Source organism: Gekko japonicus, unplaced genomic scaffold (assembly GCF_001447785.1).
Source record: "Gekko japonicus isolate JY-2015 unplaced genomic scaffold, Gekko_japonicus_V1.1 scaffold3346, whole genome shotgun sequence".
NCBI lineage: Eukaryota > Metazoa > Chordata > Lepidosauria > Squamata > Gekkonidae > Gekko > Gekko japonicus.
The window spans coordinates 8,956-152,911 of NW_015165924.1; the positions used below are offsets into that span (position 1 = coordinate 8,956).

Genomic DNA, 143,956 nt, shown 5'->3' on the forward strand with positions numbered 1-143,956 from the left:
GGGGAACCGGTGACGGAGGCTCCAGGCGCCGGCCTGGACTGGGGGCGGGGGGGGGGGGGAACCGGCGACGGAGGCTCCCCTCCAGGAGGGGAGGGAGGCGGCGGACGGGCCGGGCAGGGCCCGTTCGCCAGGCAGGATGGGTGCTGGAGGTAGGGAAGCCGGCGGACGGAGCCTATCGGCTCCGTTCGCCGCTGGGCTGAAAGCGTCCCTTACCGTATGTGGGGAAGATGGCCGCTCTGAAGAGCTGGCTCCGATGACTGGCTCCCTCCCCTCCCAGCCACCCAGCCAATGGCAGGGCAGGTTGGCTGAGGGAGCCAGTCATTGGAGGCAGCTCTCCTGAGTGGCATATTTTCCACCCATACACTAACGGGGCGCGTTTTAGAATTTTGGCAGCGACTACTCTTTTATTGTAATGGTGTATTAGAATTATAATGTTTTAGATGGTTGAACGTTTTTATAAATGATGTTACCTGCTCTGTGCCTGGCTACCGGGGAGAGTGGGTTATAAATCCAATAAATGAAACACAATATGTGCATCATTATTTTTATTTTTTTTTTGCTTTGCTAAAACTAATATACAAATTAGCACTTAACTGCTCTTTTTATAGTTCCCTTTTGTAATTAAGGTATTCAAAATGGTACACAAATAGCTCTGTGATTTAGAAGCTTCCGGATTCCAGAAAACGTTTATGTATAAAAGCACCGAAAATCCGGAGCCAGTGTTGCTGGCAGGAGTGGGGGAGATGCTGTTTGCAAGAGGAAGGAACTTCACTATTGTACAAAGCAATTCTGTATTTATTATTCATTTGAACTCTTAAGAACATAAGAGAGCCCTGTGGTCCATCTAGTCCAGCATCTTGTCGCACACAGTGGCCAATGAGTTCCTCTGGAGTGCCAACAACAGGGCAGAGAGGCCGAGGCCTTCCTAGGAAAATTAGAAGAGTCCTTCTGGATCAGACCAGTGGTCCATCTAGTCCAGCATCCTGTCTCACACAGTGGCCAACCAGTTCCTCTGGAGGGCCAACAGCAGGGTAGAGAGGCCAAGGCCTTCCTAAGAAGATATGAAAAGCCCTGCTGGATCAGATCAGTGGTCCATCTAGTCCAGCATCCTGTCTCACACAGTGGCCAACCAGTTCCTCTGGAGGGCCAACAGCAGGGTAGAGAGGCCAAGGCCTTCCTAAGAAGATATGAAAAGCCCTGCTGGATCAGATCAGTGGTCCATCTAGTCCAGCATCCTGTCTCACACAGTGGCCAACCAGTTCCTCTGGAGGGCCAACAGCAGGGTAGAGAGGCCAAGGCCTTCCTAAGAAGATATGAAAAGCCCTGCTGGATCAGATCAGTGGTCCATCTAGTCCAGCATCCTGTCTCATGGAGTGGCCAATCAGAAGCTTTACATAATACCCCCTGTTGTTCACTTTTTCCGGTTAAGGGTGAAATGCTGTTCAGTCAAATTACAAAGACGATCTGACTCCAACGGTAACAAGAGAGAGAAATTTTACTTATAAAATAGCTGTGCATCTTACATGATGTATTCACGTAGGTACATTTAACTTGTTGTGAAAAGTTTAACTTCGAAAAAGTCAACTTGCAACATCTCCAAGCCCAGGTAAGAAAGACAAGAAGAAAGGTCCTATATAAGATGAAAGGGAAGTCAAGCAAGGATCAAAGAGGATCAACATCTAACCGATGAGAGGGTGGGGCCAACCGCCAAGTGTACCCAAGTGAGAGAATTCCCTTAACCCTTTTCCTCCCAGATCCTCTTTCATGCAGAGTTACAATATCCAATAATTAACTGATAGGGTTTCCATAAATCAGAAGGAACTTGACAACACTTGACAAACACACACAACATACAGAGTGTGTCCTATGTGTGTTTTTGCAAGGTGCTCTGTGTTCTGCTCTCATGAGAGCCAGTTTGGTGTAGTGGTTAGGAGCGCGGACTCTAATGTGGGAGAACCGGGTTTGATTCCCCACTCCTCCACTTGCAGCTGCTGAATGACCTTGGGCAAGCCGTAGTTCTGATAAGAGCTGTCCTTGAAAGAGAGCCGTTTCTGTCAGAGCTCTCTCAGCCCCACCTACCCCACAGGGTGTCTGTTGTTGGGAGGGGAAGGGAAAAGGAGTTTGGCAGCCGCTCTGAGACACCTTTGGGTAGTGAAGGGCGGGGTATAAATCCAATCTCTTCTTCTTCTTCTTCTTCTTCTTCTTCTTCTTCTTCTTCTTCTTCTTCTTCTTCTTCTTCTTCTTCTTCTTCTTCCTCCTCCTCACCGGGTGTCTGTTGTGGGGAGGGGAAGGGAAAGGAGTCTGTAAGCCGCTCTGAGACTTTCTCGGGTAGTGAAGGTCGGGGTATAAACCCAATCTCTTCCTCACTTCTTCTTCTTCTACCTGTGATGCAAAATGGTTATCACGTGTGCACGCTCATTCTTATGTGCACGTTGTTTCCAGTACCGATGTGAATGGGGAAAGCTTTTCTCCATGCAGAACCCAATGTGTGTAGTCTTCATATCCAGGGATCTGCTGGATCAGGTCTTCCTTGTTTAGATGTCGAAAACATGAAAAAAAGATATCATTATTATTTTTTAATTGTGTGTGTGCATGTGTCTACACCCGGAAGTCACATCGACCTCTGGTGACTGACCCCTACTGGGGCGGCCCGGAGGATATTCGGAGAGGTGGCTGAATAAAGCCTGCCTCTGTCCTCCCGACTTGGCATTCCAAGGAAGTCTCCCATCCAAGTACTAACCACAGTCGACCCTGCTGAGCTTCCAACATCCTATGAGCAGTGTTCCCTCTAAGCTGAGTTAGTGTGAGCTAGCTCACAGTTTTTTTAACTTCCGGCTCACACATTTTTGTCTTAGCTCAGGAAGGATGGGCTCCAGAGCAAACTAATTTATGCAGTAGTCAAAATGCTCACTCACAGCTTTAATGCCAGTAACTCACAAAGTAGAATCTTTGCTCGTAACACTCCACAGCTTAGAGGGAGCATTGCCTATGAGATCAGGCTTGCCTGGGATATCCAGATCCGGGCAGGGGGAAAAACAAAACATTCTGATGACAGGAATGGCCTTCTCACATTAAATGTCTCCATCTCTGAAGAGATCCCTCTGTACGGCCCTCTCCTTGCATTGAGTCCTTATAACGAGGGTTTACAGAGAAGAAGAAGAGGAAGAAGAGGAGGAGGAGGAGATTGGATTTATACCCCGCCCTTCACTTGGAGTCTCAGAGCGGCTTACAAACTCCTTTCCCTTCCCCTCCCCACAACAGACACCCTGTGAGGTGGGTGGGGCTGAGAGAGCTCTGACACAAACTGCTCTTTCTCAAGGACAGCTGTGCCAGAGCTTGTGACTGACCCAAGGTCACATCAGCAGGTGCAAGTGGAGGATTGGGGAATCAAACCCGGTTCTCCCGGATTAGAGTCAGCACACTTAACCACTACACCAAACTGGCTCTCAACATCCTCAGTGGTTGTTTCACAGGTCTGTAATTTTTTAGGCCATGTGCCAAAACAAATAAATAATCTCGAAACATTGAGGCCATGGCTTCTTTTTCCATCTGCTTCCGTTAGGACAACCGAGCATGACAGATTCTAGATGGTACGTTCCTGTCACCGAAATGGTTGTGGCTAGGATCTTTAGCTATTCTCGTGGTGCTGGGTACTCACAGGAGACGGCTCAGATATAAATCCAGTCGAAGGTCTGCATTCTAATTTGCAGTCGTTTAAATGACGCTTTTAAGCACAGCGTCTGGTCGTTCCGATGCAAATTTAGAGAGGGTTGCATGTGCGTCTAGGAAATTCAACTTTCAAAGTGCCTCTTTAAAAATCTGTCTTTAAATCGTTTAATTCCCTTGAAACAATCTGCTGGGATGTGGAATGGTATAGAATAGTGTGATCTCATCAGATCTCGGGAGCTAAGCAGGGTCGGTACTTGGATGGGAGCCCACCAAGGAAGACTTTGCAGAGGAAGGCAATGGCCAACCACCTCTGCTTCTCAGATCTCGGAAGCTAAGCAAGGTTGGTACTTGGATGGGAGACCACCAAGGAAGGCTCTGCAGAGGAAGGCAATGGCCAACCACCTCTGCTTCTCAGATCTCGGAAGCTAAGCAAGGTTGGTACTTGGATGGGAGACCACCAAGGAAGGCTCTGCAGAGGAAGGCAATGGCCAACCACCTCTGCTTCTCAGATCTCGGAAGCTAAGCAAGGTTGGTACTTGGATGGGAGACCACCAAGGAAGGCTCTGCAGAGGAAGGCAATGGCCAACCACCTCTGCTTCTCAGATCTCGGAAGCTAAGCAAGGTTGGTACTTGGATGGGAGACCACCAAGGAAGGCTCTGCAGAGGAAGGCAATGGCCAACCACCTCTGCTTCTCAGATCTCGGAAGCTAAGCAAGGTTGGTACTTGGATGGGAGACCACCAAGGAAGGCTCTGCAGAGGAAGGCAATGGCCAACCACCTCTGCTTCTCAGATCTCGGAAGCTAAGCAAGGTTGGTACTTGGATGGGAGACCACCAAGGAAGGCTCTGCAGAGGAAGGCAATGGCCAACCACCTCTGCTTCTCAGATCTCAGAAGCTAAGCAAGGTTGGTACTTGGATGGGAGACCACCAAGGAAGGCTCTGCAGAGGAAGGCAACGGCCAACCACCTCTGCTTCTCAGATCTCGGAAGCTAAGCAGGGTTGGTACTTGGATGGGAGACCACCAAGGAAGCCTCTGCAGAGGAAGGCAACGGCCAACCACCTCTGCTTAATCTATTGCCTTGGAAACCCTCTGGGGTGGCCACAAGTCAGGCGTGGCTTTACAGCACTTTACGCACGCACAAACAATCTGCTGCCATGGAATCTGGCTAGTGGGATGCTCAGTTGCGTTGACCTTAATTGTACGCAATTGCACATGTCCATTCCGCAAAGATAAGTGTATTTTTCAGGGCATAGCTCAGTTTCTATTGCGGGATGCTTTCAAAACTCAGAAGGTTCTATTAGATCAGTAGAATATAGACAAAAGCTGACATTAGGCCATCCAAATAGGTATCACTGATGCTGTAAACTCTCATACGTACAACAAATTTGGTACTCACCAATGACTGATATTAAAGGTTATCACAGCCGTTGTGTTTGGGAGGAGCTCATTTTGCAACCAACTTATGGCGACCTCATAGGGGTCTCAAGGCAAGAGACTTTCAGAGGTGGTTTGTCATCACCTACCTGTGAGAGCCAGTTTGGTGTAGTGGTTAAGTGCGCGGATTCTAATCTTGGAGAACCAGGTTTGATTCTCCACTCCTCCACTTGCACCTGCTGATGTGACCTTGGGTCAGTCACAAGCTCTGGCACAGCTGTCCTTGAAAAAGAGCAGTTTGTGTCAGAGTTCTCTCAGCCCCACCCACCTCACAGGGTGTCTGTTGTGGGGAGGGGGAGGGAGAGGAGATTGTAAGCCACTCTGAGACTCCCTTGGGTAGTGAAGGACGGGGGTATAAATCCCATCTCTTCTTCTTCTTCTTCTATACCAGTTTCTGTCAAGAGCTCTCTCAGCCCCACCCACCTCACAGGGTGTCTGTTGTGGGGAGGGGAAGGGAAAGGAGTTTGTAAGCCGCTCTGAGACTCCAAGTGAAGGGCGGGGTGTAAATCCAATTTCTTCTTCTCTGTGACGAACCCTGAACTTCCTTGGTGGTCTCCCATCCAAATACTAACCAGGGCCGACCCTGCTTAGCTTCCGATTGAGTAGCCTGAGCCATCTAGGTCAGAGCCTTGTATAACACCTTTAAAAAGTTCCAAGTTGTTAATGCAACTTTGCAAAACCGCTTCTGACGTTTTGAGGGAAAGTGAAACGTAATCTCCGCCGTGCAGAAACAACGAATACGAATCGTGTGTTTTTCGGCGAAGCCCCCTTTTTTGTCGGACAACGTGGATTCCAGAGCAAGGGACGTACTGCAGGGTGCAGGATGTATCACGCAGTGACGGATGTTACATAAATTTCTAAAACAGCCATTTCGTGAAAGCCGTAGTGCTGCTTTGCGGGTCCTTGGAGCCTCGCTCCGCTCTAATTGCAGTCAAGCCCATTTCAGTTAATTTTCCCGGGAGACGGGTCAGGCCTCCGGTGCGTTTATTATGTATTACCCTTTAAATTATTGCCACTGCATGGATCCTGCCTGGGGTCTGAAATCACATTTAGTACGAGCATTTTCTGTTCCCGTTCCCTTCGGACTTCATAAAACCTTTTGCTCGCCGGAGACTTAGCAGAGCAGTGCGGTTGACTGCACAGGGCTAAGAACGTAGGGAAACCACCGCATAATTTGCACTGCACACAGTGAAACGTAATCTACGCCTGTGTATGCTACTTGTGGCATTATCTCAGAAAGTTCAGCACTCAAAAAGTGATCAAATATTGCTGGGAGACCACCCTGCGTTCATGGTGGCAAATCCCGTTATAGACATGTTCATCTTAATTTGCCCACGTTACTTACATTTGCCAGGTGGTATATGTCTTGGTTTGTGCGTTAAATGTGCTTGGAGATATTGGAGAGGGATTGAAGTTCCTGGCAGGAAGGGATGGGTTTTACAGCTGGCAACATCTGGCAGTCAAAGCAAGCCTTGTACTTTCCTTGGATTAGTAGCTAGTAAGCTACCAACTCTGCAAATCCTCTGGCATAGTTTGTGACTTTCAGTGATGGGTCTGACATATCCTGCTCTTTTAAGTGTTTCCCGTGCCTTAGAACGTAATGAACCCTAACCTGGATAGCCCAGGTTAACCTGATCTAATTTATTTATATTAGATTTTTACACTGCCGGGGCAGGCTCAGGGCAGCTTACAATTTATTTATTTTATTTTTTATTTATTTTATTCTATTTATACCCCACCCTCCCCACAAGTGGGCTCAGGGTTAGGGTACACTGAATTGGTACCCAGTACCATAAAACCATACAAAGATTAAAACAGTCCAAAACATTTAAAACAATCCAATAAACAAGTCCTAGTGCTGATGATCGTCTATCAGTAGTTCACATGGCATATTGTATAACATACAACCAATTTTCTAATTCCATGGTCTTTGGCATTGCACAGTAGTGCGGCGCATTCTCCCGGCCAGGGCCAATCCATAGCCACTGATGTTGGTGGTAGTGAACATGAGAACCATAGATAAAACAATAATATAAATTAATATACATATTAGTATAATATTAGTATAATAGTATAATAGTATAATCGGATCTCAGAAGTTAAGTAGGGTGTGTTCTGGGCAGTAATGGTTCTGAGCCAGTTTGGTGTAGTGGTTAAGTGTGTGGACTCTAATCTGGGAGAACTGGGTTTGATTCCCCACTCCCCCACTTGCAGCTGCTGGATGACCTTGGGCAAGCCATAGTTCTGTCAGAGCTGTTCTCTCAAGGGCAGTTCTCTCAGAGCTCTCTCCGCCCCACCTACCTCACAGGGTGTCTGTTGTGGGGAGAGGAAGGGAAAGGAGTTTGTCAGCCGCTCTGAGACTCCTCTGGGTAGTGAAGGGCGGGGTATAAATCCAATCTCTTCTTCTTCTTCTATTTGGATGGGAGACCTCCAAGGAAGTCCAGGGTTGCTACACAGAGGTAGGCAATGGCCAACCACCTCTGAACACATCAATCTCCAGTTCTAACATATTTATCACCTATGTTGTCCCCCACCCCAGTTGAACCAAAACAGATGATAACCAGGAACTAAACTTGTCGTTCTTTTGATCTGTTAACAAAAGTGTCCTCACCAGAGGTCATTTCGTAGAAAAAGTGGTGCAGGAGCTCATTAGCATAACTCGTTAGCATAACTTATTTGCATGTGCCACACCCCCTGACATCACCGGAAGTGTGTCAGAAGGCAACACCCACCGCTCAGGTTCCACTGGACGGTTTTGGATTGCTAGCTATTGTGTGTGTGTGTGGGAACGTGCAGATCTGCCCTCACAGAGGAGGGAGAGCTTGGACCTGAATAAGACTTGGTCTTAAAGGTGCCACTGGACTGTTTTGGACCGGGGGTGGGGGGAGCTCTGCAGTTTACCTGGCTGCTTCTTGTTCTGACTGAGGGCTGCTGGGAGCAGGGGTTGGGGCTTGTTGCATGTGCCCGCCCCCTGGGCTCTTTACTGCTGGAGCTCCACTCCTGTGCGCTCCTGCAGGAAATGACCCCTGGTCCTCACTATTTTGCATGCTAATTTAACAAACCACTCCTATATATACAACTATGATCTGTAATTCCATTTCACCGTCTGACGAAGTGTGCGTGCACGTGAAAGCTCACACCTTGAATAAAACTTTGTTGGTCTTTGTTCCACCTCTTTGTTCCACCTCTGAACATCTCTTGCCTCGAAAACCATGTGGGGTCACCATAGGTCAGCTACAACTTGATGGCAAAAAAAGAAGAAGAACTTAATGGTTCTTCTCACGAGGTACTAGAGAATGGTGGAATTTCCAGAAATTTTAAAATGTTGTGTGTGTGTGTGTGTGTGGAAATGGGGGGGGGGGGTTTGACATAAATGCCATACTTCTCTTGCCTACCATGAGTAAGTTTATTTTATGGATTTCAGAACACAAAAATGCAACACTTTTAGAAAGAGCCATGGTGCTACCCAAAAGGGCTACCTGTGTCAGGGTAGGTAGGATTAAAGAACAAAGTGTCCCTCAGTTTTAGAATACAAATCTAGCTGGTGGCAGTGCTGTCATCCTACGGTACAAAGCACAGAAGCAGGCTGTGTTTCCACTTGTAGGATAATTTAGTTGTAAGCTGTAGAATGGCAATGCCCAGAATATGCATTTTGGACACATATGAAGGTGCCTGGTACTGAATCAGACCCTTGGTCCATCAAGGTCCGTATCGTCTACTCAGACCGGCAGCGGCTCTCCAAGGTCTCAGGACGAGGTCTTTCCCATCACCTACTGCTGGGTCCTTTTAACTGGAGATGCCGGGGATTAAACCTGGGACCTTCTGCATGCCAAGCAGATGCTCCACCACCGAGCCACGGCCCCTCCTGAATTTTGCAAGCATTTGCATCTGCTGCGTCGCATCCCTAATCAATTGCCAACGTTTAGGGGGGGAAATCATGGGAAAAGATGATTTGACAACTCAGGAATTGTGATAACGCTAAAAGAGATGGTTTCCCTCTCCCTAGTTTATAGGAAAATCAATAAGCTAAAGTGGGAGATAACACAGCTGTTCGGACTAATGGTACGGTAGATGGATTACGAAGAGATTTGCCAGTAATAGTAATTGAGTTGGAAGCGGGAACCATAAGGTGACCTCTGTGGCGGAACAAGGAGAATTAAGAATCAAGTGGAAGAGCAGCCGCTTGGAAGTATGATCTGATACTAAGGTAGCATGTGGCTAATAAAGGGCTTTTTTAAAATATTGCCCATGGTGGGACACGTATTCTTTCAAGCTCAGGACAATGAACTTAGTTTGAGACATAAATAACATGTAATAACCAATGTTCCCTCTAAGCTGCGGAGTCTTGTGAGCAAAAATTCTACTTTGTGAGCCACTGGCATTAAAGCTGTGAGCGAGCGATTTGGCTACTGCAAAAATTAGTTTGCTCTGGAGCCGTCCTACCTGAGCTGAGACGAAAATGTGTGAGCTAGAGGCTAAAAAATAGTGAGCTAGCTCACACCAACTCAGCTTAGAGGGAACACTGGTAATAACCAGTAAACGATCATTACATGTTATAGGTTTACTACAGTAAACATGTAATAATCAGCCAGCCTGAGCCTGCCTTGGCGGGGAGGGCAGGGTATAAATTTATTTATTTATTTATTATTTGTATTTATAGCCCGCCCACCCCGCGACCGGGCTTGGGGTGGTTAGCATCATGCAACATACGATAAATACAATTAAAATGAAACAATCTGAACAATTTGAAAATAATAAACGTTAAAACACAGTCACACTTCTAACAAATCAGCTGACTGGGGTGGGGGTTCCCTGGCATATTAGGGAGGCCATATAGAGATGTTCACTGCCTCAACCGAAGCCCTTGCAGAACAGCTCCGTCTTACAGGCCCCGTGGAATTGAAGGAGATCCCGCAGTCCCTTAATCTTGACTGGGAGGGGCCAGGGCAGAAAAAGCCCTGGCTCTGGTCAAGGCAAGACAGACATCCTTTGGGCCGGGGCCAACCAGAAGATGTTGGAGGTGGGTGGTGAGTGACAAGCACCACAGGGAGGCCACATAGAGATGCCCATGGCCTCAACCAAAGGCCTTTCAGAACAGCTCCGTCTTACAGGCCCCGTGGAATTGAAGGAGATCCCGCAGTCCCTTAATCTTGACTGGGAGGGGCCAGGGCAGAAAAAGCCCTGGCTCTGGTCAAGGCAAGACAGACATCCTTTGGGCCGGGGCCAACCAGGAGATGTTGGAGGTGGGTGGTGAGTGACAAGCACCACAGGGAGGCCACCGTGGAATTGAAGGAGATCCCGCAGGGCCCTAATCTCGACTGGGAGGGGCCAGGGCAGAAAAGGCCCTGCGGAATTGAAGAAGATCCCACAGGAACCTAATCTCGACTGGGAGGGGCCAGGGCAGAAAAGGCCCTGCGGAATTGAAGAAGATCCCACAGGAACCTAATCTCGACTGGGAGGGGCCAGGGCAGAAAAGGCCCTGCGGAATTGAAGAAGATCCCACAGGAACCTAATCTCGACTGGGAGGGGCCAGGGCAGAAAAGGCCCTGGCCCTGGTCGAGGCAAGATGGACATCCTTTGGGCCGGGGCCAACCAGGAGATGTTGGAGGTGGGTGGTGGGTGACAAACACCACAGGGAGGCCATATGGAGAAGTCCGCTGCCTCAACTGATGGCCTGGTGGAACAGCTCCATCTTACAGGTCCTGTGGAATTGAAGAAGATCCCGCAGGACCCTAATCTCGACTGGGAGGGGCCAGGGCAGAAAAGGCCCTGCGGAATTGAAGAAGATCCCACAGGAACCTAATCTCGACTGGGAGGGGCCAGGGCAGAAAAGGCCCTGCGGAATTGAAGAAGATCCCACAGGAACCTAATCTCGACTGGGAGGGGCCAGGGCAGAAAAGGCCCTGCGGAATTGAAGAAGATCCCACAGGACCCTAATCTCGACTGGGAGGGGCCAGGGCAGAAAAGGCCCTGGCCCTGGTCGAGGCAAGACGGACATCCTTTGGGCCAGGGATAACCAGGAGATGTTGGTCCATAGAACATAAATAAATAAATAAGTGCAGGTTTTGGAACCAGCAGTGAGTGACAGCCCAGTAAGGAATCGGGTCCCATTTGTGTAGTGGATATTCTGGCCAAAACAAACAGACTGTCTTTCCCGCTGATAAGATGGGAGAGAGTCTTAAAACCTCACCCTGCTGGGCTTATTCCTGCGATGCCTATGATGAATTAGTGTCTCAATAATCGCTCAGAAGGATGTAGCTGTCGGCAGGGCAAATCTTTTCCCAGCACGTTGTCATAATGTGTCCCTGTCACTTCCCCAAGAACATTTTACGATCCATTTTACGATCCATCCATTTCTCTCCTGTCAGAACCTCACCAGCAGAAAGATGGGATCGGGTTGCTGTTTCCCGGCGTATTGCCTGATCTTGTGAAAAACCCGGCATTGCCTTTCATCAGTGTTTTTTTGGAGGAAGACCACTTTTCTTGGTAGTTTCAGCTGGTAGCCGTGTCAGTCTGCAGTAGAGCAAAGGGATTCGAGTCTGGTAGCACCATCGAGACAGAGAATTTGGGAGTAAGAGCTTTGAAGAGTCAAAGTGTGGCAGAAGGTTTTCAACTTCCAAGTGGTAGCTGGAGATCTCCGGGAATTACATCAGTTTCCCTGATCTCTGTAGCCTGGAGATTGGGTGTAATTCCGGAGGGTAAAGAAGAAGAAGAGATTGGATTTATACCCCACCCTTCACGACCCGAAGGAGTCTCAGAGTGGCTTACAAACTCCTTTCCCTTCCCCTCCCCACAACAGACACCCTGTGAGGTTGGTGGGGCTGGGATAGCTCTCTCGAGGACTGCCCTTGAGAGGACAGCTCTGAGAGAACCTATGACTGACCCAAGGACACACCAGCAGCTGCCTCCTGACCCTAGTATCCTTGGAGGTCTCCCATCCAAATACTTGCCAAGGTCGATCCTGCTTAGCAATAATGTTAGAAAAAGTTGAAGACATCAGGAATAGAGGAAGAGGAGGAGGAGGAGGAGACTGGATTTCTACCCCGCCCTTCACTACCCAAAGGAGACTCAGAGGGGCTTACAGTCTCCTTTCCCTTCCCCTCCCCACAACAGACACCCTGTGAGGTACGTGGGGCTGAGAGAGCTCTCTCGAGGACTGCCCTTGAGAGAACAGCTCTGAGATAACTTGTGACTGACCCAAGGTCACACCAGCAGCTGCAAGTGGAGGAGTGGGAAATCAAACCCGGTTCTCCCAGATTAGAGTCCACGCTCTTAACCACTACACCAAACTGGCTCTATGCTATTTATACCCTGCTGATATCCCTTCTCTCCGAAGAACTCACCCTTCTCCAGTTCCAGCTGCAAAATCTTTAGGAATTCCCCAACCCAGAGCTGACGACGCTAGCTTATACCATGAAGAGCTTGTTGGTATCTTATTGTATTGGGCTCTTGTATTCTTCGTGCCCGGGGGGGGGGCAACAGTGGGAGGGCTTCTAGTGTCCTGGGCCCACTGCTGGACCTCTTCATGGCACCTGGTCATTTTGGCCATTGTGTGACAGTGTGTTGGACTGGATGGGCCATTGGCCTGATCCAACATTGGCTTCTCTTATGTTCTTATATGGAACAGAGGTCTATCAGTGGCTATTAGCTACAAGGTATAGGTAGGGACTCTCAGGCTGGGGCAAGTGATGCTCTATATTCTTGGTGCCTGGGGGGGCAACAGTGGGAGGGCTTCTAGTGTCCTGGCCCTGCTGCTGGACCTCCTGATGGCACCTGGTATTTTTGGCCACTGTGTGACAGAGTGTTGGACTGGATGGGCCATTGGCCTGATCCAACATTGGCTTCTCTTATGTTCTTATGATGTTATATCCTGAAGATCCTGCTGGTGCTGCTGGTCTTGAATCATCTTTCCTGGGGATCTGTTCACTTTTTAAAAATACAAGAAAAGTCAAGGAAATACTAATTAATAAAAATTTTTTGAAGCACCTGGCTTTAAGAAACTAAAAATCCATGAGATATATGAGATAAATAAATGTGGTAGTTTCTACTTTCAGTAGAATGTGAAAATAAGGGGGTGGAGTAACAGCCTAATGGACTGTTAATAAAATTGCTATTTATAGGCAATTAAATTGCATTGGCATTGAACCAGCTTCACAGCATTAAATCAAGACTTCCCCCCCCTTCTGTATTGGTATTTCTCAGTTTGTGTGTGTGTGTGTGTGTGTGTGTGTGTGTGTGTATGGATGCCCGTCTTTCTTTTTTACAAGTTTAGAATGCTTTTGGTTGTGTTTTATGCTTATTTATAGCCGTCCTCTCATTGTGTACCGCTGCCCAATATAAAATGTTACTTCTGACGTTCAATTTAAAAAGCAGCCATGTTTAAAAAGAAAACAAATAGACAGAAGCCTGACAAAGTTTTATCTGATGTATACATTGGGTGAGGATGTGGAATGATCTGGAATAGCCCGATCTCATCAGATCTCGGAAGCTAGGCAGGGTCGGCACTTGGATGGGAAGGCTCTGCAGAGGAAGGCAACGGCCAACCACCTCTGCTTCTCAGATCTTGGAAGTTAAGCAGGGTCGGCACTTGGATGGTTTGACCAACAAGGAATGCTCTGCAGAGAAAGCCAATGGCCAACCACTTCTGATTCTCAGATCTCAGAAACAGGATAGGTATTTGGATGGGGGACCACCAAGGAAAGCTCTACAGAGGAAGGCAACGGCCAACCACCTGTGCTTCTCAGATCTCGGAAGCTCAGCAGGGTCGGCACATGGATGGATGACCACCAAAGAATGCTCTGCAGAGGAAGGCAATGGGTGACCACCAAGGAATGCTCTTCAGAAGAAGCCAATGGCCAACTGCCTCTGATTCTCAGATCTCAGAAGCAGGATAGGTACTTGGATGGGAGACCACCAAGGAAGGCTCTGCATAGGAAGGCAGTGGCAAACCACTTCTCACTTGTTTGGAAAGCCCCTTGCTGGGGTCGTCATAAGTCAGTTGTGGCTTGACAACACATACATAGATTCAACTTGGTTGAGGGAATCTGGAGTCCTCTTAGACCCATTGACTCTATGAACTTGTGACAGCCAGTCTGTCCGTGATCCCCACATCTTGGTCCCTGAGATACCATCTTCTGTTAATTTATCCCTCCTTCACCCACTGGGCTTTCGTCCACCTAATTCTCTTCTATCATGCCTTTTCCTCACTGGATCATTGAACAGAGATAGAGTGAAGTATTCTTCCCCCATCCTTCAGAATTTACCAGATCATTCCCTTGAATTCAACCACTTCCTTTCATCCCCAACGTTTGCTTGTGGGCACACCACTCTTGTAGCTTCTTTCAAATAAACGTCCCTTCGGTCTCATGACCACGTGCCTTCTGTTGGACAATAAAGGCCTCTTTTGCTTTGGAGCTCACATGAGACACGATGAAAAACCTTATATGTTCTATCCACCCTGACCTGGATATCCGAGGCTAGCTGGAATCTCATCAGATCTCAAAAGCTAAGCAGGGTCGGCCACAGTCAGTACTTGAAGGGGAGACCTCCAAGGAATACCAGGGCCATGACGCTGAGGCAGGCAATGGCAAACCCCCTCTGAATGTCTCCTGCCATGAAAACCCTATAGGGTCTCCATAAGTCAGCTGCAACTTGATGGTAAAAAAAAAAAAAAGCCCTGTAGAAGTTGTCTTGCTGGATTTAATTCAGCCTTCCCTTTCAACGAGCCAGATGTTTTTGGAATCTCGCTACTGTAGGTAGTGTTGATCCCGTTGCTTTGCAACACCCGGTATACAGAGAGTTGACAAAGAGAACTTTTTCTCCCTCTCCCAAAATATTAGCACTGGAGGACAGCTAGTGAAGCTGATAGGCAGTCGATTTAGGATAGACAAAAGGAAATACTACTTGACATAGAGAGTGATTAAAATGTGGAATTGGCTGCCAGAGGATGTAAAAGAAGAAGAAGAAGAGATTGGATTTATACCCCGCCCTTCGCTTGGAGTCTCAGAGCAGCTTACAAGCTCCTTTCCCTTCCCCTCCCCACAACAGACACCCTGTGAGGTGGGTGAGGCTGAGAGAGCTCTTGACAGAAACTGCTCTTTTTCAAGGACAGCTGTGCCAGAGCTTGGGACTGACCCAAGGTCACACCAGCGGGTGCAAGTGGAGGAGTGGGGAATCAAACCCGGTTCTCCCAGATTAGAGTCCGCACACTTAACCACTACACCAAAGTGGCTCATCATGTAGTGATGGCCACAGGCATAAATGACTTTAAAAGGGGATTAGATAAATTCATGGAGGATAGGTCTGTCACTGGCTACCAGCCACTGTGACTAAAGGGAACCTCCATGTTCAGAGGCAGTAAACCTCTGACTCTCAGTGCAAGGAGGCAACATCAAGGGAAGGCCTTGGCCTCTGTGCCCTGTTGTTGAACCTCCATAAGAACTGATTGGCCATTGTGTGAGACAAGATGTTGAACTAGATGGACCATTGGTCTGATCCAGCAAGGCTCTTCTTATGTTGTTATATAGGCCGTGGCCTCTCTGCCCTGTCGTGGGCACTCCAGAGGAACTGATTGGCCATTGTATGAGATGGGATGCTGGTCTGATCCGCTGGTCTGATCCATCAGGGCTCTTCTTATATTCTTAGGAAGGCTTCAGCCTCTGTGCCCATTTGTTGGCCCTCCAGAGGTCTGATCCAGCAGGGCTCTTCATATCTTTTACCAGCCAACCTCTTAACTTCATTGGAATGCACCAGAGTTTCTGTCTCTGCACTTAATAGTTGAACTGTACAGAGACTGTCTGGACTGAAGCCATCAGCGTACATTAAACTTGGTTCTTTGAAGCTATTTGGCAGGGACTGAGGTTCAAACTAGATGTCAGGAGATTGGAAACTGGATTTCTCTTTTTTTAAAAAAAAAAGCTGGCGGGGTTTTGGATTGTGGCCACAGCCCGGGGTAGAAGGTTATACTTTCTCCCCCATGCATTTCCCAAATTCATTTGGGCAACCTTTTTGTCTTTTATAAGATTTGAGTAGGCTACAATCCTGCATACAGTTGAGCTACTGATATCCTGTTGCTTCCAGTGGGATTTAAGTAGCCTCCCTGGCAGTCTTCAAGCAGCGGCTGGACAAACACTTGTCAGAGATGCTCTAGGCTGGTCCTGCATTGAGCAGGGGGTTGGACTAGATGGCCTGTAGGACCCTTTCCAACTCTGTGATTCTGTGTTTCCAGATGGGCAGGATTGCTGCCCATATTCCCAGGTGGTGCTGGTGGACAGTGCCATTAAGTTGCAGCCAATTTATGGAGACCCTTCATGGGGTTTTTAAGGCAAAAGATGAACAGAGGCGGTTTGATATTGCCTGCCTCTTTATAGCATCCCTAGACTTCCTCGTGGTCTCCCATCCAAGTCCTAACCAGGACCGACCCTGCTTAGCTTCCAGGCCCGTAGCTACATTGGGGCCCCTTGAGGCCCAGCCCCCCGATGTCACAGGCTGGGGTGCCAGTCAAAGGGAGTCTAGAACAGGCTAAGGTCAGGAGCCAAGAAGACAGTGCAAAGTCCAAAGCCAAGCCGGGGTCAGGAGCCAGGAATACAGAGCCAAGTCTAAAGCCAGGGAGTCCGAAGGTCTAGGTGCAAGAGCCAAGCCGAAGTGGATGCAAGCAGCATGAAGCTGACTTGTTGCTTCCACAAAAAGTAGTGCCCAGAGTGTGGAGTTAAATGCTGCTACCAATTAGCCAGCTGCATGATCGCCCAGGCTCCTGTCAGAACTTTGGGCTAGCTGAGCGTCTCCCCTGTAGCCTGGCCTCTCTTCGCCTGGTTGCTAAGTTTTGCCACAGTCGCTTCCTTAAACGAGTCACATGTGGGGGTGAGTCAGGAGGACTTTCAGCTTGCAGTTCTTCCTTTTTATCTGGGCCAAGTGTGAAGCCTGCTGTTACAGGCACTTGCCAGCTACCCTCTTCTGCTGCTTCAGAGGGGCCAGCTGTGGTTTCTGCAGGCTTTGTCAGCTCATCCTCATTCACACCCGACTTACCACCAAGGCCCCCTGACATCCCATCCAGGCCAGGCCCCCCAACTTTTCATTTTTTTCATTTTATTTATGGTGCTTGCTTGGGGTGTGTGAGGGTGGCTCCCAGCTTATTTAAAGGCCCCCGAATTGAAAAAATCCTGACTACGGGCCTGTTAGCTTCTGAGATCTGATGAGATCGGGCTAGCCTGGGCCATCCAGGTCAGGGCATATTCCCAGAATTCATTTAAATTTGACAGTGACTTCAAAAAGTATCCCAAATGACTTGCTAAAGTGCAGAGGATCAAAACGAATTATTGTTATGTTCAGGACTTCCATTTGAAGAACAGAAGGGGTTTTAATCCCAATCTGTTGTTATTATATCCTTTGTCAAAAACAAACAAAAGTTCGGGATGTTTTGAAAATTAAAGCTGACTATTCCATGAGGAGTATGGTTCTTTCTAATTTCTGAAAGAAATCTGAATAGAAAAGAAGAAGAAGAAGAAGAAGAAGAGATTGGATTTATACCCCGCCCTTCACTACCCAGAGGAGTCTCAGAGCAGTTTACAAACTCCTTTCCCTTCCCCTCCTCACAAGAGACACCCTGTGCGGTAGGTGGGGCTGAGAGAGCTCTTGACAGAAACTGCTCTTTTGCAAGAACATGCAGAAGGTCCCAGGTTCAATCCCTGGCATCTCTCATTCAAAGGGATCGGGTTGTAGGTGATGTGAAGGACTTCGACCTGAGAACGCGGAGAGCCACTGCCCATTTGAGGAGACAGTACTGGCTTTGATGGACCAAGGGTATGATTCAGTATAAGGCAGCATCGTTAAGTTTGAGAATTATTTGTCTATTTATTAATTATGTCATTGGATTTCTTAACCGCCTTTCCCCACCTACGCGGAGGTCAGGGCGGTTTACAAGATAATTCCATACAATTATAAAACCAATTAAAAACAAACATACAATATTAAACGAGCAGCATACATTTTAAACATTCCAGTAACAGATGGCCTGTCTCGCATTCAGATTTTTTGGAGGGGGGAGGGTACTGGGCAGATGTAGGAAACCATCGCTGACCTCAACCAAAAGCCCAGTGAAACATCTCTGCCTTACATGCCGTGCAGAACTTTCACAGATCAGACAGGGCATGGGTGGTAGCATTTGTCTAGAAGGTTTGTTGACATCTGAGCACATCCAGACGTGTGTATTTTGAACTGTAGAGCACAGTGAAAGCATGTGCATGTGTTGTATTCATGCATACCACTTTATCTCTGTGATTCTGGTTCTCCACGTTTGGAGCAGAAGCCAGACAAGTGCTGCCATGATTGGCTAGGAGCTCGTGATGTAACAAACCTATCACAGCTACAGGTATCTGACGAAGGGGGCTTTAAGGGGCTGTCAGTCAGAGATCGAGCATCTCTGCTTGGCTTGCAGAAGGTTCAGTCCCCAGCATCTGCAGTTTAAAAAGGACTTGGTGGTAGGTGATGGGAAAGACCTCATCCTGAGATCCTGAAGAGCCACTGCCAGTTTGAGTAGGCAGTGCTGAACTTGATGGACCACGATCTGTTCAAGACCTTTGAGTCAGAATAGCAGTAAGAATGTAAAGGACAGGCAGTGATGCTCTGCATTCTTGATGCTGGGCGGAGGATATGTAGGAGGGCTTCTCGAGTTCTGGCCCCACTGGTGGACCTCTTGATGGCCCCTGGGTTTTGGCCACTGTGTAACACAGAGTGTTGGACTGGATGGGCCATTGACCTGATCCAACGTGGCTTCCCTTATGTTCTTATGACCAAGGTTCTGATTCAATATAAGGCAGCTTCACGTGTGACTCTTGAAGGCTTATACCCTTGATGTCATAAGTCAGTCTGTGCTCACTGACAGCACAGATTCCTCAGATTAAGAGTTGTCTGCAGCTAGCCCTCAGCTAGTAATTGAACAACTGGCTGCAGTGGGCTCTGAGCTAGGAGGAGAGCAACAAGAGATCAGGTTACTGTCTGAGCAGGAGTCACAGCCTACAGCTGAAACCAAGTCATCACCTTGTAGCTCTGAAGCAGTAGAGTTTAGAAGCCACTCTCAGCACACCTAGCTTACCCACAACCCTGCAGCACCAATGCTGTCAGAGGCAAACTGAGTTGCGGGAAAGGAGGAGGAGTGCAAGACTCAGCTGTCAACTGACAAAATGGACGGGTGACTGCCAAGGACTTGGCTGGGAATGTAGCTTATTAAGACTTGGCTATAAAATCAGCCAGGAACTCTTGAAGGCTTATACCCTTGATGTCATAAGTCAGTCTGTGCTCACTGACAGCACAGATTCCTCAGATTAAGAGTTGTCTGCAGCTAGCCCTCAGCTAGTAATTGAACAACTGGCTGCAGTGGGCTCTGAGCTAGGAGGAGAGCAACAAGAGATCAGGTTACTGTCTGAGCAGGAGTCACAGCCTACAGCTGAAACCAAGTCATCACCTTGTAGCTCTGAAGCAGTAGAGTTTAGAAGCCACTCTCAGCACACCTAGCTTACCCACAACCCTGCAGCACCAATGCTGTCAGAGGCAAACTGAGTTGCGGGAAAGGAGGAGCCTGGGGGGGGGGGGCTGTACCAGGACACTTGATATCTTGTTGGTCTTTAAAGTGCTTCTAGATACGAATATTGCAATCCTATCTAAGCTGTTTCCGTAAAAAAAAAATGGATAGCAAACTAATCAGATACACTTTCAGGAGATGCTTAAAAACAGTACAAAGTCAGATAGCTGAGTGTATTAAGTGTGTTGGGTAAGCTAGATTTTGTACGGAAATTTTGTCAGAAATGCATTAAGAACATAAGAGAAGCCAATGTTGGATCAGGCCAATGGCCCATCCAATCCAACGCTCTGTCACACAGTGGCCAAAAATACCAGGTGCCATCAGCAGGTCCAGCAGTGGGACCAGGACACTAGAAGCTCTCCCACTGTTGCCCCCCCCCCCCCGCACCAAGAATACAGAGAATCACTTCCCCCAGACTGAGAGTTCCTATCTATACCTTGTGGCTAAGAGCCACTGATGGATCTCTGCTCCAAATGTTTATCCAGTTCCCTCTTGAAGCCGTCCATGCTTGTAGCTGCCACCACCTCCTGTGGCAGTGAATCCCATGTGTTAATCACTCTTTGGCTGAAGAAGGACTTCCTTTCATCTGTTCTAACCCGACCACTCAGCAATTTCATTGAATGCCCACGAGTTCTTGTATTGTGAGAAAGGGAGAAAAGTACCTCTTTCTCTGCCTGCTTTATCCCATGCACAATCTTGTAAACCTCAATCATGTCACCCCTCAGCCGTCATTTCTCCAAGCTAAAGAGCCCCAAGCATTTTAACCTTTCTTCACAGGGAGAGTGCTCCAACGCTTTGATCATTCTAGTTGCCCTCTTCTGCACTTTTTCCAATGCTATAATATCCTTCTTGAGGTGTGGTGACCAGAACTGTACACAGTACTCCAAATGAGGTTGCACCATTGATTTATGCTGGGCATGTTGATAGATTGTTTGGTCCTTGAATATTTGTGTTAAATGCCTTTGGGTTTTTGTTTGTTTTTTTAATTAAAGTAAAAATGGGGGGAGGGATACAGCTACCTGAAGCATTGGGGCAACTGCAAAACAACTGACAGGTCAGTATTAATTTGCTGATGAAGTGCCTCTGTCAGATGCTTTGGAAAGACAGGGGGGAATCCAGAAGAGGGGGGAGGAGTCCCCTTTTCCAGCTAGGATTCTATGATCTGCTGGTGTCAGTTGAAAGATAAGATCTGGGTAACTTCCCCCTGTGAAATTATGGCTGCTGCCCAGGGAATGTCACACTGATTCATGGAAGGTTTAACTCCCAGTCTGCTGGAGCCTCATAAAGGTTTAAAGCTGTCATTTTAACAGATGCCAAGCAAACAAGGGAGGTTGTTCATCAGAGTCCCCATCAGGTCCCAAGGAGCCCGGCTCCAGAGCTTTTCACTCAAATCTCTCCGGAAGCAAAATACTGTAACGGGTAATGATTGTAAGAGAGATGTTTGATTTTTAGAAACAATCCATGTTGCCCCACCCGCTTTTGAAAACACGGGGTCGGGAACCAGGAAAGGTGCCCGTGGGCACCGCATGGGGGGGGGGTCCCCGATCTAAAATACCGTACAGAGTGTCGTGAGGGTAAAAGACAGAAAGGAGAACTATGTGTGCCCGTCGCCAAGCTCCTGGGAGGAAGGGTGGGCTAAAAACACTGTTCTGTTCACAACATATCTGACTAAATGTTTTCACGCTGTAAACCTGAAGTTGCAACCCCCTCAGTGGCAGTTAGAACATTCTAGAGCCAGTCAGGTGTGGTGGTTAGGAGCGCGGACTCTAATCTGGGAGAACCGGGTTTGATTCCCCACTCCTCCAGATGCAGCTGCTGGTGTGACCTTGGGTCAGTCACAAGTTATTTCAGAGCTGTTCTCTCACCAGCAGTTCTCAAAAGAGCTCTCTCAGCCCCACCTACCTCGCTGGGTGTCTGTGGTGGGGAGGGGAATGGAAAGGAGATCATAAGCCGCTCTGAGACTGTTTTGGATAGTGAAGAGTGGGATATAAATCCAATCTCCTCCTCCTCCAGTTTGGTGTAGTGAGAGCCAGTTTGGTGTAGTGATTAAGAGCGCGGACTCTAATCTGGGAGATCCGGGTTTGATTCCCCACTCCTCTGCTTCACCTGCTGGATGACCTTGGGCAAGCCATAGTTCTGTCAGAGCTGTTCTTTAAAAAAAGAGCAGTTTCTATCAGAGCTCTCTCAGCCCCACCTACCCCACAGGGTGTCTGTTGTGGAGAGCGGGGAGGGAAAGGAGTTTGTAAGCCGCTCTGAGACTCCAAGTGAAGGGTGGGGTATAAATCCAATCTCTTCTAGCATAATAACAGGACTCCTTCTCCAAAGGTGCTCAGGTTACAGCCGGAGGGGAACGAAGATGGCAAGGCCGGAGAGAGCAGTGTCATGCCAGAGATTTCTGTAGAACCAGATGGAATTCTGGTGCTGTCTAGAAGAGCCTAGTCATGTGTGTTCAGGTCATACTTTGATCCCATTTCACATGGCAGAGACGATGCTCTCTGATAAATTACTTCCTGCCTGCTGGCTTTTGGAGCCACTGTGGGCTCCTTGCCATCGTAAGAGTGTACTGGTAAGAACTGCACAGTCTTACAACCCGCTGCTTGCTTTTATATCTGATCGTAACATTGGTCCATGTTGCTGCAAGAGTGCATGAACAGAGGTGGAAAATGAATGAGCTTTGTGAATGAGAACTGTCATCACATCTGGAGGTTTTGGGGGCAGGGGTATTGAGCTGGATTAAGAAGCTGACCTCTCCTTACAATATAGACTTACATCTGAGGAAGACTGTAAAAGCTGAAATGAGTTCATACCGGGTACTCATTATGTTGGACTATATTGGACTTTTTATTTACAATATTGTACAAATAGGGATGTTGACAAAATCTTTTGCAATTTTATAAAGTCTAACAAATTATATAAATCTTCTTAATAGTATTCACATCACAGGATTTTTGTGTGGTTTTTTTGTGTGTGTGTGTGTGTGTTTTCTGTGGTTTTTTGTGTGTTTTCCTATTGGATACCTGTGACCCCTCTTGTTTTGTAAAATAAGTTAGAGCATTTTTCTTCTTCCTTCAGTTCAGAAGAGCATCATCCAGTTGTGGACTGACCTAGTTTTAATCTCTGGAGAGATAGATAGAGGGATGGATGGATGGGAGAGAGCCAGCGTGGTGTAGTGATTAAGAGTGGTGGATTCTAATTTGGAGAGCCGGGTTTGATTTCCCGCTCCTCCACCTGAAGCCTGCTGGGTGACGTTGGGCCAGTCACCATTTTCTCGGGACTCTCTCAGCCCTACCTGCCTCACAAGGCACCTGCTGTAGGGAGAGGAAGGGAAGGCGATTGTCAGCCACTTTGAGACACATGAGGCCTGCTGGGGGACCTTGGCCCAGTCATGGTTCTCTCTGGACTCTCTCAGCCCCACCTGCCTCACAAGGTGCCTGTTGTGGGGAGAGGAAGGGAAGGAGACTGTCAACTTCTTTGAGACACATGAGGCCTGCTGGGGGACCTTGGCCCAGTCCTGGTTCTCTCAGGACTTTCTCAGCCCCACCTGCCTCACAAGGTGCCTGTTGTGGGGAGAGGAAGGGAAGCAGATTGTCAGCCGCTTTGAGACACATGAGGCCTGCTGGGGGACCTTGGCCCAGTCCTGGTTCTCTCAGAACTCTCTCAGCCCCACCTGCCTCACAAGGTGCCTATTGTGAAAAGAGGAAGGGAAGGCGATTGTCAGCCGCTTTGAGACTCCTTAGGTTAGAGAAAAACGGGGTATAAAAACCAACTTTTCTTCTTCTTCTAGGTAGACAGACTGACAGACAGATGATGAACAGATAGTCTTGTTTCTGTGGTGACATATCCCAGAGTATAACAAACAGTCTGCAATACCCATTTTCAGCCTGTGTTCCTAACCATCCATTGATTCATCCTCCAACTTTGGCTTTCAAGAAAAAGTGGTGTTTCAAGAAGAACTCTACTTTCTTTCCACCCTGATCTCATTACTTTAACTCTACAAGGCTGGGGGCGTTTAGCTTTCTTTCAGCGGTAAATCATCTCCCTCCTAACTTCTGTGATGAGAGAGAGAGGGGGAGCCCATTCATCAATTGCTGACAGCTGGTTTTCTGCGCAATATTCCAACTGCTTTTGTTATCTGGCTGGTGGAGCTGGGAGATACCCTACTCTCCTTCCAGGATGGCTTGACCTTGTGCAATTCGCTGCCTTTTGTTCCATCTGTTGACAGTTCTTTTTCTCCATTATCCGTGAGGGTATTGCCTATCTGCCAACTAACACTTTGGGCATCTCAGGACCACGGAAACAAGTGTCCCCACTATAATTGTTAGCCTTGAAGGTGTGCCATTACGTTTGTTGTTTCTGCTTCTGTACTAAGCGTTGTAAACGTTCCGTGATTCAGAGGCTTTTCAAAAAGTCATTGCGAAATCTCAAGGATACTTTCATAAGTTAGGGATAAGAAAATGTTCTCTAGAATCCGAGTAGCATATCCTACAGTGCTCTCTACTGGAAGAGAAGGATTTGTGTCAAGTTCTGGTAACTTAGACTTAATTATTCCGTAGCTGAGTCCAGCTAAGTTCAGCTAAATTTTTTTTTTTAATCTATGTCACATAATTGGAAATTGATTTTTGACCATTACCAAGGTAGTTCTGCAGTTATTAGTGGGAACAGACAGCATCTTTAAGCAAGGGTTATCTATTTTGGGCTCCCACCTGAACCTTAACTTTTTGTTGTTGTTCAGCCACACAGTCGAGTCCGACTCTTCGTGACTCCATGGACCACATCACGCCAGGCCCTCCTGTCTTCTGAACCTTAACTACCTGCTTTAATTGCTTATTTGTTTGTTTTTAAAATTGAGTTCTATCTTTTTAATATATTTTTATTGGATTTTAACATATTGTAGGACAAGAAAATATAAGGGTAGGAAGGATACAGGGTGTGGGATAAGGCATATAGGAGAATTCCATCAAATTTGTATAATAGCTGTTACAAGTTTTCAGTCTTAATTCTTCGTTTCCAGCTCTATTTCTTTGTAGAATTACTAAAGCTAGTATTTGTTTATTTATTATTTATTTTATTCATTTGGTTTATACCCCGCCCTCCCTGTGGAGGCAGGCTTAGGGCGGCTCACAGACATATATAGAAAAATACATTGAATAAGATGTATTAAAACAGATAAAACAGTTAAAACCACAACAAATACAAAGTGCTAGCAATACAAATAGTAAACAATGGAAGCATATCACTTAGTCAAATCGTTAACATCTTCTGTTATGTTTCCTGACAAGAGTCCAATTCTATATAGTTCAAGTTGGAGTCTCTCCAAATTTATATTATATATATATTCATTGTTCTTGGTCTTCGAAGTTTCTTTCCAACCCGTCATAAAATAGTGTCCAATTGTTCCTCACATTTTGTTTACTTCTGTCCAGGGGTCATTTCGTAGAAAAAGAGGTGCAGGAGCTCATTAGCATAACTCATTAGCATAACTTATTTGCATATGCCACACCCCGACATCACCGGAAGTGCATCAGAAGGCAACACCCACCGCGCAGGCTCCACTGGACTGTTTTGGATTGCTAGCTATTGGGGGGGGGGGACGTGCAGATCTGTCCTCGCAGAGGAGGGAGAGCTTAGACCTGAATAAAACGTGGTCTTAAAGGTGCCACTGGACTGTTTTGGGCCGGTGGGCCGGGGGGGGGGGGGTTCTGCACTTTCCCTGCTTCTTGCTCTGACTGAGGGCTGCTGGGAGCAGGGGGGTGGGGCTTGTTGCATGTGCCCGCCCCCTGGGCTCTTTACTGACGGAGCTCCGCTCCTGTGCGTTCCTGCAGGAAATGACCCCTGCTTCTGTCCTTCAACAAGTTTGACAGTATATCCATTTCCTACTGTTTCGGGGGTTGTCAAAAGTTCATTTTCCGTTGGTTAAAAATTGTGTTGTATCTTCAGGAATCTGCCCAGGGTGGCTTACAAAATAAAAATAACAAAAATGAAACAATAAAAAAACCAGCATTTTTTTTAAAACACCTAGCCCAGCATAAAAACAAAGAGCATAAAACAATGAAATAAAATAGCAATTAGAAGATCAATTCCATAGTTAAATGCCTGGGGGAACAGAAATGTTTTAACCCAGTGCCTAAAAGAAAGCAATGTAGGTGTCAGGCGAGCCTCAAGGGGAAGTGCATTGCTCAAGCGTGCTGCCACCACTGAGAAAGCCCTGTCTGTGGTTGCCACCCACCTTACCTCTGAAGGAGCAGAGAGAGCAGCCCTGGTTGGCTGGACGATATGGGAAGAGATGGCCCTTTCAAGAGACGGATAGCAGCAAATTAGCACGTCAAGGCAAGTGTTAGCTTCATTCTCACAAAAAAAAAGACAAACAAAAATGACTGGCCATTGCCTGCGTCTGCATTGCAACCCTGGACTTCTTTGGTGAGCTCCCATCCAAGTGCTAACCACGGCCAGCCCTGCTTAGCTTTCAGAATATGACGTGATCATGCTAGCCTGGCCCATCCAGGCCAGGGCATGCAGCTTTACTGCTTCAACAACACCAACAAGTGATCACAGATAAACTCTTCCCATTTCATGGAGTTGCCAGGGAATTCAATGCCAACTTGCAGGTCACAAAGACATTGCTGCAGAATTGCCCAACCGGTTCCGACGAGGCCAGTGGGGACTTGTTTGCCGAAACAGGCTTCCGCATCCAGAAATACCTCTTCCGCATCTACAATAATCTCTTGCAGGATATAGAATTACCTGTTCCCAGTGGCCATGAAGATGGGTCATATGCCAGAGTTCTCTGCGTGCAAACGTTAGCACTCCGCTGCTCTACCCAGAAAGCTTCTCTCTGGTTCACGCCCCTAATACTGTTGGACAGGAATGGCAGGACAGCTGTGATGGCTGACTTGTTGTTTTGTGTTGTTTGTGTGTGTCTGCACCCGGAAGTCACATTGACCTCTCGTGACTGACCCCTACTGGGGTGGCCCGGAGGATATTCGGAGAGGTGGCTGAATAAAGCCTGCCTCTGTCCTCCCGACTTGGCATTCCAAGGAAGTCTCCCATCCAAGTACTAACCACAGTCGACCCTGCTTAGCTTCTGAGATCTGACAAGATCGGGCTTGTCTGGGCTATCCAGGTCAGGGCGTGATGGCTGACTTTTGAGATCCAAGAGAAGACAAAATAGCATCTTGTTTCACACTGCGGTGTGTAGTACAGCTCTCTGTGCTTCCATGTTGGGTGAGCGAGGGGAACACGCAGCAATGCAGTTCAGGACAGAACCCGACATGATGCCCACAGACCCTCTGGGTACGTGCTTGGAAAGCCACCAGGCCTTCCTGTCAGTGCCACTCGTTAGATGAATGCCACCAATGAGCTGCCAGGTGGGGCTGTGGTTCAGTGGCAGAGCATCTGCTTGTCATGCAGAGGGTCCCAGGTTCAATTCCCAGCATCTTCATTGGAAAGGACCAAGTAGTAGGTGATGGGAAAGATCTCTGTGGTAGACCCTGGAAAGCGGCTGTCAGTCTGAGTAGACAATATTGACCCTGATTGTCCAAGGGTCTGATTCACCATAGGGCAGCTTCATATGTTCATGCTGATTCGTCTATTGCGCATACTCATCTCTTCTTTGTGCCTTTGCCAGAACCAATGGTTGGAAATTAAATCAGAAGAGTTTTCGGCTAAACATTAGGAGGGACTTCCTGACAGAGCGGTTCCTCAGTGGAACAGGCTTCCTCGGGAGGTGGCGGGCTCTCCTTCTTTGGAGGTTTTCAAACAATGGCTAGATAGCCACCTGACAGTACTGCTGATTCTGTGAACTTGGGCAGGTCATGAGAGGGAGGGCAGGAAGGGTTGCCTCAGTGCTTTGTTCTTGTGGCCCTTTCTTAGAGAAGAAGAGAAGAAATTGGATTTATACCCTGTCCTTCACTACCCAAAGGTGTCTCAGAGCGGCTTACAAACTCCTCTCCCTTCTCCTCCCCACAACAGATCCTGTGTGGTAGGCGGGGCTGAGAGAGCTCTTGACAGAAACTGCTCTTTTTCAAGAACAGCTCTTATCAGAACTACGGCTTGCCCAAGGTCATCCAGTCACGTGCAAGTGGAGGAGTGGGGAATCAAACCCGGTTCTCCCAGATTAGAGTCCGTGCACTTAACCACTACACCAGACTGGCTCTCACACCAGGGAAATGCCGATTGCCACTTTGGGGTCAGGAAGCCATTTTTCTCCAGGCCAGTTTGGCTTTAGATCCTGGAGATTTTTTTTGTCATCTTCTGGATGTGGAACAGAGGTCACTGTGGGTGGGTGGGGGTATTTGTGAATGTCCTGCACTGTGCAGGGGGTTGGACTAGATGACCCTGGAGGTCCCTTCTGACTCTATGATTCAAACTGCACATGTAAGTGAAGCATTAAGATTCTGACTGGAGTCAGCAGGGCTGCAAGCCAGGGAGTGTGTACCATTGAGTGCCTTTCAGTTTTCACCTTGATCCCAAGTGTTTATGCTGGAAAATGCTGGCACAACACCATGATTTATGATGCTGTGCTGGCGCTGTGTGCCAGGACGGCAAGATCGAGGGCTGGGATGTTAGTTTTGTGGTTCTTGAAGTGACGCTGCTGGAGAACATCCAGAACTCAGTTATGACCAATGTTCCCTCTAAGCTATGGGGTCTTGTGAGCAAATATTCTACTTTGTGAGCCACTGGCATTAAAGTTGTGAGCGAGCAATTTGGCTACTGCATAAATTAGTCTGCTCTGGAGCCCTCCTTCCTGAGCGAAGACAAAAATGTGTGAGCCAGAGGCTAAAAAACTGTGAGCTAGCTCACACTGACTCAGCTTAGAGGGAACACTGGTTATGACCTGATTTTTTAAAAAGTATATATTTTAGAAAAATACTATACTACAGTACATTATGACATATTTGATGCACATTAAACACAGTATTTACAAGTACTGTACTGTTGACACAGCACGCTGTTTTACATCACAGTATGATTCATCTACATACCAACTCTTTTTCTGTATAGCAACGGTGGAAATTGCCACCTAGTTTTCCAGAATGTGACCTTATGATATGTTGTCAAAAGCTTTCACGGCCAGAGTTCATTAGCTGTTGTAGATTTTCCGGGTTGCCTGGCCGTGGTCTTGGCATTGTAGGACCTGATGTTTCGCCATTAGCTGTGATTGGCATCCTCAGAGGTATAACACAGAAAGACGGAGTCCTCTCTGTGTCAAGGTGAGAAGAAACATGGTAGGCAGGTAATTTATATCTACTCAGGAAGGTGGGGGTACGGCTGAGTCATTATCTTGTCGGAGTTCCCCAGGCCGTGAACATGCTAATGGAGGAGCTTTCCTGAGGAGGTTCTTTTGTATATGGATTGTTTCTGACGAAATGTCAGGTCCTACAATGCCAAGACCACAGCCATACAACCCGGAAAATCTACAACAGCTAATGACCTTATTATGCTTTGATGCTGCTCATTTCACCATTCTAATAATCTCTCAGACCCTTCCTGACCAGATTCAGGTGGGTCGCCGTGTTCATCCGAAGCAACAGATCAAAGTTTGAGTCCAGTAGCACCTGTCAGACCAACAAAGTTTAAGTCTGGGTACACAATCTTGTGTGCATGCAGGCTTCTTCAGAAACAGTGAAACAGTTCTCTTCAAGCCTTACAGATAGGTAGAGAGAAGGTGGAGGGGTTAGTTGCCAGGAAAGGCTAGTTAGAGTCAAGATGCATAAGTAACTGAGCGATAAGTATAGCTAAGGTTGGGTTAAAGCAGTGGGTAAGACCTGTGAATGGCAGCAAACAGACCTCCTAACCCAGTGGCGTCAAACATGTGGCCCGGGGGCCGGATGACGCCCCCGGAGGGCTTCTAACAGGCCCGCAGTGGAACTGGCTGTCTTCTGCTTCTTCTTCCAGTTCTGCTGCTGCTGAGCCATTGTAGGTTTGCAGCTTACAGATACACACTTGAACAGCATACTCAGGATTGCAACAGCACAGACATTTTGATGCAGTAATTCAGAGCAAGACGTGTCAGTTCTCAGACACTGTTAAATAAACAAAATATTTTGTTGTTCCGTTGCACAGTCGAGTCCGACTCTTCGCGACCCCATGGACCACGCCAGCCCCCCCCCCTTTTCTGTCATGCTCCGGAGTGCTATTTTCTCTTCAAAATATTGCAAGAGTGCTATTTTACGTTAAAAAAAAACACCCTTGTGTTTGTGTCCTTTATAAAACGGCACTACATTTTATGACACACACGGCCCAGCCCAACAAGGTCTCGTTTGTGTCAGATCCGGCCCTCTTAACAAACGAGTTCGACACCCCTGTCCTAACCTATCTGTTTTGCTAGGATTGTGGTTTGTCTTTCAACACTGGCCAGAGTTAGTCTTGCCATGGCAAGCAAATTTAACACCACCGCTTGCGTAGACATATGGACAGTTTTCATATAACTCAGTAAGAAAAACGTCGGCTCTGAAAGGTAAACTAATGTCTGGATATTTCAGATACCGCATCTGATATCGTTCCCCAGACTTTCCGTGGTCTATTACAAAGCCACCCCGCATATGGCACAACCTGGTTTTTATGGGGGGGGGATAATTTCACCCTGACTTTGATGGCCCAGGCTAGCCTGATCTCGCCAGATCTCAGAAGCTAAGCAGGGTCGGCCCTGGTTAGTACTTGGATGGGAGACCGCCAAGGAAGCCCGGGGTCTCTATGCAGAGACAGGTGATGGCCAACTACCTATTTGTCTTTGCCTTGACCCGGATGGCCCAGGCTAGCCTGATCTCGCCAGATCTCAGAAGCTAAGCAGGGTCGGCCCTGGCTAGTACTTGGATGGGAGACCCCCGAGGGGCCACCAGGGTTGCTGTGCAGAGGCAGGCCATGGCCAACCACCTCTCCACCTCTGTCGTTCCCTAGTCTTGAGAACGCTACGGGGTCTCCATATGTCCCTGGAAGAGCTTTGCGCTCCACTGATAATAACTTGCTGGTGATCCCAGGCCCCCCAAAACGTCCGGCTGTCCTCGACCAGGGCCAGGGCCTTTTCAGTCCTGGCCCTGACCTGGTGGAACTCTCTGCCGGATGACACCAGGGCCCTGCGGGATCTTACGCAATCCCGCAGGGCCCGTAAGGCAGAGATGTTCCGCCAGGCTTTTGGTTGAGGACAGCGAAGGTTGATTACATTGGCTGGCACCCTTCCCCCCTTTTCCTTCTCTTTCCTATATGTGTATTTTGTTAAGTTCTACGCCCTCCCACCGTATAGCCAGGTAGTGCAGAAAGGGAAAACTGTAAATCATCATCTGGGATTTTATCCTGGTTTTATTTTTATTGACCGTATTGGATTTTTAAATTTGTATTCTGTTTTACGGCGCTATGCCTCTCTTGTGCATCGCCCAGAGCCCGGCATAAGCTGGGATAGGGCGATTAATAGATGGTAATAATAATAATAATAATAAATAATAATAATAATAATAATAATAATGCCTGTTGTGACTTAACGACACTTTGCACACATACCAAAAAATAGGTTTGTCAGCTGTTGCTAATTCCTCCATTCCTAAAAAGTTGCAGCATCTCTAAGACAGCAATGGTAGAGGGTGGCAGTTTATTTTAATTATGGGAAATGAAGACCAGGCTACAGCAGCTGTGAAGCAGTCTTTCAAACAAATGAAATATGTTTTTGCTTAATCTGATAGATGGCGTTTCCGTTTCTCCACACTAAGCAATTCTACAGAGATTTACTGTTGGCAAATAAAATGCTGATTGGTTATTTTAAAGGCATTTTATTTTTTAAAAAAACAAAATCCCTTAACTCGTTTTCGTTCCCTTTCTCACAAATTGCAATGTGTTTAGTTTCTTGGCAGTACGGAAGTGGAACAGCCCAAAGGCACCGAAGTCGTGAGAGATGCCGTTAGGAAGCTGAAGGTAAGAATCCCTTTTCAAATGTTGCATACGCAAAGCAAGCGATGATTGATCTGTTCCAAACATATTTGGGGAGCTCCGTTAGCATGATTTTAATTAAGGGGTTTTTTTTGCGATTTCAATCAATTGTGTTTTTGTCACAGAATGATTTAATATAAGACACTGGGCTTTGCTTCAGGATGTAAAATTAATACCAACTGGAAACTCAAAGCGAATACTTTCATAAACATAATGGTGCTGTTGTAGCTGTAACATTACAGATAAGCAACGGCAGGGTTATCTCTTCATGTTCTGGGGTTGGATTCTTGCATCTTGTTTAGATACAGGCACTCTTTGGGGAGCCAGTTTGGTGTAATGATTAAGTGCATGGACTCTAATCTGGGAGAACCGGGTTGGATTCCCCACTCCTCCACTCGCAACTGCTGGATGACCTTGGGCAAGCCATAGTTCTGTCAGAGGTGTTCTTGAAAAGAGCAGTCCTCAGTCAGAGCTCTCTCAGCCCCACCTACCTCACAGGGTGTCTGTGGTGGGGAGGGGAAGGGAAAGGAGATTGTAAGTCTCTCTGAGACTCCTTTGGGTAGTGAAGGGTGGGGTATCAGTCCAATATCCTCCTCCTTCCTGTAACAATAGAAAAGAGCAAGAGTCCAGTAGCACTTTAAAGACTAACAAAACCTGTGGCAGGATATGAGCTTTTGTGAGCCACTGCTCACTTCTTCAGATGTCTGTGAGCAGTGACCCCTGAAAGCTCCCACCCTGTCACAAGTTTTGTCAGTTTTTAAGGCGCTGCGGTGGCTCAAGTGGTTAAGACACTGCAGGCTGTGGAAGGTCGGTAGTTCAGCAGTTCGAGACCCGGGTTGCCGCATGACGGAGTGAGCTCCCGTCTCTAGTTCCAGCTCCTGCCAACCTAGCAGTTCGAAAGCAAGAAATTGCAAGTAGATAAATGGGTACCACTTCGGTGGGAAGGTAACAGCGTTCCGTGCGCCTTGGTGTTTAGTCATGCCGGCCACATGACCACGGAAACGTCTTTGGACAGCGCTGGCTCTTCGGCTTTGAAACGGAGATGAGCACTGCAACCCTAGAGTCGGACTCGACTGGCTTTCGAGCAAGGGAACCTTTACCTTTAAGGTGCTACTGGACTCTGGCTCTTTTCTACTAATAATGACCACCCTAAGCTAGAGATGTAAAATTTCTGGAAATTTTGAAGCTCGAAAAAAAACCCGGTTTTTTTCCGTTTTTTTTTTTTCCGGGGGGAAACAGAAATTTTCGGAAAAATTTCTTTTGTCCTTTCTAGTTTGAAAGTCATTCTGTTACTTTAGGAACATAAAATATTACTATGGACATTTTTATTTGGCATGAAATTATCACAACTAGCATATTAAAAATATAGTGTATCCAAACAATTATTACAGAATACCAATATATATATATATATATATATGAGGTGCGATATATAAGAAATGATTTGGAAAATATTTGAACACCTGGTCTTAAAATATTTTATTCATCATGTTAAAATAAAACGTTCCATAATCAATTTTTTTCTTTTCTTTTCTTTTTTCAATTTTTTCAAATTTTTCGGAAAAAAACAAAAAAGGCTTCAGGAAAAAAACGGGAAAAAAACGTTTTTTTCCCGAATTTTTCCAGTTTTTTTCCGGGCCTTCACATCTCTACTAAGCAATTGTATGAATTTATGTTTTCATTTCACAGTTATGTGCTTAAAGAACTTGGAGTGGGGCAATAAGATCACGGCGACCTCCTTAAATATTCTTAATTCTAGTCTCTATACATCTAAGTTAGGGATGCCGACCTCCAAGTGAAACCTGGGGAATCACCCGGGATTACGTCTGATCCCCAGACTACAGAGATCAGTCCCCCTGGAGAAAATGGCTACTTTGGGGGGTGGACTCTGGGGCATTAGACCCCGCTGAGGTCCCTGTCCTCCCCAGGCTCCACCCCCCAAATCTTCAGAAGTTTCCCGACTTGGATCTGCCAACCTTATCCCCCCCCCCATCCCCCAGTGGTAGCCAGCAGGGACTTGGCAACCCTAGACTAAGCATTAACGTGGCAGTCACTGCACAAGGGAGAAAATTACATCTGTATTGCGCACTGTGCTAGTCCCAAGGAGGTAGTCACGTTAATCAAAAATATAAATGAAAGTTTTGTTGTTATCTATTAGTTGGTCTATATTCCAATATAAATTCCATGGGCTTATCAGGTGGATGAGGTGAGTCTTCACTTGGCAGCAGGCCCGTACCCAGGATTTTATGGCTTGTGGGGCAAAAAAAAAATTGGGTGGGACTGCCATTTTTATGTCAGCTCCAATCCGCCCCCAAGGCCAACCGCCGGCGGCCACCCCTCTCCCTCCCCTGCAAGATTTAAAGGGCCCTTCAGCTGATTGGTGGGGAGTATGTGGCCCGCTGATCAGCTGGAGGGCCCTTTAAATCTTGCAGGAGGGAGGGGAGAGAACATAAGAGAAGCCAATGTTGGATCAGGCCAAAGGCCCATCCAGTCCAACACTCTGTGTCACACAGTGGCCAGAAATAGCAGGTGCCATCAGGAGGTCCACCAGTGGGGCCAGGACACTAGAAGCCCTCCCACTGTTGCCCCCCCCCAAGCACCAAGAATACAGAGCATCCCTTGCCCCAGACATAAGAACATAAGAGAAGCCAATGTTGGATCAGGCCAATGGCCCATCCAGTCCAACACTCTGTGTCACACAGTGGCCAAAAATACCAGGTGCCACCAGGAGGTCCAGCAGTGTGGCCAGAACACTAGAAGCCCTCCCACTGTTGCCCCCCAAGGGTCATTTAAATGCTTTTGGGAAGGACTGGGGGGCCTTTAAATGCTTTTGGGAAGGAGTGGGGAGGCCTTACGTGTGGCCCTCCCCCCCATTATTCTCAAAAATCTTCCCAACAAAATCTTCTCCTCAAAAAAATCTTTGTGGGGCTGGACCTTTAAGGAAGGGGGCGCAGCCCCCAATAGCCCCACTGTGGCTTTGGACCAGCTTGGCAGACATAAGTTTGAGAGGTTGCAAAGAAGAATATTATAAACAGAAAGAGACCAGGCCTGGCAACAAGCTCTGTCCCCATCGGTACTCATGCAGTACTGTTACAGGGCCTAATAATGCCAACTGTACCATCTTTGGTTGCTCCCCTTGCTTACTTTCCACAATAGCCATGTTCACGTGTTGCCGTGAACACATGTACATCCTGTCTGTCTGTAAGAAAAAGCCATCGTGGGCAATGATCCCTCTAAGCCTGTGGAGTCCTGTGAGCAAAAATTCTACTTTGTGAGCTCCTGGCATTAAAGTTGTGAGTGAGCGATTTGGCTGCTGCATCAATTAGTTTGATCTGGAGCCATCCTTCCTGAGCTGAGACAAAAATGTGTGTTGTTGTTGTTCAGTCGCACAGTCAAGTCCGACTCTTTGCAACCCCATGGACCAGATCACGCCAGGCCCTCCTGTCTTCTGCCGTCCTCTGAAGTTGGCTCAATTTCATGTTCGTTGCATCTATGACGCTGTCTAACCATCTCATCCTTTGCCGTCCTTGTCTTCTTTGACCTTCAGTCTTTCCCAGCATCAGGGTCTTCTCCAGTGAGTGCTCCCTTCTCATTGGGTGGCCAAATGTGTGAGCCGGAGGCTAAAAAACTGTGAGCTCGCTCACACTAACTCAGCTTAGAGGGAACACTCATCACGGGTTCACTTTATGGATGAAACTGGGAACCTATGCTTGAATTAATGGGGGGGGGGGTTGTATCACACTAGCTGTTGACTTTAATATTATCCAATGCACATACAAAGAACAGTAAAGAGTACAGTGCAGACATCATACGCACATTCCATGTAACTTGTGAACAGGGCTTCTGCTATATACCCTCAAGTGCCATTCTGTGCTATATCTTGTCATCCGTCTGTATCTTGTCATCTGTCTGTAATCCTAATTCCCCTCAATTTGTTCAGATTCCACTGAGGGCAATATGGCTTTGTACACAATATGTGGGAGGTGTGGAAACCCATTCTGTGGAAAAGCATTCACTATCCTTAAAAAGGTTTCCCTTGCTCGAAAGCCAGTCGAATCCGACTCTAGGGTTGCGGTGCTCATCTCCGTTTCCAAGCCGAAGAGCCAGCGCTGTCCGAAGACGTTTCCGTGGTCATGTGGCCGGCATGACTAAACACCACGGCGCACGGAACGCTGTTACCTTCCCACCAAAGTGGTACCTATTTATCTACTTGCAATTTCTTGCTTCCGAACTGCTGGGTGGCTCAAGTGGTTAAGAAGCTGAACTGCAGGCTGTGGAAGGTCAGTAGTTCAGCAGTTCGAAACCCGGGTGCCGCATGATGGAGTGAGCTCCCATCTCTAGTTCACTATCCTTAGGAAAGCTCTTTTGTTTCTCTAGCCATTCCTCAGAACTTTAATAAGAAACCTCATCATGTGCTTCAAATGTTGCGTTATGCACGACTCGTAATTTGCATTCTGTTGAGATTTGAGGTTGGCTGGGAAGAACGTTGTGTACGACAGAGCCACAAGGCCAGACCTCTGACATGTGTCTCCTGGGATTTCACTGAGGAATTGACAGGGAAGGTTGTGTTTTGCTGCCTTCGTTCTCCCAGACGGCCAAGGTCATTAACAGGCCTTCAGGGCATATAAAGTCTATAAACGACCCCTAAATGCTCACTTGCCATGCCTTGGCTCAGATGTTGAAACAAGGCGGTGTCGGCCATCCAGTCTAGTTTTTATTCCTGCCCAGAGATTTTCAGCTGAAGGGGGAAACAGGATCACAAATCTGTGATACCTCACAGCATAAGAGGCCATGATAGGATCCATCCTGTATTATACTTTCATATTTTTACATTAAAATTAGAGCCATATAAAATATTGGGGGGGGGGGGGTTAATGATCATTTTGAATCTAATTGGTGCTTAAGTTGCTTGTGGGAAGCGGGAAAAGCAGTTACCATTGCCTAGCCAAAAATCACATCTGGCACGTAAGATATATTTTTTAACGTGTCTGCCTTTGCTATCAGCATTTGTCTGAGCCACAAGCGCTACGGGAGGTGTCAGGCTTGTTAAAACACTTGAGCTAAAACACTCCTGTTGTCCTGCCAAGTTTACCCGAACCATGGAAAGAGAGATGAAGTAAAAAGCTTTGGTGGCGGTGCAAAGTTCCATCAAGTCGCAGCCAACTTACGACGGTCCCATGGGGGTTTCGAGGCACGAGGCGTTCAGAGGTGGTTTGCCATTCCCTTTAGTGTGACTTTTAAAAGGTACTGAGACTTTGGGGGCAGGTTGTAAAGTACTGGGTTTGCCGCATGGAAGACTCGGACCACGACGTGCATTCAGACGCGTCTATTGTACTTCACCACAAGACTAAAGAAAATGGCCCTGCAAGGCCAACTATATACACTCCCACCCGGCACCCCTATATCCCATTGGAGGGTTTGAATTTCCCGCCAAGGTTCTATTGTTGGGCTCGAGGCGGACTAGGATCCAAGGTCCCCTTTGTGTTTGGGGACCAAGCTCCTGCTTTAGCCACGGACCCCTGGTGGCCGTCCGCGTACATAACACAGGTGCTCATGCAGGGGAGTCTCACTGTTGTGCAGAACCCGAAAGATACCAGCTGTTCAGATTGGTGTGGTGTGCAAATAATGTTATTACAAAGGTCCCTTTTGGTTGGTTCATCGTGGAACAAAGGAGAAATGTGTTGTTTCCTAAGCCTAGTGTGGCTTGTCTTGGAGTAAATGGTTAGAACATTGACGTTCCATGCAAAAAGATGTGGGTGAGATAAAACATGTGGTTGGCAAACACTGGGAGTCTTATCTAAGGGTGCGATCAGACGGGCGTCTTGATCCGGTGTCCCCCATTTCTCCCCGCTGGTTTAAAAAAGTGCATCCAGACATCGGAGTAGGAATCGCGCACTCCAGTCATTGCCCCCCGGTGTCACCACCGGGTTTCCCAACACCGGAGACGTCCGTATTTTGTGGAAGCTACAGTTGACACCGCATGTTTCCAGATATCTGATCGCTCCAGCACAAAGGGTGCTGTAGATGGTGGAGAAACTATACCATCTTTTGAGTCAATAGAAACTTATATATATATTTAATGTTGCCTTGTAGTTTGGCTTATGACCCAACATAAGAACATCAGAGACGTCAATGTTGGATCAGGCCAAAGGCCCATCTAGTCCAACACTCTGTCACACAGTGGCCAAAAATACCAGGTGCCATCAGGGGCCAGGACATTAGAAGACCTCCCACTGTTGCCCCCCCCCCCAAGCACCAAGAAGACAGAGCATCACTTGCCCCAGAGCCCCTATCTATACCTTGTGGCTAATAGCCACTGATGGACCTCTGCTCCATATGCCTATCTAATTCCCTTTTGAAGCCGTCCATGCTTGTAGCCGCCACCACTTCCTGTGGCAGTGAATTCCATATTCAAATTCAAGAGCTTGTTGCATCAAATAGTTGAGTACCTATTGGGAAATAACTGTGGCACTGGAGATGGCTTGCATTCATTAAAGTGTTGCTTGGTCTACTGTGGGCAACTCTACCTCAAATGGATCCTAGTTCTTTGAGCCACCTTGAAGTTGTGCCCGGTTGAGAAGCTCCTTGATAATTTGGTTCCAGGATGAAACCTCTGACATAGGATTGATTAATGTCTGTTTCCCCCATTGGCCTCCCCCAATGATACCAATACGTAAGACTGCAGTGAACAACTCTACGAAGCTTGGTTTTTACCATTAGGTGGAGCTAATGTTCTACAGTCAAAACAAGTGGTCTTGGCAAAGTTAATTCTCCCATTCTTTTTACTCTCCCAGGTTTTAATTGCTGTCTCTGTTGTCAGTACTGAGTGATTATGTTCCGCCTGCGGATGTTTAGATTACTAAATAGATACATCCTGGTTTCTTTATCAACGTTCTTATGCGGGGCCCTCACGCTTGGATTATTGTTTTTACTTGGAATTGCATTCTCTTCACTTTGTGTCCGTATTAGAGGCGAGGAGAATATAAGTCATAATTACCAAAGGAGTCAAGGATGTCTGGGGCATCGAGGGAAATTTATTTTGCTCGTTATATAAACACTTTCTAAAATATTCCACTCGAATGCTTTGTTCTTGTTCCTGAAGTGAAATTTTCTGGGATCCCAACCAAAAAGCATATCTAAATCTTGGGTCCTCAGAGCATTTTGTAACGAACCTCTGCGGGTCTACCCTAATTCCCAAACTGAGACAACTTTTCGCTGGTGGTGGTTACTCTTTTCCCTCCTGGTGAAGGACATAAAATGGCATCTTTACATTTCTTATCTTTTTTGGGGAATAGATGAACTATTTTTCAGGAAGGGCAAAACTTTGTCATGTCTTGTGTGTGTTACCATCTCAGTGTATATATTATTATCTCAGTGTGCATTTATGAATATATGGACTTGTATTTCTGGATATTTCAGATAAAAACATAAGAGAAGCCAATGTTGGGTCAGGCCAATGGCCCATCTAGTCCAACACTCAGTCACACAGTGGCCAAAAATACCAGGTGCCATCAGGAGGTCCAGCAGTGAGTCCAGGACACCAGAAGCCCTCCCACTGTTGACCCCTCCCCGCCAAGCACCAAGAAGACAGAGCATCACTTGCCCCAGACTGAGAGTCCCTATCTATACCTCGTGGCTAATAGCCACTGATGGACCTCTGCTCCATATGCTTATCCAACTCCCTCTTGAAGCCGTCCATGCTTGTATCTCAGTATTCTTACCACAGTCTAAACTGTTAACATATTCTCTTTAGTACTGCCTTTTAGTGGGGGGGGGGGAGGAACTTTCTGTGTCTGATTTCCTGGAGTCCGTAACTTTATTCTCTCGAAGCCTAGCTCGTGCAAGACATGTCCGTCATTCTCTCAACTATCACTTCTTCAACCGCCATTCATTCCTTAACTGTCCATTTTATTGCCCCTTTCCGAAATTTCTAAAAACAGGTCCTGTGCATGAACATAAGAACATAAGTGAAGCCCATGCTGGATCAGGCCAGAGGCCCATCCGGTCCAACACTCTGTGTCACACAGTGGCCAAAAATACCAGGGGCCATCAGGAGGTCCAGCAGTGGAGCCAGGACACTAGAAGCCCTCCCACTGTTGCCCCCCCCCCAGCACCAATAATACAGAGCATCACTGCCCCAGACATAAGAACATAAGAGAAGCCAAAGTTGGCTCAGGCCAATGGCCCATCCAGTCCAACACTCTGTCACACAGTGGCCAAAAGTATCAGGTGCCATCAGGAGGTCCACCAGTGGGGCCAGGACACTAGAAGCCCTCCCACTATTGCCCCCCCCAGCACCAAGAATACAGAGCATCACTGCCCCAGACAGAAGAACATAAGAGAAGCCAATGTTGGATCAGGCCAATGGCCCATCCAGTCCAACACTCTGTGTCACACAGTGGCCAGAAATACCAGATGCCATGAGGAGGTCCAGCAGTGGGGCCAGGACATTAGAAGCCCTCCCAGTGTTGACCCCTCCCCCCCAAGCACCAAGAACACAGAGCATCACTTGCCCCCAACTAATAGCCACTGATGGACCTCTGATATTCCCCAGACTTTCTGTGGTCTAGTACCGAGCCACCCCGCATATGGCACAACCTGGGTTTTATTGGGGGGGGGATATCCGAGGATAGCCTAATCTCATCAAATCTCAGAAGCTAAGCAGGGTCAGCCCTGCTGAGTACTTGGATGGGAGACCACTGAGGAAGCCCAGGGTTCCTGTGCAAGGGCAGGCCATGGCAAACCACCTCTGAGCCTCTCTTGCCTTGACAACCCCATGAGGATAGATTCAGGTGGTGTTCCCTCTAAGCTGAGTTAGTGTGCGCTAGCTCACAGTTTTTTAGCCTCCGGCTCACCCATTTTTGCCTTAGCTCAGGAAGGATGGCTCCAGAGCAAACTAACTTATGCAGTAGCCAAATCACTTGCTCACAACTTTAATGCCGGCAGCTCACAAAGTAGGATTTTGGCTCACAGGACTCCACAGCTTAGAGGGGGCACTGGTGGGCAGCCCTGTTGGTCTGAAGCAGCAGAACGAAGGTTGAGTCCAGTGGCACACCTTTAAGACCAACATCGTTTTATTCACGGTATAAGCTATCATGTGCCTGGACTCTTCTTCTGGGGGTATCTGAAGAACTGTGTGTGCACACGAAAGCTTATACCCAGAAAAAAACTTTGTTGGTCTTAAAGGCGCCACTGGACTCAAACTTTGTTCAGCCCCGTGAGGGGTTGCCGTAAGTCGGTCATGACTTGACGACGCTTTCCACCAGCAAGGTCAGAAGCCTCCTTCCAGCCAGGAGGAGGAGGAGATTGGATTTATACCCCACCCTTCACTACCCAAAGGTGTCACAGAGCAGCTTACAAACTCCTTTCCCTTCTTTTACCTCACAGAGACCCTGTGAGGTAAAAGAAGAAGAAGAAGAGATTGGGTTTATACCCCGCCCTTCACTACCCAAAGTAGTTGCTTACAAACTCCTTTCTTTTCCCCTTCCCACAACAGACACCCTGTGAGGTAGGCGGGGCCAAGAGAGCTCTTGACAGAAGAAGAAGAAGAGATTGGATTTATACCCTGCCCTTCACTACCCGAAGGAGTCTCAGAGCGGCGTACAAACTCCTTTCCCTTCCCCTCCCCACAACAGACACCCTGTGAGGTAGGCGGGGCCGAGAGAGCTCTGACAGAAACTGGCCTTTTTCAAGAGCAGCTCTTATCAGAACTACGGCTTGCCCAAGGTCATCCAGCAGCTGCAAGTGAAGGTGTGGGGAATCAAACCCGGTTCTCCCAGATTAGAGTCCGCGCACTTAACCACTACACCAAACTGGCTCTGCAGGAGGCTTTCTCCCGCAGAAACACTGCTTCAGTTGAATGAGGGTTCTTTAGCCTGAAGGAAGGCTTCAGACCTTGCTGAGTTCAGTTAGAGGATACAGGCTCTGGAGTTGCCTTAATGCTGTGTGAGACCAACGGTCCATCTAGTTTAGTATCGTCTTCTCTGACTGGTCGCAGCCCTCCAAGGTCACAAGCCCACCAAGCTACCTGAGATGCTTTGCAGCATTGTCTCTACACTGAGCCATGGCTTGTGGTCCCCACTGGCCAGAAGCCGTCTCAATTAAATTCAGCTCCTCCCCAATTCATAGCGGCTTCATAATACAGTCAAACCTTAAATCTTTGTGTATAGCTGTTCTAGGAGCTGCGGTGGCTCAAGTGGTTAAGACGCTGAACTGCAGGCTGTGGAAGGTCTGTAGTTCAGCAGTTTGAGACCCGAGTGTGCCGCATGACGGAGTGAGCTCCCGTCTCTAGTTCCAGCTCCTGCCAACCTAGCAGTTCGAAAGCAAGAAATTGCAAGTAGATAAATAGGTACCACTTCAGTGGGAAGGGAACAGCGTTCCGTGTGCCTTGGTGTTTAGTCATACCGGCCACGTGACCATGGAAACGTCTTCGGACAGCGCTGGCTCTTCGGCTTTGAAACGGAGATGAGCACCGCAACCCTAGAGTCGGACTCGACTGGCTTTCGAGCAAGGGAACCTTTACCTTTACTATAGCTGTTCTATACGAATTCACTGGAAAAAGCTGAGAATAGTGCTGAAAGTAGGGGAAAATAATTACTAAGAGCGGTGGAGAACCGGGTTTGATTCCCCACTCCTCCACATGCAGCCAGCTGGGTGACCTTGGGTCAGTCGCAGTTCTCTCAAGAGAAACGGTTCTCTCAGAGCTCTCTCAGCCCCACCTACCTCACAGGGTAGGGAGAGGAAGGGAAGGAGATTGTAAGCCGCTCTGAGACACCGAGTGAAGGGCGGGGTATAAATCCAATTCTTCTTCTTCTTCTTCTTCTTCTTCTTCTTCTTCTTCTTCTTCTTCTTCTTCTTCTTCTTCTTCTTCTTCTACTATCATCATCATTGGTCCTTCAAGGTCAGTACTGTCTACTCATATTGACAGCTGCTCTCCAGTGTTTTAAGGCAGAGATCTTTCCCATCACCTACCATCTGATCCTTTTTAACCAGGGATGCCAGGGATTGAGCCTGAGACCTTCTGCATATCATGCAGATGCTCTGCCACTGAGCCACAGCTCCACTGAAGGCTAATATTACTAGAACCTGCTGTCCTCCTGTTTGCTGACTTAAACTGTATAGTCACTACCCCACTAAGCTATCTCTGAAACTTGAGTACGCATGAGTTGTGAGTATCGAAGACTTCCAGTTGTCCTCAGTGCCATTTGTATTGTTTATTGGAATATACAAAATACATGTGGACAGTGTTCTCTCTAAGCTGAGTTCGTGTGAGCCAGATCACGGTTTTTTAGCCTCCGGCTCACACATTTTTTTTGTCTTTGCTCGGGAAGGATGGCTCCAGAGCAAACTAATTTATGCAGCAGCCAAATCGCTCGCTCACAACTTTAACGCCAGTGGCTCACAAAGTAGAATTGTTGCTCACAAGACTCCACAGCTTAGAGGGAGCATCGGTGGCCGTGTTTCATATGCTTCAAGTTAAAAAGAAGAGGAGGAGGAGGAGATTGGGTTTACACCCTACCCTTCACTCCCCGAAGGAGTCTCAGAGCTGTTTACAATCCCTTTCCCTTCCCCGCCCCACAACAGACACCCAGTGAGGTAGGCTGGATAAGAGATGGTTTGACCATTGCTAGTGACTTTGGGCCCTGGCCTGGATAGCCCAGGCTACCCTGATCTCCTTAGATCTCAGAAAGTAAAAAGAGTTAGCCTTGGTTAGTACTTGGATGGGAGACCACCAAGGAGTCCAGGGTTGCTACGCAGAGGCAGGCAAGGGCAAAACCACCTCTGTTTGGTCTGTTCCCTTGAAAAACTTATGGGGACACCCTAAGTTGGCTGTGACTTGGTGGCATTTCCACCACCGTAACTTTGGTGGGAGCCCATTCTGTCTGGTAATGCAGAGCCAACCCAGACCGGATACAGAGAGACCTGTGAATGGAACCCTTGTGCAGCTTCGATTCGTAAAGAGCCCCTTCAGGAGCACCTGCTTTGGACTCGAGGGAACCTTTTCCCTTCCATGAAGTCCTCCTGACCTCGGGTGACCCTTTCCTGGGAGCGGCAATTTGCTCCACTGGGGGATTCGTGCAAGCAAGAAATTCCAGGAGGGTCATTTGAGGTGGGGAAGCCAGAGGGTGGAAAGTGTTAAACCTCCCTCCTTGCCTTGCTGCATGACTACAGTCCTAATCAGGCCTCTGCAGCTGCAGTTTGCTAATACAAATCCAGTTCATGCATCTCTGGAGATTGTCACATAGTTTGGCCTGAGGACGTATGCAGACCTGGTAAACAAAAATGGACTGCAACTGGGGCTTACCATTCACTTGTACTGCTAATGGGAATTTTGGGTGGGAGGGAAAGGAAGTTCTTTTCTTCTTCTTCTTCTTCTTCTTCTTCTTCTTCTTCTTCTTCTTCTTCTTCTCCTTCTTCTTCTTCTTCTTCTTCAAATTCTTTTTATTAATTTTCTACAAGAAACAGATTTCAAAAACATTGCACTTACAATTGTCTTGTGGAGTTGCGGATATAACGGTCGTATAAGAACAATAACGTTACAGATAAACAGTTTTAACAGCTACTGTTGACAGTTAAACAAGTGTTTCGATTTCGACTCTGTTGTTAGTATCGAGACTAACATACATAAGCCTTCCTCTTAGTCATTCAGGACCAGTTTTCACTTTAATACTAATAAGCATTGCGATTTCTTATTGTGGTGACAGCTATTGGTATAGTATTTTGAGATACGCGTGGTTGCGAGGTTGCAGATCAGAAGCAAAGAGGAATTCCATACAGGGAAGCCATTTCTCTGTGAAATTAGAGGGTTTGGGGTATAGTTCAGAGTGGCGTAAATGATCTGTTATCTTCTCCAGGGCTTTTTTGGTAGAAAAAGCCCAGCAGGAACTCATTAGCATAATTGGCCACACCCAACATGAGGAACGTATTCGCATATTAGGCCACACCCCTGACCGCACAGCTCATTAGCATATGAGGCCACACCCCTGTGTTACCAGAAGCGTGCTCATCCAGCCACACCCACCTTTTGTTTCTTATTCTGTTTACCTTGTTTGTTGTCAAAACCCAGGGCCTTTTTTTGTAGCAGGGACTCCTTTGCATGTTAGGCCACACACCCCCTAATGTAGCCAATCCTAATGCGTTCCTGCTGTTGGGTGTGGCCTATTATGCTAATGAGTTCCTGCTGGGTGTGGCCAACTCGGGAGCCAGCTGGAACTCCGTTCCTGTGCGTTCCTGCCACAAAATAGCCCTGGTTTTCTCTAAGATTAGGTGATCCCAGACTTTATTCAACCAGCATGAGCGAAACGGCGCCTTATCAGCTTTCCATTTGGATGCAATGGATGTCTTGGGGGCCCGGAAGTCCTTTTTTATGTTCAAATTATCCATCAGTTTATTCATTCCATTTATCTAAGAATGCATAGCTTGCTTTTCAGTTTGTGTGGGTAGCTGTGTAGGTCTAGAGCAATAGAACAAAGTTTGAGTCCAGTGGGACCTTTAAGACCAACAAAGGTTTATTTCTGGGTATGAACTTTCATGTGCCGGCACACGAAAGCTTATACCCTGAATTAAACTTTGTTGGTCTCAAAGGTCCCACTGGACTCCAACTTTTTTTCAATTTGTGTTAATTCTCAAGGTGGAGAACAAAAAATTATATAGAATCTAAGCTGTTACAGAAAGATCAGTCATTTAATCCCTGGCTGGCTTCAGTGTGAAATGATGATCATCACTCTTCACCTGAACAGAATGATGGTCTTCACTGGCCATGTAGAGAAAATAGCTCCCCAACCTGGAAATCATGAGGCGAAACAAAATCCTGTAACCCTAGAACTACCAACCAAAAAGCTTGAAGGACTTTTTAATGGATAGCCCTACATGCAGGGGTCATTTCCTGCAGGAGCGCACAGGAGCGGCACTCCGGTAGTAAAGAGCCCAGGGGGCGAGCACATGCGACAAGCCCCACCCCCCTGCTCCCAGCAGCCCTGGGCCATGAGGAGCAAGAAGCAGCCAGGTAAGTTGCAGTGGGTGTTGCCTTCTGACACACTTCTGGTGATGTCAGGAGGCGTGGCATATGCAAATAAGTTATGCTAATGAGCTCCTGCACCTCTTTTTCTACGAAATGACCCCTGCCTATATGAGAGAGAGAGATTGGATTTATACCCGAAGAAGTGCCTCCCAGAGCGGTTTACAATCCCCTTCCCTTACCCTCCTCACAACGGACACCCTGTGAGGGAGGCGGGGCTGAGAGAGCTCTTTCAAGAACTGCTCCTGAGAGAACAGCTCTGAGGGAACTTGTCACTGACCCAAGGTCACACCACCACCAGCATGTGGAGCAGTAGGGAATCAAACCTGGTTCTACCGGATTAGAATCCATGCTCCTAGCCACTACACCAAACTGGCTCTTATATATATATTATAGATATTATATATATTCGGCCATCCTTCAAGTCAAAAGTCCTTCAGGCTTTTTCGTTGGTAGTTCTAGGGTTACAGAATTTTGAGGGATATATCTGAGGGCTATAGCACAGCTATATCTGGGGGATGTGATGTGGGCAGGATGACTTCGTCTTGGCAACTAAATGAAGAAGTTTTGCAGACAGCCACAAAACAGTGCCCAGGTATGTTATAAAAGTATTATTATTTTTGTTTTAATTCCCAGTTCGCAAGGCATATCAAAAAATCTGAAGGACAAAAAACACCAAAGGTTGAATTACAAATCTCAATATACGGAGTGAAAATCCTAGATCCAAAAACAAAGGTAAGAATCTCTTTTTTTAAAAAAAAATCTCTTTCCCCCCTCCCTCTAACATCCTCACCCAGAGAAACAAAACAAGATTCCCTCACATATTGCAAAAATGACTTAGGGAATTTGCTGCTACAGACGTCGGTTAGATGGCTTGGTTCAGCGGTGGTAGAAAGGGCCATCAAGTTGCCGTGGACATACGGCGGCCCCATATAGTCTTCAAGGCAAGAGACGTTCAGAGGTGGTTTGCCATTGCCTGCCTCTGCGTAGCAACCCTGGACTTCCTTGGTGGTCTCCCATCCAAGTACTAACCAGGGCCGACCCTGCTTAGCTTCTCAGATCTAACAAGGTCAGGCCAGCCTGGGCCATTCATGTCAGGGCTGGCTTAGCTGGGGTGGCTTTAAAAGGGGATGAGTCAAATTCTTGGTAGACAATTTTGGTAACAGTTAATATGCTCTAATGGGGCCCCTGCCACACGGCAGGGGAAAAGCCCTTTAAAGCGCGGCTTTTAAAAGCCGCGCCAACGTTGATACGGCTCGGCGGGATCCCACGGATCCCCCGGCCGAGCCGCCTTTTCTCCCCGGCGCGATCAAACGCCGGGGAGAAAAGACGGCCCTAACCGGGGGCCGGCCGAACTGCGCATGTCGGAGCATGCGCAGTTCGGATCCGGGCCGGGGTTGTGCCAGCGCAAAGACGCGCCGGCGATCAGACGCCCGGGAAGAGGCGCCTCATCCATTTGAACCACCGAGGTAGGTGGTTCAGTTTGAGGCGCATTTTCCCGGGAAAGGGACAGTTCGGCCACGGAAGCAAGACGCTTCCCAGATGTTGTGGTGTGATCGCGCCGGTTTGATCCGGCACCAAACTGTCCCTTTCCCGGGCCAAATCGCCTCGTGTGAACGGGGCCTGGGCTTAACAATAATGCATTATTAAAGAGCTCCATATTTTAAAGTTTGGCTTAATATCCAAACAATAGGTAGTGTCTTTCAACCTTTCTTTTCTTCCCTACCTCTCAGATGGCAAAGAATTAAAGATAAATGTCCTACATTGGTATTGGCTCTGCCTGCAGCCATTTGCAGCTTTTGTCTCAAGTATTGGGGTACACTTGCAATTTTTCTTTTAGAAAATCGATGTATTCCTGTATTTACAAAATGTATATCCACTTGCAAAGGCTGACAAGGCAGTTAATATATACAATAAAATTGCATTATAAAACCATTAAAATTAGGGTTGCCAACCCCCAAAGTGGGCGGGATTTCCATGTTTTGGGGGGGCCCAATCCACCGCCAGCCAGCTGGCCTGTGGGGGGACCCCTGCCCCCAAAGAGTCCCGGTGCGCCGATATGCCCAGTGTCACGACTTCACCTGGAGGTAACGTCATCGCGCCAGGCTCATTGTTCAGGGGACACTCTAGCATTCAGGTAAAAACTCTATGGTGACCATAGAGTTTTTACCTGAGTACTAGAGTGCCCCCTGAACAACATGCCCAGTGCAATGACATCACTTCTGGGTGACTTCATTGCGGCACGCATGCTCAGCACGCACGCCAGAAAGACTCCCAGAGCCGGCCTGGAGCCCCCCGCCAGGATGAAGGTAAGACCCAGCAACCCTAATTAAAATCACCCCCCAATATATATATATATATATATATATATATATATATATATATATATATATATATATATATATATATATATATATATATATATATATATATATATATATCATTAAAACAATTTTAAGTTAAAGTACAAAAGAGAAGAATATTGGTAAGGAAGGAGGGGCCAACTGAAAGGGGGGGGAAGTCTTCACCCTCCAGCAAAAGACAGCAACTGAAGGGTGGATCTCTCTGGGGAGAGAGTTCCAGAGTTTTGGTGCCACGACCGATAAGGCCCCCCTCTCCCGGGTTGCCACCCACCTGATCTGAGAAAACGACCATAGTGGACCATAAAAGGAAGACGTCTATGCTTTTTAATTGAACGCTGAATAGTACAATTGTATATGCCGTCATGAACTATGCATCTTATGTTCAATCAGTAAAAGAAGTTTTAGGTTTGATAGGAAAGCAACGAAGTCCAAAAAAACAAAAACAGACAGGAAAAAAGATCAAGATGAGTAGCCGTGTTAGTCGGACTCGACTGTGCGACTGAACAACAAAAAGCAGCGGAAAAGAGCAAGAGTCCAGAAGCACCTTAAAAGACTTATTGGACTCTTGCTCTTTTCTACTGCAAACCGGAAAAAGTGCAGTTTTTCCCCATGACTTCAACGTTTTCAGAAATTTTACATGTCTAGGTATAGACCACAAATGGCAAGAGTTCATTGAATGCATAGTTCTGCACAGGAGATGAACTATTAATGCAGAAACTAGTTCATCTCTTTGGTTGAAATGCATATGAAATGTTATTCATTTGATGCTTTTACAGCCGTGTTCCAATACCCTATTTATATCCCACAGTACGACATAAAATTAAATATGCCTAAACTAATTGACGTCTCCAAAAAGGCTTTCAGCGTATGATAGGCAAAGAGGCAAAATGGGAGGAGATAAGATCCTGTGCGTGAAAAATGTGTATTTCAAGAAGCAAGTAGAACTCACTCCCTACACTGAAGTGCATTTTTCTGCTTTTACAACTCTGCTCGACAATATCCCCTCTCCCAAAACCTACTACCTATACTTCAGGTGCAACATCTTTGCATTCATGCCCCGTGCACTGATGCATAAAAGGAAGAAGCAGGAAGATTGTTGGGGTTTTTTACCACCAATCCTAGAGAGAAGATTGGAATCTTTCTAACACATGGGTGTCAAACATAAGGCCCGGGGGCCAGAACTGGCCCATCCATGACTCTTATGTGGCCCGTGAGCAGCTGGTTCAAGGGAGGGAACAGAAGATGGGGAGGGGAGTGGGTGGAGCCACTCCAATTGTGGTTTCAACGTGGTGGAACAACCTTGTCTGCAGCAGTCAAGCAGCGTGGGAGTGTCTGCCCAGTGCTGCACTGCTGGCTCTCCAGTCCACCCATGTGGGTTTGGTGTAGTGGTTAAGTGTGCGGACTCTGATCTGGGAGAACCGGGTTTGATTCCCCACTCCTCCACTTGCACATGGCACAGCTGTCCTTGAAAAAGAGCAGTTTCTGTCAGAGTTCTCTCAGCCCCACCTACCTCACAGGGTGTCTGTTGTGGGGAGGGGAAGGGAAAGGAGTTTGTAAGCCGCTCTGAGTGAAGGGCGGAGTATAAATCCAATCTCTTCTTCTGCTACACCCCCTCCCAGCCCATGGGGCCTTGCAGTGAGGACACAATAACTCAGAGTTTACCAGGTCCTGTCCTTTATACAGTTTATATCTCTGTCATGATCTGGGCTGTGCTACCAGAGGCCTACTAGGCCCGAGAGCCTGGCCAGCAGTAGGTGATGCTGGGGCTACAATTCCCAGAAGCCCCTGGGAGGTTTTGGAGCCAAAATGGACCAATAGGAAAAGAGGAGGGCTGGGAATAAAAATTCTGGAACAGCAGGAACAGCTGTTCTTTCTTCCAGAGGGCAGAGGCTGAAGGAAGGCTGCTGTCATCCTGAGGACAGGGTGAGTAGTCTAGTGCCACTTGAGATAGTGAGCTAGGGGAAGTAAATTTAGACGCGTTAGGGCATTTCTTTTCTTTTCTTTTCACCCACTTACTGTTACTATCCTGCACCTTGTTGTTTGACCTCCTATAAAATAAACCTTTTTCTTGTTTCACTCTGCCTGGTCCTTACGCCTATTATTTGGCCAAAAGGGAGGTCTGAAGGTCTTGGGCGGGTGCTCTGGGCCTTCTCAAGGGAACCTAAGTCCAGAGTGGTGGCAGCGTCAGGTGACACCCCACCTGAGTCGTGACAATCTCCAATACCTGGCATTACGTTTTATGGCACACCTGGCCCGGGCCAACAAAGTGACATTTATGTCAGATCCGGCCCTCGTAACAAATGAGTTAGACACCCCTGTTCTAACAAATGAGTTGTCAGGTCCCCAGCTAAATCACTCTCCACACACACTATTGGCAGTGTAGTGCTTTATTAGAGATATGATGCTGTGGGTTCCAGACCTTTTGTTAGGACTAAAGAAAACCACGGGAACATACAGGTTATAGGTAAAAACGAAAAATTCCATTCATACCCACGTCATACCTACCCCTCAGTGTTACTATGGCAACATGGACAGATATATGGTGCCCTATCCTAACCTAGGCTGGCAGAAAGATCTCTAAGGTCAATCCCAAGGGAACCAACACTTGGGGTGCACTTCAAGACAGTTACAGTCTCTACTCCCATACACTCCAATAACACTCACCCACCCCTCAGGAATTTAACATGACAAACAAGTTAGAAGGAAACAGGACTGAAAGGAATCGAAAGTTAGGCCAAGCTTGACATGGGTTGAGCAAATGATGTATCGGAGGCGGCTGCAAATCTGGCAGAATGTGGCCGAACAGACAGCACTGTTTTTTTCCTCCGTCTTCCCCATCTTCACTGTGATTTTGGGGATCCTCACAAGTCCAATGAAAAGTTTCAAATTCCAGAATATGCCAAATAATGATTTTTGAGTGCATGAATTATTTAGCATACCTCTGAGTGAGGTTTGAAAAAGAGACTCGGTAATCCTTATTTACAGTTTCCTTAAAAATCCTGTGCCTTTTATCTGAGAAACTGACATTACGTCCTCCAGTTCTCTCAGTATATACGCAGTCGGGTCAGCCGACAGAATGTTGTGTACAGTGTGATTGTGTTTAATGTGGAAATTGTGATCCAGAGAGTGAATCCTCTGGATGGAGAGGGATGCCTTTCAGGATTTGTACTGGGACGTCTTGTTTTTCAGGATTTGCACTGGAACATCCTGCCATTCCATGTGTCTTTGACTGATGTGGCTAACAGTTGGACCCATATCCATGTGGCAATGGCAACCACATCTAGCAAAGCAGCCTTGTCAGAATTTATGTACAAAGAAGATCATTTACAGTAGATGAAAGCAAAATTATAGGTTCTCATCGGTGTTTTGTGGAGCATAATTACATCTGGCTTCATCATGTCTGGCTGTGTTAGGTGGCAGTCTGATCCCAAAATGCAACGCGAGGTCTAATTGCACAATTGTCGTTTGCAGGAAGTCCAACACAATTGCCAGCTCCATAGGATATCATTTTGTGCTGATGATAAAACCGACAAAAGGATATTCACTTTCATATGCAAAGACTCTGAGTCAAACAAACATTTGTGCTACGTCTTTGACAGTGAAAAGTGTGTAAGTATGCCATGTTTTCTGGAGTGTGGTTGGGGCAAGGATGAGCTGAAACCTGTTATGAACCTTCGTTAAAGATTGCAGAGAAGCAAGCAGAAGTTAAGAACATCAGAAGAGCCCAGCTGGATCAGACCAGTGGTCCATCTAGTAGAGCATCCTGTCTCACATAGTGGCCAACTGTCAGTCCCCTGGTCAGGAGACTCCCAACAACATTCTCTTTGGCAGTGGTTGGTTTACTGAGACATCTGCATGGTCCAGGTGGAACAGTACTGTGTCAGAACTCAGGTTCATGTGGGAAATTCCATAGTTATAGACCGTTCAAACCAAAATGCACCAATCACACATTGCCAAACTCCCACCTAAATTTCGTGCTTCTAACCCCTGGAGATACATGCCCCCCTTATCTATGGAAACAAGAAGAGCACAGCTTTGCCTTCAAGATCATCCCTGGTAATCAAGGAGGTATCTTGGAGAAAGAATTACAGCTTCTACAATCCCCCCCCCGGAATTTCCCCTCTCCCAGACATCATGGCAAACTAAAGACAGAGTTTGACACCAACAATTTCCTCCGGAGGGCCAGCAACAGGGCAGAGAGGCCTAGGCCTTCCTAGGAACATGAGAAGAGCCCTCCTGGATCAGACCAGTCAAGCATCCTGTCTCACACAGTGGCTGACCAGTTCCTCTGGATGGTCAACAACAGGGCAGAGGCTGAGGCTTTCCTAAGAACATAAGAAGAGCCCTGATGGATCAAACCAGTGGTCCTCTATGCCCTGTTGTTGGCCCTCCAGAGGAACTAGTTGGCCCCTGTGTGAGACAGGATGCTGGACTAGATGGACCACTGGTCTCCTCCAGCAGGGCTCTTCTGGTGTTCTTATGAAGGCCTCGGCCTCTATGCCCTGTTGTTGGCCCTCCAGAGGAACTGGCTGGCCATTGTGTGAGAGACAGGATGCTGGACTAGATGGACCACTGGTCTGAGTCAGCAGGGCTCTTCTGATGTTCTTAGGAAGGCCTCAGCCTCTGTGCCCTGTTGTTGCCCATCTAGAGGAACTGGCTGGCCCCTGTGTGAGACAGGATGCCGGACTAGATGGACCACTGGTCTGTTCCAGCAGGGCTCTCCTTATGCTCTTATGAAGGCCTTTGTCTCTATGCCCTGTTGTTGGTCCTCCAGAGGAACTGGTTTGCCTCTGTGTGAGACAGGATGCTGGACTAGATGGACCACTGGCCTGATCCAGCAGGGCTCTTCTTATGAGTTTTTGTCTTGTCTGCTGATGGTAGTGGAAATTGCCGTCAAGTCACAGCTGATTTATGGCAATCCCATAAAGTTTTCAAGGAATATCAGACTGTCGGCTGATTTGGATTGTTTATAGAGCTGGGCAGGAATAACTGCAGCTGCTAAAAGCCTGGGGTGTTGATCAGAGTATCTTGGATTGAGATAAAAAGCTTGAATCTTACTGGCTGCTTTAAAGTTAACTGTTGTCATACTTCATTGGGTAAAATTGGTAAAATTACCTTGATTACCCAAGGTCCATCAGTGACTATTAGCCACAACATGTAGATGGAACACTACATCTGGGGCAGAGATGCTCTGTATTATTGGTGTTTGTGTGACAACAGTGGGAAGGCTTCTGGAGTTCTGGCCCCACTGGTGGACCTCCTGATAGCATCTGGGTTGCAGCCACTGTGACACAAAGTAATGGACCGGATGGGCCATTGGCCTGATCCAACATGGCTTCTCTTATAACTAGGGCAGTGATGCTCTGTGTTCTTGGTGCTTGGGGGGGCAACAGTTGGAGGGCTTCTGGAGTTCTGGCCCCACTGGTGGACCTCAGGATGGCACCTGGATTTTGGCCACTGTGTGACACAGAGTGTTGGACTGGATGGGCCATTGGCCAGATCCAACATGGCTTCTCTTTTGTCTGGGGCAATGATGCTCTGTGTTCTTGGTGCTTTGGGGGGCAACAGTGGGAGGTTTTCTGGAGTTCTGGCTCCACTGGTGGACCTCCTGATGGCCCCTGGGTTTTGGCCACTGTGTGACAAGGAGCGTTGGACTGGATGGGCCATTGACCTGATCCAAGATGGCTTCTCTTATGTTCTTATTGAGACCCCATCTGCATGGGCACAAAGACCCAGGAGAGGCAAAGTGAATCATAACATGAGGGTCGGGCGACTTAATGACTTGAGTGCCTCCCTTGGTTGAATCACCAACCTTGGGCTGGGTAGACACCTCCGGGGTCAGAACTTACAAGACATGATTAGGCATTCAGAAGTGGCCAATGAAGGAGAGCCTGGATACCTTGTAATAGGACATGGATGAATGTAACCCTGTGGATAGGCCACAAATAAAGGCCTGCTGTAAAGTTCAAGCCCAGGTGCAAATGAGTCTGTGGGACCCTGACCCAGCTTGCTGTAACCACCTGTATTGCAACTGGCCAAGGAGTTGCCTGCCCCGTCCAACAGAGACATCTGGCCTATATTAAGAATTTCTTTTTAGCAAGACAGGAAGAGAACAGCGATGACACCAGGGATGAAATAACCGAAAATTAAGGAAATAGAGCATTTTGTCAATCTCTCACAAAATATTCCTTTCAATTTCCAGTCCCCTACAATTGCGGTGTATTTACTGCAGTTTACAAAAAAAATAAAAAATTACAAGATATGAGAAACATTTCAGGGCAATTGATCCTATTCAGGATGAGCCAACTAAATTATGTGGATTTACAGAAGATTCAGAGAAAGGATTTATTCATCCCCCTCCCCGACTTCTCCAAATAAATTTGAAAAGAGTGTTAAAACAGGTATATTGCAAAGGTATCATTTTAAACCACACTCTTGAAAACAGTCCAGGCGCAGCAATTGGGCTGAATGGCAGTAATAGAATTGTTCTGAAGTGCACCTTATGTGGAGACCTTTAATTGGAAGTGATCTCAAACGTAGACAAAGGACTATAATGTCCTGGCAGACATTATGTACTTGGACTTTCAAAAGGCTTTTGACAAGCCACCTCACCCAACTCTCCCGCGAAAGCTTAGCAGTCCTGGGATAAGAGGACAGATCCTCTTACGGATTCAAAACTGGTTAATTGACAGGAAGCAAAGAGTAGGAATCAATGAAGTTCTCACAATGGAGGGAAGTAAGCCGTGGGGTCCCACAAGGATCGGTATCGGGGGCGGTACTATTTAATTTCTTCATAAATGAGCTGGAAGTAGGAGTAAGCAGCGTAGTGGCCAAGTCTGCAGAAGACACAAAATTATTCGGGGTGGTGAAAACCAGGGCTGACTGTGAAGAGCTCCAAAGAGGACCTCCACAAAGTGGGAGAGTGTCAGACAGGGTAGTAACTCTCGGACGCAATAAGTCCTTTAATTGGCTTTATTGTAGAAAGTCAGCAAAGTTGCAAACAAGTCAAACGCTTTGACAGAACTGGCAAATAGTTCGAAGTTGGAAACGACCTTTGGTCCAGCCCTCATACATACGTCAGCGTTAGATAGTAACTAGGCAGGTTAATACAGTTCAATTAGATCAGTGAGAATGTTTTATCAGTTGTTACTCTACTGAGGCCATGGGAAACAAGAATAGCAAAAGTCTCCCATAGCCTTCACGGGGGAGGTACCACATCTAGAGATGTGAAGGCCCGGGAAAAAAACGGAAAAAATCGGGGGGGAAACGGTTTTTTTCCGGAAGCCTTTTCTGTTTTTTTTCTAAAAAATTGGAAAAATTTAAAAAAGAAAATAAATTGATTATGGAACGTTTTATTTTAATATGATGAATAAAATATTTTAAGACAAGGTGTTCAAATATTTTCCAAATCATTTCTAAAAATATATATATATATGGTATCAGACTGATCTAATTTCCTAGGTTACAAACTGAACTCTCCAATGCAAGAACAAGATGCATTTCTTCCTTTAGGAGGTGCTATTGTCAGAAGAAAATAAAAAGGTTTCAGTTTTGTTTTTGCATGTGGATGGGTATTCTGTTTGTAATAATTCTTGGGATGCACTATATTTTTAATATGCTAGTTGTGATAATTTCATGCCAAGTAAAAATGTCCATAGTCATATTTTATGTTCCTAAAGTAACAGAATGACTTTCAATCTAGAAAAGACAAAAAAAGATGCTAATGTAGCATATTTTTCAATTTTTCCGAAAATTTCCGTTTTTTCCCAAAAAACCCTGGGGGGTTTTTCCGAGCTTCAAAATTCCCGGAAGTTTTACATCTCTAACCACATCACAGTGTTCCAAAAGCGCAGCTATCAACATTCACACAGGCCTGCCTCAGTCTCTCCTTCTCAGGAATGTCAGAGGAGGATCCTTGTTGACAGATTGAGACTCAGCTAGCAAGTGCTACTTGGGGCTTGGGAACTACAAGCGGGGCAGAAGGCCTAAGCGGCTGTGATAACACTCAGCAGAGTCAAGCTATGTACATCAGAGACTCAGACATGCTTGTATAGGGACCCAGTGACCAGGCAAGGTTCCGATTCTGACAGAGAGTGGGCGGCAACGTGGCAAATGAAGTTCAGTGTTGATTAGTGTAAAGTGATCGACATTGGGACAGAAGTAGAGGCTAATGGGGTCTGAACTTGCGGAGGCCGAAAGGAGAAAAGGTCTCGGAGTTATCGTAGATAACTCAACGGAAGTGTCGACCCAGTGGGCTGCAGAGGAGAACAAGGCAAACTCTACGGTAGGGATTAGTAGGAAAGGGATTGAGAATAGAACAGCCGATATTGTAATGCCCCTGTAGAGATCTATGGCGTGGCCTCATTTGGAATACTGTCTACTGTTCCGGACACCGTATCTCAGGGGTCATTTTGTAGAAAAAGAGGTGCAGGAGCTCATTAGCATAACTTATTAGCACAACGTATTTGCATATGCCACACCCCCTGACATCACCAGAAGTGTGTCAGAAGCCAACACCCACCACTCAGGCTCCACTGGACTGTTGTGGATTGCTAGCTACTGCGGGGGAGGAACGTGCAGATCTGTCCCCACAGAGGAGGGAGAGCTTGTACCTGAACAAAACTTGGTCTTAAAGGTGCCACTGGACTCTTTTGGCTTGCTAGCTGGGGGGGGGGGAATGCACAGATTTGCCCTTACAAAGGGGGGAGAGCTTGGACCTGACTGGGAGAGCTTGTACCTGACGTTGGGCCGGGGGGGGGGGGGGCTCTGCAACTTACCTGGCTGCTTCTTTCTCCTCATGGCCCAACTGGGGGCTGCTGGGAGCAGGGGGTGGGGCTTGTTGCATGTGCCCGCCCCCTGGGCTCCTTACTGCCGGAGCTCTGCTCCTGTGCGCTCCCACAGAAAATGACCCCTGCCGTATCTCAAAAAGGGCATTGCAGAGCTGGAAAAAGTACAGAGGATTAATTAGGGGGTTAGAGTGCCTTCCCTAGGAGGAAAGCCTGGAGAGTCCAGGATGTTTCAGTTTAGAGAAGAGATTACTAAAGGGGGCTACGCGATAGAGTTTTATGAAATTATGCGTGGGCTGGAGAGAGTTGACAAACAGATTTTTTCCCCCTCTCCCACAATACTAGAACTTGAGGGCATCCAATGGAGCTGATGGACATTAGATTCCGGACAGACAAAAAGAAATACTTCTCTACCCAAGTGATTAAAATGTGGAATTTGCTGCCAGAGGACTGGGTAGATTCATGGAGGATAGGTCTATCAATGGCTACTGGCCATAATTACTAAAGGGAGCCTTTGCATTCAAACACTAAATCCCAGAGCCAGGAGACAACATCAGGGGAAGGCCTTGACCTCCATTCCCTGTTGTACCTCCAGAGGAACGGGTTGGCCACTGTGTGAGACAGGGTGCTGGACTAGATGGACCACTGGTCTCCTCCAGCAGGGCTCTTCTGGTGTTCTTATCAGGGGAAGCCCTCGGCCATGGTCCTGTTCTTGGCCCTCCAGAGGAAATGGTTGGCCACTGTGTGAGACGGGATGCTGGAGTAGATGGACTCTTCTGATGTTCTTAGGAAGGCCTTGGCCTTGATACCCTGTTGTTGGCCCTCCAGAGGAACTGGTTGGCCACTGTGTGAGACGGGATGCTGGAGTAGATGGACTCTTCTGATGTTCTTAGGAAGGCCTTGGCCTTGATACCCTGTTGTTGGCCCTCCAGAGGAACTGGTTGGCCACTGTGTGAGACGGGATGCTGGAGTAGATGGACTCTTCTGATGTTCTTAGGAAGGCCTTGGCCTTGATACCCTGTTGTTGGCCCTCCAGAGGAACTGGTTGGCCACTGTGTGAGACGGGATGCTGGACTAGGTGAACCACTGTTCTGATCCAGCAGGGCTCCTCTTATATTCTTTTGAAACAGATGTAGGTATGGGCTCGGGATTCACTATTAACTGGAATTGTTCTGAAATATACTTATTGTATTTGCTTGATTTATAGCATGCCTTTCTCCACAATGGGGCCCCAGAGCAGCTTACATCCTTCGCCTCTCCTCCATTTAATCCACACAACAATCCTGTGAGGCAGGTTAGGCTAAGAGCATGTGACTGGCCCAGGGTCACCCAGCAAGCAGAGTGGGGATCCTCGTCTGACATTTTAACCACTAAGCCACAGTGCCTTTCAAAGCAGTTGCCCTCAAGTTCACCAAAATTATAGCTGCTTATAATAAAAGTTGTGTTCTTCATTGATTCAACAGTGTGTAAGACTTTGTGTTTCATCAAGTTTCTTTGCAATCCTTGAATTTGTAAGTGACTTTAGGTCTCCCCCCCTTATGTAAAATAAATTGACATGCTAATGGTAATGTTTGTTTTATATAAAGGCAGAAGAGATAACTTTAACAATTGGGCAAGCGTTTGATCTGGCTTACAGGAAATTTCTGGAATCGGGCGGAAAGGACGTGGAGACGAGAAAACAGATTGCAGGGTTACAGAAAAGAGTAAGTTACAGAGGCATGTTTCTTGCTTGATATAATGCATCATTTAGGGTTTTTTAAGCAAAACAAAAGTGGCATCCAACATTATGGAAGGTTTATAAGCAGAACCAGACGTCAAAATATATTAAGCCAGTTACCCAGTAAATTATTTAAATGACTTCAGTTTACGTACAAGCGAACCATTTCAGTATTATGGTCAGACTGTGCATAAATTCTACATCCGCGTATCAAGTATAGAATTCAGCGAGTTGCACACAATTAACATCAGGAGGATTGTAGCCTTGGATTTTTGTCAGAAGCAGATTGTGAGACTAGCGCTTCAAAGATAAGCTTGAAAATGCTGGGAAATTTCTGTGGGAACGTTTCCAAACCAAGAGGTGGGAAGCAAGCTGGACTCGGCGGCAGCCCAAGCAAGACCTGAAAGCAGCTGGCCGGACGGAACGGGCTTCAGTTCTCTGGGTAGCGCTTGGTGCCAGCTACACCGTTACTGGGAGTAGAATGAATGAGGACAAAAGAGAGGAGCCAGTTCTCTGACCGCTCAAGTATTGTCAATCACAACCATATTTCGCTTCACTCAAATGTTACCGAATATTCCATGAAGCCAAGGATGTCCTTTTGGAGGAAATGTTACGATTGCAGGATATTCCATCATACCTATAGTAGGAAGTATTCTTTCTCAGTTTTCGGCAGTATTTGGCCAGTATTTTTAACTGGTCTGGTGCCCAGTTCTAGACAAGCTAAAGATCTATACTTACAGAGCACATTCTATGGCGCCAATAAAATTCCCCTTTTCTGGGCTCACAGCGGTATTTGGATTTTTTTGGGTCACACCCGATCTGCATTGTATTTGGATAAATGAAACAGTATATTTGGGACCAACATATGTGAAGGACCTCCTACTCCCTTATTTTTGGAGGTCTGGCTTCGGGTGCCCCCAACTTCTCAGATTGGGTAGCGGGCAACCCAGGAGAGTGCCTTCTTGGTGGTGGCACCAAAACTCTCTCCCCAGGGAGATGCATCTGTTCCCTTCTGTTGCCATCTTCTGCTAGTGGCTGAAGATGCTGTTGTTCCGATTGGTGTTCCCTCGGTGAGCCCTCCTTCCTCACCAATGTTTTAATTGTTGTTTTTATGTCGTTGTGCGTATGTTAGCTCTGTTTTTAATTACTTTAATGATGGTTGTTCTGGGGGCTTAATGATTTTAAAGTGTGACTTTATTGGTTTTTGGCCACATTGTTGGCCCATGTGAGGCCAGAAAGGCAGAATATGCATTTTGTAAAATAAATAAATACATGAAATATGTAGAATAAAACAAGTATGCATGTTGGGGTAGGCATAGTTCACGGAAACGTCTTTTCTTTTCTTTTTCTTTTTTTTAATAATTATTTTTATTAGTTTTTTCTCAAAAATAATAGTCAGTAGTTTAAAACTTACAGAACAGCATAGACAGCATACATAGTTTGCAAACCAATATGGTACTACCGTGTTTCCCTGAAAATAAGACACTGTTTTATATTTATTTTTTCTCAAGAAGACACACTAGGGCTTATACTACAAATGCATAGAAATCCTGCTAGGGCTTATTTTTGAGTTAGGTCTTATTTCGGGGAAACAGGGTAGTAATTTTACTTTGTTGTCAACAAGCTCAATGTAGTACCTGTAACCCTTGTGTTTATTTAAATATAAAAATGAGCTGATGCAATGAAGTAATAACTTGTGTCCCATTAAATTATATCAAAACAATGTCACAACTAGGCAGTATGGTCAAAGAGGTAAAGTTTAGTAGTCTAGTAATTTTAAGTATAAAGAGTTTTGAGGTTGAGAATCCGAAGCTGAGATATATTCCATGAATGGGGTCCATTTCTCCTTAAAATTGGATGATTTAGGGTTAATGTCTGATTGCTGCACAATGACCCAGGTGGTTATTTATTTTAGTAGATTCATTCAGGACATAAATAGTTGCTGGAATAACATCAGTTCGATAATCTGCGTGTCCTCTCGCCTGTTTATTTTCTAGATTCAGGAACTAGAAACAGAAAATATGGAGCTTAAAAATAAAGTACAAGATTTAGAGAACCAACTAAGGATAACCCAAGTAAATTCATCGCCCGTAAGTACCCTTGCTTTCCACCGGTAGGAACGCTTCCGCAAACGTAATTAATGTTCCCTTGCTTCCTAATAACTGGAATGGATTTTTTTTTCCTGGTTAATTGAACTAACACATGGTGATTTCAAAGCTAAGTAACTCTAAGGTTGTGGCAAACTGACACAAAGAGGAAGATTCAAAATCATATCACAAATCCGTTATCTTTATGCTTAAATTTTATCTTTCGTTTGCTGCTGCTGTTAAACATGAGCTCGTGCCCCTTTCCTATCCTAAATGTGGTTAAAGATGGGAAGAGCTTTGTTCTGAGCTTCGTGGGTGCCCAGATGGATCTGAATGCTATCCTACAGCTACACCAGGGGTCATTTCATAGAAAAATAGCTAGGTGAACTCATTAGCATAACTCATTAGCATATGCCACACCCCCTGACATCACCGGAAGTGTGTCATAAGGCCACACCTCCTGACATCACCGGAAATGTGTCATAAGGCCACACCCCCTGACATCACTGGACGTGTGTCATAAGGCCACACACCCCACCCCCAACGGTCCCGGCCGCTGCCGCCGGCCTTGCAGCTCCACTGCCGAGCCCCATGAGGGGCCCGGCGGTGGACCTGCAAGGCCGGCGGGAGTGCAAGGAAGCCCCGCGAAGGCCCTCCCTGGCCCCAGGCAGGCAGGGGTGGGGAGAGGCATGGAGGAAGCAACTTACCCTCCCTCTTCTCCTGCCTCCTCCTGGCTGAATGAGGGCCGGAAGCGGGACGGCCGGAAGCAGGGGGCGGGGCTTCGTCATGTGCCCCACCCCCCGTACCTCACCCGGGGGAACTGCGTTCCCCCGCGTTCCCCCTGAAATGACCTCTGAGCTACACCCTTCTAAGTCTATTGAACTCAAAAGCATAGAAGGGTGTTATCTCTACTTAAGAAGGCACTGAGAACTGGATGTAATTTAGGCCAGCACTTACCTGGAATCAGCTGTGGTGCCTCTTTTCAGTGTCAGAGCTTGTGGAATAAGAACAGGTTAAAGGCCTCTGAGATGAGAGAAGAGCATATTCATTCCATTAGTGAGTCAACTGAAGATTACCGCATGTTGGCATTCAGAGGGAAGGGCTTCACATTCAAGATGCATTGATACCTTTTTAAATCTGCCAGAGAATCAGCTTTGGATCTGGAAACACCCAACATTCCTCAGTGAAGAGTTTGTCACAAACATATGGTTACTTGTCTGCTTTTTATGTGCAATGCTTTCCTTTCTAATAACGTTTCTCCTAACGTGTCCACTAAGTGTATATGTATCAAGGTTCCGCATGAGTATCTGTGCAAGTCTAGTGGCCCTCTCGCTGTCAGAGAATCAGGCTATGACAAATGTAGGTTTTTCAGAGAATGCTTGTTTCTACAAGGTGCAGTGGATGCCGTGGAGTTTTAGAAAGCCATTTAAGCAACTGAAAATGTTTTCTGGTGAAAGTACCAAGATCACCCCATCTAGGCCAACACATTGAAGCTGTGGGTTTTCTGTAAGGTTTCTATAGCTACTAGGATATACACCTAGATAACTTCCAGAATCCCAGAGTATACATCTTTATCAAGTGGAATCTCATCCTGAAAGTTCTATGTCATTTCTATTATTATTATTATTCTTTCTATATTTTAAGCTAAAGCTTGTTTTTTTCTCCCTTCCTGATTTACAACAGCATTTTTAAATCAGTTTCTTTTAAAAATTGTGTGTATTAATATTGCCAAAGAAATTATTTGCCTTTTTTTTGGTCCCGTATACAGCTATACTTTGTCCAATTCTCAGTGGTGGTTGGTATTAAATCTGTGAAATCCTGTTCCTCATACAAAGGAAACAACAGGTTTTAAAGTATTTTAATGAAATAAAGGTATTGTATAAAGGTGAACAGAAAGGTTTCCCAATTAACAGTGATAATCGGGTTAATAAAGCCCATGATGGTCTACATTTCACAGATTTTTGCGGCCTCCTGAGTAATAACCAAATTGTGCCTCACGAAGCGTTCGGTCAAAAGTATTAACTTACGGCCCAAATTCTGATCCTGCCGAAATCTGTGTGGATAAAGAGGTCATTCATAAAGTATGTCATGCGTGAGGGAGGAGGGCATGAGTAGCAACATCGTGAACGATTGATTAACGGTGAGAGGGTAGAAGGTAATATCGACTGAAATGTGATGTCACAATCATGCATCTGCGTCTCTGGAGCATTTAGTTGCTTGACTAGGTAGGGGTAACAGGGACATTCCTAAACTATTTTCAGAGGGTGGTTACGTTGGCCTGCAGTAGAACAGCTAGATTTGAGTAGAAGCTTTCAAGAGGCAAAGCCCCCTTCATCAGATACAAGGAGGAATAGAGGAAGGAAGCATTGACTCTCGAAAGCTTATTCCCCGAAAATCGCGTTGGCCTCTAAGATGTTACCCCTACCAGCTTTGAGTTAAGAAGCTGAATCGCTGACTTCAGTTTCTGGGGGGGGAAATTACCTAAATGGCAAACCTCAGCGAGAGGTGAGGTATTAGCGAGAATTGTCCTACCTGTGTCTACAGGGATCTTTGCTTCTTAAATCAAAGCTGGTAGAGGTAACAAAGGTGCCACTGGATTCAAAACTAGCCGTTCCAAACTATTGCTCATTTTTTCTAAGTATTCCAATTGGCTAATCTTTTTCTCTTCTATGGCATCTGTCCTCCCTTCCATGTTCTGGGTATTTCCTGGCTTTTTTTGTCCCCCCCCCGCGTTTTCATCCATCACTCATCCACCCATCTCAGCAGCTTCTCTCTCTTACATGAGAATTACTTAAACATACACACCAATGTGCCAGTACATAACTTTCTCTCCTGCTTATTTACCTTTGCTTATATTCCGTTTCTCAACAACAGCAACTCCTCTCAAAGCAGCTTTCTTTTTTTCCCCAAAAAACAATTTATTAGGATATATTAAGAGGTCAAACATACATCATACTACCGTACTAATTGTTATACATCCTTTTCTCCTATTTCCCCACCCCTTTTGACTTCCCACAGTGCTCCAACCTCCAGCCTACATCTTAAATTCTCTTATTTTCCCACTTACTCGTTAATCACATTCTACAGGTAACATATCTTTCAACTATTATTCTTATACCTTTATCCTTCTTCTAATATCATTCTTTTTTCAATAGTTATCAAAGCAAATTAAGTTGTTCTTTACATCCCAATATTTCTCTAAATATTCTTTAAAGTCTTTCCAGTCTGCGAAAAATTCTTCTGCTTCCAGATTTTTAAGCTTTCTTGTCATTTTGTCCATTTCCACCATAAAAAGTAATTTCTTTATCCACTCCCCAATTTCGGGAGTTCTGTCTTGCTTCTAGCATTGAGCATATGTCATTCTAGCAGTTGTAATCATGTACCTCTCAAAGCAGCTTTCTCAATGTAACCTCTTGTTAGTTGCCTAGTAGAGAATTCTTTACCTAGAAGGCTTCAGAGGTTCTTATGTAGGTTCTCCAGATGCCAGAACATGTAAATGGAGGATGTAAGGTTTATAGGTTTCACGCAAGATAGAAAGACTCTTCTGTCAATAATTAACGTAACTGAAGGCAGGTTTGATTCCACCTCAGACACAGTGGTCTCTATCCAACTATCCCATGTACAGAATGCACAGTTTCCCCATGATCCTCCATGTTCCTACAGTGCTTTCCGACCCCCAGAAAGATCATTCGAAGGGTCACAGGATTCATGCAGACAAAGACCCATGCTGGCTGGGGGTGGGGGGGAGGCTGGAATGCTGAAGGACAAGGGGGTGAAATCACTCCTTTTTAGGGCCAAAATTCACATTACGTGTGACACAAGTAAGACATGGGTGCCTGCCCTTACTATTAGTCACATGTTCACACAGCTGCTAACCTTCAAAAACTCTGTTGTTCTTCACTGTTTCAAATATCACAAGGGAGAAGGACAGGCTTCAGGCTTCCCTCCAGTGCCATTTTCACCAGTGGAAATGGCCAGGGGGGAGCTGTGTGTCCCTTCCTTGGGCTCCGTGTGTCCATCCCAGGATGCTTCGATCTGAGGAGTCAGCAGACACCCCCCACTGGCCATTCTTACTGGCAAAAAAGGGGCAGGAAGGAAGTCTGAGGCCCCTCCTTACCCCTCGCAGTATTTGAAACCTAGCGGAGTAACAGAGACGTTTTGGAGAGCTAGAGCCTTCATTAACATGTAACTGACAGGTTGCGCACCCATGACCCAACTCGCGTCACTTTTTGGCCCTCGGTCTTCCACAGGAACAGCTTCACTGAGGACCAGAGTTGGTCTCATCCCCTTGTCCCTCATCAGACCAGTCCACTGGCCCCCATGACTGTGTTTGGAAAATTCCTGGAGATTTGGGGGAAAAGGCTAGGGAAAACTGGGTTTGGGGAGAAGAGGGGCTTCAGCAAGGCTGTGATCCCATAGAACGCACCCTCCAAAGCAGCCATTTTCTCCAGAGGAACTGACCTCTGTCATCTGGTGATCACTTGTAATTCTGGGAGATATCCAGGCCCCACCTGGAGCCTGCCAACCTTATGTAGGGTTGCCATCCCCCTGGTTGCGGTGGGCTTTCCCACAATTTTGAGGGCTCCAATCCACCACTGGCCAGCTGCCCAGCAGGGGAATCTCCACCACCAAACTGCCCCCTCCAGTGTCGGCTTTATCAGCACAATAACATCACCCGGTAGTGACGTCATCGGGTTGCTGACATTGGGGGCAACGCTCTAGTTTTTGAGCAAACTCTATGGTATTGAGGGCAAAAAACCATAGAGTTTTGCCCAAAAACTAGAGTGTCACCCCCTAACATCAGCAGTGTGATGACGTCACTTCTGAGTGACATCATTGTACCTTGTTCTTCCACAGTGCTTCCATGACCCCAAAAATTATCTTTCTGGATGTCAGAATGGCCTTCAGGAATTAAGAGGAATGCTAGAAAGTTTTTTTTGTCTTCTGTGCACAAATTATTGAGTACGGATTGCTATTTTTCATAAAATAAGGTATCAGATTTACAGATTTTAGTAATATGTGACCAGGATCATGATGTGTGACACACATTTGGGGAAGGGTCTCCATTAGAATAAGAAATTTTGAAAAGGGAGCTTAAAAGGGGGAGAGGTTAAAAGTATGAGATACTTTATGGACACTCAAAGGGCAAGATCTAATTCTAACCCAATCATAGATCCTGTGCAATGGCTTAAAATAAATCTAGAAGGAAAAAAACTAATAGAATAATATTTCATTACAAGGAGATTTTAATTAACAAGCAACTTGAGTTGTGATACAATAGTGGGACACAGTAAAGTTCTCAACCCTTTCCTGTACTTCTTTATATTTAGTTCTCGTGGCCCTTTCTTACCCGCCCAGGGAAATGCCGATGGCCACTTTGGGGTCAGGAACCAGTTTTCATCCAGGCCTGTTTGGCTGGAGATCCTGGACGTTTTTTGTCATCTTCTGGGCCTGGAACAGTGGTCACTGGGGGTGTGTGGGGAGGAGGTAGTTGTGAATTTCCTGCATTGTGCAGGGGGTTGGACTAGATGCCCTGGAGGTCCCTTCCAACTCTATGATTCTGTATCACTGAGCATAATACTCAGTAAATATAGTTTGAGAAGGTAGATGTGTTGGTCTCCAGTAGAAGAGCTAGATTCGAGTCCAGTAGCATCTTAGAGACCAACCAGATTTGGGGGATAGAAGCTTTTGAAAGCTGAAGCTCCCTTCATCAGTGGGAACTTTGGCTCTCCAAATCTTATGCCCCGAAAATCTTGTTGTTCATCAAATATGATGGAGGGACCTTTGACTCTCAAAAGTTTTTGATCCCAAAAACCATGTTGGTCTCTAAGGACTCCAATCTAATCTGCTCAGTGAAGGAGTTGGTATGGGGAGCAAGCGACTGCTTCTTGTAATATGGAAGGACCTGGGCGTTGGCCACGTTCTGTGTCTCGTTTCCTTTCTGTTTCTTCGGTAGCTATTCAATAAAAACCATGTTAACGTGCATGAGACTACGATTCTATTAGTACTTTCGCCCATGTCTTCCAGTGCCTCACACGGTTTTGATAGGAAAGGTTAAGGCACCAGAGTATCAGAAGGAGGAGATGTTGAGCTTTGGCTGGTTCAAGATTTGGCTTCTTCTGAGGTGGAAGAAATAATATCGGAACAAAAAGGCCAGTCCTGGGACTGCTTCGGTGCCATTTCTAGACTCTTTACTTGGGATAAGTAGGTCTGGGGGCATTTCTTGTAGCCCCTTCTATCACTTACAGTGCCAGAATTGGCCCTTTCAGCTCCATATTTCCATACAAGTGACCTTCTTCAACTCTGTCTGCCAAGGTGGGATTTGGACTTCCTGGTTCTTCTGCCCTTTAAGGAACTAAAATGATGTAACTGAGCTCTCAATATTCAGAATTCGTGTTACCAAGCATCTGCTTGATTCCAGCTTCACAGTTCCTTCTGATTATTCAGAGATATTGTTGTTATAGACTGAAGGTTACCTGCAAGGCTGAGCATATCTCCTTACAGGAAGAGGAGGTGGTTGTACTACCACACCTTGTAACGTGCAGTCTTCCCCCACGTGCAAATGTGTTAACCTTCTCTAAATGTGTTTGGGCTTCCCTCTCAATCCTCAGATGTTCCACCTGAAGACAAACCTCCAAAGTGTCTTTCAAATTATCTTCTAAGTTGATTTCAAATTTCAATGGTAACTCTTGTTCTGGGCTGTAAGGACTGCTGTTCCTGGTGTAACTGAATTTGTGATGTTATTATGTGTATACATTCTAGACTACGGATAAATCGTGCCAAGATTTTAAAAAAGCAAACTAGAACCTTAACCCAGTTCTTCTCCGAAATGTTTCAGTAACGGTGCATCCGCCACCAATGTGAAATATGAATTACTAGCATTATGCACAAGGCCGTTCATTTCCCCACTACTCATAAGTAACACTGACTCGGATATTCGTATTCCAGTTAAAGCTCTTGAAAGTTATTAAGCCACAAGCTTGAGTAAATTCAAAAATTTACCAAGATACAATGTTAAGAAAGCTCTGTGCTTTTCCAATTCCTATTAAAATAGGAAACAGTGAATTATTGGGGGGGGGTACTTTTCTTTGGTGAATTTTAATATAAGGATTTTATGCATAATTCTAGAAACATATCAAAACTTCGGCATTCTTTTAAGTATCTTTTCAATGGATTTTTGAGAGTACAATAAGCTGTATGTTATGGGCTGTGGCGTTGCATCTAGAGGACAGAGTAATTACACGGATTGTTTATGCAACACTAAACCACAGCAATTTAAATACTAGTTCCCTTGGTATGACCCTCCTTTTTCCCTCCCACTTCTGTTCTCAAATGCTAACCTTGCAATTCAAGGATATAGTTTCCATATTCATAAATCTCAGACTCCTCCACATCCATCTGTACATTTTATGAACCTGTATCTTTCTCACTTTACTCCTCCGACCTACAAGTCTTGAGTAGCGTCAATCAATTCCAAGTAGGAATAAAAGAGAGAAAGGAAAAGTTCAAGCCAGTGAGGACAGGCTTTACTAACCAATATCTAAACTAGTGAAGAGAAGGATTTATACCCCGCCCTTCACTCAGAGTCTCAGAGCGCCTTAAGATCTCCTTTCCCTTCCCCTCCCCGCAACAGACACCCTGGTAGGTAGGTTGGGCTGAGAGAGATCTCTGGAGAACTGCGCCTGGGAGAACAGCTCTGAGAGAACTTGTGACTGACCCAAGGTCACGTCAGCAGCTGCATGTGGAGGAGTGGTGAATCAAACCTGGTTCTCCCAGATTAGAGTCCGCGCTCTTAACCACCTCTGAACATCTCTTGCCTGGAGAGCCCTATTGGGTCGCCATAATTCAGCTGTGACTTGATGGCAAATCAATCAATAATAATAATAATAAGAGTTGGTTTTTATACCCCACTTTTCACTACCCGAAGGAGTCTCAGAGTGGCCTACAGTCGCCTTCTATTGCTCTCCCCACAACAGGCACCCTGTATGTATGTGTGTGCGTGTGTGTGTGTGTGTGTGTGTATAATAGCCAAGTTGCCCCCTCCGTGCGGATATCTAAATCTGTTGGGGGGCACTTGGGGGGCAGGGAGATTTTCCTGCACACTTGGAGCAGTCTCCAGGTATGCAGAAAAATCTAAAAAGTTGAAAAAATATATGGGGGATACTGGGATTTTGTGATCAAAGTCCCTGTGTTACTCTCCTTCTTGAGCACAGGTTTCCAGAAATTCAAAAAAACGCCACCTTCATGTTATCTCAGCTTTCGCTGTAAGCCAGGCTTTACCCTTCCCGCTGAGTAGGGCTGAGGGTGCTTGGTTCAGGTGGATTGTGGAACTGCTTGACTAGCCAACGCCTGGTTTGCACAAATGCCCTCTTTCTAGCTCTATCCATACTATGATTTATTTATTTTTAATAAAGGGAAGAAGCATCAGTGGAATCTGTTTTCCAAGCTGAGGGCAAGAGCAGAGCCTGTGTTCAAGAAGTGTTACTTTGCCTCCTCCGGATCAGCTTCAGTTGTCCTGGGTGATATTGTCACACGGCCAAATCTGCCTAGTTACGTGACAGCAGTTCTGTCCCTAGGAGGGGTAGCTTGCAGAAGACAAGGGGTGGTGAAGCTGACAGCACAGTTATGGCCAAGTAAAGATGAAGGATGAGCTCCGGACCATGGGCCGAGAGAGGATTTTCTTTTCTGCTGTGCCCTCCTGGTAAAAAAAACAGAGAAAAAGGCACCTGTGAGGGCCCGTTTCCACGTTATGGAACACACAGGGTGGGTTCTCACCTTGCATCCATCGGGGAAACCCACATTAAAATGTGTGGGTTTCCCTAATGGCAATGTGGATGTCTTCAGTGAGCCAAATAGCATTTCCTGGGACATTTTCAGATCAGGACTGCAGTGGGGATGAGGAGGCCTGAAGCTTCTTCTTTTTTGCATGTGTCGCAGACACTATCTGAATCGAGCACTGTCTGTGAGAAACTCACGGAACCAGAGGTCATTTCGGGGGGAATCGCGGGGGATCGCAGTTCCCCTGGGTGAGGTACGGGGGGCGGGGCACATGACGAAGCCCCGCCCCCCTGCTTCCAGCCGCCCCGCTTCTGGCCCTCATTCAGCCAGGAGGAGGCAGGAGAAGAGGGAGGGTAAGTTGCTTCCTCCCTGCCTCTCCCCACCCCTGCCTGCCTGGGGCCAGGGAGGGTCTTCGCGGGGCTTCCTTGCACTCCCGCTGGCCTTGCAGGTCCACCGCCGGGCCCCTCATGGGGCTCGGCAGTGGAGCTGCAAGGCTGGCGGCAGCGGCCGGGACTGTTGGGGGTGGGGTGTGTGGCCTTATGACACACGTCCGGTGATGTCATGGGGGGTGGCCTTATGACACACTTCCGGTGATGTCAGGGGGTGTGGTATATGCTAATGAGTTATGCTAATGAGTTCCCCTAGCTCTTTTTCTATGAAACGACCCCTGCACGGAACTCACATGTGACTGGTACACAGGACTCAAGGGGAGAACTCAAATCCCAGCTTGCATACTCCGTAATGCAGGGGTTGGTGCTTCTTCTCAGAAAGAGAATCTCCACAAATACTCCATCTCGTCTGTGTGCAGTAGATCCTCGATACAAGTGAATTGCCGTCTTACGTTTGTGACAGTTCCACCAGAATCCTAGATCTTCATGACCAATCTTAATATCGATAGCGTGGTTGAGGAGATTTACCTGGGAGATGAAATCAAAAGACTTTTGACCCCGTCTGCTACTTTCCTGAAAACCTCAACAGTTGGTCGTGTGTATTATACTAGAATTTTTTTTTGCCTTGAACCACACTCTCCCACATAGAGGCAACGTGTATAGATGTGAATAGTTCGGTGTGACAAGAGCGAAAGTAATCTGCTTTGCATTTTACAACTTGGAGAGGAGGCTGCAGTGATCAGCCGTCTCTTGTAAAGATGAAAGGTACTTTTCATGCTTCACGTTTTTATTTTTTTAGAAAAAGGGATCGTATGAATAATGGCTCCGTTAATAACTTCAGCACCAAAGTAGAGTTAACGCAAAACTCCAGCGTGTGCCGAGAGTTTCAGTACGTTTGGTATATCGCCTGAATTTAATGAGGGTGAATCGTCGCTGCCGTGAGGGCATAAATGAAGTACTTCAGAACCATCGATCCTCTTATCTTTGAGAAGGGGTTTCGAGGAGAGGCTTTCGAGGGAGTTCTGATTCATTTATTACTCTTCTGATCTCTCTCCTGTCAAACAGAAGGGCCAAATTGCCATCTTCTGAGGGGGCGGAAAAGGGCCAACTGTTTACACCTTTCCCTCCAGCGCCATTTTTTTTTACAATGCAGCTACAGTATACACTGTGTACTGTATACTGGATGGCCCAGGCTATACGATATTGTATTATTGTATCGTATGGCAATACTGTGCTCTGCTGAAAAATACTTAATTGTAAGACCCTATGTACCATTTTTAAAGCAATGACATAAGATGGTGTGCACCATCACAAAATGGCTACCGCAGGAGGCGGAGCCAACCATAAAGCCCACCTTGGCGGGGAGGGTGGGGTATAAATTAAATAAATACTAAATAAATAAAATGGCTGCTGTGGGAGGCGGAACCAATGGCAAAATGTCAGGGAGTGAAGGTTATGCCTAACTGTCACAGTAACTCTTCAACATTTCAGTCAGAATTATCAATAAATAAATTTATTAAATAATAAATAATAAATTAAATTAAATAAATTAACTTTATTAAATAATAGATTAAATAAATTAACTACATGTGTTTTTGTGTCTTGCGCAGCAGAGGGAGACAGAATAGTTTTCATTGGGCATTCAATAAAGTGATAACCTTGTCAGAAAATCCCGTAAAAGGGATGTTGACTCCCTAAACTCAGATTACAAATATTTGTTCATTTGGGTCAATTAGGAGTATGTGAATGCCCTGGACCTGGATAGCCCAGGCTAGCCTGATCTCATCAGATGTCGGAAGCTAAGCAGGGTTGTCCCTGGTTAGTACTTGGATGGGAGACCACCGAGGAAGTCCAGGGTCGCTACGCAGAGGCGGGCGATGGCAAAACCACCTCTGAACGTCTCTCATCTTGAAAACCGTACTTGGTTGCCGGAAGTCATCTGTGGCTTGACAGCACTTTTCACCACCAGTTGAGAGGGTGGTGCAGGGCTGCTCTGGGATCTCCTCATCGGAGCGAACCAATAATGCGAAAAAATTGCTTTGGGTTCTCCTTCCCCCCCCCCCCAATCTGATCTCAAGCTTGACAAGGAATTCAAATGGAGGGTCTGTCTTTGATCCTATGGATTCGCTGAGCAGGTTGGCTTGCACACCGTTTAAATACCAGCTGTTCAAGACTGTGCAACATATTGCAACTGAAATAAAAGATGAGCCCAGTAGAATGTTATGTTCTTTCTTTTTTTATATAATTCAGTTTTTATTCATTTTCAAACATATACCATCACAAGCTTGTAATATATGTTAACTACAGAGTCAACCATAATTCTTCTTTACAAACAAATACTACTAAATAATATACATACTTAACCTTTAGCTATAATTTTCATCCAGTTATACAGTTTTGACCAAGTCTCTTCAAACTCTTGCCCTTCTTTATTTTTTAAGATAAATGTCAATCTGTTCATTTCTACTACATTTAACAATTTATCAATTTTTAACATTTAATTTTATGTTCTTTCAATCAATACCTCCTGGCAGGCCCTGGCCCAAGGGATGCCCAACTTGTAGGGTTGCCAAGTCTTACCTGCTGCTGGAGCGGGGGGCTCCCAGCTTGTTCCTGGAGCAAGCGCGTGCCGCAACCCCGTCACCCGGAAGTGACACGACCACGCCGGGCACGCTGGGGGTGGGGCCACGACCATCCGAGGGAAAACCATAGAGTTTTCCCTCGGATGACCGTGGCACCGCCCCCAGCATGCCCGGCGTGGTTGCGTCACTTCCGAGTGACATGCACATCGCATAGTTTGGGGGTGGGGTTCCCCCTGGGGCCCAATCTGCTGGCGGCGGGGAATGGGCCTCTGGGGCGGGGGTTTCCCCGCCCCCCCGGGGGGACTTGGCAAGCCTACCAACTTGCCTCAACTATGGCCGGGGCTGCATATATGAGATCAGGGCCCTGCAGTTCTTCAGGGCCTGCAAGATGGAGCTCTTCCGCCAGGCCTTTAGTTGAGGCAGTGGGCATCAGTGTTCCCTCTAAGCTGAGTTAGTGTGAGCTAGCTCACAGTTTTTTAGCCTCCAGCTCATACATTTTTGTCTTAGCCCAGGAAGGAGGGCTCCAGAGCAAACTAATTTACGCGGTAGCCAAATCACTTGCTCACGCCTTTAATGCCAGTTTTGCTCACGGGGCTCCACAGCTTAGAGGGGAGCGTTGGTGGGCATCCATTTGATTAGCGCGCCCCCCCCCCAGTGACCACAGATCCTGGAAGCCAGATTGGGACCACATCATCTGCCATTGAGGCTCATTGTTGTTTTAATGCTGATGTTTTAGTGGAATAAGGATGATGATTTTATGGATTTTAAATCGATCATTGCAATATGGGGGGTTTTTTTATTGTAAGTCTGCATGAATTGCAGATACATATATCTTGTTATCCACCCTGAGCCTACAATGTTGGGAGGGTGGACTATAAGCAGGGGTCATTTCACAGAAAAAGAGGTGCGGGAGCTCATTAGCATAACTTATTTGCATATACCACACCCCCTGACATCACCGGAAGTGTGTCAGAAGGCAGCACCCACCACTCAGGCTCCACTGGACTATTTTGGATTGCTAGCTATTGGGGGGGGGAATGTGCAGATCTGCCCTCACAGAGGAGGGAGAGCTTGTACCTGAATAAAACTTGGTCTTAAAGGTGCCGCTGGACTGTTTTGGACTGGGGGGTTGGGGGGGGGGTATGCAACTTACCTGGCTGCTTCTTGGTCTTACTGAGGGCTGCTGGGAGCAGGGGGCGTGGCTTGTTGCATGTGCCCGCCCCCTGGGCTCTTTACTGCCGGAGCTCTGCTCCTGTGTGCTCCTGCAGGAAATGACCCCTGGCTAGAAGTTTAACTAAATTAATGAAATAAATATGCCTTGACCTGAATGCACTAGATCTCGTCAGATCTCAGAAGCTAAGCAGGTTAGGTCTTGGTTGGTACTTGGATGGGAGACCGCTGAGGAAGTCCAGTGTTGCTACGCAGAGGCAGGCAGTGGCCAACCAACTTTGGACATCTCTTGCCTTGAAAACCCTACAAGGTTGCCATAAGTTGGGTGTAACTTGACAGCACTTTACACCTATGTGTGTATGAATATTATGCCTGAAGCCTATGAAATTATGGGAGATGGAAAATAAAGGTGTACAGGGTTTCTTTCCTTTACTCTGTATAATCATATCTAGTAGTTCTTTTGGGTGACGTTTGAGTCTCTGAACCTTAATTTGAAATTTAACCCTCAGAGTGCCATAGAACCATTGGGGTTGGATCACCGAGGTCCGCAGAAGGCATTACAAACAGGTTCAGGGGTGCTGGTAAAATGAGGTTTGGAATCAGAGGTTTCAGTGAGGTTTATGTGTTGAACAAACACATGAATGACAAATTGATAGGTTGTTTTGGTATGTATTTTGGAAATTTTGGTTAGACTCTGATTGTGTTTTGTCATAATCTTTTTCAGGCAGACAAAAGGATTGTCTGAATATTTTTATTGATTTTATTGAGTTTTATCCCACCCTCCCGGCCTAGACTGGCTCAGTTTTCCGTTTTCAAAATACTGTTTCGGGTTTCTGAGTCACTCTGTACTAAAAAAAAAACCCCTGTGTGTCCATTAAAAGACAAGACAAGCTTACATTGTATAATTCACTGGAGCCAAGAAGGTATTTTGTATCTTTAAATGTATCCTGTAATAGAAGAACCTTAAATTAACCAGAGTGGCAGAAACATATTATTACAAGGGTAGGTGCTAAATACCTTCATTTCTCTTTATGCTGTTTTTCTGATCTTCTGCAAATTGAGGTCAAATGTTTTCAGTTAAGAAACGTTTCCAAAACTCTCTTTGCTGTTAAAGGCCTAAACCACTTACCATCATAATACGTATTCATTAGAAGTGGATTTGTGTGTAATGTTGGCTAATACTGTTTTTACCATTTCCTGAATAATTATGTAGGAGGCATTATCAAAACTCAACGTGATTATTATTATAATGTGGCTTCCATCATTAGTTTTGGAACTGAGTTGCATTCCGCAAGCCTCCTACTCGTGGAAAGTCCAACTAAGTTGAGGAGAGTCGCTCGGGGACAAAGAGTTCCAGAAATGCAGGGTGCTCAAGCACAAGCACGGCTAGCAGTTGAACGGCTTGCCGGGTACATGATGATTTGGTTTGGTTTGGTGCAGAGCGTTTGTCTGTTTCTTATACCTAGCCCCTTGGATTCCTGACTAGAGTTTTCAACGCTGTCTGTGGGCTGGTCCCTTTTTGGCTTTGTCTTGGCCTTAAATCAGACGCCTTCCTTGATTATTTGAGGGCAGTGCAATTTCCCCCCCAATAATTACTTCCACATGTTTGTTCACTTCATGTCTCCATAAGACCTGATATTCTTACATGGGTTTTTGCACCCGGTTTGAATTAGAGAGGATGAAGGAGCCCAGGAACGCCTTCCTCCCAGTCCAGTTTCGTCCTATCACATGGGTTGAAAAGATTTGAAAGGGCTGTTACTGTCACAGGTCTGAATAAACAGAGAAATCTTGGAGTCCTGATTTATCCAAGTGAAGCCTTTCTCTTCCCCCCCCCCCAAAAAAAAGAGGGTCCAGGCTTCTGTGTGGTGCGTTGTCTTAATATCTTTCATCTCTTTATCCACTTTTTTCCCCCATCAAGGTAAAATGTGATGGGTACATCAGGGTAGGGGCTGTGGCTTAGTGGTGCTTAGTGCTTTATTTATTTATTTATTTTATTCCATAATTCCATTATTTATTTCCCACTTACGTGGGGCTCAGGGCAGTTTACAACAACATAAAATCTAATACAATTTTAAAAACCAATTAAAACGGCAAAAATTCAATATTAAAACCTTCAGCGTAAATATTTAAACAGATGGCATGTTTAGCATCCAGATTTTCATGGGGGGAGAAGAGTGGGAGGGTGCCGGACAGATGTAAAGGAACCGTCGTTGGCCTCAACCAAAGGCCTGGCGGAACATCTCTGCCTTGCAAGCCCTGCGGAAGTTTAATAGATCAGGCAGGGCACGGATGGCTGAGAAGGCCCTGGCCCTAGTTAGGGTTGCCAAGTCACATTTTCTTACCGGCAGGGGAGCCTCGCCGGGCTCCGGGAGCCGTTCTTCGATGTGACGCGCGATGTCGATCACGTTGAAGGTGTGGCCCTGATCGTCGGAGGGAAAACCATAGAGTTTTCCCTCCGACGATCGGGGCCATGCCCCCAACATGATTGATGTGGTTGCATCACCACTGGTGACACAGCCACGCTGCGCTCAGGGGGCGGAGGTCCCCCCGAGGCCCGATTCCGCAGCGGCAGAAATCGGGCCTCCGAAGCGGGGGTTTACCCGCCACCCGCCCCCACTTGGCAGCCCTAGCCCTAGTCGAGGCCAGCCGGATATCTTTGGGGCCGGGAATCATCGGGAGATTCTTATCTGCTGATCTCAATGTCCTTCGGGGGACATATCGGGAGAGGAGATCCCGAAGGTACATAGGTCCCTGACCGTTAAGGGCTTTAAAGGTGAGCACCAAAACCTTGAATCTGATCCGGTGCTTCACTGGCAACCAGTGCAGAAGGTCCCGGGTTCAATTCCCAGTATCTCCAGCTAAATGGACCTAGTGGCAGGTGACATGAATGACTTCAGTCTGAGACCCTGGATAGCCACTGACAGTCAGATTAGACAGTACTTACCTTGATGGACCAGTGGTAGAGCATCTGCTTGGCATGCACAGGGTCCCAGATCCAATCCCCAGCAACTCCACTTAAAAGGATCAGATAGTAGGTCATGTGAAAGACCTTTACCTGAGATCCTAGAGAGCCACTGCCGGTCAGAGTAGTCAACACTGAACCTGGCATGCAGCCAGTGCTAAATTCAATCCCTGGTATCTCCAGTTGAAAAGATCGGGCAGTCGGTGATGTGAAAGACCTTCACCTGAGACCCTGGAGAGCCGCTGCATTCTTTTTTTTCGTTGTTTGGAAAATGTAAAAAAAAATCTTAAAAAAAAAAAAAAAAAAAAAGAATAGACAATACTGTGATGGACCAGTGGTCGGAGTCATGTGTTTATTTCCAAAAATAATAATCACACACACAGGAGCCCAGTTCAGATTGGAATCTCCACGGCTGGGGGGCAGATCCCAGGGACTCTTTTCTGGCCTGAGTTGACCCTGGGAAGCCACTAGTTGGCTTGCGGGGAAATCAGATGATAAAAAAATGAAATTGTTCAATTTGTTTCGGCGCTCTATTGAATTTTTATATTATGCAACAGTATAAGCCTCCATAGGGAGCCCCTCCCCTTTTTGCAATACACAACTTCTGTATTGCTTTCTTTGAACTGAAGCTCGTGCAGTTTTCTCTCACTTGTCTGCTACGCTCTTTGCATCATTCCGTTTCCGATCGTACCATGCAGAGCTCACGTAGCTCATCTAATTTTTATTACTGAAGGGCAGCAGACTCCAAATCTTTTACCGAAGTTGAAACCCGGCTAAAATTATATGTGGGCTGCATAAGAACACCGGTTGTTCCTTCACGCCCTAAGCTGGTGTAGGCCATAACTGCAGAGACGGCGAGACGCTGTCTGGATGAAGTTATGGGTCGGCGATGAGTGCTTTGTGAAATAGTATCTTTTTGAAAGGAACAAAAGCAGCTACGTTTTTGAATTTGAATCCGGTCAGCTGTAAGTTGCTAGGAAAAGTTGAACACGGCAGGAAAAGAACACATGTGTGAAGCTGCCTTCTACTGAATCAGACCACTGGTCCCTTGAGGTCAGTATTGTCTACTCAGACTGGCAGCAGCTCTCCGGGGTCTCAGGCAAAGGTCTTTCCCATCACCTGCTGCCTGGTCCTTTTAAACTGGAGATGCCGGGGATTGAACCTGGGACCTTCTGCATGCCAAGAAGACGCTCTGCCACTGAGCCACGGCTCTTCCCCAACATGAGCTGCATTGACTCCGTCGAGGAAGCCACGGCCCTCAGTTTCCAAGAGCTGAGCAAGGCTGTTAATGATAGGATGTTTCAAAGGTCATTAATTCATAGGGCCACCAGAAGTTGAAGGTAACTGCCAGAGGAGGTAACTGGAAATAACACAGAGAGAGAGTCGTAAATACCAGACCAAACTCTGATCACAAATGCCAGCTTTCCTGCAGGGACAACTGGATGTCTCCCTCTGCCTGTGGACACATTTAAGAGTTCATGGGTTGGATCTCATAGAATCACAGAGTTGGAAGGGACCTCCAGGGCCATCTAGTCCAACCCCGTGCACAACGCAGGGAATTCACAAATACCTCCCCCCACACACACCCCACTGACCCCTGCTCCATGTCTAGAAGATGACAAAAAACCTGACCAAACTGGCCTGGAGGAAAATGGCTTCCTGACCCCAAAGTGGCGACCAGCATTTTCCTGTGTGTGTAAGAAAGGGCCACAAGAACTAAGCACTGAAGCACTGAGGTCTTCTAATGTCCTGGCCCCACTGGTGGACCTCCTGATGGCACCTGGTATTTCTGGCCACTGTGTGATACAGAGTGTTGGGCTGGATGGGCCTTTGGCCTGATCCAACATTGGCATCTCTTATGTTCTTATGTAACCCTCCCTGCCCTCCCTCTCATGATCTGCCTAAATTCACAGAATCAGCATTGCTGTCCGATGGCCATCTAGCCTCTGCTTAAAAACCTCGAAAAGAGAGCCCACCACTTCCCCAGGAAGCCTGTTCCACTGCGGAACCGCTCTCACTCTTCATGTTTAACCGAAAACTCTTTTGATTTAATTTGAACCTGCTGGTTCTGGTTTTACCTTCTGGGGCATCAGAGAACAACATGCCATCCTCTATATGACAGCCCTTCAAATACTTGAAGAGGACTATCATATCACCCCTCAGTCATCACCTCTCAGTCGTCTCCTCTCCAAGCGAAACGTACCCAGCTTGTTCAACCTTTCATTATAGGACTCGGTCTCCAGACCACTCACCATCTTCATTACCCTCTTCTGGATATGTTCCAGCTTTTCTGTATCCTTCTTAAATTGTGGTGTCCAAAACCGAACTGAACTCTAAGTGAGGTCTAGCCAGAGTAGTGTCCCCTTTGGGCTTCTGTATGCGGGCAGGACACATGCTGGAAGCCCTCTAAAGCTTCTAACAGACCAGAAAGCCTCAGCTAGAATTTGGTCCTTAGAACAGAGAAATTGATGGTAGTGTAATTTTAAGGAATACATCTTTTAAATGTTATGCTTGCTTGATTCTAGCTCTCTGTTTATTATCCTTCCCTCATCCCCACTGTGATGGGCATAGTATTATTGACCACTGAGGAAGGCCCAAGAGGCCAAAACACATAGAGTCCTATTGGTCATTTGATATATGCATCAGCTATGTATGTGAAACCATCAGTTCTGTATGTAAAATGTCTAAAGCTCGTTTCAAGCTCATGTTGATGTTCTATGAAGTCTGATCTTCAGACCGCTTGTTTTCAATCTTTTAAAACTTGCTATTGTGTACACCACAAATAAAAATATATTTCCGATAATATTTTTTGATAATATTTAAGTTCGCTTGACCCTTCAAACAGTGCTGGTACGTTTGGGGCTGAGTTTATTTCCCCCCTGTTTTTTGTCCTCTGATGAGCAGACCTTGTGCCATGTAGTCTGGCTCTTGGGAAAGGGCAGGCTGGTGTGGGTGGTATCCTGTGTATGTGTGAAAGGATCCAACCCCGTGACCAGACGGCAGAAGCCTGTTTATACCCACAGGTATTAAAGAGAGTTCAGACCACACTCTGAAGCCTTGACTAGCTTAAATTTATGTGCCTCAGCCAGGTTTCTCCTTTGTATACCTGGAGGCGTGTGCTGTTGGTCTGTTCTTAGAGACCAGCCTGTAAATAAATAAATAAATAGCCTGTGTATATAAAAACCCTGCCTCAGTGATCTCTGTATTCTGCTGTGCACACCACAAATTTACCTCACGGCAGCAAAGCGTGAACACTTGTTACCCTAAGAACATCTTGTATCTGAGGGGAATATAAGAGAACATAAGGGAAGCCATGTTGGATCAGGCCAGTGGCCGACCTAGTCCAACACAGTGTGTCACACAGTGGCCCAAACCCAGGTGCCATCAGGAAGTCCACCAGTGGAGCCAGAACTCCAGAAGCCCTCCCACTGTTGCCCCCCAAGCACCAAGAATACACAGCATCACTGCCCCAGACAGAGTATCCCATCAATACCTTGTGGCTAATAGCCACTGATGGACTTCTGCTCCATATATTTATCGAGTCCCTTCTTGAAGCTCTCTGTGCTTGTAGCTGCCACCAATGTTCCCTCTAAGCTGTGGAGTCTTGTGAGCAAAAATTCTACTTTGGAAGCTGCTGGCATTAAAGTTGTGAGCAAGCGATTTGGCTACTACATAAATTAGTTTGCTCTGGAGCTGTTCTTCGTGAGCTAAGACAAAAATGTGTGAGCCAGAGGCTAAAAAACTGTGAGCTAGCTCACACTAACTCAGCTTAGAGGGAAAACTGGCTGCCACCACTCCCTGCAGCTGTGAATTCCACTGGAAGACTTATACTTTAAGACAAATCTGGTTCCTCACAATCATAGGAAGCTGTGCGAGTCCCCTCAGTGGGCAGAAAGTGCCTGTCACGCCCACGTTGTGATTTTTAAAACTCAGTTATGCCCAGACGTGATAGGTAACAACTTCTGCTTATGCAGTCTTGATGTGTGAAGTGTCTGCTGTGCTTCTGCCAGTAACTGAGGGACTTGAGGGAGTCTACTCAGCATGAGAGTTCTCTTGCGTGAAGGACTGTTTTGGGAGGACACGGTTAACGAGGTTGTATTAATCGAGCAAAATGCTTTAACCACCTGACTGTGTTTGCATATCAGCGCACACCAGTCGCAGGCGTGGGGATTTGCAAATATACGTGGTGCAAGACGGAAATTTTACGGACACAGGAAACCTGATTTTAAAAATTCATTTTATGTCAAGGAATGTATTAAAACATAGCATTGCCAGTTCTGGATCCCTCATTATTTGCTGTGGGATATGTCCCCCCACCCTTTAAGAGAATCCTTTGGGGGGGTTTTGTTCCTCTATTGCAAAGTAGCAGATCAACGGCAATCTTTTCTTTTTAAAAAAAACCTGGTGCTGTTTTTCCTTTCCCATCCCTTACCACTTTTGCTCCTTTTCTTCTCTTTCTGTATTTCCTTTACAGCGGCTCCACGTAAAGTCTGATTCTGAGCACCACATGTTTCAGAGACCCTCCTCCTTTTTCTGGTGTAGTGCGGAGGACGCATCTCCTTGTTTAGATATCTCGTCCATTACGCTCACGCCCATGAGCTCTCCCGACTCCAGGCACTCATCTGGGCTGTTAACGCCACCGCCTTCCAAAAGTGGTCTTCCCAAGGCAGTCCATGAACACAGCATTCCGAGACCTCATGTAACCCCGATGAGCACAAGCAGTTCCTTTCTATTATTAGCGTTTCAAGCCGTTCTCTCTCGCTCGTATATGAATTGTATCAGGGTGCTACATTTTGTACAGTGGTTAAAGGACAGACCAGTTGCGTTTAATATCCTTTAACAGCAAAGACTTTGAGCAATGCTAACCCTTTGTGTCATCCATTCGAGTCACCAAAGAGTTTTTACCCAAATGCTAGAGCGTCCCCCGCATGATGTGCCCGGTGTGATGACATCACTTCCGGGTGATGTCATTGCATTGGGTGTGATGGGGTTCTTCAGGAGTGGGGCTCCCCCCACCGGCCAGTTGGCTGGCAGTGGATTGGGGGGCCTGAAAGAAGGGGAACCCCCCGCCCCCATCAGGGGGGGGTTTGGCAACCCTAGAACAATTCTGTTAGAGGAAATGGTTGCTTTGGAGGGTAGGCTGTATGGCATTATACACTGTTGAGCTTTCCCCAAATCCCACTCTCCCTAGGCCCCAAATCTCCAGGAATATCCCAACCTAGAGCTGGCAACCCTATCTAATGCTGTATGTTCCCAACATTTCAAGCATTCTGTTGGCAACCTTGTGCTAGATTACTTGTGTGGGCTGGACACGCTGGCAGTTTAAGTAAGAGTTTTGCACCTAAATCACTCTAAGAGGGGGAAAGTCTGATAGGAATCAAGGCTACTTACTCCAGAGTACATCCATTTAATATCTCAGCTGGTAGATGATAGTAACAGCATTGCTTATACCACTTTGCAAAATAGATACTATTAAAAGAAAAACAGATCCCTGCCTTTAGGTTAATAATCTAAAAGTGAAAGTCTCTGAATTCTGATTGGACACATACATTTTCCCAGGGTTATTGTTTGGGGGGGTTGATGCCGATACTCACCAGTACTTTTCCAAGTCCTAAGGGGAAAATTGGTAAGAATCAGTGCAATCTAATATATGAGTATTAGATTATTTTTTTTTAAGTGCTTTCTTTTTTATTGAGGAAGAGAGTAAGAATATGGAAGGTGTGGGAGATCAGTAGGAGGAATGGAGTGTTTAATTTGCGTGATTGCAGTTCATTTTAACTCTGTGCAAAATGAAGGATGCCCGTTGCTTATTTCAAAGATTCGTTGTAGCGTGCTTCCTGACAGTTTTAAAAAAAAATGGGCTGATACAACTTTTTTTCCCTTCCGTTTGCGATTAAAAGTTGGCTGTTCTTGGCAAACGTTGTGGCTTTGTGCATGGGGATAACGCAATAAAAATGCTTCTCGTGGTCATTCGGGTATTGCTAGCTTGCATTTATTTGAAAATGGAAGATCTCCTTGAAAACCGATTCTAATTCCTTCATGTCCTTAAAATTTTTTATTTACTTATTTACTTAAAACATTTATTAGCCCACCTTTCTTCCTTCTGGAGATCAAAGCGATTTACAGTATAAATAAAATACATAAAGTAAATTACATAGTGATGCATGAAACCAAAATTTAAAAACACAACTTAGAACTGCTTTTGGTTGAGGCAGTGGATGCCCCCCCCCCAGCTTCTCTGACCATAGTTTTCTTGGCCCAGCTTTTTCCGGCCAAATTGTCCACCAGTGGCCTGACTCTGACTGGTCATCTGACTACCTCTACAGTTACATGGCATTTTGTGATATCTGCCAGTTTGGAGATTCAGTTTGGTGTAGTGGTTAAGTGCGCGGACTCTAATCTGGGAGAACCGGGTTTGATTCCCCTCTCCTCCACTGGCACCTGCTGGATGACCTTGGACAAGTCATAGTTCTGACAAGAGCTGTTCTTGAAAAAGAGCAGTTTCTGTCAGAGCTCTCTCAGCTCCACCTGCCTCACAGGGTGTCTGTTGTGGGGAGGGGAAGGGAGAGGAGTTTGTAAGCCGCTCTGAGACACCTTTGGGTAGTGAAGGGCAGGGTATAAATCCAATCTCTTCTTCTTCTTTTACCTCACAAGGGTGTCTGTTGTGAGGAGAGGAAGAGAAAGGAGTTTGTAAGCCGCTCTGAGACACCTTTGGGTACTGAAGGGTGGGGTATAAATCCAATCTCTTCTTCTTTTACCTCACAAGGGTGTCTGTTGTGAGGAAAGGAAGAGAAAGGAGTTTGTAAGCCGCTCTGAGACACCTTTGGGCAGTGAAGGGCGGGGTATAAATCCAATCTCTTCTTCTTTTACCTCACAAGGGTGTCTGTTGTGGGGAGGGGAAGGGAAAGGAGTTTGTAAGCCGTTCTCAGACACCTTTGGGTAGTGAAAAGCGGGATATATATCCAATCTCTTCTTCTTCTTATGTGTAAATTGTTATTTTAATACTGTTTTAGTTGTATTATTTAACTGTTGTACACTGCCCTGAGCCCATTTGGGGAGGGCGGTATATAAATCTAATAAAATCAATAAATAAATAATTTAATCAATTGCAGTCCTATTTAAAAAAAAAATCTTCACCTACCTCCTTAAGATGAACAGTGAGGGGGCCAAATGCACCTCCCTGGGGAGGTTGTTTCATAGTTGTGGGGCTGCCACTGAAAAGGCCCTCTCTGTGTACCCAACAAACGAGCTTCTTTGGTGAGGGACCCATCCCTGTGATGCTAATTCCCGGACAGAAGCATATCCGTAATGGAGGCATCATTAACGTATGCACATCATATATGTGGTTGTATAGATTTCACAGTGTTTGGAGTGTGTTCCTATGGTGGGTCGTGGTAAACTTAGTTAGAGTTGCTTGGTGCAAAGCACAGACTTCTGTAAAATGTGAACGCCATGAAGATGCTGTAAACTTTAGCTGAGGTGTATTCCAGGGCTCTTTTTGTAGCAGGAATACCTTTGCATATTAGGCGACACACCCCTAATCTAGCCAATCCTCCCAGAGCTCTTCTTACAGGGGCTACTGTAAACTCTTGGAGGACTGGCTACATTAGGGGTGTGTCGCCTAATATGCAAAGGAGTTCCTGCTACAAAAAGACCCTGTGAGCAAGGAGGAAGCCTCTTCTGTGAAAATATGGCACCGATGTCTCCTTTTTGCATTGGTCAGTATAGGTCCTGTGCATTCAGATTGACCAAACTGGAGATTTCTTTGCAAGCCAGTTCAGATTTTCGAAGTTTTCCTAAATATGTTTGCCGCAATGTTAGTAAAATAACGTTATGTCTTAATTTCCTGAGGAGGGGGCAAATTTTTCCTTGCTTAGCTTTTCTGCCGGCTATCGGTTGACCCCTTGTAGATCTTTATATTGTGTTTAGAATGCTGTTGCTTAAAGAATAAAGATAAAATGAGCATCAGATAGGACTGTTAATCTTACTCAAAGGGAACGTAACAGCGAATGTTATTTTGCTGAGCAAACGAAAATTCGTGGCTTGATTTAATGCAGAGAACTTTGTGGCGCTAAGTGAAAATTATATTTTGGACTGAATATAATATTCATTGACATTAACTTGCTGATATCCAAATGACTCCTTTATCACAGAAAGACTTACCGGTTTTTGAACAACTGCTGTCAGAGTCTTCATCCTATTATACAGGATGGACTTAAAATGAAATCCAAGTTCCGTCTCTTAATTTCAGGCACCAGTTTTGATTTATAACCTGCGGCCCTGTTAAATGGATCTTTGGCATTTTATCTCTCCTTTCAGAACCGTTCATATATATATATTTTTATATATATATATATATATATATGTATATATTTTCTCACTCCTCTGTGTTGAAAGCCATTTATTTCTGGGTATGCCCGCCGTGATTAAAATGTGCAATGTGACGATCCAGGTTGCGTCTACGCAGGTTTCAGCATGCCTCGCAAAACCTCGGGCTGCAAGGGCCGCTCTTTCTCCATTGGAGCTCTTTGTCGTTGCATGCCACTGTGCTTGGATGCTGTCGCTGTTATCTTCTGCATGCATGCAAAAAAAAAAAAAAAATCTAAATATTGTGATTTTGCCCTATGAATTATTGCCCTAATGTTTATTGTCCTTATTGTAGGCAGGCAGTGTGACACCTAAATCACCCTCCACTGACATCTTTGATATGGTCCCCTTTTCTCCCATGTCCCCCCAGTCATCAACACCTACTCGCAATGGCACGCAGCCTCCGCCAGTGCCCAGTAGATCTGCAGAGATCAGTAAGTCCTGTGATGCATGACCTTCTCTTTTTTGCTTACGTTGTGGGTTTTCTTTCTTCCAAACAGCAAAAACGACTGGTTTCCATCTTTATGCCATTCCAAATGCAGCTTTGGGGGGGAGGGAACCATACAACGGACAATTGTAGGGTTCTGTCCCCCGCCCCGCCCCTTGCGGCCCATCTGATCCTTTGGTGTAGGGACCGATTCGAGTAGTAAGTAACGCCACAGAAACGAAAATGCTCTACACGATCTGATGCAGTTTTGCTTGGAATTATAACTTCTCTGTGCTAATTGCCGTGTGTTCTTTTCTTTTAAGTGTAATTGTGTGTGCCCCTCCCTCCCTTTGGCTGTTAAGGGATGTTCGTTGATCGAAACATGCTAGAGAAATGAACGTAGTGACGTAAATTGAAAGCCTTCTCTCAGGTGGTTGTTTTCTACCTGTCGTCAATGTCACTGGAGTTCTTTTCTTCCAGGCTGGCAGTCATGCCAGTCTCTTAGAGTTCCCTCTGGTTTGCTTCAGTGCAGGAGGGGGAAAGTAGGGGTTATTCCATGTTCCTGTGAGCAGTGTTCCCTCTAAGCTGAGTTAGTGGGAGCTAGCTCACAGTTTTTTAGCCTCCGGCTCACACATTTTTGTCTTAGCTCAGGAAGGATGGCTCCAAAGCAAACTGATTTATGCAGCAGCCAAATTGCTCGCTCACAACTTTAATACCCGTAGCTCACAAAGTAGATTTTTTTGCTCACAAGACTCCACAGCTTAGAGGGAACATTGCCTGTGAGCAGAGATAATGTGACTCTCTAATAACCCCAGTATTGATAATAGCTGTGTTATGCATCGAATGGTCTCTCTGAAGCATCCCAAAAGCGGTAGCAGTCAGGAGTTGCCAGGTCGTCCCAAAATATGTTAACATTTTACCACCATTTATTCAAGTGCCTGCGGTTACAATTGCCCTGCCTTGGATGACCCACGTTAGCCTGACCTTGGCAGATCTCGGAAGCTAAGCAGGGTCGGCCCTGGTTAGTATTTGGATGGGAGACCACCAATGAAGTCCTCCTGAACTGCTATGCAGAGGCAGGCAATGGCAAACCTGAATGTCTCTTTTTCACTGAAAACCCTGTCGGGGTGCCATAAGTTCACTGCAACTTGATGGTATTTTCCATCGCCACCACCACAAGGAAGATAGCAAGTGATTTGGAAATCTCAAAACATATGACTGCCCCTCTCTGGGGACAGTGATCTTGGAAGCTAAGCAGGGTTGACACAGGTTGGTATCTGGATGGAAGACCACCAGTGAAGTCCTGAGTTGCTACACAGAGGCAGGCAATGGCAAACCACCTCTGAATGTCTCTTGCTTTGAAAGGCCTATGGGGGTCACCGTAAATCAGCCGCAACTTAAGAACATAAGAACATAAGAGATGCCAATGTTGGGTCAGGCCAAAGGCCCACCCAGTCCAACACTCTGTATCACACACTGGCCAGAAATACCAGGTGCCATCAGGAGGTCCACCAGTGGGGCCAGGACATTAGAAGCCCTCCCACTGTTGACCCTCCCAAGCACCAAGATGACAGAGCATCACTTGCCCCAGAGCCCCTATCTATACCTTGTGGCTAATAGCCACTGATGGACCTCTGCTTGACCTTTCCTTCATCACCACCACTTGACCTTTCCTTCATCACCACCACCACAAGGAAGATACCAAGTGATCTGGAGATCTCAAAACTTACAGCCACCCTCTCTGGGGCAGTAATCTGGGTGGTTCCTGTTGAGGCTTCTGGAAAGTACTTAATCCTGGCCTGCCTTTGCTCCTTGTGATGCCTCATAGCCAAAGAAAACAGGGAACTCCCAATCTGGAGGCAGCCCCGAAACTTGTGTGATGGAATCTTCAAAGCAGAGTGCGCCATCTTTGTTGTAAGGGGAAATCGTTGAAAATTTTGGAACCTCCAGAGGAAATGAGCTGGAGAGTTGTGTAAGTGACTGAAGAGAAGGGAGAGAAATCTGCAATTACTGTAGGCATTCACACCCCTGACGCGATGAATCTTTGATATGCATTCAAGCCAGTTGCATAAGACTCCGATGTTTTTGTGGATGAAAGGGGTTTTAGCCGACCTAGGAAACTATGCTCTAACCATGACGGACATTGAATGCATTGGGCTTCAAAACTGGCTGGGTTCTTTTGCCGGAGATGATTCCTTGCTTTTATTTTAGTTTCCTTTCTAAGACTCATAGGCCTTCCCACAGGCCATGATGGACCGGGAGATTTTTCTTCTAGAAAGGATTTTTGCTAAGTATTTGAAATGTCAGCATGTTCCCTGTTCATTCAGGAGAAGCTTGGGAGCAGTGTTCCCTCTAAGCAGAATTAATATGAGCTAGTTTTTTGGCCTCGGGCTCACATATTTTTGTCTTAGCTCAGGAAGGATGGTTCCAGAGCAGACTAATTTATGCAGCAGCCCAATCACTTGCTCACAACTTTAATGCCAGCCGCTCATAAACTAGAATTGTTGCTCACAAGACTCCACGGCTTAGAGGTAGCATTGCTTGGGAGTGAACACATTCCACACTCAGAGCCCAGTGAACCAACACAACTGGTTTTTAAGAAGAAGAGTTGGTTTTTATACTCCACTTTTCTCTATCCTCCGGGAGTCTCAAAGTGGCTGATAATCGCCTCCCCTTCCTCTCCCCACAACAGGTACCTCGTGAGGCAGGTGGGGCTGAGAGAGTCCTGAGAGAACCGTGACTGGCCCAAGGTCACCCAGCAGGACTCATGTGTCTCAAAGTGACTGACGATCAGCTTCCCTTCCTCTCCCCACAACAGGCACCTTGTGAGGCAGGTGGGGCTGAGAGAGTCCTGAGAGAACCGTGACTGGCCCAAGGTCACCCAGCTGGGCTTATGTGGCGGAAGAGTGGGGATTCAAACCCGGTTCTCCAGATTAGAGGCCACCACTCTTAATTACTACAGCACACTGGCTCTTTAAGTGAACTCCCCCCCCCCAGAATAAGGGCTGAAAGAAGAGTCCCTTCAGAAATCTTAGTTCTGAACCATGTCCACAACATTTACAGTAGAATCAGAAACCTACAAGAACCATCTGAGACCATTCAGTAATTTTCCTGCAAAGTACCTTTATTCTGCTAGGAAAGTTAAGAAAGGCTGCAATCTTCAGAATGCTTTCCAAGCATCATTGAATAAAATTGGGCTTACTTCCAAGTAGACCTGTTTAGGATCACTCCCACAGTCCCTTAAATTAGGGCACTGAGTCCAAGCTGAGGAGTTCCAGGTTCACCTCTCTTCTCAACTGGGAGCTCACAAACCCTCCTACAGCCGAACGACCCCATCCCTGACTATCTGTAATGTGAGGGTAGTAATACTGACCTACCTTATAGGGTTGTTGTATCAACTGCTCAAAGGGGAAATCTCAGTGGCAGATCCCGCATCCGTAGGAGATCAGACAACAGGTCTCTCTGTTCACTGAATTCACATTCCCATTATAATAAGCTACAGTCGGCTCATTCTGTAGATGCAATACTGGTTACTTTTGAAAGTACCGTCTTCGCTTTAGACCAGGGATCCCCAACACAGTGCCCACTAGTGCCACGGTGCCCGCCAACACCTTCTCTGGTGCCTGCCAAGTGTTTTCAGATAGTGGGTGTGGCCAGGCGGGGCTCTTGCCCAGCATGGCTTCTGATTGGCCACTGAAGATCTGATTGGCTGTGCTGATTAAAATAACGTTGCCGTGGTGGCAACGTTTGCTTTGTCGAAGTCGCCCCTCTTCTTCACTGGACTTGGACTTTCTCGGGGGGTGACTGTAGCTCCACCTCCTGCGGCAGCCATTTTGTGACTCAGCCCGTGACCCCGTGTCAGAATTCCAAATGTGCCCGCAGGTCAGGAAAAGGTTGGGGACCCCTGGCTTTAGATACCGTGTGTCGCAAAATTCGAAAGAGCTACATCAAATTTAAACCCTACTCTTCTGAATCCAGTCCAGTCTTCTGAATTAGTCCTAACCACCTTTTGCATACTGCTTTCCAAACGCCTCTCAGGATAGCGTTGTGGTTGAGAAAGGCATACGGCAGACAGCCTGATTCAGCCTCTGGAGCATCTGCAAACAATCAGACTTATATTCCTGTTTGAGTCTGTACATTTTTACACAGTGAGTTGTATTGTGGTGGGAAATGTATGCGGGATGCAGGAGAGCATTGGGGAGCCTGAGATTATAGAGGCAATATTCTTTTTTTATTATGAGAAAAGGCACACATTTGTTCCTCGAGTAAAACGGAGAGTAATTGTAACGGAAACCTTTTCGAAGAAACACAAAACGCCAGTAAAGAAAAGAGCAACTAATGCGAAAGGAATCGGTTAAAGATTTCCCGTCGCTAGTTTCCTACGTACAGAAATTTCGGAATGCTCCCTGTGTAAATGTTGTGATTCTCTCACCGGCCTCTGTTCCGATATGGTACAGTCCACTGTTCCCTCTTAGCTGAGTTAGTGTGAGCTAGCTCACAGTTTTTTAGCCTCCGGCTCACACGTTTTTGTCTTCGTTCAGTAAAGACGGCTTTAGAGCAAACTAATTTATGTAGCCAAATCACTTGCTCATAACTTGAATGCCAGTAGATCACAAAGTAGAATTTTGGCTCACAAGACTCCACAGCTTAGAGGGAACATTGGTACAGTCCCATAAACCCTGCAGTTCCAGCACCTTTCCTCCAGACTTGCAGAATACTATCCACCGGCTCTATAACCGGATGACGATAAAATGAACCGGTGTTGGCAGCATGTCAGTCTGCTTGTACTTACTTAATATATACAAGGGGGACCAGCAATTCAAAGTAGTACAACAATAATAATAAGAAATTGCTGTAAGGTTCACAAATCACAATGAATAGACAATAACAACTTGTACAAAAATGACGCTTGATGATGTTTATAATTTCTATGTTTTCAGAACACAGGACATCAAATACGGAAGGTGAGCAATACGAACATCTCGAGTGGTTGTTCGTTTCGAGACAACTCTTTTTCAACCAAAATTCAGTTCTCTGGTTGTCTTATTGTGTTTAGCTGTGATATCAATCTTATCCAACATCCGTTTCAAAAGCACATGGGCTAACAAGTTTTAACAGCACAATTTAAAATTTGGTAGCCTTTGTGCTGTTAAAACTTGTTAGCCCATGTGCTTTTGAAACGGATGTTGGATAAGATTGATATCACAGCTAAACACAATAAGACAACCAGAGAACTGAATTTTGGTTGAAAAAGAGATGTATCGAAACGAACAACCACTCGAAATGTTCGTATCGCTCACCTTCCGTATTTGATGTCCTGTGTTCTGAAAACATAGAAATTATAAACATCATCAAGCGTCATTTTTGTACAAGTTGTTATTGTCTATTCATTGTGATTTGTGAACCTGACAGCAATTTATTATTATTATTGTTGTGTTGCTTGTACTTACTTACCTGGGGAAATGCTCCTGGACACTTCTCAAATGCCCACTTGTACAGGCTTATGGGAAGGTGTTGCATAAATGATTTCTGAGAAAGGCACGTGGAATTCATTTGTTTAGAAATAAAACCATACGCGAGCCAAGCATCATAAACCCATCAAGCAGCAAAAGAGACAGAGAGAGGAGAGAGACAGAGAGAGGAGAGGAGAGGGAGAGAGAGAGGGAGAGAGAGAATGGACACAGCACTGGACAACGGCTAGACGTTTTTTAAAAGACTTGTTGGGTGATAGTGAGATATTGAAAAAAAGGGTATTTAGCAGAGATAAGATGGTCCGGCAGTGCCAGAGTAAAATAATTCAGACTGAGAGTCCACGTGTGATTAAAATATAAAGTTTTTACTAAATTCTAGCATGGGAAGGGTAACTGGGATGAAAATAACAACAGAGCATAATAGGCTACATCCTTACTCTACAAAGACAAAACTAGAAGAGGGAGATTATGGCTGCTCTTCTTGCTCTTCAGAACACCAAACAAAGACGGGAAGAGAAGCCATAAAATGGTAATACACCTTGGCACTTTAGTCCCAATCAAATCCCTAGATCAGGGAGAAAATTCCCGGGCTTTCTACATCTAAAGAACATTGGTTACATGAGAAACATGTGACTTCCTGTGAGTAACATAAACAGACATTTAACCCCAGATATACTGAGTGTTTTCAACTTGTAATACCCAATAAGACTGCAGTAGATTTTCACTTGAAGGTAAACAAGACCCAGGTGTGCGCTTGGACAGAGTGTTCCAAAGCAGTGGAGACAATTACGGAGAGCGTCACCCAGGGGTCATTTCATAGAAAAAGAGCTAGGGGAACTCATTAGCATAACTCATTAGCATATACCACACCCCCTGACATCACCGGAAGTGTGTCATAAGACCCCACACCCCACCCCCAACAGTCCTGGCCGCCGCCAGCCTTGCAGCTCCACTGCCGAGCCCCATGAGGGGCCCGGCGGTGGACCTGCAAGGCCGGCGGGAGTACAAGGAAGCCCTGCGAAGGCCCTCCCTGGCCCCAGGCAGGCAGGGGTGGGGAGAGGCAGGGAGGAAGCAACTTACCCTCCCTCTTCTCCTGCCTCCTCCTGGCTGAATGAGGGCCGGAAGTGGGGCGGCCGGAAGCAGGGGGCGGGGCTTCGCCATGTGCCCCGCCCCCCTCTACCTCACCCAGGGGAACTGCGATCCCCCGCGATTCCCCCCCAAAATGACCTCTGGCATCACCGCACCTCTAATGGCAGGGTGGGCCTAGAGCAGAGCCTTCAGTGATTATTTAGGGGTACAAGCAAGTTCCTGTGGAAGAAGGAAGTTCCACCAATACTACCAACTTAACCCCTTGAAAACAGTATAGCTCAAGATCCAAAGGGGCTATCAGAAGTAGTGTTCCCTCTAAGCTGAGTTCGTGTGAGCTAGCTCACAATCTTTTACCCGCTCCCACTCACAGATTTTTTGTCTTAGCTCAGGAAGGAGTGGCTCCAGAGCAAACTAATTGATGCAGCAGCCAAATCGCTCGCTCACAACTTTAATGCTGGCAGCTCACAGAGTAGATTTTTTGCTCACAAGACTCCAAGGCTTAGAGGGAGCATTGGAAGCTACCCATTTTAAAGGCCTTTGTTTGAGCAGGAGTCGGCTCTGTGGGAAGAGAATACTAATCGAGCTACACCTCGCCTCTTTAACTGAGCTTTCTTTTTTTAATGTATTCACGTTATTTATAGTCACCTTTCTCACTTGGATTCAAGACGGATTACGTAGAGCGAGTCAATGCCGTCAACAGGGTGGGACGTTCGATAAGCAATGCAATAAGGTTAGGGTTGTAGAATCAAACAGAAGTCTAAAAACAGGACTGAAGCAAAGCATGAATATTGACACGTTAAATGACGCACAAATTACATAGTAGGATCCTACTTACAGGAAGCTGTATGAACATAAGAGACGCCAATGTTGGATCAGGTCAATGGCCCTTCCAGTCCAACACTCTGTGTCACACAGTGGCCAAAAATACCAGGTGCCATCAGGAGGTCCAGCAGTGGGGCCAGGACTCTAGGAGCCCTCCCACTGTTGCCCCCCCAGGCACCCAGAAGGCAGAGCATCACTTGCCCCAGACCAAGAGTCCCTGTCTATACCTTGTGGCTAATAGCCATTGATGGACCTCAACTCCATATGTTTATCCAATTCCCTCTTGAAGCCGTCCATGGTTGTAGCCGCCACCACCTCCTGTGGCAGTGAACTCCATGGGTTAATCACTGTTTGGGTGAAGAAACTATACACAGCATGTTTAGACCAAGGTCCCTAATAATTTTCCCAAATAACTTTGTGTATCATTTAGTACAGCACAACTCTATTGCCTGTCTAGAAAAGCCCTTTGAATCATTCAGTTCTACATAGTTTTCGGACAGCCGTTGGAGTAGGAGCCACCGGGGCCACAACAGAGAAGGCACATGTATGGGTGCCATTTGCACAAAAACAGAGCAAAAACCAATAAGCCGAGGGTTGCTTCTTGTAACTTCTTTGTTTTGTTCAGCATCTGTTTTGCATCTGTGACTTTAGAGTGATCACTCCTGTTTCTGAATTACTGGCAAACCTATCATAAAGAATTTTGTGGTCTGTAGAGATATTTGCTAAAAATCCCTGTAATCGGCTTGTGATCATCTCTAGAAACCTTCTTTAAGGGGGCAAAGACAGACTCAATTGAATCAGCCCCAGTCGGGTGTCTGCTTCTCTTGGGAGGAATGGGACGCCCTGTTCTAGAAGGGCTTTCTCCAAGTTCTAACCCTCTGGGACACCAAATAACATTGGTTACAGTTATTGCTGTTTTGGACATCTACGCGAATATTCGTTCCAGCGAACTAAGTGCTTAAGGCTGACATCACACACCCTGCAGATTTCCACTATTCCCTCTGTTTTATTGGGTTGGCTGCATTTGAGCCATAGGAGGGCGAGTCACTTTTCTGTTCAAAGCAGGTTTTTAACCCACAGGTGGGTGGTGGGAAAGATACATGGCAGCTGAGTAACACTGGAGGCGAAAGGGTTACGGAGCACGTATCCGCATGAACTTCCCACTTACAGTTGTCTTATCCTACTTCTGGTTCTAGAAAAAGGACAACTCCCCCCAAAAAGGAATCACATGTCGAATCACGTTTCGAGGTGAATTTGTGTACAATCCACTTCCCGTTATGCTGCTCGTGTACTTACTTGTTTTTTTTATTATTATTATTATTCTTTCTAGAGAGAGACCTTTTTGGAGCAGAACCATTTGACCCTTTTAGCTGCGGAGCCGGAGATTTCCCTCCAGACATTCAGTCCAAACTAGATGAGATGCAGGTGATCAAATATTTACCTTTGCGGGAAAGTTGTTTCCATTGCTGTGTAAACGCTGAACCCTTAAGAGCGAGACCAGATCATACAGCGGGCCCTGTGATCAGAGCCTGTGAAATGTTTGATGTTGCCAGTGTGGGGAGGGGGGGGGGAGCAAATTCAGTTAACAGCGGCTTTTCAAACATCTGTGGAGTAGCAGTTTCTCCGCTGCCCTGGAGGTTTTTATGCCGTGCATTTCGCACACTTTGTCTCTAAGCTCCCATGGGAGGGAAGTGGGTCTAAGATCACCACGTGTGCTTCCTCTGAAGAAAGAGCATTGATTTCATGAGAAACTACACTAAGGATTATGGTTTTTGACTGCTGCAAAATAAGTACAGTCCTATTCAGATCATGCCCGCTGCCAAAAAAGCAGCAGAATTTATGTGGGGTGCGTGTTTGTTCTAACAAATGCTCAAGTTATGCTAGTACTGACCAGATCCATGCAAACATGGCATTATTGAATCCCTTCACTAAATTTTAATCTACCATTTTGGCATTGTGTGCAGAACACATATACATATACTATGGGTCCCCAACATTTTGCCTGTTATGGCGCCTGCCAACCTGTTTCCCAGAGCTTGCCAGGTCCTTTTAGAAAATGGGCAGGGCTGGGTGGGGCTTTTGCCTAGCAAGGTTCTTGATTGGCTGTGCAGAGTAAAGGGCATCCTGTTAAAGAGTATCTGCCTGAAATGTTGAAGAATTATCATTAAAGTTATAATCTCACTCCCTGATATTTTGTTGTTGGCTCCACCCCCTGTGGAAGCCATTTTGTGATTGGCTCCACCTCCTGGCAGCAGCCATTTTGTGATTGCGCCCACCACTCTGTGCCAGAATTTCAAAGGTGCTCGCCACTTGGAGAAGGTTGGGGACCTCTGACATATACTGTCCTCTTCTATGCATGGTAGCTCATCATATCCATCCTGCCTGTTCCTGTGTCTCGTTTAGCCCTTTGTAGATTCCTTCAATATGTCCCCCAACCCTATACGCATAACAGACCTATGCTTATCAAATACATCTGTCCACCAACCCTGCTCCTGTTCCTAACTGGCTATTGATCCATTCCTCACAGGATGTCATGACAACCTGTTTTCACCTCCTTGGTTTACAAATGGCCCCTTTGGAAGGTGAACTCTGTGGCATTACAGTCGATTAAAGATCCTCCCCTAAATCTCGCCCTCCTCTGGCTCCACCCCCAAAATCTCTAGGTATTTCCCAACCCAAAGCTGGGAACCCTAGTTCATAAGCAATGAACGAATAGTGAACCTCCTTCAGCAGTGAAAATCTAGTTGATTTTGACCTGTACAAAGTGGAGCTGCGGTGGCTCAAGTGGTTAAGACGCTGAACTGCAGGCTGTGGAAGATCAGTAGTTCAGCGGTTCAAGACCCGGGTGCCGCAAGACAGGGTGAGCTCCTGTCTCTAGTTCCAGCTCCTGCCAACCTAGCAGTTCGAAAGCAAGAAATTGCAAGTAGATAAATAGGTACCACTTCGGTGGGAAGGTAACAGCGTTCCGTGCGCCTTGGTGTTTAGTCATGTCGGCCACATGACCACGGAAACGTCTTCGGACAGCGCTGGCTCTTCGGCTTTGAAACGGAGATGAGCACCGCAACCCTAGAGTCGGATTCGACTGGCTTTCGAGCAAGGGAACCTTTACCTTTACCTTACAAAGTGTTACTTGGGGAAAACACAGCACATACCTTGGTCTACTCATTTTCTAAAGTCTTTATAGAACAAAAAGAATATCCACTAAATAGATCTTTCATATTGTCTGAATTTAATGTTCAGTTTACTTATGTATTAAAACTTTAATTAACTTGGGGATGTAATAATGTTAACTGATCTGCCTAATGCTCTTATGTGTCTTCTATCTTTCTGCTTACCTGGGAATGCAGCGTCAGCGATGGTTGGTATATCCTTTTCCACGAATCTCAATTTATCTCCTGCAAAATCTGTTAAATTGAAACCATAGGTTTTTTTAAAAAAATGTATTATTCTGCTTCACCAAAAACGCTTCTATACATTCATCTCCCCTCCGCCACAGAATTTTTTTAAGTCATCAGGTTCCCCCCTCCCCTATTTTTAGTTTCCTCCAGATTAAAAATGAGGGGAGGGGTACCGGTTCTTTCTCAGAGGTATTAATTGTTTTCATTTGACTGTATTAATTCGTTTTCCCATGTCACATCGGACACAGTGAAAATTTACGTGCATATTTTAAAGCATACAATCCAGACATGGATATGGACTGTTTTATCATTTCAGGCCTGCAGCATTTCTGTGAAACGCTATTGTGTCGCTGTACCCTTGTTCCTATATACTAGTGGCCATGATGGTTCTCTCTGTTGGGTAGGGCACTTTCACACACAATGGATAACGGGCTCTTTTTGTAGCAGAAACTCCTTTGCATATTAGGCCACACACCCCTAATGTAGCCAATCCTCCAGGAGCTTACAGAGCTCTTCTTACAGGGGCTACTGTAAGCTCTTGGAGGACTGGCTACATTAGGGGTGTGTCGCTTAATATGCAAATGAGTACCTGCTACATATTGCACTTTCAGTCCACTTTCAATGCACTTTAGCGATCATTTGAAAGCAGACTTTGCTGTTTCCCACATTAAAACCCAGTTGCAAAGTGCATTAAAAGTGCATTATTCAGCACGTGTGGAAAGCGCTGTAAAAGGCCAGGGTCCTTTCTGCATTTGCCTGCCACTCTGGATTTTCTCGATGTTTGAGTCAAGGCAATTTAAGTCCACAGCAAAAAAGCATCCAAAAAACCCGGGGCAACAGCAGGCTGAAACTCGGCTGACCACTGAAGGGAGGTAATGTAATGTAGAAAGGGGGGGGGAGAAACGGAATAAAAAGAAGGTTCAACTTGATTTTAGTGCAGAATGGGGGGGGAATAGTTGTTGTTCTTGTTGTTGTTCAGTCGCACAGTCGAGTCTGCCTCTTCGCGCCCCCATGGACCAGATCACGCCAGGCCTTCCGGTCTTCCGCCGTCCTCTGAAGTTTGCTCAACTTCAGGTTCGTTGCATCTATGACACTGTCTAACCATCTCATCCTTTGCCGTCCCCGTCTTCTTTGACCTTCAATCTTTCCCAGCATCAGGGTCTTCTCCAGGGAGTGCTCCCTTCTCATTTGGTGGCCAAAGTATCTGAGCTTCAGTTTCATTATCTGGCCTTCCAGGGAACAGTCAGGGTTGGTTTCTTTGAGGATTGACTGATTCGATCTCCTTGCAGTCCAGGGGACTCTCAAGAGTCTTCTCCAGCACCATAGTTCAAAAGAATCTATTAAATCCTGGATTAAAAAGAAGGTTGAATTTGATTTTTAGTGCAGAATTGCTTGGAGGGCACCGCCGTGAACACGGATTAAGAGGAAAGCGGCGAAAGGGCCCAGGTCATCCCCTTTCCCTCCTCCAGACAGATGATCTTGAGTGTAAAGTGGTCATTTCTCCGCTGACACCCAGTCCTGTATGGATGCCCCAGCCACATGATTCTTCCTACACGCTTTCCAAGATGGAAGAATCTCCTGGGTGCCTTTATGGTGGAGCATCATGGTGGAGCTTCCACTTCATGGATGGGTGAAGAAAAGTCAAGCACCGCCACTGTAGCACATGTGCTAGGCTGTGCCAGTTTGGTGTAGTGCTTTAGTGCGTGGACTCTAATCCGGGAGAACCAGGTTTGATTCCCCACGCCTCCACTTGCAGCTGCTGGATGACCTTGGGCAAGCCATAGTTCTGATAAGAGCTCTCTCAGCCGCCCCCTACCTTTTTTTTTTAAGTTTTTATTTATGTAAAGTTTTTCAAAACATTACACACTTCATCATTTTAGATTATACATATCTTTAGAGTTGACAGTTTGTATTTTCGTCTGATTAGAATATATAAAGACACTTTATATCATTCTAATCTGTTTGACGATCTAATCATTCATATACCCTAAACCATCTCTGTTCTTGACATTTCGGGTCTTTATATTTTAATATTAAACTCAGGTTATCCATTTGCGCTAGTTCCATGAGTTTAATTTTCAAGTCCTCTTTCGTGGGCGCAGTATCTACCTTCCAGTTTTTTGCCACCAAAATACGGGCCGCAGTTACTATGTATACTATCAAATAATTATCTTGTTTTTTGTACCCTCTCGGGATCATATTCAACAAGTATATTTCGGGTGAGAATTCAATCACTATATTCAGTATTTCACAAATGATTTTTTGTACCCTTTTCCAGAACTTACGCATTATACAGCATTCCCACCCCCTACCTTACAGGGTGTCTGTCATGAGGAGGGGAAGGGAAAGGCGTTTGTAAGCCCCTCTGAGAAGTTGAGTGAAGGGCAGGGTATACATCCAATCTCTTCTCTTCTTCTTCTTCTTTTGCTGTTGGGGTTTTTTAGCAGGAAAATTTTTTTGTAGTCCTCAACCCTGGGCACAGTTGTTATCCCAGGAGAGGCGGATAGCCTTTTAAATGCATCGTTTTTGCCGGTATTCGTTATTTACAGATCAAAGTAAAAATGAACCGTTCCTGAAGCACTCAGGCCACCATAAAGCACTTCTTATCTTGGAAAGGTGATCTTGCCAGCAACAGTTTCTGGCTTATGCTGGGCTCTGAAAATGAGCCGTTCTGTTCTCAGATCTGCATCCAGGGAGTTGTGCTCCAGCAACTCCGAGTCTCGAAAGTTCGTATCTTGAAAATCTCATTGGTCTCTACAGTCCCGCTGGACTGGGATCCAGCTGTTCCACTGCATACCAACACAGCTGCCCTCTGGAAGTGCTCCAGCTTGAAAGGGGAATGTGGCAAGATTAGAAGTATTAAAAACATGCCAGCGAAAAGAGGACTCTGATACCATTTCCCTTTTTTTTTCCCCTAGCGGGGTCCTGTACTCCCTGGCATACTAATTGCTTAAACAGTAATATTTGTCCCTTCCAAAAGAGAGATTTTAAAAGTCCTTTCAAGTAGAACTTGGGCCCATTTCCACATTACGTTACCCTATTTTATTTTATTATTTAATTCAGTTGTACCCCAACTTCCTCCCCAATAGGGACAAAAAGCAGCTTACATTGTTTCCTTTCCTCTATTTTATGACCACAACAACCCTGTGAGGTAGGTTAGGCCAAGGGACTGTGACTGTCCCAGGATCACCCAGCAAGGTCACTTCCGTGGCAGGAGTGGGGATTCAAACCTGGCTTTCTCGAATACTAGTCCCACACTCTTAGCTACTACACCACACTTTTGCACGTTCTATGACGGGACTGATTAGTTTGTTTATTTGGGCTCTTTTGCGTGCGTGTGGGTGATTTCCCACAAGCGCTGCTCCACGCTCACTCCTCCCTTTTGCCCCCGATGGGACGTGTCAATTTCACACAAGCTGCTGCGCGGCCGCATTTTGCCCCGCAGCTTCGTGTGATTTTCCCCGTGTCTACTCAATCCTGTTTTTTGAGGATTGAGTAGACGCGGGGGGAATCGCACGAAGCTGCGGGGCAAAATGCGGCCGCACAGCAGCTTGTGTGAAATTGACACGTCCCATCGGGGGCAAAAGGGAGGAGTGAGCATGGAGCAGCCCTTGTGGGAAATCACCCTGTGTGTGTGTTGTCTTTCTCCCCAAAAGAACCCCAAAAAGCTTATAAAAATCCCCTGAAATAGCGACTACAACCAATTTAAACAGAACAGTTTAAATAAGCAAAACAAACATTCAGTGACATGGCTGCCATCAGTATTGAAGCAAGACGACATTGGGGCTTCTGCAGCTTTTGAATTTGGTTCCCCACAAAATATAGAATACACACAAATGGATTTTAGCCTTTTACCACTTAGATGGAAGAAGGGGGCCGCTGTTGTTATGCCGATGTTGTGACATACAAGAGCTCTCTGCCAGCTCTGTGTAGTGGTTAAGAGCGGCAGGACTCTAATCTGGGAGAACCGGGTTTGATTCCCAATCCTCCTCCGCATGCAGCTGCTGGTGTGCCCTTGGGTCAGTCACAGCTCTCTCAGAACTATCTTAGCCCCACCTACATCACAGGGTTGGTGTCCGTTGTGGGGAGAGGAAGCGAAGGTGATTGTAAGCAGCTCTGAGACTCCTTCGGGTAGTGAACGGTGGTGTATAAAACCAACTCTTCTTCTTCTTCTTTGTTTAGTGTAGTGGTTAAGTGTGCAGACTCTAATCTGGGAGAACTGGGTTTGATTCCCCACTCCTCCACATGCACCTGGCTGGATGACCTTGGGCAAGCCATGGTTCTGATAAGAGTTGTTCTTGAAAAAGAGCAGTTTCTGTCAAGAGCTCTCTCAGCCCCGCCTACCTTGCAGGGTGTCCGTTGTGGGGAGAGGAAGCGAAGGTGATTGTAAGCCACTCTGAGACTCCTTCGGGTAGTGAACGGTGGGGTATAAAACCAACTCTTCTTCTTCTTCTTTGTTTAGTGTAGTGGTTAAGTGTGCAGACTCTAATCTGGGAGAACCGGGTTTGATTCCCCACTCCTCCACTTGCACCTGGCTGGATGGCCTTGGGCAAGCCGTAGTTCTGACAAGAGCTGTTCTTGAAAAAGAGCAGTTTCTGTCAGTGCTCTCTCAGCCCCACCTACCTCCCAGGGTGTCTGTTGTGGGGAGGGGAACGGAGTTTGTAAGCCGCTCTGAGACACCTTTGGGTAGTGAAGGGCGGGGTATAAATCCAATCTCCTCCTCCTCCTCCTCTCTTCCTGAGGGCATAAGGCCATCAGCTGCAGAAGTCAGTAACAACCAGGTCTTCCAAAATATGCCTTCTCCTAATATCTGGGATTTCTTTCCTCTTTTCCTTAAGAAATTACAAGCTCAGTTATCACAACAAAGAGCGAACACAGACAGGGAAGATTTCCCATGCAACAAGTATGCCTACTTCACAAGACACAGTCGTTTCCCATACATGCGGCTTCAGGGAAATGAATATATATCTCAATGACTTTGTTAGACCCAGCTAATTGTAGTTTGTGTGTTTGTGTGCTGAATCAAAATGCTTTTTTGTTGTTGTTGTTGTTGTTTTCAGTTGTCCAAAATATTATGACAGGTGCCTTTGTTACACTGGAGGCGTCATCCTTTCGAATTAGTATGCAGATGGTGCTCCGAATGAAAACTCATGTCCTGTGGAGAGAGATACATCCTGAAACTTAAAAACAGGGGGAGGAAATTAGAAGTCACAACAGGTTTAACTCGGATAAACAGAACATTGCTTGGAACGCACAATATGAAATGCGTAGGATGAAACACAAGCACTGCTTGTGTGGTTCTGTGGGGTGTACAGAACTGGGACCCCCCCCCCCCCCCCCCCACCCCGTGATTCTACTGTGGTATAGTAGATGGCGGACATCAGAGCGGAGCCATTTAGATCCAATCCTAGGATTTCCAGCAATGCTACAAGAGGCCATGCTGAGTCACTCTTGAAGATACATGTTGTGTGGCTTTGTAAATCCGTGTCACATGGTCTTAGCATCGCCCAGTTCCACATATGGAAACAGGCCTTTGTGAAAGCTTGCTGAGGCAGCAAGCCAGCTTGGAAATTAGACGCATATTTGAAAGTCAAGAAGAAAGTTTTTTTAAAAAGAGGATTTTACCAGAAAGAGTCTCAGCTTTCATGGGCAGAAGGCAGGGCTTTATTTCTTTCGAGGACTCACCACTGTTTATATGGGTCGTAGCCATAAAAGACTTTCTTCATCACAATTATACTAAGGACCAAAAGTGTCTCGATAGGGTTTTCCCTTAGAAACACCACTAATCGCCCGTCCTTTCAGGTGGTGTATGTTTAATTAAATAGGTCTCTCCGGAAGCTTCTGCCAAAAGCTTGGCCACTGTTCCTTGCGCACAGAGGGCTAACATAGCCGAGTAAGAAAATTTCAGGCAGGTAAGGTTAATGGGTACCATTTGTCATTGGGCTTGGGCCAGGGCATTACATCTGACCCCAGGATGGGTTCAAAGGTACTCACCCATCAATGGTTGATACCCAAAACCTCTTTCCCAGGCTGGCAAGTTGTGCCTCTCAATGCCTCTCTCACACAACTGTGCATAGCATTCGCACACAAAGTGTATGCACCAATGACACACTAATAATGCAGAGCAAAGTTTGAGTCCAGTGGCACCTTTAAGACCAACAAAGTTTAATTCTGGGTATAAGCTTTTGTGTGCATGCACACTTCTTCAGATACGCGAAAGCTTCTACCCAGAATTAAACTTTGTTGGTCTTAAAGGTGCCACTGGACTCAAACTTTGTTCGGTTGCTTCAGACCAACACGGCCACCCCCACCTGAATCTATACTAATAATGCATTGATTGGACTGGCGCATGGGAAGAATTCAGGCATTACCCCACAATACACGTATCACTGGCATGGGTTATGGAGGCCTGTTTGATGGCATCTGTAATGGGTGTGTACACTTGACGTGACCCCGTTTTGTTTCTGTATGAACCTACTGTTAAAGCCACTTCTGCTAGGGACAGACATTACCTCTCTGATTATACCGCCATGCTTAATATTATATTGCCTAACTGTATTTCCAGCCATCTGTAATTTCAAGTAGGGATTTTTAATCAGTTCACATTCTGGCCTGCGGTTTAGATTTTTGGAACCGCACTGCCCTGATCTTTATTTATTCGGCCATCGCTGAAGCAACAACAACAACAACCAGGACAATAATACTAGCACTTTATGTCTTCAATTGGTTGGAGTATTGTTCTAAGCGTTTTAATTGTTTTTATTGTAATTTATGCATTGTTTTTTGTAAGCCGCCCAGAGCCGGCTTCGGCTGGAAGGATGGGGTAGAAATGTGATAAAATAAATAAATAAACCCTTCAACCGTAGGTTGGTGGGATTGTGGGTAAGACAAAAACAGAGCAAGTCAATAAAACACTAAATACGAAAGATTGTTTTTAAAAGTATGCAAGGAATCTAGCAACAGCTTCCAGCCCTGATCTATAATTTGCCATACTACTGTAAAACATACTGGGTTAGATCCAGCGCAGAATTTCCACCTGTGCTAGAGCTCTTATGCAGGTGGAAACACAAGGAAAAGGTGGTGGTATCTGCTTGCGCGAAGTCAAACTTACTGTACCCCCTCTTGCATTTCCAATTGCGCAAGATCTTGTGCAGTTTCTGGCTACGGTAATCTATGGGGAAGAAAGTGCTAGCCCTTGTGGAGGCAGAACTGCTTGCACATGGCTAGATCCAAGCCTGTATGCATGTATTGCTTTTCTTCATCTAGCAGTCATAAATGTCTGACGAGATTTCAGTAAGACAGGAAAGTCATGTCACCAAGTTATAAAATACAGACATTAATCTGATGATATGCGGCATGGGCCTTGTGTAACTTGTACAGCGCATTTTCTATCACGAGAGATGCCAGGAACATTTCCTCAAGCAATAAAATAAGAAGCGCACTGGATTTAACTGTCTTAGAGCTGCCTTTGTGACTTTTCTGAGGCGATCGAACTTTGGTCACGTGATGAGAATATAATAGTCACTAGGAAAGACAATAATGCCAGGAAAAGTTGGAGGCAGCGGGAAAAGAGGAAGACCCAACCTGAAATGGATGGACTCAATCTAGGAAGCCACAAAGGCCCTCAGTCAAGACTAGAGCAAGGCTGTTCATGAGAAGAGGTTTGGGGGGGGGACATTAATTCATAGGGTCACCATGAGTCAGAAGCAACTTGTCAGTGCTTAACACGCACATGGATAGAGCGTCTCAGTTTACTTCCCCCAATTAGAAAAGATACCTTTACACGTTTATCACCTATTTTGACATATGTATTCCTTTACTGTTCTTCCCGCCCCTTAATTAAATCAAAACAACTGTTGACCTTATAACCTTAGCTTGTCGTTTAGTTTTGTCTTTGTGTATCTTAAAACATCTTCATCATGTTCCATGTTAATCTGCCGTTCAGCCTCTGTCTATAAATTTGAACTCTACCTTCCGTTCCAATTTATTTGGAAAGGTGTGCATGCACAAGAAAGCTCATACCTTGAATAAACCTTTGTCGGTCTTAAAGGTGCTACGGGACTCTAAATTCGTTACACTTGCTTTCGGTTATTCTCAGTTTTGCTTATCGGACTGAAATTTTCAAAGTAAAGGCAACCGAAGAAAGATAATGTCTACTAAATTTCTATCTCTAGTATTAAAGATAAAGATGCAACGAACATGAAATTGAGCAAACTTCAGAGGACGGCGGAAAACGGGAGGGCCTGGCGAGATCTTGTCCATGGGGTCGCGAAGAGTCGGACTCGACTGTGCGACTGAACAACAACAAAAGTATTAAAGAGGATTTCATTCTTAGCTAGGAGTCACGGGGGGAGAGAACACCTCCCTCCTGGAAAAGTCTTATTGTGACTCTTGCTATTATAAATCTTGAGACAATAAAGGAAGAACCTCTACATTTGCTTTAAATTTCATGTGAGATAGCGTTTTGAGAACTAGTCTTAATCCGAGAGTCATCCCGTTGAATCGTTTCGGCTTTGATATAAATTTCTGTGTAGATTTATGGTGCCCAGTCAATTTGACTGAACAATGCCAGTAGCTCATATCTGTTAAGGCGGTTATTTAAACGTCTATTGTACATAAAACAACTGGTTAAAATGTTTTTCGTTTCAGAGAGTAGCCATGTTGGTCTGTGTTAGAAGAACTCCAGTAGCACCTTAGAGACAAACACACTTTTCGGGGTATCAGCTTTCAAGATGAAGTCTGATGAAGGGATCTTTGACTGTCAAAAGCTTTTACCCAGAAAATCGTGTTGGTCTCTAACGTGTTACTGGACTCTATGTGGTTCAGATATGTAAGATTGGATTACTTAGCTGTCTTCCACTAGGAGAGAAGTCTTCTGCTGAGAATTTGACTCAAGGGATCCCAGCTTTCTCACCAGGTCCGTTATGCAGAGGATGGGCAATACAGGTTTTTCACAGGATCCAGTAGACAGACTACACACAAGCTTGAGCTCAGGTTTTTCCAGCACTGATGTGTGTCAACGATCCGTTCCCCCCACCCTCATTCTTTTCTTTCTCTTGTTCCAGGAGGGGTTCAAAATGGGACTGACTCTGGAAGGCACCGTATTCTGCCTTGATCCCTTAGACAGCAGGTGCTGATGCAAGAACGGAAATTTGGAATAATTACACGATCAATTTTTTTAAAACAGGAAAAAAAGTTCGGAAAATGTATTACAAAAAAAAAAAAAAGAACTGTTAATGTGCCAAAAATTGTTTTTCAGCCTGTTCAATTTTTTTTGGTGAGGTTTTCGTTCTGTAGAACTCCAAAAAGGCTCCAGTATTAGCCCTGTACAAATGTAAAGAGCCTCACTTGTATATGAAACCTCCATGACTTCGTGCTGCTTCTTTGCTACACCTGGTGCTGCAGGGATTTCTTTCCATCCGTACCGCTTCTGTGTCGGTAGACCACATCCTTTGGAACTGTTATTGGAAACGGTCACATTTTGAACTCACAGTTCCCTCACTTGGGTCTTAATGAACCGTCGGGTCATTTTCACCATGTTGCCAGCCGTTACTTAAATACCCCAGAATTGGAACTTCCACTGCACATGACTGCAAATGCCTCATAATAATGTCCCATTATTGGTTCTGACACAGCCTGGGCCTCCAGAACTGCAAAATGCTCCATTCACGCTGCCCCTGTTCATCGTCGGGACTGGATTTTGTGCGTGAACATTGTTCGGCGTGGGAACGAACAGAAGCATATGTGTGTGTCGGATTCGTTGGATTGGTGTGTAGTCGCCCTGTTGACAGGACACAAACATACCAGTCAATCTTTGTCAAATCTGAATGCTTTGATCGATAACTGCCCTCAAACAACCGCAGCGGTAATGTTTGAAAAGGTCAAATGACCAGCGCTTCTGGTTCGATATGCTAAGTTTGTTTCACGATCCACAGTATGTTTGTAATTGGTGGGACTTGTTTCAAACAACTACGTTTGTGTGGTAAGGAATGGTCTGTTTTCACCCATATCTTAACATGGAAGCATGCCTGTAGACCTAAGCAAGTTTAGGATTGGGACCTACCACCCCACTCCTCAGGAGTTTATTTGGAAGTCCTGTTGTATTCAGGAAAGTTTAATTCATAATATACATGAGGAGATCTCTTTAGCTATGTTAAGCTACTGTCTGTCATGGGAAGCCACTCTCCCCGGACACACCCCTAGGATTTCGTTTACCTAAACCATGAGAGAAAGCCCTGAGATTTATGAAGAAAAGCCTTCTGTGGAATTTTGTGGTTGCACTCATTGGGATGTCAGCAGCCTAGAGAATGGTCTCAGGGCACACGATCCAATTCTACATTGAAGAAAATCAGATTTACAGAGCCGTCTTATGCGGAGGTACACCTTTCTAAGTCCATTTTATGAGCCCAGGAGAACTCAGCAAATCAGCACCTTCTGGTGGTACCCGGCCACAGGGATGTCCGTCTTGCCTCAACCAGGGCCAGGGCTTTTTCGTCCGTGGCCCCTACCTGGTGGGATGAACCCCCATATGAGATCAGGGCCCTGCGGGACCATTTACAGTTCCTCAGGGCCTGCAAGATGGAGCTCTTCCGCCAGGCTTTTAGTTGGGCCTCCCCTTCAGCGGGTCAGATGTGTCATCATTTGGAACCCAAATTGTAGTAGACCTCACCTGTGGAGGCGCTGGTTTGAAACACAGGAATAAGTAGTAGTTGTATTTTAATTGTTTTTAACTGTTTGTGTATGATCTATGACGGAACCCACCCTGAGTCTGCTATGCAGGGAGGGCGGGATACTAATCTAATAAAATTAAAATTAAAAAATAAGTAAAGTCAATGGACACAGAATGGTGTAATTCTGCACATGGTGGCATTGTTAGCCTTCTAAGCAGTGTCTACGGAGGGACGTTACTCTGATATATACTACATAAATTCTCCTTGGTATAAATATTATTAAAGAATGGAAAACTCATCCAGTTGACTATCCTATAGCAGGGGTCCCCAACACAGTGCCTGTGGACACCATAAGTCCCACTGACATCTTTCTCGGCACCCCCACAAGTGTTTTAGAAAGTGGGTGGAGCCAGGTGGGGCTTTGGTCCAGCAAAGTTTCTGATTGGCCATTGGAGATTTCATCGGCTGTGCAGATTTTTTAAATGTCACTTTTTCAGAAGCTGAAACCACAGCACAAGGATCTTCACTGTGTGACATAATAATTATTATCATCATACGGCACCATGTCTAGAATAACCAGGAGATCCCAAGATTGTCTGGCAGCCAGAAGTTCTAGCTCTTTTAGTGTTCTGCACCACTAGGTGGCGAGCTAGACTTGTTCTTAAGGCAAGAGACATTTCAGAGGTGGTTTCCCATTTCCTGTCTCTGTGTCACGACCCTGGTACCCCTTGGATCCTTCCAAATACTAGCCAAGGCCAACCCTGCTTAGCGTCTGAGAGCTAACAGGATCGGTCTCGTCTGCGTGGCAGAAGGTAAGTGGCAGCAGCCATTATATGGCTGGTTTCAGCTCCCGCAGCAGCCACTTTGTGACTGGCTTCACTTCCTGCAGCAGCCATTTTGTGGCTCTGCCCACCACCCTTCATAAGAGATTGAAAGGTGTCCGCGGGCTCAGATAGTTTGGGGACCCCTTTCCTATAGCAACAGTTGCAGGTGAACAGTTTGACCACAGTTGCTCAGAGGAAGTTTACCCAGCTTGGGAAGAAGCACTGGGAGAAGACTCCGACTGCACAGAACTTATTACAAGGGGGCATTTGTCATCAAGTATGGAAATGACTTGCCGAGAGCCAGCCACCTGCTGCCATGTCTATGCATATTTTTCCCCCACTGGCCTTTAAACGAGCAATAAGTGAACACTGTCGTTTGCACACTCCTTGCGTTCACCCGATCCACGTGTTTCTTTGTGTTTCCCTTTCGCCACAATCATTCTCGATATCGAACAAAAGAGACAGGATTCACTTCCGGACGAGCTCTTTCCTCCTGTCTGGATCCTCATCTTTTCACCGAAGACACTAAAGGAGGGGGGGAAGGAAGGGTCAGAGAAGAAACGTCAGATGTTATTTTGGCGGTTTTATTTTTGTGGTGTGTGTGGGGGGGAGAACTAGTTTTCTGGTACTTGGGTTGCAAAATATAGGTTTTTTAGCTTTTTATTGCGAGGTTTACACAGAAGATAGAATGCATTTATGCAGTATTATTACCTTGAAGCAAAGACCCAGGCCGGGAGAGGATACTTACGCAGACGGCTAAAGCGTTGGGGGATCCTTCACTCGTTTAGGTACCTGCTTCGGTATGTGGCTCCTCTGAGTCTTTCCTGTTCTGCATTGTGTTAAGTCTTCCTTTTTTATTATTTGGGCAACCTGCATGTATATCTATGTCTACGGCCAGGATCCAATGGCCGTTGTGGCCACGCAAAAATGCTTCTGCACATGCATAGGAAGATACTTAGTTTTTTCCCTTTGGGGTGCAAACCCAAGAGCTGTATCAAGTACTGCTTCAGAGGCTGCTATAGGAAAGGAGACCCCCCCAAAGCCACTGTGCATGCGCAGACTCCATATCATGCTTTGAATCCTGGCCTACGTGCCTGTTGATATAGATATATGTGAATCACTAATAAGTAGAGTAGGCTATGTTTCATAGGAAGAAGTCTATAATTTTGTTTGTCATATAGTATTTTGCAATTTGTACAACGAGGATGTTTAGTAGCCACATTACTGGCTTTTTTAAACAAATAGAATTTGTATTTTTTATTGTACTTTAAAAACAAAAGCTTTACATAAAAGGCATATATTTAGGGTCCATTTACTATCGACGGTAACAGAAGACTCGGGAAAAAATATTTCCACATTTTAAGGAATCTTTGTTTTACTGATTTTTATGGGTAATTGACTCTGCAAATTGCTAAATCAGCTCTGTCTGACCAATCAATATGAGAAAACCTAAATTGATTCAACCTGAAAGTGACATTTTTAATGAAAACGGTTTAGTGCTTTGGTTGAAATTTGTATTTCTATGTAATCTCAACTGTGTTTAATTTTGCTTCAAATAAATGTTTTAAATAATTTTGCCTTGTAAAAATGGAATTTTTATTTAAGCCAAATAGTAAATGCATAAAAAGGGGGTATAAAATTAGAAGCCGTCTTTTTTATATTTTTGGAATTATTTACTCCTGTTCGGACCCCATGTACAACCATGTGCGTACACAGATTCCCTACGTATTGTAGTCATCGGCAGATTACCTGTTGTCAGACTCCCATCACATCAACAAAGCACACACTTGTAGGAAAGCTTTTATTTTGAAGCGATAGGTGCATAACAGGATCACTGTTCAGAATGAGGCATAAGCATGGATCCCCATAGATTATAGGAAATTCAAAAAGCTGAGGCCCAATTGCGGGTCTTCCCGTGCGCGCCATTGAGCCTGGGAAGCAACGCTCCTACTTAATCATAACATACTGCTTCTCATGGATAATGCCATAAGATCACCCAAGCTACTACCCGCCAGCAACCACCTGTGGCCTTGAGAGATATGGACGTTCCTGCAACTAGGCAATTAAGCGCATAAACAGGCTTACATGGGAAAGTGAAAGCAAACAAGCGCATACCCATAGAATAGGGACACCTCGGAGCATACACAGAGGATAGGGAAACATAGGAGCATACACAGAGAACAGGGAAACATATTGGCAGCTTGCTGACACCTGTCTAGATATTCACTCATAATGCAGGGAGGCGGAGTGGGCACAAGTGTGGTGGCCCTGCCTCCCCCCTCCATGCAACTGCCAAGTAGTCTACACTGGGCCAACACAAAGAGGAAGTGCCCGCATGTACATCCCCTCCCGTGATCAGCCAGGTTGCTTTTGGAACGTTGCTGGTCGTGAGGAGCAGGTGTACACATGTTCGCCCCACGCAGACCACTCAGCAGGTACATTGCCAGGATTTTTTAAAAGTCGGGGGCAGGGCTCTAGTCGGGGGGGAGCTCTCAGGTACGGAGCTCCGGAAGAGAACCTCTAGGGGGCGGAGCGGTCACGTGGTGAAGCCCCGCCCCCTTCTTTACCCCGCCCTCTGCTTCGATCCTCATTCCGTTTGGGAATGAGGATGAAGCAGGAGGGTAAGTAGCCGGGCCTTCTGACACACTTCCGGTGATGTCAGGGGGTGTGGCCTTCTGTCACTTCCGGTGATGTCAGGGGGCGTGGCATATGCAAATAAGTTATGCTAATGAGTTATGCTAATGAGCTCCGGCAGCTCTTTTTCTACAACAAGACCCCTGGTCGGGGGCATTTTAAAAAGTTGGAGGGCACGGGGCAGGTAGGGAGCGATTCACAATACAGATGAAAACCAGGAGAATGGGTGCCGGATTGACACACGCACCCCGCCACCACTACTTTGCTTCTTTTCCATTCCCCATCTGGAATGGAGGGCTGGCCTGGCCAGTGAGGTTATGGGGTGAGGGCAGACTCAGCTCCAGTAGGCAGGCTTGGTGAGGGCGATGGTGTGGTGCAGCGCAACGGCTCACTGCGGCACAAAAAATAAAATAAAATAAGGATTTTTCAGGGGGGGGCTAGCCTGGATGGGAAGTCATGGGGCCTCGGTGGTAAATCAGGGGGCTGGGCCCCGAGAGGTCCCACTGTAGCTACGGGCCTGCTGCTCAGGGATAACATGGAAGTGGGGGGCAGGGCCCGGACAATCACCCGCACTCCTTCCCCATGCAGTGAGTGAACTCACAGAGGAGATATCTGCAGAGTCTAGCCCTTCCTGGACTGGGGCATATGCTTGCCTACAACAGTTTATCGGGAGGAAAATAATCCCTGTCATCTATTGTATTTCCAAGGACTGGTTTCTTCTCACTGGAAAAAAGTTCTTCCATTTTTTGCTTAATTTCCCTGGAGAGGATTTGTTCTCATGCTCCAAGACATAAATTTCAGTCTGTAATCCCAACAGATTCTGCATGAGCAAAAAAACGAGATTCTGCCTTCACATTTTCATTGCAGATGTTATTTATAAACTTTTATTGTTCACATTCTGCAGTGCACATATTTCGTACAGGCTCTCTGTTTCAAAGCAAAGCTCAAAACAAAACTGGTGGTATTTCATTGCTTTAGGAAAACTTTTGGCCAAAAGAAGGGGTATGGTACGTTTTATTACATCCTCTCATTAACCTTCTTTATTTTAAAAAAATTACAAGCACAGAAAGAACAGTTAGTCATATTGCAAACAGGTTTCTTTTGCCTATATATTTACAGGAGGTATTGTCCTGGGTCACAGCAGACTCAGCCAAGGCCAAGGGGACAAGAAAGAATCACTAACCAGAAGTGCAAAGTCGAGAGTTCAGTCCAAGGGTCATACACATGGGAAGCTAGTCAAGGGTCCAAGCAGGTCCAAGAGGTGTAGTCAGGCAGGTCTGGGATTGAAGCCAAAGGTTCAGGAGTTGCAGACAGGAACGGGTCCAGGTGGTGTGGTCGCATGTCTCCAGAAAGGTGATGGGTTGCTCCCACACCTACCCTATCCGAAGCCCCATCCTTTATCATCAGCTCACAGCTGAATCTTGTTGCTTGCGAAAGAGCCATCTATTTGGCTCATTAACCCCAGGTGTTCCTCTTGATCTGGCAGTCGCCAGGCAGCAAGTGCCCGCGCCACCTCCTCTCAAGGAGCTCCAAGTGCACCCGCCTCCTCCTGTGTTCCCCTGGCTCCGAGGAAAGGGGAGGCGAGGCAGCCTGTGAAGTCTCCCCAAGATCTTGGGTTGTTGAGGCCCTGCCTCTCTGGGTTGCCTCTTCCATGTTCCCAGTGCTCGTGGGGCCAGAGTACTGGCTGTCCTCAGCAACTGGGGCACGAGGACCTGCCTCCACCATCTCCGGATCATTGACAACAGCAGCTGGTTGAGACGCAGAGGTGCTGACGAGGGTGTTATCAGCATCAGCTGAGTGATCCTGAGCTAAAGCAGGCTGGCCCATGACAGGTGTTACCAATAGATTACGATTTAACCAGGGGGCCTACTGGAGCCCTAGACATCAAATGCACAAGTTGTCCCCAATGACAATGACTCGTTTGCATGTCCAGCATGCATCTTCATTCCTGAAAATTCATCCAGCGTTTTAACAATGCTTTAACAATGTTTGGTGCAGTGGTTAAGTGTGCAGACTCTAATCTGGGAGAACCGGGTTTGATTCCCCACTCCTCCGCTTGCAGCTGCTGGATGGCCTCGGGCAAGCCATAGTTCTGTTGTGGGGCGGGGAAAGGAGTTTGTAAGCCGCTCTGAGACTCCGAGTAAAGGGTGGGGTATAAATCCAATCTCTTCTCTTCTTCAAAAAAAAAATTCCAAGGTATGTCACTATAATTCTGGAAGACAGTTTAACTACTTATTTAAAATGTCTCCATGCTGCCTTTCCACCTAATTAAGGTCCCCAAGATGGCAGAGATTAAAACACTAAAGCAGCATTTAAAATTAGGTATGTATAAAAGGGGCTGCGGTGGCTCAAGTGGTTAAGACGCTGAACTGCAGACTGGAAGGTTGGTAGTTCAGCAGTTCGAGACCCGTGTGCCGCATGACGGAGTGAGCTCCCATCTCTAGTTCCAGCTTCTGCCTACCTAGCAGTTCAAAAAAATGTTGCCCTGCCAGTGAAAGACAACGATACAGGAAGACAGATGGATCTCCATAGGGAGAGCGTTCCGAAGTTTCGGCGCAGTGACTGAAAAGGCCCTTTCTCGGGTTGCCACCCATCTAGCGTATCAAATACTTAAACAGTTCAATTAAAACATATAAGCATGCAGCACATAGAACAACACAACTGGGGAGGAGGGCCAATAAGAATTACTGGGGGGGGGAGTTAAGCCAAACAAAATAAAAAAAATATTGCCCTGCCAGTGGAAGATGACGATACAGGAAGACAGATGGATCTCCATAGGGAGAGAGTTCCGAAGTTTCGGCGCAGTGACCGAAAAGGCCCTTTCTCGGGTTGCCACCCATCTAGCGTCAGACAGCAGGGGAACCCAAAGCAGCACCTCCAAGGATGACTGGAATGAACAGATAGGACCACGTGATAGAAGGTAGCACTTAAGGAGCAACTTGAGTAGGGCCCGGAAACAACTTAGGAGCCAGCGTAAATAGAACAAGACTGGGGTGACCCGGTCCCTATGAGCCACCATTGTCTATTTACATCAAGCCAGTTACTCTTTCCTCTGATGGGAAACTTCTCCAGAAGACCCTCCGAAACTCAGACAAGGCTGGTTGATAGGGTAAGCAGAAGGGGGGGAGACACTGCCCGCAGTGTTTCAATCCTTGTGTTTATTGTTTGACTGTTTTGATGGGAATTGACAAAGGGAGCTTTGGCTCTCGAAAGCTTAGACCCTGAAAATCTTGTTGGTCCCTAAGGCGCTCCTGGACTCGAAACTAGCTGTTCCACTGGAGACCAACACGGCCACCCTCTGGAACTGTCTTAATGGGAATTGTGGAAATTCAGGGAATTCCTTTAGTGAAAATACATTGCTTAAAAAGCAGGTTTTCATGTTAGCCAGAATTACGACTCTTGTTAAAAAAAAAAAAAAAGGCAAATGCAGTTCATTTGAGCTCAGAGATCTCTGGTATCCTATAAAATATATTTAAGGAGTTGGAGGAGCAACCCAGCGTCCAAGAACTTGACCGTTCGCTGCAGTTTTGAACGAATTACGAAACTTCAGTAAACATGAGTGAAATGTGCTGCGCGTTCTTCGCATATCTGAAGGGCATTCTTGTAACGCTCAAGCCCCTTCGTAACTACGGAAGGTTGCACAACACAAATCTTCATCCTTCATGCACCCTAAATCCCAGAATAATGATGAACTTGGGTGTTTCCGACTTTCTTCCTTCGCCCCCTCCCCAAACAAGAAATGTTTCATTGCATTGTAAGACGCATAGTGCATCCTTTAATAAAAATACATTGTTTTAAAAGCAGGTTTTCATGTTAGAAATTGGTCTGTCGTGCACACATCTACATGCAGGAGCTCTGGGAGAACCCCCTAAGTGTGCCGGATTGCCATCTGGGGTACTGTACTTGTTGCCAGTGTTCCCTCTAAGCTGAGTTTTTTAGCCTCCAGCTCACACATTTTTGTCTCAGCTCAGGAAGGGTTGCTCCAGAGCAAACTAATTTATGCAGTAGCCAAATCATTTGCTCTTAAGTTTAACTCCAGTAGCTCACAAAGTAGAATTTTTGCTCACAAGACTTCACAGCTTAGAGGGAACATTGCTTGTTGCTATAGTTTTAATATTGGGAAGATGTTTTAATCGATTGTTTAATCTTTTTGTCGTAACCCGGCCTGAGCCCTGCAGTGCAGGGGAGAGCGAGATAAAACTCAAATAAATAAATAAACAATAACATCTGAAACTTCAGTATTTCAGTACGTATGCTTATTTCCCCCCCAGTAATGCAACTACATTAGTTCTTTGTTCTTTTGTTCTTCCACAAAGAAAATGTTCATCAGCAACTAAGCAAAAATGCATTTGAAAAACAAATGCCAAGGCTTCTAAGTTTACAGTTAAAAGTGCATAGGATCCCATGGCCACCCTGGGTGCAATCAGTCACTCTGATGAAAAGACCCACAACTGTACTTTAAGGTTAACCAATAGCAAAGGGCCACATGTTTAAAGGCATGGTGGTTACTCTTCCAAATGACAGTGTAGACTGCCAGCTAGGATAATGCTGGCTTGCAGTGCAGTCCAAGTTGTGATTTTTGCTGCCACATGGCAGTGGTCATCTTGCCAAGCAATTTCCTGAAGATCTGATTCAGAGGCTGGAGTTAAAACCTTTATCATGCTCAGATCACTTTTTCAGGCCTTGGGTGATGGTAGCTTACCTGTTCTTCAAGAGTTATGGGACCCTTAGAATGATCCACACTTGAAACCTTCTGGCTTGTGACAGTTTCCGGAATGTTCTGGGGAATCTTTGATGGACTTTCGGGAAAAAAACCTTATGTCAGCCAGGAATATCAGGCTGTCCAGGGACCTCTTCAGGGACCTCTTTGTGGAGCTGCCCCAGAAACTGAGCTAGTGACTTTCTCGGTTCAGAGCTCCTGGGACTTGCCCTGCACCCCCCAGAGACCCCAACAAGTACCAACTCACCCAGGGAACCTACAGTGCGAGAAGGCACCACCTCACCGAACCCTGTCAGAGCAGCCGAGACGCAACGGCTCAACCCCGCCTGACCTCCTCCTCCTCCTCCTCCTCCTCCTCCTCCTTCTAAATTTAATAGATACAAAAGGCCAATGCAAGTTCCTTTGCAACAGAGAACAGATACAAAAGGTCAATGCAAGTTCCTTTGCAACAGAGAAAACAAAGCAAATGCAAATATAACATGAAGATACCAATAATTTCCATTCTGCCCTTCATGTCTGTGGCCCAAAACGCAACCAGAATGACTCACTGACTGACTGACTGATTGATTATGATCAAAGACCAGCTCAAGGTTATATAAAATCAGAAGATAACATAACCATTCTCTTTTATTTTGCACCCAATTTTAAACCGACATTAGGCCAATCTAATTGCTCATACCTATTATCCCTTCTTTCCTACAGAATTCAAGGAAGGGTGTCCAGTCTCAAAAGCCATTCCTCGTTGTCTTACCGTCTCTGAATTTAACAATTAATTTCAGTTGATTTTGAAAGACTGGCAATATGCCGGACCTTATTCTCCTTCTTGTTAATGGGTACACTTTTAGCATTCCTCTCGTTCTTGGTAGTCATGGTGTTGGAGTGAGTGACTCGGCGTGCCTGGAAATCCGGGGGGGGGGGGGGTTGTGCCGCATTACTGGAAATGTGTATAAGTGTTATCTCCTGGAATGAGATGTCTCTTTCTTTGTTTTAACCTGGGAGCTGCCCTCTGATCCCTCCTCTCTTCCCCTTTGTCCTCTCATTCTCTCATTACATGGCTTTCCATGGAGACACATGTGTCTCAGGTCTCTCCTGTAGATACAATGCCCTCATATTCCCACACACACGATGCTGGACAAGCTGGCCATTTGTGATATGGGAAAGTCTCCAGGCTCCACCCTCAAAGTCCCCAGGTATTTTCTAAGTTGGACCTGGCAACTCTAACTTGAATAAATGTAAGTGTACCTTTTTTGCAATATACTTCTTGGGAGATTTATTTACTGCACTCAGTATCATGCTTCTATTTAACTGATCAAAATTCTGCTGTATTAACCAAATATCCCAATAATTTTCACTCTGAAATCTGTGGTTATTCCTAAATAAAACTAAATTTCCAAAAGACACAGAGAAGATCTGAATTAGGTGCTTATCAGTGCTAACAAACAGGTTTTAGGGGTTTAAAAAACACATTTTTGTTTTAAACATGTTCCCTACCCTGAAACCTTGGAGTGCTACGGGGCACAAATGAACATTTAAATTTTTCCATTGACAAACTGGCCTGACCTCATGAAACAGAAAGAAGTGAGAGGAAGAAAAATATTAATAAGACTATTCAAAACTTAAACTTTGGTCCTCAGCTCTAAATATGTCTGTTTCTACTGGGCCATTTCCTACAAACTAGTCAATGAAAATGACATTATAAAAACCATAAAAAGCAATACCCCTCCAAAGCATACATCATTAACATATTTAGAGTCCCGTGGCACCTTTAAGAACAACAAAGGTTTGTTCAAGGTATGAGCTTTCGCGTGCATGCACACTTTTTCAAATACAGTGGAATGAAAGAGAAGAAGAAGAGAAGAAGGGATTGGATTTATACCCCATGGCCCTTCACTACCCAAAGGTGTCTCAGAGCGGCTGACAAACTCCTTTCCCATTTGTGTCCTTCCCCTGCAGTATCAGTTTGGAGAAGCAGGGGATCGGGAAAGCGTGCTTCTGTTATCTAACCCACTGAAGCAAAAATCCCTTCCCTTTTTTAGCAGAATTCTCGTTTCGAACAGGAGAAGCCAGTAATTGCACACAGGGGGTGCCGGACCAAGAACTGATGTGAGTAAAGAAGGGCTGTGCAAACCAAGAAACAGAGTCTCCAACATTGCTTCTTCTGGATGGTGCACGTACATCTGTGTTCCCTGGCTATCGTACAACCCAACAACTGTGCAACGCATTCCAATGTCTACCAGTCAGCCTCAGAGTCCTTTCTGTTCGCCCTTTGCAATAAAGTTCTGACCTCAGTCTTTCTAAGATGTGGAGGTGTGTGCATGCTAGAAAGATGAGTTCGCAGAAAATCCTTCATATGTATTGCGTTAATGGTATCCTCAAAGCAAAATGAAAAATCTGCACTTTGGGAAACGTGCATCATTGGAATTATTCAGAAGAAATTGTAGCCGAAATGCACCGACAAATTCCTAAATGTATCCATTCATCCTGGAAGCTTTTGCCCTGCTTACTCATCTTGGTCCGTCTCACTGGTATGAGAATTACTACTGAAGTCATCCCTGTCCACTGTTAAGAGATTGACTAATTTCCCCATGAGAGAAATTTTCCTACTGTGATTGAAACCCTTGTAATTGCCCAGGTTTTTTAAAAAATATAACAGATGTTCCAATGGATCAGAAACTCCTGTCATTCGAATTTCACTTTATGTGAGAATCTGAGCAACTCTAGTGTTTAGTCAAGCCAGAGTCGTCTTTTATGTAACCGTTCTCTAATACTCTAATACTGAGAGCCAGTTTGGTGTAGGAGAGCCAGTTTGGTGTAGTGGTTAAATGTGTGGATTCTAATGTGGAAGAACCGGGTTTGATTCCCCACTCCTCCACTTTCAGTTACTGGATGATCTTGGGCAAGCCATAGTTCTGTCAGAGCTGTTCTTGAAAAGGCAGTTCTCAAAAGAGCTCTCTCAGCCCCGCCTACCCCACAGGGTGTCTATTGTGGGGAGGGGAAGGGAAAGGAGTTTGTAAGCTGCTCTGAGACTCCGAGTGAAGGGCGGGGTATAAATTTCCTCCTCCTCCTCCTAGATTCTATGCCTGCTAAGCCAGTCTGTGTAGTGGTTAAGGGCACATATTCTAATCTGGGAGAACCAGGTTTGATTCCCAACTCCTCCACATGCAGCTACTGTTGTGACTTTAGGTCAACCACAAGTTCTCTCAGAGCTGTTCTCTCAAGAGCAGTTAGAGAGAGAGCTCTTTCAGACCCATCTACCTCACAGGGTGTCTGTTGTGGGGAGGGGAAAGGAAAGGAGATCGTAAGCAGCTCTGAGACTCCGAGTGAAGTGCGGGGTATAAATCCATTCTTCTTTTTCTTCTTCTTCCTGCCTCAACCCCTCTGTTGAGGTTGTGCACTTCTCTTCTCCATGTGCACTTTTCCTCTTTTTCAGTTTTCCTCAGATGCTTTCCTTCATTCATCTGGGCCATTTCTTCATCCTTATTTCCTTTTTTACCCACCCACTCCACTTATTGGATTTAGGTTTGCCAACCTCCAGGTGGGGCCTTGTGATCTCCCGGAATTACAACCCATTCCAGGCAACAAAGAACAGTTGCCCTGGAGAAAATGGCCACTTTGGGGGGGGGGAGGTACCTCCCAAACTCCACCCACCCCGGGTTGCACCCCAAAATTGCCAGGAATTTCCCAAGATGGAGTTGTTACACCTATGCCCCACTGATCGTGAGCATGAAACATGTGGGGAAAGGCAGCTTTCCAGGCCAATCAGAGAAGATCCCCCAAAGTTTAGCCCTGAGCTGAACAACAACAACAACAACAATGACGACGACTACAACTACTACAACTACTACTACAACTACTACAACTACTACTACAACTACTACTACAACTACTACTACTACTACTACTACTACTACAACTACAACAACTACTACTACTACTACTACAACTATTATTATTATTATTATTATTATTATTAATAATAATTTCTGGATCACCCCATCCCTGAGTACACAGGGCTCTGGGTGATTCACAACAGGTTAAAAACATAAAATTGACAGATCAATCAATCCTTTAACCACCTCTTCCTGTTGGCCAGGCAACACAAGGCTATCACCCGTGTGAAAGCCTTGTCAGGTACCAGAGATGATGATGATGATGATGATGAAGATGATGATGAAGATGATGATGATGAAGAAGAAGAAGATTATGATGATGATGAAGAAGATGAAGAAGATGAAGAAGATGAAGAAGATGATGATGATGAAGAAGATGATGAAGAAGATGATGATGATGATGATGAAGAAGAAGATGATGAAGAAGAAGAAGATGAAGAAGACAAAGGAGAAGATGAAGAAGAGGGGGAGGGAGAGGATTTATACCCTGCCCTTCAGTACCCAAAGGAGTCTCAGACCGGCTTGCAATCTCCATTCCCTTCCCCTCCCCACAACAGACACCCTGTGAGGTCAGTGGGGCTGAGTGAGCTCTGACAGAAACTGCTCTTTTTCAAGAACAGCCCTTATCAGAACTATGGCTTCCCCAAGGTCATCCAGCAGGTGCAAGTGGAGGAGTGGGGAATCAAACCCGGTTCTCCCAGATTAGAGTCTGCGCACTTAACCATTACACCAAACTGAAGGACAGCTCCTGACCCCAAGGGGAAGAGGGTGCAGGAAAAGGCGGCTTCCCCACCATTTGGGTGGGGGCTAGAGTCAGACTTCCGTTCCGGGGGCTAACAGGGGCAGTACGGTATGTTTGCCTTTCAGCTATAGCCACCCCCCCCCCCAAACCCCCTTCAAAAACATGGCGAATACATACACCTGATCTTTATTTCTATCGCAGCCAAAAATTGTTCTGCATATAATGGTTTCTGGGGGAGTATCTGGAAACTATCATTTCTGGCCGTTGTTTATTGTTTCGACCCTTTGCTGTCCTCAGGAAAGTTCAGGAGCCCAGCCAGTGGTTTATTTTTCCTTGCCTGTTCAGAGACAAGAATGATGCTGCTTTGGGAGAAGGGAGAGGAGCATCTGGTGATCAATCCTGCCTGCCTTGGATTTGTTATTCCCACACGGTCCATTGAAATCAATCTAAATTATAGCCAGCGAGACAGCTGAAATGGCCTAGTTTTGTTCAAAGCAAAGGTGAAGAGCTGCAGGACTGGCAGAGACCAACAGGCTAGAGAAACAAGGGAAAGGGGAGAAACACCTGGCATCCAAGTAGCTGAACCTTCTCGTCTTTCTTAACGAAGCAGGAGACAAGTGTTTCCTAAATCTGCATGCTGCATCTGTTGTCATTGACACCGGGTGGGAGAGCTGTGGACCGGGATGGGGGGGCAGGGGTCATTTCCTGCAGGACCGCACGGGAGCGGAGCTCCAGCACTAAAGAGCCCAGGGGGTAGGCACATGCAGCAAACCCCACCCCCTGCTCCCGGCAGCCCCGGGCCACAAGGAACAAGAAGCAGCCAGGTAAGTTGCAGAGCCCCCCCCCCGATAGCAATCCAAAACAGTCCAGTGGCACCTTTAAGGCCAAGGTTTATTCAGGTACAAGCTCTCCCTCCTCTGTGAGGGCAGATCTGTGTGTGTATGTGTCCCCCATAGCTAGCAATCCAAAAGAATCCCGTGGAGCCTGAGCGGTGCCTTCTGACACACTTCTGGTGATGTCAGGGGGTGTGGCATATGCAAATAAGTTATGCTAATGGATTATGCTAATGAGCTCCTGCAGGGTTTTAAAAAATGTATCTCCCAGCACTGCTCTGAGCAAGAGGAGAGGGAGGCAGGGGAACTCTAGGGTAGAGGTGTAGAACTCATTTATTACAAGGGCCAGATCTGACATAAATGTCACTTTGTTGGGCCGGGCCATGTGTGCCATAAAACATAACATCAGGTACCGGAGATATAAACTGTATGAAGGACAGCTGCAGGTAAGCTCCAGGTTGGTGTATCCTCACTGCAAGGCCCCTTGGGCTGGGAGGAGGGTGCAAAGGAAAAACCCACCTGGGCGGACCAGAGAACCAGCAGTCCAGCACTGGGCAGATGCTCCCATGTTGCTTGACTGCTGCAGACGAGGTTGTTCCGCCATGCTGAAGCCCCGGTCGGAGTGGCTCCGCCCACTCCCCCCTTAAGCAGTCTCCTGTTCCCTCCCTTGCACTAGTTGCTCACGGGCTGAATAAGAGCTCTGGATGGGCCGATTGTGGCCCCCTGGCTTTATGTTTGACACTCCTGCTCTACGGCATGGGACACCTAGTCACCCCTGATATATCACCGGACTGGCATTGGCAGGGCTATTTTGGGGCAGGAACGCACAGGAACGGAGTTCCGGCTAGCTCCCGAGTTGGCCACGCCCAGCAGGAGCTCATTAGCATAATAGGCCACACCCAACAGCAGAAAGTCATTAGAACTGGCTACATTAGGGGTGTGTGGCCTAACGTGCAAAGGAGTTCCTGCTACAAAAAAGGCCTGGGTTTTGACAACAAACAAGATAAACAGAATAAGAAGCAAAAGGTGGCTGTGGCTGGATAACCACACTTCTGGCAACGTGGGGGTGCGTCCTAATGTGCCAATGAGCTGTGCTGTCGGGGTGTGGCCCAATATGCTAATGGGTTCCTGCTGTTGGGTGTGGCCTATTATGCTAATGAGTTCCTGCTGGGCTTTTTCTACAAAAAGAGCCCTGGCGGATGCAATGTGACCATGCTCTGACTTTCCTTATCTGCCAGGATCGATCTTTAGTCTGAGGCAAACATCCCTGGTAAATTTATTTTATTTTATTTATTTCTTTATTCTTCAAATTTCTACCCCACCCTCCCAGCCGAATGTCTATCCCCTGTTTCACTATGCTCATGCCCTTGGAGAATGCCGTGTTAAAATTTCTGAGGTGAATCCCTAGAGTGTTTATTCTGCAGGGCTCAGTTTCACTCTCAGGGTCTCTCGAACATCAGAGAAGGTGTTGATGCATTATCCATTGTCTGGTGCAAACAGCGTCCTTCACAGTGCGAATGCCAGCAGAGCGGCCATTCCATAGGTCTTTCTGATCGCTCAGTTTCAAAAGTGTCCCAGGATGGCTTGGTCAGAAAGCACTACGTTTATTTATTTGTTCATTTGGTATATTTCTATCCCACTTTTTTCTCTGATGGGGACCCAAAGCAGCTTACAAAAAATGTATATCTTAAGTAAATTGACAAACACAGTAAAAAGAAGTGAAAAATCAAAAAGTAAAAACAAAAACAAAAAAAGCTATCCTAGGCTGATATCCACCAGGTCAAACCAACCGGCTGAGGCAACGGTAGGGAAACCAGGCCTCCTCCTGCAGCAGGATAGCTTCTGGCCTAGGGTTGCCAAACTCGAAGTAGGGCCTGTAGGTTTCGTGGAACTACAGCTGCTCTCCAGACGAGAGAGACCATTTCCCCATTTTCTCCAGGGGGACTGATCTCTGCCATCTGGAGATCAGTTGTGAAGAAGGAGAAGAAGAAGGAGAAGAAGAAGGGGAAGTGGGAGAGGAGGAAGAGAAGGAAGAAGAGGAAGAAGAAGAGGAAGAAGAAGAGGAAAAGGAAGAGGAAGAAGAGGAGGAGGAGGAAGAAGAGGAGGAGGAGGAGGAGATTGGATTTATACCATTCTCTTTCCTTGGACATTCGTTCATTTCCTTGGACAGAGGCTGAGATTTGAGTTCAGAAAGATAATCCATAGCGCAGAACTCAAAACTGATGCACAGCAGCTGTCTCTAAAAATAAGTGATGCAGCAGAAGCATCAACCGAATCCATGACACAGCAGTCAAAACACATGCAGAGCAGAGGATCGTTCAAGAACCTGAGCCAAACCCACAGAGCACGTGAATCTGTATAGACAGGCATTCATATACGTATGCATCACTCCTCTTATTTGACTTACTCTTCTGGCAGCTTCCGGCAGGAAGATCTTTCCTTATTTTCACTTCCTTGTCCTCAGTCTCCCCAGGCAATACGGTGAACTGCTAAATTTGCCAACTTTCAGGTAATATATCAAAATGAGAGCTCACGGGAGGAGATTGTATCAATATAAAGACACTCTGTGAATGAATTACGAAGAAAAGCAGAAAGATTATACTGTACAAAAAAATTCAAACAGTTTTTAATCTTTGTTAAAGTTCAACAAACCCATATATATTCTTAAAGAGCTAGGATCAAAAAGTAGTTGATACAAAAGGAAAACTCAAATGAAATCCACAAATCCTTTGTATAAAAAAACTTCAGGAGAGCAAAGGTTTTACGCCTTGTATGAGCAGCAGCTATACACGGCTGGCTTCATGTCCGCGTTCACGTTTTGCTTCTTCAGATAGCTGGTGCTCTTTAGCTGTGAAACTGAAAATATACTTCTATGTCACATCCACTATATTACAACAGTATGTGCTGACAACTGGGGATGTAGTAAATATGTTATAATATAGTGGATGTGACATAGAAGTGAAGCCAGCCATGCGAAAGAGAACCTGTCAGTGGAGTGAATGGAAAACTAGTTGAAGGAGAATTGTTGAAACTTTATTTCATTTCCCATGTTGCTGTGTGCTGCATCAACAGCCCATGCCTTTGAAAGGTCTGAAGGATTCCTTCAGTTATTCAAGATGTAATCGTTTCTTTTTTAGCACCAAAATAGCTGTGATGCGCGAATGCACAAAGAATGTTTAGCTTAAGCCGGATTCCGTCCAGCATGAAATACCTACGGAGTGATGTGCGTTTCCATATGTGTAAATATGTTTTTTACGCCTTCTCCTTTCAAGTGAGACTTATTTTTCACACGGCACCTTTCTTATTTACAAAGTGGGATGTGGGTTTGGATTAAAGTTTTGTCACCTTTCTAGGAAAACATCAGCTGCGAAAAGACTGAGGCGGGCATTAGCGACGGTGCTCCAGTCATGACTTTACAAGGTGATTCCAACAAATACTGAATGCATTACTAGAGCAGAAAACGGAAATAATGAAAAATGCAGAGAAAAACACCAGATTTGTTATTGCTTTCCTATCTGAAGCTAAGCTCGTGTGGGAATGAGCTCCACAAAAAGGTGTAGGATTTGCGGTAGTAATTTTGATTAGGCTTGCCAACCTCCAGGTGTGGCCTGGAGTTCTCCAAGGATGAACACTGATCTCCAGATGTCAGATATCTCTCTCCTTGGAGAAAACAGCTGTTTTGAGGTCCTTCCCCTCCCCAAACCACCTTCCCAAATCTCCAGGAATTTCCCAACTTGGAGTTGACAGCCCGAAGTAGAGACATCACCCTGCCAACAAAAGTTCGTATGGTCAAAGCAATGGTATTCCCAATAGTATGGCTGTGAGAGTTGAACTATAAGGAAGGCTGAGCGCCAAAGAATAGATGCTTTTGAAGTATGGTGCTGGAGAAGACTCCTGAGGGTCCCTTGGACTGCAAGGAGATCAGATCAGTCAATCCTCAAAGAAACCAACCCCGACTGTTCCCTGGTAGGCCAGATACTGAAGCTCAAAGACTCTGGCCACCCAATGAGAAGGGAGCACTCACTGGAGAAGACCCTGATGCTGGGAAAGATTGAAGGTCAAAGAAGACGGGGACAGCAAAGGATGAGATGGTTAGACAGTGCTATCGATGCAACTGACATGAAATTAAGCAAACTCCAGAGGACGGCGGAAGACAGGAGGGCCTGGCATGATGTGGTCCATGGGGTTGCAAAGAGTCGGACTCGACTGTGCAACTGAACAACAACAACATTTATATGTCAGCCTATTTTGATGGCTATTTCCCATTTTCTGTATATTAGGGTTTCCATATTTTGAAAAGCAAAAAAGAGGACAAATGTCCAAAGTGGCTACTTCAAGCAAGTAATCACTATGTTGGGATGCCAGCCTCCAGGTGGGACCTGGGGAATCCCCTGTTATTACAACTCATCTCCAGACTACAGAGATCAGTCCCCCTGGAGAAAACACATGTTTTGGAGGATGGTCTTGATGGCATTATACCCCACTGAGGTCCCTGTCCTCCCCAGGCTCCACCCCCAAATCTCCAGGAGTTTCCCAACCTGGAGCTGGCAACCCTACCCCTCATCCCCTTGCCGGTGGCCGGGGGGGGGGAGTTGGTGACCCTAGGACAAATCTCATTTTAAATACCCCTACTATTTAAGCTGTGATAATTGCTACTAACTAGGAATACTCCTAACCTTCCAACCCTAAAAGAGGACATTTTCATCAGTTTTTTTTTTAAAGAGCCCCAAAGAGGACAGACAACAAAACAAGAGGGCTTGTCCTCTAAAAACAGGACATCTGGTAACCCTACTGCATACAAAACGCTGACAATTCCTCAGCACTTCATGGGATTTCTCACCACAATTTCCCACCTATCCCATTGCACCAGGGTTCCCCACAGGCAGGGGTCATTTCCTGCAGGAGCGTACAGGAGCAGAGCTCCGGCAGTAAAGAGGCCAGGGGGCGGGCACATGCAACAAGCCCCACCCCCTGCTCCCAGAAGCCCTCAGTCAGAGCAAGAAGCAGCCAGGTAAGTTGCAGAGCCCACCCCCACCCCCCGGTCCAAATCAGTCCAGTGGCAACTTTAAGACCAAGTTTTATTCAGGTAAAAGCTCTCCCTCCTCTGCGAGGACAGATCTGCACGTCCCCCCGCCCCAATAGCTAGCAATCCAAAACAGTCCAGTGGAGCCTGAGGGGTGGGTGTTGCCTTCTGACACACTTCCGGTGATGTCAGGGGGTGTGGCATATGCAAGTAAGTTATGCTAATGAGTTATGCTAATGAGCTCCTGCACCTCTTTTTCTACGAAATGACCCCTGCCCACAGGAATCTAAAAGGTTTGAAGGGGACTGAATCCGGGCCTTGATATAAACCCTGCTCTTGAAAGTTAAAAGTACCGTGATTCTGTTCTGAAACCAGCAAATGACGTCTTTCAATGAAGTACATTTTAAAATATGCGTCGAGTATCTACTAAAGTATCTTTTAGTACAAGGATGAGCTGCAGGGAGAAATAATCTGCAGTTAAACAAAACCTACAATGTCTGGGCTTTATGGTGATTAATTCTTTAAACATCCACAAGTAGCTCCTAATTGAAGATGGATCTGTCTGATAATGTACCACTAGAGAGGGTCGTTTTTTGGGGGGTTTTGCTTTCATCTTTACTTTTTGCCATATTTTTACAGACTTTAAAACAAAAAAACCCATAATGCAGCCATTACACTAAAAGAAACCCACACTGGCAAGTTCACTTGTGCAGCGTCTAAAATTGGCCTTGAATGGCGGCTTCGATTCGTTTCGCTAAATTTGCCAGAGAAGAATACATAAGCCATTTGGAAAGGTTCTCCGAAACGCCCATTCCAAGCCATTTTAAGAAAGAGGAGAAATCACATTACAAGGTTGCTCTCAGCAGGGTGGCAATCCTCACTACGCTTCCAAACATCAGATGAAATTTTGGCCTTCAGACTTGGACTTGGTGGACTTGGACAGCTCTCTTGCTGCTATAAAATACTGGGATATTTGGTTAATATAGCAGAGCTTTGCCCAGTCACAGAAGCGTGATACTGAGTGCAGTAAATAAATCCCCCAAGAAGTATATCGCAAAAAAGAGGTAAACTTACATTTATTCAAGTAAATCCAGTTCACATTCAGGTTGCAGTCAAACAGAAGAGAAAGAAGCCTAATCTACAGAGTACCGTACTTTCCTGATCACAAAGGGCCAGCTTGTCTGGATCATGAATGTGGGGCATTTTCTCTACAGAAGAGACCGTCAGAGACATATATCTCCATGGAAGGCCATGTGAGACATGGGAGAGGACAAAGGGAGAAAGAGGAGGGGTCAGAGGGCAGCTCCCTAGTAAAGACAAAGAGAGGCATCCCGTTTAAGGAAATACCACCTCTACACACTGAGTGAGGAAACACCCTCCAATGTACAGGCAAGCTGAGTCTCTCACTCCAACACAAATCACATTTCTCCTAATGAGGGAATTTCTCTTTTCCACAATACACACCTGAAAGCTCTTTGTGTTACCCATGGTTCAAATGGATTCCAACAAGCAATTTGAAACAGAGAATGCAGCTTTATTCAGCACAAACTAAATGACAACAATAACCTGTAGTAGAAGTCTTCTCAAGACGTCCGGCAGTCCACAAACACCTGAACTGGAGCCACCAAGCCTTTGCTGTCTACCTTGCTTGTAGCTTGCTTCCTGGCCTGTAGCATGCTGCCTTCCCACCAGCTTGCTGCCTTTACGCAAACGAGCTCGGCTTCTTCCTCAGAGACTTTGCCCACTCTTATACTGCATTCCTACCACCAGGTGCTCTTAATCTAGGCTTGCCAAGTCCCCCCGGGGGGTGAGGAAACCCCCACCCCAGAGGCCCATTCCCCGCTGGTGGCGGATCGGGCCCCGGGGGGAACCCCACCCCGGCGTGCGCGTCACCAGGAAGTGACGTTATGACGCTGGGCACGCTGGGGGCGAGGCCACTACCATCTGAGGGAAAACCATAGAGTTTTCCCTCGGATGGTTGTGGCCCCGCCCCCAGCGTGCCCGGCATCATAACATCACTTCCTGGTGACCTGTGTGTGGCGCGCGCGCGCAAAGTACGCACGCACTCCAGCCGTAGACCAGGAGTCCCCCGGTAAGGAGCTTTTTCAACTTGGCAACCCTATCTTAATCCCCTGCTGCATTGAGACTGTTATTGACCTGGAGAAGGGCTGTGTGACTCACCACCTGCCTCCTCGACATACAATAATCTTCTGCAGTGTTCCACTACACTCTTTTCAGTTATGATCTTGATGCTCCCACCTCGCATTAGGGTTGCCAAATAGAAAAATCTTACCGGCAGGGGAGCGTCCTGTCGCTTCCGGAGCGTCACCGGAAGTGACATCACACACTGGGCGGGGCCACGCCATTTGAGGGGAAAACTCTTTGTTTTCCCCTCAAATGGCATGGCCCCACCCCCAGCGTGCGACGTCACTTCCAGGTGACGCACGCGCCGGGGTGGGGTTTCCCCCGGGCCCTGATTCCGCGAGAGCAGGAATCGGGGCTCGAAACCGGGGGGGAATTCTGCCCCCCGGGGGGATTTGGGAACCCTACCTCGCGTGGTAGGCGAGTATACTATCTACGATCCTCTTGGTGTCCCCGTTCTCTGTCTTGCGGGCAGAGGGTGTATTTTCCAGCTTTTCCGGATGCATGACTGGAAACTCGTATTTTTGAGGGCATGCATTTGCACACACACACACTGATGCTGGAAGACACAGGAGTCACCCTATTCAGATACAATAAATGACATGTGAAAGGGAAGTCTGGATGGATCCTTTTTTTCTTGTGCTGCCTTGGTAGATTGCTCCCATTCATGCCGAGAGCAAGGGGAAGACACAGGGCTCCGTACGGCGATTCTACCGGAGCGAGTTCTGCACATTCACAAAGAGAAGAATCAAGTCCTTTGTGTAGTCAAAAATATTTGTAGCCTTTCTCGAGGCAAAAACCACAAAGAAAGTATAACAATAATACTCCTATAAAAACCCATGAAGGCCAATAAAACATAGATCATACGCCGTGCTCGTTGATTTATGTTGGTCGAAGCTTTGTACGATTAAGTTTTAATTTCCTAATAAATAAAAAAGATGCAAAAGGGTTCCTCCCCTACCACTACCCTTTGGGCTCAAGGACGCCCTTCAACTTCCCTGTTGGCCCTCAGTCAGATAAGCATAGTTGTCATACACTTTGCAGTTAGATCAGAGTCCAGTAGCCCCTTTGAGACTACTCAGATTTTCAGGGTATAAGCTTTTAAGAGCCAAAGCTCCCTTCATCAGATTGACCAAAAAACTTCAAGTGGTCCAAAATGCAATGGCATGTGTCTTCACTGGGACACCTTTAAGGGCCCATATACAACCAGTGCTCCACCAGTTGCATTGGCTCCCAGTTGAGTACCAGATCAAGCTCAAGGTTCTGGTATTAGCCTAAAGCCCTGTGTGGTCTGGGACCTACATATCTGGAGGACCATCTCTCCTGCTATGTCCCCCAAAGAGCTCTGCGCTCTACAGATCAACATCTGCTGGTGGTCCCTAGCCCAAAGGACATTCACTTAGCCTCGATCATTGCCAGAGCCTTTTGGACTCCGGCTCCGGCCTGGTGGAACACTCTCCCAAGTGAGATCAGGGCCCTGTGGGACTTGTTACAGTTCCGCAGGGCCTGTAGAATGGAGATTTCCATCAGGCCTACGGCTGAGGCGGCGGATGTCTAATTACATCATCCCCCCACTACTCTGTTTTGCACCATCCAGCTCCATGCTACCGGTTGTGGCTTTCTCCCACTTGCCCAGTACCTAGTTCATCTTGGGCACACAGAAATATAGTTCCTCTCAGGAGCTTTTATTATTTCGGTCTGATCGCCATCTTGTGCGTTGTATCACCTGCTGTTTGTATTGGTCTCAATATCGTTTAATTGTGTTTTAATCCTTTTTAATTGTTCTATTTAGCATTGTGACTCATTCTGCACCCAGCAGTGCAGGGGGAAGGGGGGCTAAAAACCCAATTCAATAAATTAATAAATAAAATGCCCTGGAAATCTCGGTGGTCTCAAAGGGGCTACTTGTCAGCAAGCTGCCAATATTTTGTTTTGCTTTCTGTATGTGTGTGTGCACTTGCCTATGTCTCTGTATACCCGTAGATGCGCATGGCTCTGTAGCTCGCCGAAACAATTATATCTCCCAAGGCCACAGGTGGAAGCAAGGCTCATTAGTGCAGGGAAGCTCTCATGACTCACCGTGAGAATAAGACAACATGAGACGCTTAGAGCCGTTAGTTCTCATGCCCAAAGGCGCGCATGGGAACCTCCCGCAAGTGCGCGGGAAGCCCCACAATTCGGTATTAGTAATTTGAATGTTTTATTATATGCTTGGCCATCGCTTGTATTCCCCATTCTGAACAGTGATCCTGTTATGCACTTTCAGCTCTAATAAAGTTACCTTTTCTTCAAGAGCGTGCTTATTACGATGCTAAGAGGAGTCTGACACTACTGAACTCCAGTCTAACTTTTCTGCTGCAGAGCAACACGGCTCCCCTCTGAAACGAATATCTTTATGGCAGAAACTCTGCAATGCGCTTGGGAGGCCTTCTGAGTGCCCTTTCTTATCTTTAGCCCGGCATTAATGAAATCTCACTGTACTGAATTACTGTAATAATATTATTAAACCCTAATCCGCCCGCATTATCCTGAAAAACACGAGAGAGCGCTAATGCCAAATGGACGAGGATTTCCTGCGGTAGATCATCATATAATTTTTTTAAAAGCATTATGAAAATGTTATAGAACCCACTAGCTGGGGCAGAGCTTCCTCTGGGCCTCTAAATAAAAGTTCTAGAGAAAACCTACTTTTTCAGGAGCCGTGTCTACAAATAGCCAGATACAAGTCCAGTTGCACTGTGGAGACCAATGAGATTTTTGGGGTATCAGCTTCCGAGAGTCGATATTCAGCTTTGACTCTCAAAAGCTGATAGCTTGGAAATCTTGTTGGCCTCTAAGGCACTGCTACTGGAATCATCTGCTGGTCTACTGAGGGTTGCCAGGGGCCTACCATTTGCCAGAGGTAGGCTTCTGGCTGCTGCCCGGGGTCTTCTGGCACGTGTGCACCACATGCGCACCACAATGACATCACCCGGAGGTGACATCATCGCACAGTGCCCGTTGCAAGGGATGCTCTAGCATTTAAGGAAAAAAACTCTACGGTAACCATAGAGTTTTCCTTCAAATAATAGAGCATCCCCCCCCGCCCACAATGTGCCCTGCACAATGACATCATCGCACCAGGCATGTCAATGTGAATGGGGCTGCTTGGGGGCTGGGCTCCCCTGCCAGCCAGCTTGGGTTCCCCAAAAGCAGGGACACCCCCGCCCCCATTGGAGGGATGGGAACCCTAAACTGACAGCACTTTCCACCAATCTGTTATTTTATTAAACTCTTAAAAAAAAAAATCCATTAAGCTGCCATGAGTACTTTTGGAAACAGAAAGGTGGGATATTTGTTTTTAAAAAAACCCCGGCAAAGTTCAAATCATATCTGGACCTCCAATTGCCAACTTTTGCCATGGACAGCTGGAAAAAAAAAGTGGGTTTTTTAAAGCTGTAAATGGGTTCATTCAGGTTCTTTGAATGCCCACCAGGCATGTCGGGCATGTCAGAGCTCTTTGGGGGCAGGGCTCCCCCCACTGGCCAGGGGGCTGGTGGGCTGGGGCCCCTGAAATTGGGGGAACACCATCCCCACTGGGCGGTTCTGCTCTGCGTCAAATTACTTTTAAGTGTGTGTTTGGACTAAAAATAAGGTTCAGTCTGGCACTGCAGGGGGCGGCGGTGGCGGTACAGAAAAGGGTTCAAGGTTATCCACTACAAAAAAAACACCCCACATACTTAATTTAGCATACCGTTTACATTAATTCAGACAAAAGCATCCCTGAATAGAAGCCTCACGTGTGGCTTCTATTCAATTTCTGCTTTCTGAATCAGTCAGCTCAGCAGAGAACGGCTCTCTAAGTTGTTTCACAGGGACACAAGGTGACTCTTTCTCAGATAACCCAAAGATAAACTCAACACGCCATTATTTTCCAGTTAGCCTGGACATGACAAAGATACTTCCTAAGCATTTCTTTGCTTCTGTCGAAAGTGATGTGACCTGGGTGACCTCAACATAATTTTGGTGTTTGCCATGGATTTATTCCTCGGCATTTTCGGTCTGATGGCCCAGCCTAACCCAATCTCATCAGATCTTGGAAGCTAAGCAGGGTCACCCCTGGTTTGTGCTTGGATGGGAGACCACCAAAGACGTCCAGGGTTACTATGCAGAGGCAGGCAATGGGAAAACCAGGTCTGTTCACCTCTAGCCTTGATCTGGATGGCCGAGGCTAGCTCAATCTCATCCGATCTCAGAAGCTAAGCAGGGTTAGTCCTGGTTAGTTCTTGGATGGAAGACTACTGAAGAAGTCCTGGGTTGCTATGCAGAGGCAGGCAGTGGGGAAACCACCTCTGTTCATCTCATGCCTTGACGTGGATGGCCCAGGGTAGCCCATTCTTGTCAGACCTCAGAAGCTAAGCAGGGTCAGCCTTGGTTCGTACTGAGATGGGAGACCAGCAAGGAAGTCCGGGGTTGCTATGCAGAGGCAGGTAATGGGAAGACCATGTCTGCTCATCTCTTGCCTTGACCTGGATGGCCCAGGCTAGCTCAATCTTGTCAGATCTCAGCAGCTAAGCAGGGTCGCCCCTGGTTCGTACTTGAACGGGAGACCACCAAAGAAGTCCGGGGTCACTATGCAGAGGCAGGCAATGGCGAACCACCTCTGAAGGTCTCCTGCCTTGCAAACCCTACAGCAGGGGTGGCCAAACTGCAGCTTGGGAGCCACATGTGGCTCTTTCACACATGTTGTGTGGCTCCCGGCAGGGCAGCTGGGAAAGCAAAAGGGAGGCATGCCTCCCTGATTGGTCTTCCCTTCCCCAGCCGGTGTTCCCCTCCCTGGGTAGACTTGAGACAGGGGGGAGCAGAGAAAGAAAGCAATTTTAGCTTTAAATGCATTCTCAAAGCACACGCCCCCCCAAGCCTACAATCATTGGACAAATAGATATCATTATCAATATCTGTTTTTACCCCTTTGGGTTTTATTTTTGGCAGTCTTATTTAATTTAATGTTAATAAAAAAGCAAATTTGCATATTTTTCAGTAAAGACATTTGTGTAATATTTGGTCGCTAGGAGCAAAGCCCGTTACAAAAGGAAGGCAACGAGCTCTAGAAACAGGTTCCTCTGTGGCTGCACACAGGCCCCCCCCGCCACACTGCCCCCTCCCCAGAGCCCTTGGTGGAGGGGTGACGGAACGGGTCATGATGACCTCACCACCCAGGTGGGCCTGGCGGCTTCCCACTGCCCCCCACCATTGCCAGATGCGCCCCGCAGCCCCTCATCAACCTGGAGCCTGCGAGGCGCGGTGGAGAGTAGGGCAGGCGAAGTGGCAGAGAGACCAGCAGCAGCAGAGTGGGGGAAGCGGGAGGGGAAGAAGCCGACCGGGGTCCACAAGGCCATCATATGCTGATGGAGCAGTGATGGGAAGACAGCGGCTGTGGTGGGAAGATAGCGGTGAGGGACGGGCCCACCCCCGGGACCGCTGGAGCATGTGGGGGCCAGAGAAGCAGGCAGTCAAGGCAGGCCTGAGTGGCATGGAGTCACAAAGAGCTGCTGGACTGGGGAAGGAGGAGGCTAGAAGGCAGGACCCCAGCTGAGCGAGGCGTCCTCTCTGCTGAGGTGGAGTTCTGTTCTGACTTGATTTTTGGTGCGTGCTGCGCCTGTGGGCAGGACGCAGGCAAAGCAGCCACCAATGGATGGAGAGACCTTGTGAGTGACAGGTCAGCGGACCAAAGGCTGTGGGAGTGTGTCGAACATTCACCCCAAAACAGCTTTATATATAAGGAGAGATGTCTTGTGGCTCTCAAACAGCTGACGTTTAATCTATGTGGCTCTTAACGGCAAGCAAGTTTGGCTACCCCTGCCCTACAGGGTCACTCTAAGTTGGCCTCAGCGTGATGGCACTTTCCACCACCACCACCCTTTGCAGTTTAGAATGATCAACTAAGCCTATTGGTGAGCAAAGTTTTAGTCCATTGGCACCTTTAAGACCAACAAAGTTTGATTCAAGGTATAAGCTTTCGTGTGCAAGCATACTTCTTCAGATATCTCTCCAGACTACAGAGATCAGTTCCCCTGGAGAAAATGGCAGCTTTGGAGGGTGGACTCTGTGGCATCATGCCCTGTTGAGGTCACTCTCCTCCCCAGATCCTGCTCTCCCCAGGCTTCATTCCCAAATCTCCAGGAATTTCGCAGCCCAACACTGGCAACTCTACATTGTACTCGTGATATATGAATGTGGCTTTGGTAGTGTAGGGAGGTATGCCAGGTCATGCAAAGTTTAGGATCAAGGAGCGTGGACGCTAATCTGGGAGAACCGGGTTTGATCCCCCACTCCTCTGCATGCACCTGCTGGGGTGACTTTGGGTCAGTCACAAGTTCTCTCAGAGCTGTTTTCTCAAGGGCGGTTCTCGAGAGAGCTCTCTCAGCCCCACCTACCTCACAGGGCATCTGTTGTGGGGAGGGGGAGGGAAAGGAGATTGTAAGACACTCTGAGACTCCTTCGGGTAGTGAAGGGCGGGGTATAAATCCAATCCCCTCCTCCTCCTCTTCTTCTTCTTCTCTGATGGAGGATGGACCTGTCAGCGACAATTGGCCACAGTGGCTGAAAACCACTTTTATGATGGCCATCCAGATACCTCTTCTCTGGACATGGGACCAGTGGAGATGTCCTCCATGTGAACTTCCCAGTGGCATCTGGCTGACCACCCCCGGTGCGCACAGAATGCTGGACTGGTTAAACTTTGGTCTGATACACAAAGGCCCTTCTGTTGTCATCGGTGTGTTGTGCAGCATTCTAAAAGGGGTTTTGCTTGTAAACTGCAGTGTTCTTCACAAGCAATTCTGCTCACTTGACAGATTTTCCTTAGACTGGTGTTGTTCGATTCTTTTTTTTTTTAAAAAAAAAAATCTGACTCAGCCCTTCAGCAATGACGGCTTGAGCAATAAGAAAGCCTGTAAGTAAAAAAATATATATATTGATTTACTGTTCTTCAGGAAAATCCTGTCTCCATTCTCTCCAGACTACACAATTGCGGCACTCTCTTTATCGTGGTTCCCCACCACCACCATTTCCACCCTGACTTCAAGATACAAAGTATTGTCCTTCCACAATGCTTTGATGCTTTAGCGGGTTTCCTTCTTTTGAAACATATAATTTCCCACTGTTATTCTTTACACTGAGTCAGGGTACAGCATTTCCCAGTGTCAACAGTTGAACTCGGATCATTAAAACATAAATTCTGCATTTCACAAACTACTTAGGACTGTCACTGTGAAGGATTAATAGCATTTGAGAAAGCTTAGGCAGTAAAGAAGCATATTGGTACCAGCTAAGATTCTACAAGAAGATGGAACTGGTGAGATATACGTTCATACCTCAGTGAAGTAATGCCATAGAGTCCACCTTCCAAAGCAGCCACTTTCTCCAGGGGAACTAATTCTAGGGTATCTCCAGCCACCACCTCGAGACCAGCCAACTCTAGTTGTGGGAGGTCAGTATTTTCTAGAGATGTGCAAGGGAAAAAAATCAGTATTTTTTTTATTTGTGGTTTTTAGACCCTTAAAAAATTAGTATTGCCTTGAAAATCCAAATTCCAATATTAGTATTGTATTGGAATTCAGGTAAAATTCGGGACCCCCCCCCAGTCCAATCCTTTTCAAACTTGGGGGTTCTTTTGGGGAGAGGCTCCAGCAGTGACACTGCAAATTTGGTGCCTCTAAATCAAAGCCCCCTCCCTCCCCAGCCCACTGAATATACCCTAGGAGATTTGCCTTTGACTATAATGGCCCCATAGGGTATAATGGAGCCGAAAAATCTGCGATCCCTGAATTAATTCAGGATTCTCTTAGCGGTAAACCGAATCTGATCCGAGAATCTGATTCAGCTTAACTAATGCCTGAATTATGCCCAAAAGGCATGATTCGAATATTAAGACAGCTAGGAAATCCCAAATGCACATCCCTAGTATTTTTGTCAGGATTCTCTTAGTGGTAAACCAAATCAGATCCGAGAATCTGATTCAGCTTAACTAATGCCTGAATTATGCCCAAAAGGCATGATTCGAATATTAAGACAGCTAGGAAATCCCAAATGCACATCCCTAGTATTTTTGTCAGGATTCTCTTAGTGGTAAACCAAATCAGATCCGAGAATCTGATTCAGCTTAACTAATGCCTGAATTATGCCCAAAAGGCATGATTCGAATATTAAGACAGCTAGGAAATCCCAAATGCACATCCCTAGTATTTTTGTCAGGATTCTCTTAGTGGTAAACCAAATCAGATCCGAGAATCTGATTCAGCTTAACTAATGCCCGAATTATGCCCAAAAGGCATGATTTGGATATTAATCCAACTCGGAAATGCCGAATGCACATCCCTAGTATTTTCGTCAGGATTCTCTTAGTGGATTCTCTTAATGGTAAGCCGAATCAGATCCGAAAATCTGATTCAGCTTAACTAATGCCTGAATTATGCCCAAAAGGCATGATTCGGATATTAATCCAGCTAGGAAATGCCGAATGCACATCCCTAGTATTTTTGTCAGGATTCTCTTAGTGGATTCTCTTAGTGGTAAGCCGAATCAGATTTGAGAATCTGATTCAGTTTAACTAATGCCTGAATTATGCCAAAAAGGCATGATTCAGATATTAATTCAGCTCGGACATGCCGAATGCACACCCCTAGTATTTTCATCCCACATACAGATTCAATGTGTGTTCCAACACCCCCCTCAATTGTAGTGAGGGAGCAGGGCTCGGTTTTACAGAAAGGGGGGGCCTGCCAGCTGAAAGCAGTGTCCCCTCCGCCCCTATCTATGCAATTGCATAAAGAGAGAGATCTTATCCCCAGCTGGTAAACAACCAACATCTTAATGGGTGGCTGCCTTCTTCAAGCTTGAAGAAAAGGTGGCTTCCCCCCCATCAGCATGGCAAAAGTTACACTTCTTGACTTCATCCTTGTGCCTGACCGCAGAAAAAGAAACAAGCCTAGCTCTGCCAGAACCTCTTGAAAATCGCTTAGCCTTGCTGAAACCTAGAGAAGTTTGCCTATTGTTTTGAAATACACTCTAGACCCTATGGCTGAGGACGAAACGGAACATATATAGAAGCATTTTCTAGTGATTTATGGACCAGTAGGAAAACCTGGGGATTATGAGTGTCAGCAAAGCAGCCCTTTTCCAAAACGGTCAGGACATTACAGAGGTTTCAAGAAAGGCAAAATGTATTCAGCAGTAGAAAAGAGCAAGAGTCCAGTTGCACCTTAAAGACTAACAAAATTTGTGGCCGGGGAGGAGCTTTCTCACACTAAATGTCATCCCCCACTACAAACTGGACCTTAGTCCGGTACGGAATTTTTGTAATTTTAACTGGTTTTAAATTTTGTATTGGATTTTATGTTGCTGTTAACCGCCCTGAGCCCCATGTAAGAAGGGAAGGGCGGTTAAGAAATCAAAATTAACGAACTAACTAACTAACTAACTAAGTCTTTAAGGTGCCGCCGACAAACAAGACAACCCATCTTGATCTTTATTCAGCCAGTTTACCGAAGCACTGACATGGCCATTATAAGAGAAACGGTGCCTGGGAGATTTCTGCCGGCCTCAGAATTTTTCAGAGGCCCCTTTCTTTGCTACCACATGTCCAAAATGAAAAGGCTTGTGGGTTAGGCTAGGGAGATATTAATAATCGAGGCTAAACTGCCGATAATTCAATTTCACTGTTAAATTCAGATTCATTTGTTTGGGCATCCCCGTGGGTTTGGGCAGAACCGTTCTGGCTCTGTGTCTGGCCCAACATGTTGCTTTTCCCAGCCCACACCTCCAGCATGGACAGGGAGATATTCTCAGCATGCAGGTTCAAATGATGGTGCTGAACACGGAGATAATTCTCCCCCCACTTAAAAAAAAGCACTTGGACTGGTCTGCCTACAGTGACTGTTTGGGTCACCTTCCCCCTAGGGTTGCCAACTCCAGATGGGGACATTCCTGGATACTTGGGGTGTGGGGAAGGGAGGGACCTCAATGGGGTATAATGCCATAGAGCCCGCCCTCCAAAGCAGCCATGTCTTCCTGGGAAACTGATCTCTGCAGTTTGGAGATCAGGTATCCCTGCCCCCACCCCATCCACAGATGCCTCGACGCACTTGCCCATCTGAGGCTCCTGTTAGGCCAAACGCTAGGCCTGCTGTTGAGCCTTCTGCAGACCAGCCAACTGGGTGAGGATTTTGGAGGGGCTATCAATGCGAATGCCAGCTCCCCAAAATATATATTTGCCACGGGCTTTACAAATGGTGTTGTTGAAAATGTTGATGATGATGATAGTAATAATGATGCTAGTAATGATCATAATAATTCAAGGCAAACATTGGAAGCGAGAAAGAAGCGATCACACAGACTAAATGATCCACTTTCAATCCACTTTCCAACTGGATTTTACTGAGCCAGTTTGATGTGGTGGTTAAGTGCGCAGACTTTAATCTGGGAGAACCGGGTTTGATTCCCCACTCCCCCACTTGCAGCTGCTGGATGACCTTGAGTAAGCCATAGTTCTGGCACAGCTGTTCTTGAAAAAAGAGCGTTTCTCTCACAGCTCCCTCAGCCCCACCTACCCCACAGGGTGTCTGTTGTGGGGAGGGGAAGGGAAGGGAAAGGAGTTTGTAAGCCACTCTAAGACGCCTTCAGGTAGTGAAAGGTGGGGTATAAACCCAATCTCTTCTTCACTTCTCTTCTTCTACTACTACTTTGTGAACTGGCAAAATCCAGTTGGAAAGTGCATTGAAGGTGGATTTTATTTATTTATTTATTTAACTTTCAATTTATAGACCGCTCACCCCCTAAGGGCTCTGAGCGGTTTACATTGTACAATTATTCATTACATTACCTTACTAGGGCCACACACACAATGAGGGGAAGGGACTACCTATCAGGCACCCATGGCAGGGTCTTAGTTGTTGTTGTTTCTTACGAAGGTTCTTCAATCCGGGCGATGGCGTCTTTGGCGCGGATCTTCCTTTTGGTCGCAGTGACTCCTTCTGGGTATGAAAGTGATTACCTAGTCTGTGTGATCGCAGCCTAAAAGGTTATCCAAAGTTCAGCTCAGAAACAAAATTTTATAGTTTTTTTTTTAATCAGTCCTTAACCCTAATTTTATGGTGTACCAGTGACTGCTGGATCTGAACATTGTTTGCACTGATGGAAGGCAGCGGAAGGCACTTTGATCAGTGGAAGGGGAACATTTCACCAATTCCCCCTCTCTCTACAAACCCCTATGTTTCCCTCCAGTTCCTATGCACACCCTATTTCCCATGAGCATTTGGGGGCGTAGTGTGCTACAGTGGATGGGGAAGCAGGTAAATGTAGTGTATTGAAATGTCTTACATGAATCGCCGCATTGACTCCCCATGTTAAGCTCAAGCCAGAGGAAGGCTCCTCCGAGCTAACGTGCTATTGGTCACCCCTCAACAGCGACCAATCAGAACTGCACCTAGTCCCTGCGAGGGAAGAACTCTCATTGGACTTTATCCGCTCAACCTCATTGGTTGTTTATTGTACAGAGGCGTGGCTACGTTAGCCCGGGAATGTTTAAAAGGAGCCTAGCTCCCAATGTTAAGTTGTTCTGGTTATGGCTTATTGCAAGCACTTGTTCGTACCTTCAATAAAGCTGTTCACTTTTGCTGAAATCACTCTCCGGATCTTTGTTAGAGGCGATCTAACAGTAAAGTTCTATTCCATCAGCAGAGCCCTGCTGATATTTTGGATCTAAACTGTGGTCGGTTTTCACCAAAGGTAATACATGGAGACAGAATATATCTTCACGGATTCCATGGCACATGGCAGTAAAAATTGGGGTCACAAAAACAAGGAAACATTGGAAGAGTCATCAATCAATGAAACACAGTGAACCACAGGAAACCTTCCACCCTGCCTTGAGAAACTGGAAGGATTTCACTACATGTGCTTCTGAACTTCTTTTTCCAGAAGTCATGTCACTGGGTAGTAGTATGAAGTCACTCCATAACCTGATTACTTTTACAGAAACCTTTTTTTTTTGTGAAGTATAATACGAAAAACAGAGGAGCGGAACTGGCAACCTATTACAGATTTCTAACTAGGCCTGAAGTGCTAAAATAATACTTGACCCCAGACTTTCAGTTTTGGCACTATAATCCTTTTTTCCCTGTCAGCAAAAAGGACCAGGTCTTAGGGTCACCGATGTTCACAAACTTTTCTCCCCCTAAGACTAAGAGGCTGCAGCCAAGGTCTTTCCTGTTGCTAGGTAACCCTGCTCACAGCTTCTTCGGAAAAACATCTTTGTTCCCCATTAGATGGCACCATTCTTAAACGATGGCGATCAAACTACATCACGACTATTACAATGGTGCCCCAGTATTAAACAATGAAAAGCAGAAAGGGCTACATCCCATAAGAGATTCCAGATTGTAAGTACCCTACCTTGGGTAAGCCAAAGCGGTTATCATTTTCTGTCCTCGAAAACCGAAGACCACGATCGTTGGTACAGATGGCAACAGAGTAGTAGCTGGATGGTAACATGGTAAACAATTATTATTTTGCCATCAAGTCATAGCTGACTGACAATGACTCTGTAGGGTTTTCAGGGGTAGCGGTGTTCAGAAGTGGTTTGCATTGCCTGCCTTTGTGTAGCGCTCCTGGACTTCCTTGGTGGTCTCCCATCAAAATACTAATCAGGGCTGACCCTGCTTAGCTTCTAAGATTTAGCGAGGACCCACTAGCCTCAGCCATCCATGTTAGGGCAGCACATCTATAGGAATGCTGACTTCTTTTGTGTTTGTTTATACATATGGCAAGGTCATGCTACATTTTTAGTGGCTTCACCACTTTTGAATCCATGAATAATTACTTAACATTTTGCAATAGCGGAAGAAGGAGAAGAAGGAGAAGAAGGAGAAGAAGGAGAAGAAGAAGAAGAAGAAGAAGAAGAAGAAGAAGAAGAAGAAGAAGAAGGAGGAGGAGGAGGAGGAGGAGGAGGAGGAGGAGGAGGAGATTGGATGTATACTCCACCCTTCACTACCAGAAGACGTCTCAGAGTGGCTTACACACTCCTTTCCCTTCCCCTCCCCTCAACAGACACCCTGTGAGGGAGGTGGGGCTGAGAGAGCTCTTTCGAGGACTGCTTGTGAGAGCAGCTCGGAAAGAACTTATGACTGACCCAAGGTCACGCCAGCAGCTGCATGTGGAACAGTGAGGAATCAAACCCGTTCTCCCAGATTAGAGTCCATGCTCCTAACCGTTACACCAAACTGGCTCTCTTAAGAAATCCATTTGGGAATATCCCCCCTCACAATGACGGAATCCCATTTTCAGATGCTCAGTCTTTTAGGCATCCTGTAGGCTTTCTGTTAAGGCAAATGGGGAACTAGCAGCCCAGTTTCCATAGTTACAGAGGGCCTGATCTGGACCAAGGTAGCTCCATCATTCAAACACATAAAGCCATTTTATAAATGTCATAAAACATTTCATCGTATTTGTTGGCATAGTCCGTTCCTTTGGTGTCTGGTTCTCCTGGTACCCTCAAAATGCAACTTGATAGGATATATAAAGTGTAATTGGATACATTTACACATGAAAGTTAACCTTTCCTGGCTATGCCTTCTTTTCAGTAATTAAGAATGGGGAAACTTTAAGCCAAGGTTCCTTTAGTTTACCTGCTGTAGTTACCACATGTGTTACTAGAGCATGGAGATTATTTAACCCTTCTGTTTATCGTCCTGTAACCATAGTGATGCAAACGGCAGGGGTCCATACGAAAAGCAGTACATAGTCTGGAGACTTTTTGAATACTTTCCAAGAATGCCTTCCCATTTATGCCACAGCTGAGTGGGAAAAATATGATATAAATCTAGAGAGAGGAGGAGGAGATTGGATTTATACCCTGCCCTTCACTTGGGAGTCTCAGAGCGGTTTACAATCTTCTTTCCCTCCCCCTCCCCACAACAGACACCCTGTGAGGTAGGCGGGGCTGAGAGAGCTCTTTCGAGGACTACCCTTGAGAGAGCAGCTCAGAAAGTACTTGTGACTGACCCAAGGTCGCACCAGTGAAGGAGTGGGGAATCAAGCCCGGTTCTCCCCGATTAGAGTCTGCGCTCTGAACCACTACACCAAACTGGCTCTCAGTAGGCATGGGCATGAACCAGCTCATGGATCCAAATTCGTCACGAATTTTTACCATGGTCTGTGGCAGCTGGTGAGTGGAGACAGACTGGCAACGGTCAACTGGCAAAGAAGTCAGTAGAAGCCATGCCGACGAGCGACAAGCTGTCCCAGAACGTCCCTCCACTGGGTGCTGTTAGGACAGTCCCCACCCCTGCATATATATGTGGCCTTAGGTAAGGGATAACGGTTAACTGTAGAGCCGCTCAGAGACCCCCTGTGGGGGGTTTGAGCGGGGTAGCAAGTAGAAAGTTAAATAAATAAAATAAAATAAAATAAACTGTTCACAAAACTCCAGCGGAACAATTTTCCAACCTTGGGAACACCAATAGGAGCCTTCTGCAGGCACTGCTGGCTGCCAGGAACAGAGTTCCCATTCACTCAATATATAGCCTTCTGGTCTATGGCTCAGAAGGCTATAGATTGAGCGAGCTCCCCTCCCTCCCCCTCCTTCGTTGGCTAGTGGAGGGCAAGAGAGGCACAGGAGCTAGCAGCGCTGATTCATTCCTTTGCTTTCTGTTTGCTTGATCTGCTCTCTGTTGCTGGGGTTTGGGATTCGGGTGCAGTGGACTCTGGGCTCTGACTTTCAGCACAGGGGCTTGAGGTCAAAATAGGCATGTTCACCTGACAAGCATATTTACTGTGAAGCTCTCACCATGACTCGCTCAGTTTGGTGTCATGGTTTAGGAGCATGGACACTAAACCAGGAGAACCAGGTTTGATTCCCCACTCCTCCACATGCAGCTGCTGGCATGACCTTGGGTCAGTCATAAGTTCTTCCAGAACTGTTCTCTCAAGGGCAGTTCTCGCAGAGCTCTCTCAGTTCCACCTACCGAGTCACAGGGTGTCTGTTGTGGGGAGGGGAAGGGAAAGGAGATTGTAAGCTGCTCTGAGACTCCTTTGAGTAATGAAGGACGGGGTATAAATCCAATATCTCCTCCTCCTCTTCGTCTTCGTTTTCCTGCATTTCTAGACTTACTGTAGTAGCCTTTGGTATGTGCACATGTTTTGCATGCACGTTTGAGTGGCAGGGTTTCCAGAGCAGTGCCTGGTGGATTGGAAACCGCATGTTTATAGTTCTTCAAAGCCACCATTGCCCAGAAAACCTCCACTGGTTAAAAACCCATATGTGAACTAGGCTTCTTCAACGAAAGAGAATCGCTATTAGTGCTGAAGGGAGCATTTATATTTAAACTTTGCAAAAACTATAGTCAGCTATCCCTGGCTGTTTTCTGGTGAACTCGGCCACTGGCGAGGTTACACCAAAGCCTCACGTAAGCAAGAATTAATCACATAAAGTAATTGTACATTTTGGGAACGTCAAAAGGATTCAGAAGTGCGTGAAAACTGGCCACGCAGTTCTAACAGGAAGCAAAATAGGGAGCATGGAAAGTGTGTAATTGCATTATGTGGTTTCCAGCAGATCTACTGCAACACCCTCCCGAGTAAATGAGAATGGTGGAATACATGCTACGGCTTCATAGTACATCACTGGGGCAATGGTTTTGAGGAGATTTGCCAAGCAAATATATATATGTGTGTGTGTGTATAAAGCACTGTCAACTTATGGTGACCCCAGCAAAGCCAACTTATAGTGATCCCAGCAAAGGGCTTTCAAGCAAGTGAGAAACAGAGGTGGTCGGCCATTGCCGCCTTCTGCAGATAGATTCAGGTGGGGTAGCCATGTTGGTCTGAAGCAGTAGAACAAAGTTTGACTCCAGTGGCACCTTTAAGACCAACAAAGTTTTATTCATGCACACTCCCTCAGATACAGAGAATGGAATCTCTTCAACCATTACATATAGGGGGTGGGTGGGTTGGTTGTCAGGAAAGACCAGTTAGAGTCAAGATGCATTAAAAAACCTGGGTGATTATAGCTGAGAATGGATTAAAGCAAGATCAGCATACAAATACAGACGTCAATGATCTTGGTTCCCACCCACCCCCCAAGCGATTTTGAGTATGCGTTGGGATGTAGCAAAATCATCCCTAAAACAGAGAATGATGGACATGGAGAGACAGAGGGTGATTTCGCACTAGAGCTCAGCCGCCGTTTGCCCCGACACTATTTGTCAATTTCACACCCGAGGCTGCGGGGCTGCATTTGACCCGCGACTTCGCCCGATTTCCTCCGCAGTTTCGTGATCCTCAAAAACCAGGATCACAAAACTGCGGAGGAAATTGGGCGAAGCCGTGAGTCAAAATGCAGCCCCGCAGCTTCGGGTGTGAAATTGACATACTTGTGGCGGGGGAAACGGGGGGGGCACCACCAGGGAGCGCTAGTGCGAG

The 143,956-nt window shown here is 46.2% G+C and overlaps 1 protein-coding gene across 1 annotated transcript; it reads left to right on the forward strand.

Annotated features, from left to right (window-relative positions):
* Window positions 1-31,508: 31,508 nt before the first annotated feature.
* On the forward strand, window positions 31,509-106,518 carry GULP1 (GULP, engulfment adaptor PTB domain containing 1; the record flags this gene model as incomplete). Its single annotated transcript, XM_015411416.1, has 8 exons — window positions 31,509-31,580; window positions 46,249-46,347; window positions 51,447-51,584; window positions 58,348-58,464; window positions 60,476-60,568; window positions 85,109-85,247; window positions 93,953-94,047; window positions 105,086-106,518. Coding segments are annotated over 8 exons (825 nt in total), but the record flags the coding sequence as incomplete, so codon positions are not given.
* Window positions 106,519-143,956: the final 37,438 nt, after the last annotated feature.